Source organism: Oncorhynchus gorbuscha, unplaced genomic scaffold (genome assembly GCF_021184085.1).
Source record: "Oncorhynchus gorbuscha isolate QuinsamMale2020 ecotype Even-year unplaced genomic scaffold, OgorEven_v1.0 Un_scaffold_346, whole genome shotgun sequence".
NCBI classification, from domain to species: Eukaryota; Metazoa; Chordata; class Actinopteri; order Salmoniformes; family Salmonidae; genus Oncorhynchus; species Oncorhynchus gorbuscha.
Genome location: NW_025745205.1, coordinates 306,874 through 431,073, shown reverse-complemented (window position 1 = coordinate 431,073; position 124,200 = coordinate 306,874). Strand labels below are relative to the sequence as shown.

General features: G+C 45.0%; 4 protein-coding genes and 5 non-coding genes across 10 annotated transcripts; 2 read left to right on the top strand and 7 right to left on the bottom strand.

Annotated features, from left to right (window-relative positions):
• The first annotated feature begins 30,960 nt into the window (after positions 1 to 30,960).
• mtmr7b (myotubularin related protein 7b) lies at positions 30,961 to 41,985 on the top strand. Of its 2 annotated transcripts, none has more exons than XM_046333156.1 (14): positions 30,961 to 31,603; positions 32,260 to 32,382; positions 33,440 to 33,602; positions 34,513 to 34,670; positions 36,320 to 36,448; positions 36,750 to 36,884; positions 37,129 to 37,261; positions 37,443 to 37,552; positions 37,647 to 37,772; positions 38,009 to 38,058; positions 39,291 to 39,491; positions 40,301 to 40,435; positions 40,666 to 40,792; positions 41,145 to 41,985. In XM_046333156.1, exons 1-14 carry the CDS (start codon positions 31,577 to 31,579, stop codon positions 41,487 to 41,489), a joined length of 1,962 nt encoding a protein of 653 aa, XP_046189112.1. In that variant the 5' UTR covers positions 30,961 to 31,576; the 3' UTR covers positions 41,490 to 41,985. The 2 variants fall into 2 exon arrangements, with proteins under 2 accessions (XP_046189112.1, XP_046189113.1); XM_046333157.1 differs by having other exon boundaries at positions 30,962 to 31,603; positions 40,666 to 40,832; positions 41,145 to 41,330.
• Positions 41,986 to 43,367: 1,382 nt separating this feature from the next.
• vps37a (VPS37A subunit of ESCRT-I) lies at positions 43,368 to 53,354 on the bottom strand. Its single transcript, XM_046333158.1, is given in 13 exon segments — positions 43,368 to 43,740; positions 43,968 to 44,076; positions 44,506 to 44,649; positions 44,925 to 44,993; positions 45,441 to 45,499; positions 46,572 to 46,699; positions 49,155 to 49,225; positions 50,876 to 50,988; positions 50,991 to 51,076; positions 51,511 to 51,611; positions 51,825 to 51,942; positions 52,256 to 52,330; positions 52,801 to 53,354. Coding segments are annotated over 12 exon segments (1,155 nt in total). The 5' UTR covers positions 52,911 to 53,354; the 3' UTR covers positions 43,368 to 43,740; positions 43,968 to 43,995.
• A 518-nt stretch (positions 53,355 to 53,872) lies between these two features.
• On the bottom strand, positions 53,873 to 54,088 carry LOC124017903. The gene has a single exon (XR_006835540.1). It is a non-coding gene; the product is annotated as a small nucleolar RNA U3 (small nucleolar RNA).
• Positions 54,089 to 54,715: 627 nt separating this feature from the next.
• On the bottom strand, positions 54,716 to 54,931 carry LOC124017905. The gene has a single exon (XR_006835542.1). It is a non-coding gene; the product is annotated as a small nucleolar RNA U3 (small nucleolar RNA).
• A 2,879-nt stretch (positions 54,932 to 57,810) lies between these two features.
• LOC124017904 lies at positions 57,811 to 58,026 on the bottom strand. Its single transcript, XR_006835541.1, has one exon. It is a non-coding gene; the product is annotated as a small nucleolar RNA U3 (small nucleolar RNA).
• A 725-nt stretch (positions 58,027 to 58,751) lies between these two features.
• On the bottom strand, positions 58,752 to 58,967 carry LOC124017901. The gene has a single exon (XR_006835539.1). It is a non-coding gene; the product is annotated as a small nucleolar RNA U3 (small nucleolar RNA).
• A 629-nt stretch (positions 58,968 to 59,596) lies between these two features.
• Positions 59,597 to 59,812, bottom strand: LOC124017900. The gene has a single exon (XR_006835538.1). It is a non-coding gene; the product is annotated as a small nucleolar RNA U3 (small nucleolar RNA).
• Positions 59,813 to 60,983: 1,171 nt separating this feature from the next.
• Positions 60,984 to 112,389, bottom strand: micu3a (mitochondrial calcium uptake family, member 3a). The gene is made up of 16 exons (XM_046333091.1): positions 112,103 to 112,389; positions 109,887 to 110,034; positions 109,292 to 109,372; positions 106,824 to 106,855; positions 105,670 to 105,748; positions 94,420 to 94,467; positions 90,383 to 90,465; positions 89,732 to 89,803; positions 86,948 to 86,989; positions 82,601 to 82,696; positions 76,255 to 76,349; positions 74,806 to 74,977; positions 64,383 to 64,491; positions 63,985 to 64,142; positions 63,066 to 63,130; positions 60,984 to 62,535 (listed from the first exon to the last, which is right to left on the bottom strand). Exons 1-16 carry the CDS (start codon positions 112,367 to 112,369, stop codon positions 62,529 to 62,531), a joined length of 1,554 nt encoding a protein of 517 aa, XP_046189047.1. The 5' UTR covers positions 112,370 to 112,389; the 3' UTR covers positions 60,984 to 62,528.
• A 2,109-nt stretch (positions 112,390 to 114,498) lies between these two features.
• Positions 114,499 to 119,381, top strand: fgf20a (fibroblast growth factor 20a). The gene is made up of 3 exons (XM_046333092.1): positions 114,499 to 115,436; positions 115,945 to 116,048; positions 118,180 to 119,381. The coding sequence occupies exons 1-3, from the start codon at positions 115,160 to 115,162 to the stop codon at positions 118,423 to 118,425; spliced, it is 627 nt and encodes a 208-aa protein (XP_046189048.1). The 5' UTR covers positions 114,499 to 115,159; the 3' UTR covers positions 118,426 to 119,381.
• The last annotated feature ends 4,819 nt before the right edge of the window (positions 119,382 to 124,200 follow it).

Below are 124,200 nucleotides of genomic sequence, written 5' to 3'. Positions count from 1 at the left end.
CTGAGTTGTATTACTGATGCTGTGGGGACTCTTCCCTCTGCTGTTCTGCTGTATTACTTGTTGTGGGGACTCTTCCTCTGCTGTTCTGAGTTGTATTACTGATGTTGTGGGGACTCTTCCCTCTGCTGTTCTGAGTTGTATTACTGATGTTGTGGGGACTCTTCCCTCTGCTGTTCTGAGTTGTATTACTGACTCTTCCCTCTGCTGTTCTGAGTTGTATTACTGATGTTGTGGGGACTCTTCCCTCTGCTGTTCTGAGTTGTATTACTGGTGCTGTGGGGAGTTGTATTACTCTGCTGTTCTGAGTTGTACTGTGGGGACTCTTCCCTCTGCTGTTCTACTGGTGCTGTGGGGACTCTTCCCTCTGCTGTTCTGAGTTGTATTACTGGTGCTGTTCTGAGTTGTATTACTGGTGCTGGGGTCTGCTGTTCTGAGTTGTATTACTGGTGCTGTGGGGACTCTTCCCTCTGCTGTTCTGAGTTGTATTACTGATGTTGTGGGGACTCTTCTGCCTGAGTTGTATTCTGCTGTTCTGAGTTGTATTACTGGTGCTGTTCTGAGTTGTATTACTGGTGCTGTGGGGACTCTTCCCTCTGCTGTTCTGAGTTGTATTACTGATGTTGTGGGGACTCTTCCCTCTGCTGTTCTGAGTTGTATTACTGATGTTGTGGGGACTCTTCCCTCTGCTGTTCTGCTGTTCTGAGTTGTATTACTGGTGCTGTGGGGACTCTTCCCTCTGCTGTTCTGAGTTGTATTACTGGTGCTGTGGGGACTCTTCCCTCTGCTGTTCTGAGTTGTATTACTGGTGCTGTGGGGACTCTTCCCTCTGCTGTTCTGAGTTGTATTACTGGTGCTGTGGGGACTCTTCCCTCTGCTGTTCTGAGTTGTATTACTGGTGCTGTGGGGACTCTTCCCTCTGCTGTTCTGAGTTGTATTACTGGTGCTGTGGGGACTCTTCCCTCTGCTGTTCTGAGTTGTATTACTGGTGCTGTGGGGACTCTTCCCTCTGCTGTTCTGAGTTGTATTACTGGTGCTGGGGACTCTTCCTCTGCTGTTCTGAGTTGTATTACTGGTGCTGTGGGGACTCTTCCCTCTGCTGTTCTGAGTTGTATTACTGGTGCTGGGGACTCTTCCTCTGCTGTTCTGAGTTGTATTACTGGTGCTGTGGGGACTCTTTCTGCTGTTCTCTTCCCTCTGCTGTTCTGAGTTGTATTACTGTGTGTGGGGCTGCTGTTCTGAGTTGACTCTTCCCTCTGCTGTTCTGAGTGTATTACTGGGGACTCTTCCTCTGCTGTTCTGAGTTGTATTACTGGTGCTGAGGGGACTCTTCCCTCTGCTGTTCTGAGTTGTATTACTGGTGCTGTGGGGACTCTTCCCTCTGCTGTTCTGAGTTGTATTACTGGTGCTGTGGGGACTCTTCCCTCTGCTGTTCTGAGTTGTATTACTGGTGCTGTGGGGACTCTTCCCTCTGCTGTTCTGAGTTGTATTACTGGTGCTGTGGGGACTCTTCCCTCTGCTGTTCTGAGTTGTATTACTGATGCTGTGGGGACTCTTCCCTCTGCTGTTCTGAGTTGTATTACTGATGTTGTGGGGACTCTTCCCTCTGCTGTTCTGAGTTGTATTACTGGTGCTGTGGGGACTCTTCCCTCTGCTGTTCTGAGTTGTATTACTGATGTTGTGGGGACTTCTTCTGTTCCTCTGCTGTTCTGAGTTGTATTATTACTGATGTTGTGGGGACTCTTCCTCTGCTGTTCTGAGTTGTATTACTGGTGCTGTGGGGACTCTTCCCTCTGCTGTTCTGAGTTGTATTACTGATGTTGTGGGGGGACTCTTCCCTCTGCTGTTCTGAGTTGTATTACTGGTGCTGTTCTGAGTTGTATGTGGGGACTCTTCCCTCTGCTGTTCTGAGTTGTATTACTGATGTTGTGGGGACTCTTCCCTCTGCTGTTCTGAGTTGTATTACTGATGTTGTGGGGACTCTTCCCTCTGTTCTGAGTTGTTCTGATGTTGTGGGGTGCTGTTCTGAGTTGTATTACTGGTGCTGTTCTGAGTTGTATTACTGGTGCTGTTCTGAGTTGTATTACTGCTGGGGACTCTTCCCTCTGCTGTTCTGAGTTGTATTACTGACTCTTCCCTCTGCTGTTCTGAGTTGTATTACTGCTTCCCTCTGCTGTTCTGAGTTGTATTACTGATGTTGTGGGGACTCTTCCCTCTGCTGTTCTGAGTTGTATTACTGATGTTGTGGGGACTCTTCCCTCTGCTGTTCTGAGTTGTATTACTGATGTTGTGGGGACTCTTCCCTCTGCTGTTCTGAGTTGTATTACTGGTGCTGTTCTGAGTTGTATTACTGGTGCTGTGGGGACTCTTCCCTCTGCTGTTCTGAGTTGTATTACTGATGTTGTGGGGACTCTTCCCTCTGCTGTTCTGAGTTGTATTACTGGTGCTGTGTTCTGGGACTCTTCCCTCTGCTGTTCTGAGTTGTATTACTGGTGCTGTGGGGACTCTTCCCTCTGCTGTTCTGAGTTGTATTACTGGTGCTGTGTTCTGGGACTCTTCCCTCTGCTGTTCTGAGTTGTATTACTGGTGCTGTGTTCTGGGACTCTTCCCTCTGCTGTTCTGAGTTGTATTACTGGTGCTGTGGGGACTCTTCCCTCTGCTGTTCTGAGTTGTATTACTGGTGCTGTGGGGACTCTTCCCTCTGCTGTTCTGAGTTGAATTACTGGTGCTGTGGGGACTCTTCCCTCTGCTGTTCTGAGTTGTATTACTGATGTTGTGGGGACTCTTCCCTCTGCTGTTCTGAGTTGTATTACTGGTGCTGTTCTGAGTTGTATTACTGTTGCTGTGGGGACTCTTCCCTCTGCTGTTCTGAGTTGTATTACTGATGTTGTGGGGACTCTTCCCTCTGCTGTTCTGAGTTGTATTACTGGTGCTGTTCTGAGTTGTATTACTGGTGCTGTTCTGAGTTGTATTACTGGTGCTGTGGGGACTCTTCCCTCTGCTGTTCTGAGTTGTATTACTGGTGCTGTGGGGACTCTTCCCTCTGCTGTTCTGAGTTGTATTACTGGTGCTGTGGGGACTCTTCCCTCTGCTGTTCTGAGTTGTATTACTGGTGCTGAGGGGACTCTTCCCTCTGCTGTTCTGAGTTGTATTACTGGTGTTGTGGGGACTCTTCCCTCTGCTGTTCTGAGTTGTATTACTGGTGCTGAGGGGACTCTTCCCTCTGCTGTTCTGAGTTGTATTACTGGTGCTGTTCTGAGTTGTATTACTGATGTTGTGGGGACTCTTCCCAGTGCCATGGAGTGTGACCCTGTCTCATTACTAATGCATGAGTTTGGGCTGGGCGGGCGACTGCAGACCTGAGTGTGTGTGTGTATCACACTGGCCTTATCAAACATGCATTAGCCCTCTGCAGTTGTGGGAACGCTAGCTGACAGGTGAGCTGGTACACCTGAGATAGAGTCCAATATAGAGCCACTGCCCTTTGGTATTTACCTCAATACAGAACAGGTCACCTGAGAGGGAGGGAGGTACCACTGTAGCATTGTAGCATTGTACAGCTCTGCCATACTGGGGGTGTTAAAGGTCTGTTAGAGCTGAGGTGTAATGTCAAGAGAATTGTGTGTTTCCTATGACAAGAGTGTTTTGAAGGCTTCATGAATGCTACATTAAGGTTTAGTTTATCGTCAAGGTGTACAACATTGCCAGCTAAGAGCTGATGTGAATAAATAAACAATAATTAAATAAACAAATTAATCATGTGACATGGTGTGATTCATGTCTGTGTGGAGGGAGGGAGCATCAGTCGGTCACAGCCAGGTAAAAGACTCAGGAGCCTTGGTCTGGGACAGGATCAGACAGGTCTGGACCCGGAGCAATGATGACTGGTCTCTGTAGCTGGGTAGCTATGCTCACCATACGTCGACAATTGTCCAAAGTAACCTTGTAGTACTCCCGAGCATCGGCGCTAGTCCTCTGTCATCTCAGGTGTCCTCTCTTGGCTCTTGCTTTAGGCTTCTCCGCTCAACCTTGACCTCCGAGCATCCAGCTAGCCAGCTGCTAGTTAGCTAGCCAGCCAAACCAACTATCCATCCAACTGACTTGTCTGACAGTTTTGAAATGCTGTGGTGGCCATAAAAAAACATTTACACATTTTTCCCGTTATAAAACAGACCTGTTGTAAAACTGTGTGAACGAGCATTTAAACTCCGACAGAATAATGCCCATCATTCACCTTGTATGGTGACAATAACGCCCTTTTTGCTGTATACTTTGGAAGTATTGGCATTAGGCCAAGACATTTGCTGTATACTTTGGAAGGATTGGAATTAGGCCAAGACATTTGCTGTATACTTTGGAAGGTATTGGAATTAGGCCAAGACATTTGCTGTAGGCCTTCTGACCGTTTCTAAAACAGAAAAAAAATGTGAATTATTTTTGACCTGGAAACAGATCGTTTGAAATCAATAAATGTTTTGCATTTACTTTCTCAGAACCTAAATATGCTGCACTGCTCACAAATTCTGAAATATTGGTTTACTCAGATTTCTTTTTAAACTACAGTAGGCCTACTTACAGTGGTAGTCTTCACACTTCAATGCAAAAGATCAACTGTCTGTTCACCTGTATGATATAAACCGCGCTCCCATTCGGATGCATGGAGCAAAAATGTTAAATAGAATATCTAATAGGCCCAATTAAATTAGATATGCGCATGGTCATTCGTTGTACGGCTACTTCATGGTCAGAAAAGGTGAGGAATTTATTCTGCAATGGTTATGATATATGTATTGTGTTTGTAAATGAAATGCCTCGGCTACTCAATGAATTTTACGTCACAGTAGGCTATTCAGACGGAGTCTACAAAGGTCAATGGAAAGGTGAACCGTCTGTTCTAGAACTTCGGATTGGCTTGCATTGGGCAAAATACTTAAACATTACCGGTAGCTTTTCTATTTACTACTGTGATGTGAGTCCAATGAAAAGAAACAAATGGTAGCCTATCCTAACTTGTTGTTGGCCTATAGGCTACTTCGCCAGTATTGAAACAATCACAGTCAGAAAAGATGAGGAATTTATTCTGCAATGGTCATGGAAATGACAGATTTCAAAATGCAAAGATAAAATAAATCGATTCTCTTTCATCTCACTAACAGCCATTAATTGCATGGTTATCTTTAGCTACCTGTTTTTTGTTATGAATAAGTCATCGTATATTCATGTACAAGGCTACTAGGTTACTTTTGTATATTTGCAATACAAAACTTTAACCGCTACAAACTGTGCGTAAACATGGTCTAAAGTTTGCGGGAGGATAAACACAATCTCATGTCAAGTTCAGGTTTTTAGAAATGCCTACCTGGTGTATGCATGTTTTGGGGCATATTTTGTGCACCATTCATAAATGAGGCCCCTGGAGAGTATGAACTTGAGCAAGCATACTTACTGAACAGACTACCATCCCAACCACACTAAAAGCGCATGGTTCGAGTTGGCACCAGAGTGTGAAAGACCCACCTAGTTCAAGTAGAGTGGCCCGCTTAGAAAGAGACTACAGCCCTCTAACAATGTACAATCCTATAGGTCCTCACATATCACTGGATCAACTCCATTTAGTAAGAGAGACACCCACACTCCAATGACATCATCTCTACACACTGGCCTATACATGATCATTTGAATTAAGGACACAGCGAGTGGCACGTTTGGTCAACGGAGTCCAAGTCCCAAACAGTACCCTATTCCCTCTATAGTGCACTACTTTTGACCAGAGTCCTATGGGTAACCCTATGAGTCCCGGTCAAAAGTAGTGCACTTAGGGAATAGTGTGCCATGTGGGACTCTGACTGACATTCTGTGCTTCAGTTAGAGCTGCTCTCCCCACATCTAAGAGTTGGTGTCTGTTCATGTTATGCTCTTAGGTCTTTGTCCCCCAGGGGGTTATGGGTAACTGTACACGCCTGGCGATTGTTGGAGGGGGAGAGAGACCCTGGCACGCTTTAGTGCAGGCCTGTCGAGTACTATAAAGAGAGGTAGGGGATGGAGAGGTGGAGGGGGGAGAGACCCTGGCACGCTTTAGTGCAGGCCTGTCGAGTACTATAAAGAGAGGGAGGGGATGGAGAGGTGGAGGGGAAGTTGAGAGATTCAGAGGTTTAAAAAGAGGCACCACTGAACTATTAGCCTAGAACTCATAACCTAACGAGGGAAGAAAACTAGAAAGATACGCAAGCCAACTTTAGATTGAGACAACACGACAGACTTAGCATCAACACGACAGACTTAGCAGAGGTAGCATCAACATGACAGGCTTAGCATCAACACGACAGACTTAGCAGAGGTAGCATCAACATGACAGGCTTAGCATCAACATGACAGACTTAGCAGAGGTAGCACCAGCAACAAGCTAAAAGGTCAATAGGAGATTGGTATCAAAAACAGACACAGAGTTGTCGCACACACACACACGATGGACAGTGATGAGGTTTGGTAAGGGTTTGAGAGTGAGGGTTTTAAAAACTACCCATTAGATCATGTTGATGGTGGGGGAAGTGCAAGTCTCTCTCTCTCCATCTCGCCCTGTTCCGGACCCCAGCAGAGCTGCTGATGGATGACCACTCATCCGGAACAACAAGGAACCCAGAGAGAGATGAGACTGTGGGAAAACACAGTCTTCCTGCCAGGCTGCTGCAGTGTAATCATGTAAACTTGACACTTTATCCACAACTGGTATTACAGTGGAGCAAGAATTCACTAACCAGGAAGTAACCTTTAACGTGATTTAGTTTAATTTGACTATTGGTCAAATGGCAATAACGGAGTACATTGAAAACCAACTCCAGCACACTTGACGATCTTGATGCTCCACACACAGATTTAATCAATGTCTATACCAACGACTGGTCAATTGACCTCCATCAATAAGAGACTATAACACAGACTAAAGTTACAGATCAATAAGAGACTATAACAAGCCTTCCGAGTGGCGCAGTGCAGTGTCCAGGCTCTGTCGCAGCCGGCCGCGACCGGGAGACCCGTCGTCCGGGTTAGGGTTTGGCAGGCAGGGATATCCCGGTCTCATCGCACAATAGCGACTCCTGTGGCGGGCCGGGCGCAGTGCACGCTGACACGGTCGCCAGGTGTACGGTGTTTCCTCCGACACATTGGTGTGGCTGGCTTCCGGGTTAAGTGAGCAGTGTGTCAAGAAGGCTTGGTTGGGTTGTGTTTCGGAGGAAGCATGGCTCTCGAGTCCGTACAGGAGTTGCAGCGATGATACAAGACTAACTACTACCAGTAGGATACCACTAACTACTACCAGTAGGATACCACTAACTACTACCAGTTACAGATCAATATTAGACTATACACACTAACTAGACAATATTAGACTAAAATACACCAAAAAGTTAAGATCAATATTAGACTATAACACACTAAAGTTACAGATCAATATTAGACTATAACACAGGCTAAAGTTACAGATCAATATTAGACTATAACACAGGCTAAAGTTACAGATCAATATTAGACTATAACACAGGCTAACATCAATATTAGACTATAACACAGGCTAAAGTTACAGATCAATATTAGACTATAACACAGGCTAAAGTTACAGATCAATATTAGACTATAACACAGACTAAAGTTACAATCAATATTAGACTATAACACAGACTAATAACTAAAGTTACAAAAGTTACAGATCAATATTAGACTATAACACAGACTAAAGTTACAGATCAATATTAGACTATAACACAGTTACAGATCAATATTAGACTATAACACAGACTAAAGTTACAGATCAATATTAGACTATAACACAGACTAAAGTTACAGATCAATATTAGACTAACACAGACTAAAGTTACAGATCAATATTAGACTATAACACAGATATTAGACTATAACACAAAGTTACAGATCAATATTAGACTATAACACAGACTAAAGTTACAGATCAATATTAGACTATAACACAGGCTAAAGTTACAGATCAATATTAGACTATAACACAGGTCTAAAGTTACAGATCAATATTAGACTATACAGATCAATATTAGACTAAGTTACAGATCAATATTAGACTATAACCTGTTACAGATCAATACTATAACACAGACTAAAGTTACAGATCAATATTAGACTATAACAAACATCAGATCAATATTAGACTATAACACCTAAAGTTACAGATCAATATTAGACTATAACACAGGCTAAAGTTACAGATCAATATTAGACTATAACACAGGCTAAAGTTACAGATCAATATTAGACTATAACACAGCTAAAGTTACAGATCAATATTAGACTATAACACAGACTAAAGTTCAGATCAATTTAGAAGACTAAATCATCAATATTAGACTATAAAAACTAAAAGATCAATATTAGACTATAACACAGAAAGTTAAATCAATATTAGTAAACAAATACAGATCAAAAATATAACAATCACTTCCTGTTACAGATCAATATTTATGACACCTGACATCGTCCTTTGAAGATCATGGAATTGAAAAACCAGACTCAATCAATATTAGAAAACACTGACTCGTTCAGACTCAATATATGAACCTGACTCTCTCTCCAGACTCAACGGAAAACCTGCCTCTCTCTCTCTCCACAGACTCAACGGAAAACCTGCCTCTCTCTCTCTCCACAGACTCAATAGAAAACCTGCCTCTCTCTCTCTCCACAGACTCAATAGAAAACCTGCCTCTCTCTCCACAGACTCAATAGAAAACCTGCTCTCCACAGACTCAATAGAAAACCTCTCTCTCTCCACAGACTCAATAGAAAACCTGCCTCTCTCTCTCTCCACAGACTCAATAGAAAACCTGCCTCTCTCTCTCTCTCCACAGACTCAATAGAAAACCTGCCTCTCCTCTCTCTCTCTCCACAGACTCAACAGAAAACCTGCCTCTCATTCCAGGAAGATTAGTCTAGGTTTCCTCTTTACCAGGTTGGTTGTCATGCACTTGTAAGGCTACAGACACCTTGCTTTCAACGTCACTAATCTGACTGGAGATAAGTACCAGCCCTAAAGCTTGTTCCACAGCGTCCCCACTTGCACTAACCGTCAGTCAGTCAGTCAGGGCTTCGGGATACAGCTGTTCCAGAAGTGGAGGTTGGGAATGTTCTTTCCCTGCTGTGGGCCGGACAATAAAGTGTTACAACTATCTCTACCTCCCCACTCTCGCCCTCTTACTCTCACTCTCTTCCTCCCCCCACCCCCTCCCTCTCCCACTCTGTCCCTCCCTCCTCCTCCCCCCAACCCCTCCCTGGGCTATAATCCCCGTCACACTGGTCAGTTCCAGCCACAGCGTATTACAGCACGTCCTGTCGGAAGCTACTAAGACTGCTAAGCTCCTTTGTATTGGGGTATTCATTCATATTTTAATTACAACGCATGGTCCGTTCTCCGATTTAAACCACTTCAAGGATAAGCCATTCATATTTTAATTACAACGCATGGTCCGTTCTCCGATTTAAACCACTTCATAGATAAGCCATTCATATTTTAATTACAACGCATGGTCCGTTCTCCGATTTAAACCACTTCATAGATAAACCATTCATATTTTAATTACAACGCATGGTCCGTTCTCCGATTTAAACCACTTCAAGGATAAGCCATTCATATTTTTCAGCTTAGACTTTCCATAGATGTCAACGTTCCTAGTAAAGGTGCTTGGGGACAATCAATAGTTGTCAGCATTTATCTTTCCTGTAGGCTGATTTACGTCAATGTTACCAGACTTCACAACAGTCTTAGAAATCGTGACATATGCTTGGTCACAACACCTGTACTGTCCCATAATTTCAACAAATCAGAAACGGAACAAAAATGACCCAACGTGTTGATAACTTGCTGAGAAGAGCACAGTACAGCAGATCTATCTGAAATACACACCTTATCTTCATGAGAAAACATCTTGGTCAGGCCTTTGGTTTCTGCTGGATGACACCATGACTACTAATATCAGACCGTACCTCGAAGCCCTGCATTGACACCCCCCATCTGCAGCTCCACTGCCTGCCTGAACTAACACTCACCCTGAGCTTGTTAATTACTGACATGCCGGTAATCATGTCAATTCATAGTTAATGCGTCTCACAGCTTTAGATCTTGCCTGACCTCGGACTGTGGTAACAATAAAATGATTAGATACTTAGATTCTATCTATATGGTATCAACAGGCTCCGTCTAATCAGGAAGTCAGACGACACCAAGGAATGTAGCAGTCAGATACTTCATAATGCTGTGCCTTTAGATTGCCCGGACAGCACCTCGGTCGAGCTGAGAACGCGGTCGGAACAAAAATGGTTGCCATAGGAATGAGCAGCGTGCTTAGTCACTCACAGACCAAGGACGAGACGTTTCAGGAGAATGGTGCCCTAACAGAACACAAACACCACTGTATCTGTGGGATCGGAAAGAAACAAATGCAACTACAGGCTCTGTCTGTCTGTCTGTCTGTCTGTCTGTCTGTCTGTCTGTCTGTCTGTCTGTCTGTCTGTCTGTCTGTCTGTCTGTCTGTCTGTCTGTCTGTCTGTCTGTCTGTCTGTCTGTCTGTCTGTCTGTCTGTCTGTCTGTCTGTCTGTCTGTCTGTCTGTCTGTCTGTCTGTCTGTCTGTCTGTCTGTCTGTCTGTCTGTCTGTCTGTCTGTCTGTCTGTCTGTCTGTCTGTCTGTCTGTCTGTCTGTCTGTCTGTCTGTCTGTCTGTCTGTCTGTCTGTCTGTCTGTCTGTCTGTCTGTCTGTCTGTCTGTCTGTCTGTCTGTCTGTCTGTCTGTCTGTCTGTCTGTCTGTCTGTCTGTCTGTCTGTCTGTCTGTCTGTCTGTCTGTCTGTCTGTCTGTCTGTCTGTCTGTGTGTCTGTGTGTGTGTGTGTGAAATCTAACACTGTTTTAAGAGGTAGACAGTATTTGGAGTGTGTGTGTGTGTGTGAATGCGACACTGACTGTTAAGGGGTGTGTGTGTGCACGTCACACTGTTTTCCTCTGGCGACATCATTAACAAGTGTGTTGACCCGGTGTATATGGCCTTGTGCTGTGTAACAGTGACGCGTGTCCCGGCCCCACACACACACAATCAATCTAGTCTCTTAATAACGTCAGAGAGAGGTGCTGGATAGCTGCCAAACCAGATACCTACAGAGCAGATCACTACAGTCCAGAGCTCATAGTTTATATATGGACCAGACCACAACTTTATACAATTCACCAAACATGCTGATGGAATCCATGCCCCTAGGCAGGCTGATTAAAAACAACTGATGCTCAGTCAGTCTGTTAAAAGCAATTGATGCTCAGTCAGTCTGTTAAAAGCAATTGATGCTCAGTCAGTCTGTTAAAACAACTGATGCTCAGTCAGGCTGTTAAAAGCAATTGATGCTCAGTGTTATGGTGACATGCTAATAAAGCACATTATTCTTATGTACAAGAGAGTCAATATTAAGTGATAGCTTACTACAGTATAGCTAAATACAGTACTGGCGTCAGGTAGCCTAGCGTTTAAGAGCATGCCAGTAGCCGAAAGATCGCTAGTTAAAATCCCCAAGATGACTGGGTGAATCATCTGTCGATGTGCCCTTGAGCAAGGCACTGGATAGGAGTGTCTGCTATATGTCTCATGTCAAATGTACTGGAACATAGGTAATTATGGAAATGTCAAATTAGCAATAACATACTGACCAACTTGTTTCAGCTAGTAATAACATACTGACCAACTTGTTTCAGTTCAAACATACTATTCAAATACCCAGGCTGAAACATGCCCCAGAGTCAAGGCAAAGTTATCTACATCCCTTCACACACAAACTCCATCTTACAAAGTACTGCTGCTCCAGCCATAACTTACCCAGACATCCAGCCCCTCCGTACACTGAGAGAAAACACAGCCAGAATGGTGCTGCTCCTCCTTTTACACACTCCTCCTTTTTCCTGGAACACACTTAGCCCTCTCCCTTTAGCGCTACCACACACACGAACACACACACACACACGAACACAAACGCTGCTGCACAGTTAATGTGGTGGGAGAGTTGTCCCCGCTGTGTCCGATACTATCAGTGTTCTACTCAGACTGACGAGGTTCAGAGAGAGAGGGAGAACCACCCCTCCCCTTCAGCTCTGAAGCTGAGCAGTACTGCAGTAACTAACCCCAAAGCTTCTCAGAGAAAGAGAGACGGGGACGAGTAGTGTGTGTGTGTGTGTGTGTGTGTGTGTGTGTGTGTGTGTGTGTGTGTGTGTGTGTGTGTGTGTGTGTGTAAAGCAGCCATGGAATGTGTTTTCCCCCCTTACCATGAGCACCTCATGCCAGCAGCAGCTCTCCTCAACTCTCTCCACGACACACACTTACAGTGCGCATACACACGCCTCCTCCTAAAGGACACACAGCCAGGCATGTTCAAGGTCTAACTTAGAGTGGGAGGGGAGAGTTCAGTTCTGTTGACACTGTTGGAGAGGAATGTGAGTGAGTGAGTGAGTGAGTGAGTGAGTGAGTGAGTGAGTGAGTGAGTGTGTGAGCAGGTAACCTGGTCAGATTGCTGCTGCTGCTGCCCCCCCCCGAAGTGGGAGGAGACTTTTCCCACCAAGCCAAATCAGAATTCGCTGTTGCTTAGCAGCCAAAGTCTCCCACCCTTATTTGCTGCAGCAGAAAAGTAGCGCCAGGTTCTGGAAGGAAAGGAAAGTACAGCAGACAATTACACAAGATGTGACATGCCGATACACAGGGCTGCTGACCAGCTAGTCCCGTGTAAATAGATTATAAGATGTGACATGACGATACACAGGGCTGCTGACCAGCTAGTCCCGTGTAAATAGATTATAAGATGTGACATGCCGATACACAGGGCTGCTGACCAGCTAGTCCCGTGTAAATAGATTATAAGATGTGACATGCCGATACACAGGGCTGCTGACCAGCTAGTCCAGTGTAAATAGATTATAAGATGTGACATACCGATACACAGGGCTGCTGACCAGCTAGTCCCGTGTAAATAGATTATAAGATGTGACATGCCGATACACAGGGCTGCTGACCAGCTAGTCCCGTGTAAATAGAGAGATTACAAAGGCCATTATCCATGCACGACTGCTAATTTTATGCACACATGCATGCGCCCACACACACACACACAGGTCACTCAGGATAACGCCAATACCGATGACACACACACTTTAACAGGGGAGCTACCTTAGATATCTGACCTCTGAACCCAAACCCAGCACACAGAGGTCATGAACTCCAGCATGTGGACAAATACAGAATAAATACAGGAGGATCAACACAGTAAGACTGTGACTTATCAACAACAACAGTTAAATATTACAGCAACTGCATCTTCGGCCTACGCCAACGCTACTTAAAAATCAGAGGAATAGTGTAAGACCAGACCAGACAGACAGAGCTGAAGGTGACATGTCCACGGCCCTAACCAGTGCTGTCAGGCTGAGTGAAACCATCAGAATGCCATGACTTTCTCTCCAAAGATAGAGACGACTCTGTATTCAGGAAAACATCTCCATGACGACGGACTCACTTGATATCTTTAGAAATGAATTCTTCCATGGTATCTTATGAGAACACACACACACACACTGTTAATGTCCTTGCTGCATATCTGGATCACACCAACATTTCAAATGAAAACAGTCTCTGGGAATTGGATGCCATTGAAATGGCAAATCGATTGCATAACACACAGAGACCACAAAAGGAAGGAGACAATGTAAATAAGCAGAGCCCACGCGGATTTGTCCGGGCAAAGAGCAACACACACCCAACACTCATTCTTCCCACAGGGAGAAAATGTAGAGACTTTCGTGTAAAGGGAGATACAAAGAGAGAACGAGAGGGGGATAGCTAGAGGAAGAAAGGGAGATTTTAGGTTCTCCCAATAGGTCTCCTTCACCCAACTAAGTCTGGAATGAACAAACACTAGATGTTTGACAAGAGCGAAGTTCGGACATCCAACATCCGCCACACCTGTTGCAGCTTAGAACTGGAAATCTTTCCAGAACTTTCCCACTTCAATAAGCACAGTGGTGGGAAGGGAATTAGCTGATATGTCGTTCAGGGGTAAGCAGGCAGCAGCTACAGACCAAGTGGTTTAAATTCACTCACACAAAGATCAATGGATGGAAACGTCTAAGGCCTGAAAACTGTCATATTTATGTGGAGAATGGCATCATCAACCAATCATTCCATGACTTATCTGATTAAATAACGGGACAATATATAAAAACATTGCCTCTGAAACAACTGCAAAAAAACAAACCCTAATCACTACTTTCAGATACATTTTGTTCAAGTCCAGGCATGTTATAGTGGTGTCGAAAACAATCAGATTTATTTTGATTAAATTCAAAAGGATGCTGAAGAATTCAAAGCCAAGCCAGCATTTATTATGTTGAAGCTCAGGTCAAAGTTCAAGGCTAATGGAATCACAAGATCAGAGGGAAAACACACAAGGGGATTAGAGTAACTATACTGTTTAGGCGTATGAAGAAATGTTGAGGTAATGTTTGTTTGGTATGATATGAACGTTGAGGAAATGTTTCTCCCCGGGATGAGAGCCTGGCTTCCTGGTGGCATGCAAACCCTCATATAACCTTTCACTTAGCCATGGAAATGACAGGCAGAGAGAGCTAGGGGGCGTGTTTGTATGTTGGTGTCTCCTTGTAACTTAGTGAAAATGACATGAACTTCCTTGTCATCAATAACTTCACACGGTTCTTTGAGAACTCTCCCCATCTTTGCATCTTTCATTGACAACATTTCTCTGTAACTAAAATAGTTCTATAGCACAGAAAGTTCCAGAACAGAAACCATTTGCAACATTCCAGTTCTAATCAATCCTTGTCTGACTGAGAACACAGTTAAGAGTGATAAGTGTCTTTACACCGACAGTGTGTGTATGTGCGCACGCTACATGGAGCCAGCTGTTACTGATAACACACAGATTTAGTCCTTTATCTCTCCTGGCTCCTCTCATACATGGGCTGGTCAACAGGGTCTATGGGCTGGTCAACAGAACAGGGTCTATGGGCTGGTCAACAGAACAGGGTCTATGGGCTGGTCAACAGGTCAACAGGGTCTATGGGCTGGTCAACAGGACAGGGTCTATGGGCTGGTCAACAGGGTCTATGGGCTGGTCAACAGAACAGGGTCTATGGGCTGGTCAACAGGACAGGGTCTATGGGCTGGTCAACAGGACAGGGTCTATGGGCTGGTCAACAGGACAGGGTCTATGGGCTGGTCAACAGGACAGGGTCTATGGGCTGGTCAACAGGACAGGGTCTATGGGCTGGTCAACAGGACAGGGTCTATGGGCTGGTCAACAGGACAGGGTCTATGGGCTGGTCAACAGGACAAGTACATCAAGTGAAGACCAGTATAAATAACCACTGGTGGACTAAATGTACTAAACAGGAGCACACAAATTAAATACATCATATATGTGAAACCGGGACTCTGCAAAACATCACAGCCAGCTACTTCAAATCTGCCTAAACTTGTTTGAAATAAATATTTCAATACTAGGACCACACACACAGTCAACTTATCATGGACCACTCAGCCGGCACTTACCCTCCTCGACAAGGGAACACATTTTTCCCAGGCTGCCCCTGTCAGGCCACCAGAGCTCAGGACCTCTTTGGGGACTAAGGGGCCCTCAGCCCGGCTGGCCTAAAGACCCAGAACCATCATTTAGACCTGGGAGGCCCCTTGCTCCACAAGGAGCTAAACGGAAGAAATAGGTCAGTATTCTGTAACTATTTAGACTTGTATCATACAGTGCATCAGAAACTATTTATACCCCGTGACTTTTTCCATACTTTGTTACGTTACAGCCTAATTCTAAAATTCATTAAATTGTTTTTTTTTCTTCTCATTAATCTACCCAAAATAACAACACATAATGACAAAGCAAAAACAGTTTTTTAGAAATGTTTGCATATGTATTAAAAATTTAAAACTGAAATATCACATTTACATAAGTATTCAGACCATTTACTCAGTACTTTGTTGAAGCACCTTTGGCAGCGATTACAGCCTCGAGTCTTCTTGGGTATGACGCTACAAGCTTGGCAAAACTGTATTTGGGGAGTTTCTCCCATTCTTCTCTGCAGATCCTCTCAAGCTCTTTCAGGTTGGATGGGGAGCGTCGCTGCACAGCTATTTTCAGGTCTCTCTAGAGATGTTTGATCGGGTTCAAGTCCGGGCTCTGGCTGGACCATTTATGGATATTCATAGACTTGTCCCAAAGCCAACCCTGTGTCATCTTGGCTGTGTGCTTAGGGTCATTGTAATGTTGGAATGTGAACCTTTTCCCCAGTCTGAGGTCCTGAGTGCTCTGGAGCCGGTTTCCATCAAGGATCTCTCTGTGCTTTGCTCCGGTCATCTTTCCCTCGATCCTGACTAGTCTCCCAGTACCTGCCGCTGAAAAACCTCCCCACAGCATGATGCTACACCCACCATTCCGCACCGTACGGATGGTGCCAGGTTTCCTCCAGACGTGACGCTTGGCATTCAGGCCAAAGAGTTCAATATTGGTCTCATCAGACCAGAGAATCTTGTTTCTGAAGGTCTGAGAATCCTTTAGATGCCTTTTGGCAAACTCCGAAGGGCTGTCAAGTGCCTTTTACTGAGGAGGAGCTTCCACCTGGCCACTCTACCATAAAGGCCTGATTGGTCGAGTCCTGCAGAGATTGTTGTACTTCTAGAGCTCTGTCAGAATGACCATCGGGTTCTTGGCCACCTCCCTGACCAAACCTATTCTCCCCTGATTGCTCAGTTTGGCCTGGCAGCCAGCTCTAGGAAGAGTCTTTGTGGTTCCAAACTTCTTCCATTTAAGAATGATGGAGGCCACTGTGTTCTTTGGCACCTTCAATGCTGCAGAAATGTTTTGGAACCCTTCCCCAGATCTATGCCTTCGACCTTATGGCTTGGTTTTTGCTCTGACATGCACTGTCAAATGAGGGACCTTATATAGACAGGTGTGTGCCTTTCAAAATCATGTCAAATCAATATAGTTTACCACAAGTGGACTCCAATCAAGTTGTAGAAACATCTTAAGGATGATCAATTGAAACAGGATGCACCTGACCTCCATTTCACATCCCATAGCAAAGGGTCTGAATACATATGCAAATAAAGGTATTTATTTATTTTTTTAATTTGCCAAAAAAAAACGAAAAACCTGTTTTGATTTGTCATGAGGTAAAAAAAAAAAAAGAGTAATTTCTATCAATCAAAAAAAGTAGAAAAAGGGAAGGGGTCTGAATGAGGCATTACAATAAGGCTGTATGGTGAAAAGGTAGACAATGGTATTTTAAGTAGGTATTTAGACTACACAAATGCAACATCTACCATTCACCACCAACCACACTGAGCCATTAGACCACATTCTCAATTATGTGGTGGGTGTAAAACATTTAAGCTAAGTGCTCGACAAGCCACCCAGCAAGCATTAGGCCTAGTGGTTAGAGGGGGTATTCCAGACCGCCTGGGGAGGCTGTGACATCTATTCCCTCTGGAGTCATTCAGAGTCCTCACATAGCTCAGCTGTTCGCTTCAACCGAGGCAGACTATCAGACTAAACAAATAGCTCGCAGGTGGGTCATAACAGTCCATCTCCCCCTCAACAGACCACAACGTTGTGGAACGTTTAGATAGAAATACAGTATGAAGGACATTCATGCCTCTCTGGCATGTATACTGAACAAAAATATGCAACAATTTCAACGAGTTACAGTTCATATACGGAAATCAGTCAATTGAAATTAATATCAGGCCCGAATCTATGGATTTCACATGACTGGGTATGGGCACAGCTAATCAGAATGAGTTTTTTCCCACAAAAAGGTTTTATTACACAGAAATGCTTCTCAGTTTCATCAGCTGTCTGGGTGGCTGGTCTCAGATGATCCCGCAGGTGAAGAAGCCGGATGTGGAGGTCTTGGGCTGGCATGGTTACACCTGGTCTGTGATTGAGAGGCCTGTTGGACGTACTGCCAAATTCTCTAAAATGAAGTTGGAGGGGGGCAACCGCTCTGGTGAACATTCCTGCAGTCAGCATGTAAATTCCACACTCCCTCAAAACTTGAGACATCTGTGGCATTGTGTTATGTGACAAAACTGCACATTTTATTGTCCCCAGCTCAAAGTGCACCTGCGTAATGATCATGTTTAATCAAATTCTTGATATGCCACACCTGTCAGGTGGATGAATTATCTTGACAAAGGTGAAATGCTCACTAACAGGGATGTAAACAAATTGGAGCACAACATTTTAGAGAAATAAGCTTCTTGTGCGGATGGAACATTTTGGGCGTACTTTATTTCAGCTCGTGAAACATGGGACCAACACTTTACGTGTTGCGTTTATATCACATCAACTCGATCCATGACATTTCTATCTGCAAAGTTCCACACCATTCACCCGCTGAAAGTGCACCAGTATTTCATCTTGCCTGCCTAGCCAACACATCACTGTATACCAAGTAGTACGCAAGTTTATCGGAATAAAATTACAGTCTTTGTGTGAGTGAAACATGACCGAACTAAGTGAGCAGCTATATCGGATGTCTCAGTGCTCTGCCAGTGAGCGAGGGAGTCAGAGAGACGCAACATACCACCCTAACAGGCATGTTGAGTCTACACCGGACCCACCTAACATGATTGCACCGTATCAGGTTTTTATGAGACGCCATTAACCTGCCAGTGAGACTGAAACCAGAGGAAGCGGTCAAAGAAAGACGGTTGCCATGTTGTGCCCCTCCAGCCAAAACGGAATGGAACTAAACTCAGGTGTAGGTAAACAAACAGCTGGACTATTTGAAATGATTCCATCATTCTTAAAAGGAAGAAGTTTGGAACCACAAAGACTTCCTAGAGCTGGACGCCCAGCCAAACTGAGCAATCTGGGGAGAAGGGCCTTGGTCATGGAGGTGAACAAGAACCCGATGGTCACTCTGACAGAGCTCGAGTTACTCTGTGGCGATGGGAGAACCTTCCAGAAGGACAACCATCTCTGCAGCACTCCACCAATCAGGCCTTTATGGTAGAGTGGCCAGAAAGAAGCCCTCCTCAGTAAAAAGGCACATGACAGCCCACTATGAGTTTGCAAAAAGGCACCTATACTTATTTTCCACCATAATTTGCAAATAAATTTATTTAAAAAAATCCTACAATGTGATTTTCTGGATTTTTTTTCCTTCTCATTTTGTCTGTCATAGTTGAAGTGTACCTATTAAAAAGATGAGGCCTGTAATTTTTATCAGTGGGAGAACTCGCACAATTGTTGGCTGACTACATACTTTTTTGCCCCACTGTGTGTGTGTGTGTGTGTATATATATTTATTTCAATCAAATTGAATCAATTTTAGAATATGGCTGTAAAGTAAAGGGGTCTGAATACATTCCGAAGGCACTATCTATCTATATATTGATTTTGTTGCGGTGGCGGCTTCGATTTAGCAGCGGCGGTGTGTTTCTGCTAAATGCATACAGGGGAAACACTGAGGGACCATTCATTTTGAGTGACCCTGGTGCAATTCCTCGCCACAAACATCCACGATGCAGCGTTCTCCACCTGGCATAGCCTACGCGGCTTGGTTGGCTGCTTAGAATGCCTGACGGGTTACGGACCCAAAATAGACCAGAGTGAGGGGATGGAGTCAACACAGACAGTAGAGTGTGAGGAGGAAGAGTGATAACTCCCTAAATGGTAGCACTAAAACAGGACAAGCAGCTGATACATCATATCTATAGAGAGCTCTAATCTATACTACAGCTAGTAAACTATAACTCCCCTGTCTCAATGCTTAGGGTCAGTAAATGGTCAAGAGAAATTAGACCAAAAATGACAAAAATAAATGTACACATTTTAATTTTAAACTAGAATCACAGGTTGCTGGCTGTTTTGGTACAGTGGGTAAGACAACTAGATCTATGACTTTTAAGAGTAAACCAGTAACTACTGTAACAATGGGAGAGGCTTGGCCTCCATTAACGAAAAATGTAACTAGATTTAGCAGTTTAACTCTACATCGTGTTATAAATGTTACAAATTATAGCTAAATTCCATGGTAAATAAAGAATTGAATGGCTGGTAAGACCTCTTAAGATACAATGATGCCATCAATCAGAAATGGCTATTGCATAACTCAACAAGCCAGGCAAAGTTATATGAGTTTGAATAAGGGGTGGCTATGTTGGCCTTGCTTGTTTGCAGTCTTGACAGTTGATTAAAGTGCAATGCAATGCATAAGACACACATGTAACAGACGGGGAAAGTTACCACCCTACGGCTAAGGATGGGGCTCTGACTGTTACTATCGGAAACATGGTGTCAGTGTTTTCATCCAGATTAACTTCAAAAAGTTTGAGCACGTCATACAAGACAACAGGAAAATGTAAATCAAATCAAATTTATTTATATAGCCCTTCGTACATCAGCTGATATCTCAAAGTGCTGTACAGAAACCCAGCCTAAAACCCCAAACAGCAAACAATGCAGGTGTAAAAGCACCTGGAGTCTCGAGGAGTCTCGTCAAATATAGTTTGAGCGGTCTGAACTTCAAAAGTGCGGCAGGATTGAGCCATCAACCTTAGCAGCAATCAATTGAAAACAAGTCTGTTTTCTGTTAACAAATGTTTTCAGTGCCAAACTAATAGAAATGTTTGTGGGCTAATGTGTGTTTATTACTGTGTAACTTGGTTCAAGTCTATCTATCATGGCTTGTCTTGAAAAGGAGACACTTTCTTGGAGCCACTGTGTATGTAGACGACAGTTAGTTCAGTCTGAGGCTGTGTGGTGGTCTGTTGTCCTTAGGAGCTGAGTAGAAACAGATCTGGTAACTAGCCCCCTGGTGTAACAGCTTAGACATTCACACACACACACACACACACACACACACACACACACACACACACACACACACACAACTCCAGCAGAACACTCCTGAGCGGTGCCTCGGCTCTCACGGCATCGGGGGCCTCCCACTGGGTCCACACGGGTGTGCTTGGGTCTCCTCCATCACTAGAGGACTGCGCCTCACTGCTTGGCCAGCTACAACTCCATGTTGTGGGGGTCTACCTGAGTCATCCTGTCAGTCTTATCTCAAAGATTAAGCCGTGCAAGTCTTAGTACACACAGCCGGTAAAGTGAAACGTCAAATGGGTCATTAAATCAATTAGGGTTCCTTTGATTGCTCAAACGTTACTTGGATGACTGCAGCCGTTATAGAGCTAATAAACGTCAACGGGTGCTGACCTTTGGGGGGGACTTATTCAGACCCATGCAGGGTCCTCTCTCTCGGGCACCACAAACGCTCTCGGTGACTATATAACTTTGACGTCTAACTTGAATGTCTGCCCTATCAACTTTCAATGGTACTCTCTGTGCCTACCATGGCGATAGGGAATCTGGGTTAGATTCCAGGGAGGGAGCCTAAGAAACAGATACCACATCCAGGAAGGAAGCGGGCGGGCAAATTACCCACTCCGACTCGGGGAGGTAGTGACGAAAAATAACAATACAGGACGAGGCCCTTCAGTTGGAATGAGTACATTTTTAATTCTTTAATGATCTATTACTTATGTGTACAAGTTACATTTCACAGTGGTCAGAAACCTTCTGAAAGTGTCATTAATTATGTTGAATGTTAAATTTGACTTCCTGTTGTATATTGTCCTATGGGGGTGACATACTGCCCTATGGGGGTGACATACTGCCCTATGGGGTGACATACTGTCCTATGGGGTGACATACTGCCCTATGGGGGTGACATACTGTCCTATGGGGGTGACATACTGCCCTATGGGGGTGACATACTGCCCTATGGGGGTGACATACTGACATACTGCCCTATGGGGGTGACCTGCCCTATGGGGTGACATACTGCCCTATGGGGGTGACATACTGTCCTATGGGGGTGACATACTGCCCTATGGGGTGACATACTGCCCTATGGGGTGACATACTGCCCTATGGGGTGACATACTATGGGGTGACATACTGGGGTGACATACTGTCCTATGGGGTGACATACTGTCCTATGGGGTGACATACTGTCCTATGGGGTGACATACTGTGACATACTGCCCTATGGGGTGACATACTGTGACATACCTATGGGGGGTGACATACTGTCCTATGGGGGGTGACATACTGCCCTATGGGGGGTGACATACTGCCCTATGGGGGGTGACATACTGCCCTATGGGGGGTGACATACTGCCCTATGGGGGGTGACATACTGCCCTATGGGGTGACATACTGCCCTATGGGGTGACATACTGCCCTATGGGGTGACATACTGCCCTATGGGGTGACATACTGCCCTATGGGGTGACATACTGCCCTATGGGGTGACATACTGCCCTATGGGGTGACATACTGCCCTATGGGGTGACATACTGCCCTATGGGGTGACATACTGCCCTATGGGGTGGGTGACATACTGCCCTATGGGGTGACATACTGCCCTATGGGGTGACATACTGCCCTATGGGGTGACATACTATGGGGTGACATACTGCCCTATGGGGTGACATACTGCCCTATGGGGTGACATACTGCCCTATGGGGTGACATACTGCCCTATGGGGTGACATACTGCCCTATGGGGTGACATACTGCCCTATGGGGGGTGACATACTGCCCTATGGGGTGACATACTGTCCTATGGGGTGGGGTGACATACTGACATACTGCCCCATACTGCCCTATGGGGTGACATACTGTCCTATGGGGTGGGTGACATACTGTCCTATGGGGTGACATACTGTCCTATGGGGGACATACTGTCCTATGGGGTGACATACTGTCCTATGGGGTGACATACTGTCCTATGGGGTGACATACTGCCCTATGGGGTGACATACTGCCCTATGGGGTGACATACTGCCCTATGGGGTGACATACTGCCCTATGGGGTGACATACTGCCCTATGGGGTGACATACTGCCCTATGGGGTGACATACTGCCCTATGGGGGTGACATACTGCCCTATGGGGGTGACATACTGCCCTATGGGGGTGACATACTGCCCTATGGGGGGTGACATACTGCCCTATGGGGGGTGACATACTGCCCTATGGGGGGTGACATACTGCCCTATGGGGGGTGACATACTGCCCTATGGGGGGTGACATACTGCCCTATGGGGGGTGACATACTGCCCTATGGGGGTGCCCTATGGGGTGACATACTATGGGGTGCCCTATGGGGGTGACATACTGCCCTACTGCCCTATGGGGTGGTGGGGTGACATACTGCCCTATGGGGTGACATACTGCCCTATGGGGGGGTGACATACTGCCCTATGGGGTGACATACTGCCCTATGGGGTGACATACTGGGGGTGACATACTGCCCTATGGGGTGACATACTGTCCTATGGGGTGACATACTGTCCTATGGGGTGACATACTGTCCTATGGGGTGACATACTGTCCTATGGGGTGACATACTGTCCTATGGGGTGACATACTGTCCTATGGGGTGACATACTGTCCTATGGGGTGACATACTGTCCTATGGGGTGACATACTGCCCTATGGGGTGACATACTGCCCTATGGGGTGACATACTGCCCTATGGGGTGACATACTGCCCTATGGGGTGACATACTGCCCCATACTGGGGTGACATACTGCCCTATGGGGTGACATACTGCCCTATGGGGTGACATACTGCCCTATGGGGTGACATACTGCCCTATGGGGTGACATACTGTCCTATGGGGTGACATACTGTCCTATGGGGTGGGGTGACATACTGTCCTATGGGGTGGGGTGACATACTGTCCTATGGGGTGACATACTGACCTATGGGGTGACATACTGGGGTGACATACTGCCCTATGGGGTGACATACTGCCCTATGGGGTGACATACTGGGGTGACATACTGCCCTATGGGGTGACATACTGCCCTATGGGGTGACATACTGCCCTATGGGGTGACATACTGCCCTATGGGGTGACATATATGGGGTGGGGTGACATACTGTCCTATGGGGTGACATACTGTCCTATGGGGTGACATACTGTCCTATGGGGTGACATACTGTCCTATGGGGTGACATACTGTCCTATGGGGTGACATACTGCCCTATGGGGTGACATACTGCCCTATGGGGTGACATACTGCCCTATGGGGTGACATACTGCCCTATGGGGTGACATACTGCCCTATGGGGTGACATACTGCCCTATGGGGTGACATACTGCCCTATGGGGTGACATACTGTGACCTATGGGGTGACATACTGTCCTATGGGGTGACATACTGCCCTATGGGGTGACATACTGTCCTATGGGGTGACATACTGTCCTATGGGGTGACATACTGCCCTATGGGGTGACATACTGCCCTATGGGGTGACATACTGCCCTATGGGGTGACATACTGTCCTATGGGGTGACATACTGTCCTATGGGGTGACATACTGTCCTATGGGGTGACATACTGTCCTATGGGGTGACATACTGTCCTATGGGGTGACATACTGTCCTATGGGGTGACATACTGTCCTATGGGGTGACATACTGTCCTATGGGGTGACATACTGTCCTATGGGGTGACATATGACCCTATGGGGTGACATACTGCCCTATGGGGTGACATACTGTCCTATGGGGTGACATACTGCCCTATGGGGTGACATACTGTCCTATGGGGTGACATACTGCCCTATGGGGTGACATACTGTCCTATGGGGTGACATACTGTCCTATGGGGTGACATACTGTCCTATGGGGTGACATACTGCCCTATGGGGTGACATACTGTGACCTGACATGGGGTGACATACTGCCCTATGGGGTGACATACTGCCCTATGGGGTGACATACTGCCCTATGGGGTGACATACTGCCCTATGGGGTGACATACTGACCCTATGGGGTGACATACTGCCCTATGGGGTGACATACTGCCCTATGGGGTGACATACTGTCCTATGGGGTGACATGACATACTGTCCTATGGGGTGACATACTGTCCTATGGGGTGACATACTGTCCTATGGGGTGACATACTGTCCTATGGGGTGACATACTGTCCTATGGGGTGACATACTGCCCTATGGGGTGACATACTGCCCTATGGGGTGACATACTGCCCTATGGGGTGACATACTGCCCTATGGGGTGACATACTGCCCTATGGGGTGACATACTGTCCTATGGGGTGACATACTGCCCTATGGGGTGACATACTGTCCTATGGGGTGACATACTGCCCTATGGGGTGACATACTGTCCTATGGGGTGACATACTGTCCTATGGGGTGACATACTGTCCTATGGGGTGACATAATGTCCTATGGGGTGACATACTGGGGTGACATACTGTCCTATGGGGTGACATACTGTCCTATGGGGTGACATACTGCATCCTATGGGGTGACATACTGTCCTATGGGGTGACATACTGTCCTATGGGGTGACATACTGTCCTATGGGGTGACATACTGCTCTATGGGGTGACATACTGCCCTATGGGGTGACATACTGTCCTATGGGGTGACATACTGTCCTATGGGGTGACATACTGTCCTATGGGGTGAAGGGAAAAAAGGTGATGTCTTGAACAAAATGTAAATGATTGTTAAGCATGAGGCAGGTAACGTCATAGTAATGTACACCATCTAAATGTTTGTCAAATGACTGAATGTTCCTCAAAATGAGAATCGGGAGACACTTGGTTCCCATCATTACACAAGTAAACTATGTGTTTTTCAAAAGAATTTCCAGAATATGAATAGCGATTTGAAAACATAAGTAACGAATAATAAGTCAAATAATTGTCTTGTCTATTTGAGAATCATGAAACCTTTAGTCCCATATTACCATAGATTATGACGTCACATCAGAAGACAACATCAAGGCTCTAATGCAGGAAATGGTAGTCGGAGGTGGCAGAACATTTTGAATTATTTAGACAACTAAACTCGGGGGAAAAAAAGAAACTGCCCTTTTTTCCCTTAGTCTTCAAAGATCATTCGTAAAAATACAAATAACTTCATTGTAAAGAGTTTAAAACACTGTTTCAATGAACCATAAACAATGAATGAACATGCACCTGTGGAACGGTCGTTAAGACACTAACAGCTTAGAGAAGGTGGGAAAATAAGGTCACAGATATGAAAACTTAGGACACTAAAGAGGCATTTCTACCGACTCTGAGAAACACCAAAAGAAAGATGCCCAGGGTCCCTGCTCATCTGTGTAAACGTGCCTTAGGCATGCTGCAAGGAGGCATGAAGACTGCGGATGTGGCCAGGGCAATAAATTGCAATATCCGTACTGTGAGATACCTAAGACAGCACTACAGGGAGACAGGATGGACAGCTGATCGTCATCGCAGTGGCTGACCACGTGTAACAACACCTGCACAGGATCGGTACATCTAAACATCACACCTGCGGGACAGGTACAGTATGGTAACATCAACTGCCCAAGTTACACCAGGAACACACAATCCCTCCATCAGTTCTCAGACTGTCCGCAATAGGCTGAAAGAGGCTGGACTGAGGGCTTGTAGGCATGTTGTAAGGCAGGACTGGCAAAAAGTGCTCTTCACTGGCCTGGGGCGGTGTGTCACAGCATCATCGGACTGAGCTTGTTGTCATTGCAGGCAATCTCAACGCTGTGCATTACAGGGAACACATGCTCCTCCCTCATAATAATAATAATATATGCCATTTAGCAGACGCTTTTATCCAAAGCGACTTACAGTCATGTGTGCATGTGGTACCCTTCCTGCAGGCTCATCCTCACATGACCCTCCAGCATAACAATGCCACCAGCCATACTGCTCGTTCTGTGTGTGATTTCCTGCAAGACAGGAATGTCAGTGTTCTACCATGGCCAGTGAAGAGCCCGGATCTCAATCCCATTGAGCACGTCTGGGACCTGTTGGATCGGAGGGTGAGGGCTAGGACCATTCCCCCCAGAATTGTCCAGGAACTTGCAGGTGCCGTGGTGGAAGAGTGGGGTAACATCTCACAGCAAAAACTGGCAAATCTGGTGCAGTCCCTGAGGAGGAGATGCACTGCAGTGCTTAATGCAGCTGGTGGCCACACCAGATACTGACTGTTGCTTTTGATTTTGACCCCCCTTTGTCCAGGGACACATTATTCCATTTCTGTTCGTCACATGTCTGTGGAACTTGTTCAGTTTATGTCTCAGTTGTTGAATCTTGTTATGTTCATACAAATATTTACACATGTTAAGTTTGCTGAAAATAAACGCAGTTGACAGTGGGAGGACGTTTCATTTTTTGCTGAGTTGGTTTATTTAACTTTAATTTTAGAAAAAAACACTTTCCCACATTCGTTTTGGCCAAATGGCAACTATCCATATATACAGAGTATGCCTACCCCATCACCCTCTTTCTCCCTCTAGTCCCCCTTCACTCAGGTAGTCAAACAGAAGGCGTATTCACAGACAGCCTGCCCTTTCTCCACTGCAGTGAGAGAGTATTTAGTTTAACCTCCAGGTTTACCCTATAGTCCCTCAGGCAGTGCCAAGAGGAGACATTGCCGCAGTGGCAGCCAAGAGCTCTACCACACCACACACACACACACACACACACACCACTCCCTCTTCCTCCTAGTCCAAGCCATCGGTGTGATGCGATGGACATTATGTCATGATGTAATTCTTGTCTCAGCAGCCCAGAAGATGATGCCGTTATGGCAGGAATGCCCAGTCATGACAAACTGACCATGTATTGACCCTGGGATAAACCCAGGCTTGGCATAACATACCTACAGTATGTCAATGCACAAAGGAAGGGTACTGACTGTACATAGTGAATGTTCAGGTAAAAGGTTAGAAGGTTCAATGTCAACATAGAGCTTTTGAATACCCTGGCTCCAAACACTAATCTACGTCAAGCTGGACTAGCGTCCTGTCCAGAGGGTGTACTTGTACATCAAACTGCCTCATGCTACTGAAACAGGAGCTGGACTAGCATCCTGCTGGACATCAAACTGCCTCATGCTACTGAAACAGGAGCCTGTCCCAGAGGGTGTACTTGTACATCAAACTGCCTCATGCTACTGAAACAGGAGCTGGACTCAAAGCATCCTGTCCAGAGGGTGTACTTGTACATCAAACTGCCTCATGCTACTGAAACAGGAGCTGGACTAGCATCCTGTCCAGAGGGTGTACTTGTACATCAAACTGCCTCATGCTACTGAAACAGGAGCTGGACTAGCATCCTGTCCAGAGGGTGTACTTGTACATCAAACTGCCTCATGCTACTGAAACAGGAGCTGGACTAGCGTCCTGTCCAGAGGGTGTACTTGTACATCAAACTGCCTCATGCTACTGAAACAGGAGCTGGACTAGCGTCCTGTCCAGAGGGTGTACTTGTACATCAAGCTGCCTCATGCTACTGAAACAGGAGGAGATAGACTCCAGCCCCTAGGGCCCTTCTGGCTCAGACAAGGCTTACTTAATGACTTTTGTATACTGGACGTCAATCATCTATTCATTGCCACTGGCAGCATATTGTATTGTAGATCTCCTGACAGGCGTAGATTATCTAAGGCTCTATAGTAGGATCATCCAGATGTAGTGTTTAACTCAAAACCATTATGCCCTTGACATTTCACTGTTTAGTTTGGTGAGTGTTTGACATCTTGTGATCAAAGAGTGGGGCATGAAATCACTTGAATACTTTCATTCACTAATGATGACAACAGGGATACCACCAACGGGTGTAGACTGCTGAACAGAGGTGTACAGCTAGACAGACAACAAGCAGCTACACACACACACACACACACACACACACACACACACACACACACACACACACACACACACACACACACACACACACACACACACACACACACACACACACACACACACAACTGGGTTACTGGCGCACATTTTAACAAAACACATTCAATGCTGTATTTTTATTGAGCAAGTTTACTTAACCCAACCCATATCTGTTTCTACTCAGCTCTTTGGGACAATGGGCTGCCACACAGCCTCAGTCGGCTACATACACAGTGGCTCCAAGAAAGTGTCTTCTTTTCAAGACAATACATGATAGATAGACTTGAACCAAGTTACACAGTAATAAACACAAATTAGCCCACGAACATTTCTATTAGTTTGGCACTGAAAACGAAACATTTCCTAACATTTGTTAGCAAATAACACGAGTTTTGTTTACAACTGAACGCCACAACAGCACGTTAGTCAAAAGGGCAAAACTTACCAGAGACTCCACGACAAGACCGAGAACAGAGAAATGCCAGTCATGCAATCCGTTCTCTGCACTATTCACCTGTGCAGACTATGGCGTCATTGTGACCTTTTTAACCTTCGCGCAATTCAGATAAAAACGCAGGATTATATATATTAGTTGGTGACGTCCTACAGTCATAAGAACAAGTTGATAAAAACCGGGCATATTGAACTGAAAAGTTGGTTTAGCAGCCTCTTATGGTGGTGGTATGCGGTATGCTATGCTGCAGGCAGAGGTCATTTCTCAATCTCGGCTGCCATCTAGTGGGCAAATACAGTCCGTGTCAAATCAGCGCCATTGGTCAGAATACAGTATAGAGTTGACTGGATTACAGATAATACAAGCATGGCTTTCCCCATAAAAATAAAAAGGTGAAATAATAGAAATGTTGAACTATTCTATTGGAGAATTATCTTTGAATTGCAGTTACAGGCTTAACCATCATACAAACGTGTGTATTTCATGGATCTAACCGTTGGAGAAATTGTGCATCTTTATCAGATTCTTGGAATAGGTAGAAATGCTCTCTAGTCATTGGCACACATTCTTATCTTGTGAACCACTCAAACTTTATAAATAATCTAATCTAATCATACAATTTCCCCATTTCCTTCAAAATTCCAACCGATCACAGGCTAAAATGGCATAATATAGGTTGAAGTTCCATGTAATAACTTTGTTTCTGAGCAGGTTTACATTCGTTTTCTGTAACATATACTGGTGTGGGTGGGCTCCAGGCATAAGCGACATAAACCGTAGGGCCCCCGGCCGCTAGTGCCCTCCTCCTCCGACAAAAACAAATACATCATTAGGAACTCCATTTACTGTTGAGTTAGAACAGTGGAATACACACTTCACCAGTTCTAAATCTGGTTGTGCCGCAGCAGATTTTCTCCTGTTAAATCGGTCATTGAAAGTTCCGAGTGGCGCAGCGGTTCTCAGTGCGGGCAGCGTCATCACAGATCCTGGTTTGATTCCCTATGGGAGTCCCATAGGACGGCGCACAATTGGCCCAGGGTCGTCCAGGTGTGGCCGTGGTAGGCTGTTATTGTAAATAAGAATTTGTTCTTAACTAACTTGCCTAGTTACATACAATTATTTTTTTAAACTGACAGTCATTCAAATTAGCCATGTCATCGAGCAATTTTTTAGATTGGTAAATGAGTCTAGCCAGCTATCTGAATTTGTAGTACTCATGGCCGACTCTGGGTGTGACTTATTCCACTTCCACATGAAAGCATGTATTTCTCCCACAATGTCTGAAAGCACGTAAACAATCGACCTGAAAGCAGAAGCAGGTCATGGCCAAACACACATGTATACACGTAGGCATGCACACGTACACACACACTGGCTAATATTTGAGTAACCTAACTATAAAGATGAACGAGGCTAAACGGCAAAATACACTCATACATTTAAATTGGGCCATTCGTCTCAAAATGTAAATTTATTTTTTAGAAGACTTTACTTTTTATTTTTTACTCGCCCTGGGATATGAGCTGATCCCCTTCCGAAGTTTACATTTAAAATGGTTAGGATTTAGGGTAGGAACGTCCCAAAGATCTCGTATAGCACTGGTCGCTGCCTGAGCTCCACCGGCTCATCGCTCAGTGATGTGCGCAGGCGCCGTTGGAGGGTAATGGCCGTGTTCGAGAGGATCAAAATCGCAATGTATCATGGGTAAATTTTGAATGAATGATCTACAATTAGTAGTGAGTCATTATTTATGATGGAACGTGATTTGTAGATAGTTCAAACCGCAGTCGCCTGTAGTCATTTTGATGCTCTCGAATACGGCCAATACTTGCCAATAAGATCCGTGTTGTTGTGTTTCCACTAGATAGCACAGCCACAAAGTTATGTCGTGAAAATGTATGAAAACAAGCATGAGAATTTTGGTCTTCATTCAAGGTTAGGGTTAGGCATAATGTTCGCAGCGTGGTTAAAGTTACGGTTAAGGTCAAGTTTAAAATAAAATTTTAAGAAGATAAATTGTAGAAATAGGCGGGGTTTATTAGTTTGTGGCTGGGGTAACTAGTGATGACTGTGTTGTCATAATCACCCATCCGTACCCGAGTGGGTGCAGGGTGATTCTCCTATTGTACAGAATAGGACAGGGAGAACCATGGCATACTTGCGAGGCGCCTCATCTAATATCCAACGCACAGAGAATATGAATTGTGCGCGATTTTTGTGCTGAGCCAAGATCCTATATTTTTAAAACACAAAACCAGGACCTCGGATTATTTCTACACGCACCATTTTGATCGAAGAGGTCCATGATGGAGCACATCCGAACGCCAAAGGTAAACCAACCCTATATTTTAATTTCCATCCTATTATTTGAGTTGAGTTAATCCTGTTCCTAAATGAAACCGCATTTCAGTTATGTCTTCTAAAGATGTGACAAGGTTGCTGATTCCCCTTTCTCATGTATCCAGCATTCAGGGTTCCTGAAAATATAACAATTATTTCTCTCAATGTATTTTGCTGATTAAACCGTTGCAAAAATGAACACTCAAAAACATAGCTCATATGATGGCATGCCTGTAAATCTTGACATTAGAATTTGCACAATCCGTTTCATTCTTGTCCTGGCTTCTTGATGTTTATTCTAGTCTACCGCGGGCACGTCTCCGCTGTGGATTCTAGCATAAAGGCAATAGGCCTCAATAAGGACACATTGTTACAGAATCCTGCGGTAGGTTACTTCTATTAAACAGTTATAACATTCCAGAATCTCAGACATTCATATCTACAACGACAACATGTGTAAACATTGAGTTCTATAATAACCTTGTTTTTATGAGATATGCCTCCACCAATACAGTCAATCACACACATTCAGTACATTGTAGCCTATAGATATAATAATAATAATAATAATAATATGATTACATTCCGTGTTGACCCCATTTATACGTGTGTGTGTGTGTTTGTGTTTGTGTTTGTGGCCCTATAGGTGGAGAATGTCCGCCTGATTGACCGTACGGCCCCTAGGAAAGCCATGGTGGGAACGCTGTACCTCTCTGCCACACACACCATCTTCGTGGAGAACAACCCAGAGACACGCAGAGAGACTTGGGTAGGAGCTAGGAAGTGATACCGGTTGTTTCAACAGACCCCATTCTGACACGAGACCTATCACAAGTCGTCTGGCCTGACACTGTTCTGACACAACTCCCCCTATCTACCCTGTGTGTGGCTTCCTTCCTGCCTTTTCAGAAAGATAGTATTGATTTGCTCCGCCACTTTGGAGACTCACCTCAAGTCAATGGACCTCATCCAATACATTTCATCTTTAATGGATATCTCCTTCATACACATGATGTGAGATTTGTCGGTGTATTTAGGCCTTCTGAAGTGAACAGGAGTGGAACCCTTTTCTCAGGGCCGGATTCCAGAACAGGCACAGATGGTTGGGGCCCCCCTGGAGGTCGTGGGCCCCCAGATAGCATATGATAGCAACATTTGTTAAATTACAGGAAATCAGCTTTAAAATCTTCTAAATTGTCTCTCAGCCTCATGAAAAAAATGTGTAGAGTAGCAGGAAATTAGCTTTAAAACTAAAAAACGAATTATCAGCCTCATAATGTGGACAAAAGCATGATGAGCTATGAAATAGCACATTTTCTTCCCAGCCCCATGCCAACAAAGTGTAGAAATGCAGGAAATTGGCTTTAAAACTGCAACATGTTCTCTTATCCCCATAAAAATGATAGTTGAGTAAAAATGTAATTTGTCAGTTATTAAATGCATTGCTTATCATAACACTAAACTAATACTTATGTGGTAATGTCTGCTGTCCATTATTGACAGGCGACTGCTGCGGTTGAGTAATCTGAGTGAACAGTTAAAAAAAAAAAGTTTTTTTTTAAACTTGCCTACCCTTCCACTTCCAGAAGTGTTATATTTTCAACTTAGCAATAGATGCCACTGTGACAGCCGGCTGCCTTGCCATTGGCCCTAACCCTTTGATATTTGCATATCTGAGGGATCTGGATAGGTATCAGCAGTATAGTGGTAGAGCTTCCACCATATTGCCATCCCCTTACAGATCTGCACATGTCAAAGGGTTAGTTGTTGCCGAGGGGAGGGGAGCGAACCGGGACCGTCTGTGAGTTCTCGGTTGTCATTGACAGGTGCTCCACAGCATGGTGGCCAGTGTGGAGCGGCCGCCAACCACCCCTTCAGGAAGCCACCTGGTCGTCCACACTAAGAACTTCCAGGTGGTTCAGCTGCTCATCCCCCAGGAGAGGGACGCCATGGATGTCCAGGCCTCGCTTGCACGCCTCTCTCGTCCAGGTGAGAGAGACTATCACCTTTCAGAACCCATTCACCTGGGTCCTGTTCAGTAGGGACACAACTCTTTGAACTGGAATGGAACAAGGAGGTACTGCCAGGAATATACCACCTGGCCACTGCTGGTTTGCCTCTGAAGTTAAGCAGGGTTGGACCTGGATGGGAGACCAGATGGTGCTAGAAGTGGTATTGGAGGGCCAGTAGGAGGCACTTTTTCCTCTGGTAAAAAAATAATAAAATATATATATATATATAGTAGGAGGCACTTTTTCCTCTGGTAATTTTTTTTTTTTTTTTTAAATATATATATATATGAGTAGGAGGCACTTTTTCCTCTGGTAAAAAATAATTATATATATATATATATAGTAGGAGGCACTGTATTGTGTTATCATACGATAAGTCATATTGTGTCGTGGTTACATGAATCTGAATCATTTATTGTGTAGTGGTTAAATTAATCTGAATCATTTATTGTGTAGTGGTTAAATGAATCTGAATAATTTATTGTGTCGTGGTTAAATGAATCTGTATCATTTATTGTGTCGTGGTTAAATGAATCTGTATCATTTATTGTGTCGTGGTTAAATTAATCTGTATCATTTATTGTGTAGTGGTTAAATGAATCTGAATCATTTATTGTGTAGTGGTTAAATGAATCTGAATCATTTATTGTGTAGTGGTTAAATGAATCTGAATCATTTATTGTGTAGTGGTTAAATGAATCTGAATCATTTATTGTGTAGTGGTTAAATGAATCTGAATCATCGTATGATCCTTTGATAGACTGCTGTATTGTTTCTCTGTTATCCACAAAAGATTTACTGTGAGCTCTACTGCTCGTCCTTCAATACGATCCCAAAATGATTTTAGCTGATTTTAACATAAAATATGATCATTTGTTTCTTTCTAGAGAAATATAGCGAGCTCTACTGCTTGTCCATCAATCCCAACGCTAACAAGGAGGAGAGGGAGGAGTCCTGGAGTTTCCTAGACCTGCAGGCGGACTACAGACGCATGGGCGTTCCCAACAACCTCTGGGTCAGCACGCCAGCCAACAGCGAGTACAGGGTTAGTAGTATTACTGTCCTCTTCTGGTTTTAACCACTATAGTCCTAATCAGATAGTCAGTAGAGGGTTAGTACAGTCCTCTTCTGATTTTAACCACTATCGTCCTAATCAGATAGTGAGTAGAGGGTTAGTACAGTCCTCTTCTGATTTTAACCACTATCGTCCTAATCAGATAGTGAGTAGAGGGTTAGTACAGTCCTCTTCTGATTTTAACCACTATCGTCCTAATCAGATAGTCAGTACAGGGTTAGTACAGTCCTCCTCTGATTTTAACCACTATAGTCCTAATCAGATATTGAGTACAGGGTTAGTACAGTCCTCTTCTGATTTTAACCACTATAGTCCTAATCAGATATTGAGTACAGGGTTAGTACAGTCCTCTTCTGATTTTAACCACTATAGTCCTAATCAGATAGTGAGTACAGGGTTAGTACAGTCCTCTTCTGATTTTAACCACTATCGTCCTAATCAGATAGTGAGTACAGGGTTAGTACAGTCCTCTTCTGATTTTAACCACTATAGTCCTAATCAGATATTGAGTACAGGGTTAGTACAGTCCTCTGTTGATTTTTCTGGTTTTGATAGAGTATTGAGTTAGTTATAGTCCTGATCTGATGTTGAGTACTGGGGTTGTTCAGTCTGGGTCTGATATTGAGTATTGGGTTTGTAGCAGAGGTTGGAACTGAAATAATTTTCCAATCGTTTCGTTCTGAACAGAATAGAAAGTTAATAGTTTCATTCCACTGTTCCGGCCAGCAAAATAACGTTCTCAACCGGTTCCAAGCCAAACAAAGAACCCGTTTATATCATTCCTTTGTGTTCCTTTTTTAACCTGTGAAATCAACAGTTTTTAACAGTTAGCTCATAAAATTACTTCACCAATCAGTGTGGATAGAGTAGGCAAGCTAGTTGTTTACATGCATGATGGACAGACAAGTGTAGCCAATGGCGCAACATGCTACGGAAATTTTGTGGGTGGGGAGAGCGAGAGAGAGAGGGTTGAGGAGGAGGAGGCTTGAAGCGAAGTTATGACTGGCATTATCTGAATTATCCACATAATTATACCTAGGAGGAGCAGCTTCTATGGAGGAACTTTGAATGTTCTTTGAGCTAGCTAGCTAACAAGCTTGTGTGTGCAGTGCGGCACCAGAATTATAAACATCTTACTATGTTGCAGTTAATAAATCCAACGTGACACGTGATAACTAGCCTTAAATTATCAGCATTGAAAAAGTTCATCCATTCTTCTCTAGCCAATTAAAAATCTCTCTCCCCATCTTCTGAATCAAGCTTGCAACGTCAATACAGTAGCCTATGCTTTGTAGGGTGGAGTTTGCCAAACAAGCACTCGCACAGGCAAAGATTTTCAGTTTGCAGGCAGACACTGGACTACGTTTGAGTGACAGAGTAAGGGCTTTAACATAGGCGTTTTGTTGTGGGACTAGAAAGAAAAAAAATGCCTGGAAACGTAAAAGAACGTTATTAACCGGTTCTGTTCCGGAACAGTTGGGTTAATTTTTGTTCTGGGTTCCGTTTCTGTTCCTTGACATTTTTTGCTCTTTTCCGGTTTTCTGTTCTGTGAACCGGTTCCAACCACTGGTTAGTAGTATAGTCCTCCTCTTCTAAAGACCTTCTCTCTCTGCCTGCAGGTGTGTGATACGTACCCATCAGAGCTGTTTGTGCCAAAGTCGGCCACACCTCCAGTCATCGTGGGGAGCTCTAAGTTCCGGAGCCGAGGGCGTTTACCTGTCCTGACGTACTTCCACCAGGATACCCTAGTGAGTGGATGGGGCATACTATCTGGGTCAATGGTGTGGGGTGACTCTGGAGAACAGCTGTTTTATGTTTGTTTCATTTAGGTGATTCGTCATGTTTAATTCTTATACCTGAACCAGTCACGGGTCGGAATATTGTGTTTTCTGTTTAAAAATGTCAAATTACTTTCATGACTGTTTAAATGTGGGCTTTCGCTTGGCATGCCAAGACACACGCGGGATACTAGCACTGTATGAGTAGTGTTAAAATCTGAGCTGGATGTCATCACCAGTCACTTCAGCGTCTGACCCCTTCTTCTCCCAGGCTGCTATCTGCCGCTGTAGTCAGCCCCTGTCCGGCTTCAGCGCTCGCTCCCAGGAGGATGAACAAATGCTGGAGGCCATCATGAAGTCCAACCCGGGCAGCGACTACATTTACGTGGTGGACACCAGGCCAAAGGTCAGAGGTCAACATAGGGTCAGGAAGTGTTGATATACTGTAACCTAGAGGTCAAGAGTGTTGGGCCAGTAACCGAAAGGCCACTGGTGCGAATCCACGAGCCAACTAGGTGAAAAGTCTGTTGATGTGCCCTTGAGCGAGACACTTAACCCTAATGGCTCCTGTAAGTCGCTAACATGTAATGACGTCGTCAACAGTACGTATTTGACTGTATTGTGTTATAATGATGATCATCTCTCTCCAGTTGAATGCGATGGCCAACCGGGCGGCTGGAAAAGGCTATGAGAACGAGGACCACTACGCCAACATCAAACTGCAGTTCATCGGCATCGAGAACATCCACGTGATGAGGAACAGCCAGCAGAAGATCATTGACGGTAATGAGTTCCTCTTTCCCTTCCAACCACGGCCGACGTTCTACTGAACGTCAGTCAGTATTCCTACTCAGTTCACGCACATAGTTGTCAGGGTCATGCATTCCTTTGGGTTGGCTTGTGAATGTCCCACATTGCATGTGTGTATGCATGACTGACCTCTCTTCCTGTGTTGACCCTATAGTGGGTGAGCTCAAGACTCCCTCCATGGGCGACTTCCTGTGGGGGCTGGAGAGCTCCGGTTGGCTGAAGCACATCAAAGCCGTGCTGGACGCAGGCGTCTTCATCGCCAAGGTGATACACACTGGGCAGGGTGCGCGAGAACACACACACACACACACACAATGGGTATACATTTCAATAATGTCATACTGCGATGTGTGTGTAGGCGGTTGCGGAGGAGGGTATCAGTGTGGTGGTCCACTGTTCGGACGGTTGGGACAGGACGGCCCAGGCCTGCTCTGTAGCCAGTGTTCTCCTGGAGCCTTACTACAGGACTATGAAGGGACTCATGGTAAGTCTTTAGCATCCGTTCATCACACACTATCTACAGTCTACGTCATGGCACGTACAGACCCTCTTCTACTGTGATCCAATCCAGAGAGAGAGTTAACACACGTGGGGCCAGTTGTCCGGACCGTGGCGTCTCCGTGAAGTATGTGATTAGTCCAGGACTAGACATCGTCTGGGAAACTGGCCCGTCGGGTGAAAGAAAGACTTCATCTCTTCTTCCTGTCTTTTATCTTTTAGCTGCTAATCGAGAGGGACTGGGTGTCGTTCGGTCACAAGTTTTCACACAGGTCAGTCCATCCCACACGTTTGTCTAAGAACCCAACTCCTAACTCTACCGTTTGGTAGAATGAAGGTCCCTGCAGTGCCATGCATTTTACCTTGTCAAGTAGAGTCCTTCATCAGAAGGAGAAGTGAATTTGTCACAGACAACATACAGCATGTCCGACCTACGAACCGTGTCCGCCGCCAGCGCTTTCAGATCCTCTTGCCACGTGTTCCCGCCATGTGTGCTGAGCTCAGGTCAGATCATAACCCCTGTGAGTCAGACGCTTTAGCAGCGACTGTCTGTCTCAGGTTTCAGGATTGGTGAAGTAGAGTTATTCCACATCTTTGAGGTGTTCCACTCCAGTCTGTGCATGTTCTCTTATCAGCTGAAGTCATTGGCTAGATTAAAAAGGCACCTGACCTTGATGCAGTTGCCTAGATGCATTACTGTTTAACCAGTGGGGTATAAAATTGCCATGACAACGCCCCAGGATGACCTATTTGTTCTGTGGTGGAAATTCAACACCAGGGACACCTGACGCCAGTCTTAAAATGAATCACTCTTTATTATCAGCAAGCTGGAGAGGTTACAACACACTCCGTACAGGTCTATTAGAAGCTCCGCAGGGGCGGTCCCAGCAGTTGTCTAATAAACGGCTATACACAGACAAGTTATATTTGCATGATTTAGCATAATTACTTCATCACTACCAGTGATTGAGCTGAGTAATACCTCAGCTCAGCTGTGACTGAGCAATACCTCACGAGGCTCTCTGTCTCTGCGATACCTCGGTTGTTCCCATAGCAATATTCTGGGCATACTGCCAAGTTGAGGAACAGTGATAGTGAGGATTCCTCCATACACGATCAGTCAGTCACATGCATGAACCTTTCTAGTTAGTTATTAGAAAGTAGCATTGAGTCGATACAACACTTCCCTCATCGTTCTTTAAATCTGCTTCAAAGGGGCAATCAGCAGTTAAAAAATGTAAGCTTCTTTTACTCCAACGTTTGTAAACAAAGAAAACGTAAACAAACACTATGTAGCCTCCAAACATGGTTAAAACTATAATTTTGTTATCAAGGACGGCCTTTCCTCGCATCCATAGCTCTGTCTATGAATTTGAGAGGGGTTACATCCCTCAGCTTTTCACCAAACCAGCAGGGAGACCGCTTTGTTATTGTTTCTACTGCTGATTGCCACTTTAAACCCCTTATGAAAGTGTTTTAAGCCGCAGTCTTTCCTTCTCTGCAGGTACAACCATCTGGAAGGTGATCCTAAGGAGGTGTCCCCGGTGATAGACCAGTTCCTGGAGTGTGTGTGGCAGCTGTCAGAGCAGTTCCCCTGTGCCTTCGAGTTCAACGAGCGCTTCCTGGTTCAGCTGCACAGACACATCTACTCCTGCCAGTACGGCAACTTCCTGGGCAACAGCCAAAAGGAGAGGAGGGACATGGGGTGAGACTGAGGGCACCAATGTGACGGAGGTAGTTCAGTGAACCGTGCTTGTGTTACACCAATAACCTTGCCTGAGGCGTGAATACTTGTGTTACACCAATAACCTTGCCTGAGGCGTGAATACTCGTGTTACACCAATAACCTTGCCTGAGGCGTGAATACTTGTGTTACACCAATAACCTTGCCTGAGGCGTGAATACTTGTGTTACACCAATAACCTTGCCTGGGGCGTGAATACTTGTGTTACACCAATAACCTTGCCTGAGGCGTGAATACTTGTGTTACACCAATAACCTTGCCTGAGGCGTGAATACTTGTGTTACACCAATAATCTTGCCTGAGGCGTGAATACTTGTGTTACACCAATAACCTTGCCTGAGGCGTGAATACTTGTGTTACACCAATAACCTTGCCTGAGGCGTGAATACTTGTGTTACACCAATAACCTTGCCTGAGGCGTGAATACTTGTGTTACACCAATAACCTTGCCTGAGGCGTGAATACTTGTGTTACACCAATAACCTTGCCTGAGGCGTGAATACTTGTGTTACACCAATAACCTTGCCTGAGGCGTGAATACTTGTGTTACACCAATAACCTTGCCTGAGGCATGAATACTTGTGTTACACCAATAACCTTGCCTGAGGCGTGAATACTTGTGTTAGCTCAGCGGGCTAACAACCTTGTGGTTCATAAGGCCGCTACAATCCCATTCCATGCAGGTCTCTGCCTTTCTGACAGCAAGCTCTTCTGTACTGTAACCCCTCTCATGTATCACATCTGGTGTGGTTTTCTCCAACGTTGGTCAGGTTGCGTGAGAGGACTCACTCCCTGTGGCCCCAGCTGTGGAAGGACAGGGCACAGTACGCCAACCCCTTGTACAGGGCTGACCACACCCAGACTCAGGGGATGCTACGGCCAAACACCACCCCCTACTGCTTCAAGTGAGTTACTGCACCCTCTCAGACTCACTGGGAAAACGAGTGAAAAAGCTAGGACTGGGACACTGAATGGTTTTTATTTACTTTGTGTCTTTGGGTACATCTGAGACGAAGGGTTGTGGGTTAAAACCCATCAGATGGAAGCCTGTTGTAGAAAGCACTTTACTTTGTAGTACGGTTTAGATCCAGAGTGTTTGTTCAATAGTTGTAGTACAGTGTATCTTGTCTCCAAGGATGTGGAAGGGCATGTATAACCGTGTGGAGAAGAGCTCTCCCCCGCGCCAGACGCCCACCGACTTACTGACAGCCGTCAGGGAGGAGACTCAGCAGCTGGAGGAGGAGCTGACCAATCACCAGGAGGTAGCACCGGGAGGGACGGCCCAACCGGGCACCAAACAAGGCATACAGACACGCTCGCGTAACGCTCCCAATGAACGCTGCTCTTTAAGGCCAATTTACAAGTTTATCAATGTATCATTATTAATTACTATTAACTAGTTTCTTCTGTTTTAACAACTATATCGTTGGGTTTTTACAGGGGAGGGGGCAAACACCATCAAGTCAAAGAAAATGTGTCTCAGAGGGGCGTTCAACAGGAGGGTTTCTGTTACATGTACAGTAGTCTGCTAGTAGTCTATAGACATAGTGATTCATTCATATTCTATCCCAGACTTACCAGTAACACTTGTCTTTTCCTCTGTCCATCTTCCAGAGGATTGCAGTCCTGATAAAAGCAGATCAAACTAAGGGTAATGTGGGTCAGAGGAAGATCAACAAAGTGTGTGAGGAAGAATGCAGGCCAGGTGGACTGGCTCCTCCCACTGGAGATGGCCCCTCCACCAGCCCCCCTCAGGGCTATTCTTCCTCCCAGGGGGGGCCCCCGGGCTCTGCTATGACCCTGCCCTTGGGGCCCCCCAAGGGTCCTGGCCCTGACTCAGACGACCTCTCCTCGGCTTGCAGCGACATGGAATCGGGCGTGGCCGACCTCAGCAGCCGCTCCTCCAGCGGCGGCGACGACAACAAGGACCCCGACGAGGCCGTCTACTGCACGGCCTGAGTGAAAATGGAGATCAATGAGGGGCTTGTCGGAGGGGGGTTGCCTTGTTGACGAAGGCACTTTGCATTGACAATTGAATATCACAGAGGTCTCTGTTTTGACAGGGCCAATTGGACTGGATTTTACTTGTGATTCTTTTGTTTTCTGTGTAGTTAGTATCGGTGCACAACATGAGCACCTGCCGGGTATTGTGGTAACACTGGGCAGCCGTAGTGGATGTTTGAAGCCCATACTAGTGTAAAATGTGAACAAAAATATTCCAGGACCAAACGTTTACAGCAAAAGCAAAATACTGGTGTGCAATATTTTGTCTTAAGCTATTATGTTGAGTTACAATGTACTACTGTACAACATTTTAAAACAGGAAAAAAACTAAATGTACATTTGTTTGTACTTTCCTTCAGACCAATGCATTACATTGGTCGCACCAAGTAGGACTACCCCTCCGAAATCTATTTGTCCCTTCTGAAGTCTGAACAAGCATAGAGGCTACAATGTTTCCCAGTGGTATATCATGGTCGTGATCAGGAGGCAACAAAAATAATCAGAATACTATTAAACGTTTCACTACGTTCTACACTTATGAACACGACCCAGATAACACTGTCAAACACAGCACATGTTCTTGGTACATTTATCACCACCCAGTCTAGTTATGTTTACTGTCTCGTTCCAATAACCTGCCTTCTCACATAAAATGAAGAAACACCGCACTTCTCAACTAGCCTGGATGAACAGAAATGTCCGCGTTGCCATGACTAGGCTTTTATTTGGTCTTGAAATGAAGTGAACGTTGCTGCTTATTAGTTAAGAATCGAGAGACATACTCTTTCCTTTGGAAAGCCCATTGAATTGCGGTAACCTTTTCAGATGGTTATTCCCATTGCTGTGTATATTTAACTGTGTATACGAGTGCAGTCACTAGCGCTGTAGTATGAACACTAAGGACACATTAGAAACGTTCCGATATCAACACCAGCGCACCACTTAGAATGCATGGCCAACACATTGGTTCAATCTGAATGGGATGTGGATATTGGACCTCAAAATCTCTTTGTGATAGGTAGCATTAGCTAGCCTGTGTGCCATTCTGTTTCTGTCCTCTTGTCAACGGCCTACAGACGGGTTAGCAGACAACAGCACGAAAAGATGTGTGTGTGCGCTTCAAAGGGGCAGAAAGCCGGTGTTAAGGTTCTGGATGGACAGATCACTCGCAACACTATGCTAATATGGCTAGCATTTGCTAGCTAGCTAACCAACAACTGTAACAATGTATTTGAGAGACAAATACTCATTGTGGAACTTTATTTACGTTTTCAATAAACATTGGAGACTAAATATAGTTTACATGTTGTCAACAATCTCTAAGCCAACCACGTCTGTTTTGCCCCATAGTTGCACACGTGTCGGTTTTGTTGCTAAACAACCAACCCGTCTATGGAATGGTCATGGCTTGACAATGAGCAATGGAGTTGGAAAGAGCACAAACAGATCTGGGACCAGGTTAATAAGTATTAAACTGTTGAGAAACCACTTGTATGGTCAACCTGGGAAAACAACATGGCTGAATCCAATGGATCTCCTCTCCACTGTCGTATTTAGTGTTTACTGTATACGTTGTTGTAAATGACCTGAAATAAACTATTCACTGTCAAAGGGAAATTACATTTGATGTGCTGGTTTAAAACACATTTTACAGAACGGGATAGAGTGTACATGAGGTTATGAACATGACTGCATTTCAGTCAGACTAAAATGCAGCACACACACACACACACACACACACACACACACACACACACACACACACACACCACACGCACACACACACACACTGGTCAGATGTTAATGTTAGAAAAAAATAATAATCAGGAATTCTTAGTAAACAAATGTTCTGAATGGTTTATTAACCTAAAGAAATTAAATAACAGTACAAGGTGTCTGATTATAATAAAGGCTATTATTAACATTATTTAAATACAGTATCAGTTGTAGTTGGGTGTTCAGCAGCGTTAGCAAACTCATCCTCCAAATTCAAGTAGGTATGAATGTATGAGACAAGTCATACCATCATCATCACTGGAAACTGTATACTGAAATAAGTTCAAAAGCCTAGTTCAGGATTACAATTCATACCACAATGGTTGTTTCTTAGCCTCTATCAACACCAGGATGTGCTTCTCCTCTCTTTAGGGGTGTGTTGCTGGTAGATACATCTCCATACTTGAGAAGAGAAGAAAAGAAATGCAGCCTATGATAAAGTAAGACAAAAATGGAACATTGTTAAACCCATCATTGCTCTCAAGTATAGTCATTCCTTACATCTTTGAATTTGAGAGATACACTTCTCCAGTTGTTTACCAAAAAAATAAAAGCTTTGTAGTTGTTTGAATCTCAGATTGCCCCTTTAAGGTCAGATTACATAAACCCTTCGTACAGTGTGTACTTCATCCAACAGAGTGGCGTTAGTGTGTTTACCTTTTATAAACATGTGAGGGGAAGGGGCTCAGTGGCTGCTGGGGAACTGTCCGTGTGTGTTGATGGACTGTTGCAGCTTCTCCTCTTTGGCCCTTCTGCTGTGGCAGAGCTGTACAGCGAGAACACACACACACACACACTTCCAAATATGAAATCAAACATTGACTACTGTGTAATAGACAGTATTTACATAGAATCCCATTTCCTGGTTGTTGACTTGTTGCAGTACACCTTGTTCATATTACCACAGAGATGTTTATACAGAGTGTAAATACCGTCTACACAACAGCTCAATGCTTCCCGGCTCTCTTTTCGTGGACTATGTTATGATCCTTCTAAATCTGCTAGTTCAGTGACTGGTGAAAGACAGACATATCCATCCCCACACTATAGAATGCTGATACTGTTTGGACAACAAAGACGTGTTGAAATGTTGAAAAATACATCTGAGGTAGAATTCTGCAGTGTGCTGGTATCAGTCTCATTACTTCATGTCAGCTTGTTGACTTGACTTTTTGACAGTTAGTTCAGTTTATACCGTCCTCTTCTCCATGAAGCTGGCCAGGAAGTCGTCGATGTCCGTCTTGCCCTCCAGGAAGCTCTCGGCCGTCTCCTCTGACTCCTCCTCCGCCTGGTGGGCTGCCACCTTCAGACGAGCCTGCAGGGCACTCAGACTGCAGCTCTGGAGAACAACAAGTTCATAGAATGACACTTAAAAAAAACAACGTTTTTTTGTTGTTTTCAAACCTCAAAATGGACTCAGACGTCAAGCCAAATCCACACCCTACAACATCAGTTGTGTTGTGAATAATCTGTACATGTTTCAACCCCAAAAACATGGACAAGATGAGCAACGAATAAAACAACTCATTGCCTGGGTCATGGACAACATTGATGTACTTTTGAGGTTAGAAAACGTGATCATCACGTGTGTGTTTGGTGCAGGGAACACCTCACCTCACTGATGTCATGCTGTCTCTGCATCTTGGTCTCAAAGGCCGATTTGTTCTGGGTTAGCTGCTCGTACTGTCAACACAACAAGTAAGAAACAACTAGCGCTCACAACACAATATACCGTCTATAGCAGTAGGACTGATCCCAACCAATATTTCAACTTGGCTCAATGGTGCAAGGTGGTATCAGCTATAATGTTAGTAACAAACTGACAGTTGTCATGAGACATTCATACAGGTAGAGTGTGATTGCTAACGCATATTGACAGACAGACCTTCTGCATTCATTAGCCAGTGAATGTGTATTATTCAACAGCAGATAGCCTAGTGGTTGGCGCGTTGGGCCAGTAACCAAAAGGTTGCTAGATCGAATCCCAGAGCTGGCAAGGTAAACATATGACGTTCTGCCCCTAAACAAGGCAGTTAAACCCACTGTTCCCCGGTAGGCCGTCATTGTAAATTAGAATTTGTTCTAAACTGACTTGCCAGGTTAAATATATATATTTTTACAAATTCTCACCTTGAACAGCATTTCTTGTCTCGTCCCCTCCAGCTGAGGTTCCAGCTGCAGGTTCTTCTCTGGGAGAGAGATGACCCAGACATGTCAGTGTGTGTTCCAGGGCAGCAGTGGACTCAGCTTCAACACTTCCCCACTTTCTAGCACACACTCATTTCACTACCTGCCCATATGAACTGACTGAGGATCTGTGTAACCATAGCGATTATGAGCTTGACACCAAAGGTGTCTCTCTGGGGACAGTGTGACAGTTTGGGCTCTCTGGGGACAGTTTAGTTTGGGCTCTCTGGGGACAGTTTAGTTTGGGCTCTCTGGGGACAGTTTAGTTTGGGCTCTCTGGGGACAGTTTAGTCTGGGCTCTCTGGGGACAGTTTAGTCTGGGCTCTCTGGGGACAGTTTAGTCTGGGCTCTCTGGGGACAGTTTAGTCTGGGCTCTCTGGGGACAGTTTAGTCTGGGCTCTCTGGGGACAGTTTAGTCTGGGCTCTCTGGGGACAGTTTAGTCTGGGCTCTCTGGGGACAGTTTAGTCTGGGCTCTCTGGGGACAGTTTAGTCTGGGCTCTCTGGGGACAGTTTAGTCTGGGCTCTCTGGGGACAGTTTAGTCTGGGCTCTCTGGGGACAGTTTAGTCTGGGCTCTCTGGGGACAGTTTAGTCTGGGCTCTCTGGGGACAGTTTAGTCTGGGCTCTCTGGGGACAGTCTGGGCTCTCTGGGGTGGTCCTGGGACAGTACCCTAGTCTGGGCTCTCTGGGGACAGTTTAGTCTGGGCTCTCTGGGGACAGTTTAGTCTGGGCTCTCTGGGGACAGTTTGGGATTTTGGGCTCTCTGGGGACAGTTTGGGATTTTGGGCTCTCTGGGGACAGTTTGGGATTTTGGGCTCCTGGTATAGTAGAGCTTCATCTCCTTACGGAGTCAGAGGAACTCATGGATAAAATGTTATGTCTCTGTGTGCAGTATGAAGGGAGTTGTAGGTCATTTCTGGCGCCATTGCTAACTAGCATTAGCATGACTGGAAGCTCATAACCATGGTCCTTGCTCTAGCATTTGTTTGTGTGTACATGGTGGGCTTTGGCTATACAGTGTCACCCACTGCCCAGTCAAGTTTAGCAACCACCACTAGTGTGTAGGGAGACTCACTGGCCATGTCCACAATGCTGTTGACCAGCTCCTCCTTGTCAGTGGTGACCTGTTTGAGCTGGGGCAGGCACACAAACAACTCCAGCAGCACGTCCTCCTGCTCACTCATGTCCTTCAGCTGGGACGCACTGGGGACAACACACAGTCACACAGTCAGAGAGGGATATGGTGGGACAGATGGATGAAATCATACCTTGAAGGCAGAACCCAGTGTGTCAGAGTGAGCAATGAGCTGTCGCCACTCTCAGCTATGATGTGGGCATGCCCCTAGGGTCAATACTAGGACCCCTCCTGTTCAGCCTGTAAATTAATGATCTCCCTGTACTGGGTCTGAAGTTAAAATGTATGCAGATGATACAGTGATATATGTGCATGCAAAGAGCAAACAACAAGCTGCACAAGAACTCACTACTGTAATGGTCCAGGTTACAAAGTGGCTCAGTTACTCATGTTTGCATCTCAATGTGGGAAAAAAAGTCTGCATGTTCGTCACAAAGAGGGCAACAGATGCTACTGAGCCAGATATCTATGTGTCAGGGGAGAAGCTCCAGGTGGTATCTGATTTTGAGTACCTTGGCATCATACTTGATTCCAACCTCTCTTATAAAAAGTAGGTGAACAAGGTAACTCAAATAACCAAATTCAACTTAGCGAATTCACGAATAAAGCAAAATTGTTTGACTACGGAGGTAGCAAAACTGTACTTCAAATCTATGATACTCCCCCACTTAACATACTGCTTGACTAGTTGGGCCCAAGCTTGATGTACAACATTAAAACCTATTCAGTCTGTCTACAAACAGGCTCTCAAAGTGCTTGATAGGAAGCCCAATAGCCATCATCATTGTCACATCCTCAAAAAGCATGAGCTCTGCCTCTCGGGTGGCGCAGTGGTTAAGGGCGCTGTACTGCAGCGCCAGCTGTGCCACCAGAGACTCTGGGTTTGCGCCCAGGCTCTGTCGCAACCGGGAGGTCCGTGGGACGACGCACAATTGGCCCAGCGTCGTCCAGGTTAGGGAGGGCTTGGCCGGTAGGGATATCCTTGACTCATCACGCACCAGCGACTCCTGTGGTGGGCCAGACGTAGTGCACGCTAACCAAGGTTGCCAGGTGCACGGTGTTTCCTCCGACACATTGGTGCGGCTGGCTGTTTGTTATATGTTTCTCTGTCTGCGTGCTGTGTTGCTTGTTAATATGTTCCTTTGTGTGCGTGCTACGTGGTGATTGTTCTATTTTTCTCTGCCTGCATGCTACTTGTTCTGTTTGTCTGCGTGCTATGTGTTGCTTGTTCTATGTTTCTCTGTCTGCGTGCTGCGTGTTGCTTGTCCTATGTTGTTTTGTCTGCGTGCTACAGGTTGCTCCTGTGTTTGTCTGTGTGCTAAATGTTGCTTGTCATGTTTCTCTGTCTGCGTGCTGCGTGTTTGCTTGTCCTATGTTGCTTTGTCTGCGTGCTACAGGTTGCTCCTGTGTTTGTCTGTGTGCTAAATGTTGCTTGTCATATGTTTCTCTGTCTGCGTGCTACGTGTTGCTTGTTCTATGTTTCTCTGTCTGCGTGCTACGTGTTGCTTGTTCTATGTTTCTGTCTGCGTGCTACGTGTTGCTTGTTCTATGTTTCTCTGTCTATGCTTTCTTGTTCTGTCTGCGTGCTACGTGTTGCTTGTTCTATGCTTGTTCTATGTTTCTTGTTCTATGTTTCTCTGTCTGCGTGCTACGTGTTGCTTGTTCTATGTTTTCTCTGCTACGTGTTGCTTGTTCTATGTTTCTCTGTTTCTCTATGTTTCTCTGTCTGCGTGCTACGTGTTGCTTGTTCTATGTTTCTCTGTCTGCGTGCTACGTGTTGCTTGTTCTATGTTTCTCTGTCTGCGTGCTACGTGTTGCTTGTTCTATGTTTCTCTGTCTGCGTGCTACTATGTTTCTCTGTGCTACGTGTTGCTTGTTCTATGTTTCTCTGTCTGCGTGCTACGTGTTGCTTGTCATATGTTGCTCTGAATGTGCTTAATGCTCATCGTTTGTCTGTATTGATATTGTCATTGCTTTTAATATCCTGCCCAGGGACTGCGGTTGAAAATTAGCCGGCTGGCTAAACTGCCACTTTTACTGAAACATTGTCCCTGTAAAAATAAAAATAAATAACAAACATGGGAGAGAGAGGAAAGCGCTAATATGTAGGTTGATGTGGGATTAAGTGATGGGAACCCAAACGTGAAGGTTCAGAATTGGAAGACAATATAACTTTATTGTCCAAACAAGATGGAATATCCCTGATTGATCATTGGCTGTCAATTATTTACATGCCTATCAGTGAAAATTGGTGGGACGAGGTATAGGACTGGCTCATTGAAATGGCTGAAATGGAATTCATGGAACAAAGTCAAACATGTGGTTTCCATATGTTTGATACCATTCCAGCCATTACAATAAGCCTGTCCTCCTATAGCTCCTCCCACCAGCCTCCACTGAAACTGATATACATATCATTATATCTAAACGTTTCTTTGAGTCGTGCCCTCATACGTTACCTTTTGGACTCAACGGCCCAAAAAGTGGGCGACGTATTAAACTCCAGTGGCAGAATGCACATACCTCATTTCAGACAGCTCAGGAAATGTTTCAGGAATCTCAGGCATCTTGTACATGTGGCCGTTCAACCCAGCCTGTTGCAGACAGAGTGATATCACGTCTTATGTAGCTAACCAACACACAAAACAAGTAGCTAAGCACTTGACCATCACAGCAGTACTCCAGTACAGAAGCTCTAGTCCGCAGGTGACTGACAGGCCTCAGTGCCTGGCAACAGTTGTTAAGGTATTGTGTGCTTAGGAATGGTGGTGAGGTGTTTTGAAAATAAAGTATAATATAATAGATGCCCCTAATGATTCTAACTAGAAGAATAGGTCAGTCTGTGGTAGAGGTCGAGACCGATTATGATTTTTCAACGCCGATACCGATACCGATTAATCGGACGATTTGTATTTATTTATTTGTAATAATGACAATTACAACAATACTGAATGAACACTTATTTTAACTTAATATAATACATCAATCAAATCAATTTAGCCTCAAGTAAATAATGAAACATGTTCAATTTGGTTTAAATAATGCAAAAACAAAGTGTTGGAGAAGAAAGTAAAAGTGCAATATGTGCTATGTAAGAAAGCTAAGTTTTAGGTTGTATTTAGTATAGGAATTATAGGACAATTTCCCTCTATACCATTTGTATTTCATTAACCTTTGACTATTGGATGTTCTTATAGGCACTTTAGTATTGCCAGTGTAACAGTATAGCTTCCGTCCCTCTCCTCGCTCCTCCCTGGGCTCGAACCAGCAACACAACGACAACAGCCACCATCGAAGCAGCGTTACCCATGCAGAGCAAGGGGAACAAATACTAGAAGGCTCAGAGCGAGTGACGTTTGAAACGCTATTAGCGCGCGCTAACTAGCTAGCCATTTCACTTCGGTTACACCAGCCTCATCTCGGGAGTTGATAGGCTTGAAGTCATAAACAGCGCAATGCTTGACGCACAATGAAGAGCTGCTGGCAAAACGCACGAAAATGCTGCTTCTGCCTACCACCGCTCAGTCAGATACTTAGATACTTGTATGCTCAGTCAGATTATATGCAACGCAGGACACGCTAGATAATATATGCAACGCAGGACACGCTAGATAATATCTAGTAACATCATCAACCATGTGTAGTTAACTAGTGGTTATGATTGATTGTTTTTTATAAGATAAGTTTAATGCTAGCTAGCAACTTTTCTTGGCTTACTACATTTGTGTAACAGGCAGTCTCCTTGTGGAGTGCAATGAGAGAGAGGCAGGTCATTATTGCGTTTGATTAGTTAACTGTAAGGTTGCAAGATTGAATCCACCGAGCTGACAAGGTGAAAATCTGTCGTTCTGCCCCTGAACAAGGCAGTTAACCCACTGTTCCTAGGCTGTCATTGAAAATAAGAATGTGTTCTTAACTGACTAGCCTAGTTAAATAAAAGGTATATAAAAATATATATATATAAATATTATTTTTTTTAATCGGCGCCCAAAAATACTTATTACCGATTGTTATGAAATCTTGAAATCGGCCCTAATTAATCGGCCATTTCGATTAATCGGTCGACCTCTAGTCTGTGGGTATTTGTCTGTCCTGATGAAACATTGCTACATTAAACCTCTTGGGGCGTCTAAACTGCATGCCAAGTAAGTCTCCTTAACTTATACATTTAGGTATTATGTCGGTATTAGCCAGATATCTACTGGGTAAACTACACTTCAATGAACCTGTGGTAGTGCGTTTACCTGGGAGTCTGCGGTGGGTACGGGGAGAGGCAGGTCGGTGATGAGGCCGTAGACAGGGGCTGCTGCCCAGGGAGGGCAGTGACCGTGAGCTCCCTCTACACCCGCGTGGGGCACGGGGGCGGGGTGGGGCCCACGGGGCGCAGCCCATAGTGGAAGCTCTGTGTGGGGTAGGGAGGCATCCCCGACGGCTTGTACATGTTACTGCACAACAGAGAGGGAGATGGCAGGGAGGAAAGATGGGAGAAACAGAAAGCTGTTGAGAATGGGCTCCCTTTGTGAAGAAACTGTACTCAGTTAAATGACACTAGTCACTGAGCTAGTCCTTCTGCCTCCTTGTATCCTTTACTGTAAAGCTATGGCAGTTATTACGGCTGTCTCATGTGACTTTTTACACCTTTTCATCGTCCTTTCATTGCGTATTACACGCAACCCAAAGAATTTGCCTTCAACGGCCAACAAAGGATTTACATGATGATGTGTGTGTGTGTGTGTGTGTGTGTGTGTGTGTGTGTGTGTGTGTGTGTGTGTGTGTGTGTGTGTGTGTGTGTGTGTGTGTGTGTGTGTGTGTGTGTGTGTGTGTGTGTGTGTGTGTGTGTGTGTGTGTGTGTGTGTGTGTGTGTGTGTGTGGTACTGACTAAGGGAAGCCGGTGGGGCCAGACGTCAGGACCGGTGGACTCTTCCAGAACTCATCCAGGAGACTCTGGATGACTTTGCCCAGATCTGAGTGCATTCCAAACTGAGAACATAGGCCTGTTAGCTTCATGACAAGCACATGAATACCAGATGTTTGCATCCATGTCAACACCTGCCCCTATACAGACAAGGTATAAATACCTAGAGAAAAACATCAAATGGTCACCACTCAGATCACCACAGATTTAGCTTCCCTTGTCTCTTGTATGGTTGACATAGGATGTTATTTAGGTCTATCTAGTTGAGAAGGACTTACATTGGTAATGAGGGGGCTGGTAACCATGGTGCCATTGTTGCTGTCTACCAGGTGATGTCCTACTGGAGGGTACACACTGACTGCTGGTTTCTCCTGGGGAAACTGAGGCGGAAGCAAGCTGGAGAGGACGAGAAAGAGAAGAGGGGGATAGGGGGGAGGAAGGTACAGAGAGAGGTCATTGAAAGTGATAGTAGCCTATGAGTTATGAGGGTTTGAGTCCTATTGATCCCGCAAGAAATAAATAAACAAGTCAGACATAGCCAAGTAAATGGAAGATTAACCCAGCTGTACTGTAAACCAAGGGCAGGATGAGCTATTGGGGTTTACACACATGTTGACAGTGATGGGACAACACGCTCATATGTTGATGCTAAAACGTGAACATGTATTCATCTGTTAATGCGAACTCTGTAAACGTGCAGCTCGCTCACATGTTGACGCTGATGGTTGAGTTGTTGACTGTGAAAGGGATTCTGTACTCCACATCTTTCTGGATCTCGGCTAAGCTGTAGGAGAAGAAAACCGAAACATGTAACGTTAGATACAAACCAGTTTATCCACCTTACACACAATACTTTGACACGTCAATCCAAAACGTATTTAGCTAGCTAGTATATTGAAAAAGATAGTGACACACGTATACATTAGACATATTGTTCATATTAGTTACATAACGTTACAATTATGTCACCTATAAAGTTAGGCTGACTATCTAGGAGAGCGCGGAGGGGCACCTCTCTCTAATGTCACTTGTAAACAATACCTAATACTTTAATCTGACCTTGTCCCATCATCTGTCGGTGTTGCGATGGGGGCACTAACGTTAGCTAGCGAGACATCGCACGATACACACTAATTACACCCTGTGACAACGCTTTAAATAGTAGCAAATACTTTAGCAAGCTAACAAGGCTGACAAACCACGGATTAGCCATAACTAGCTAGTTAGCATTGCTAGTACGTGATGTTGATTTACCTGGAGTGGGCAGCTCTGAGAGACTCGATCTGCCGTTGTCTTTGTTGCTGCAAGCTATTAAGAGGTGGGAGAGGTCCGGAACCCTTGGATGAGGGGAAAAGCCAGTTCATCCTATTCTGGCTGGGCACGAACTTGAACTTAATGACTAGCTAGCTAATGAATTAATAAATCACTATCCAACCTCAACAAGAACAGACGCGACAGACAAGGGAAGGAGAAAAACCCCGTCGAGATGTAGCCAATATCCGCTAGCCTGTACCTTCTAGCTACTTGCACACCGATAACTTTCGGTATGGCATATCTTAGATGGTCGTAAAAAATAACTATTCAATTTCTCCGCTTGAAGCATTTATCCAAAATTGGCACTGTCATTCTTGGTAAGCTTAGTAGCTACCGAGCACATAAACGGATAATAGGAAGACAACAACCCTCGTTGTGTACGAGCATGATTAAGTAGTTTGCGTACTACCTCACTGTACACAAAGAAACCAGGAAGGTAAATGTACAAGTATTTTGGGGGGAAAATAACTAGAGATATATTTAAAATGAATGAAATTGTTGTTAATACTGTTGTGACAAATGTAACATAATTGTAATGTTTTTTTTTTACATTCTCCGCATCAGGAGTTCAGAGGTCAATGCGCATACTTCAATGACGTCACAGTGACGTTTTACAGTTTCTACCACAACATTCCTATGGTTTCTACTGTCACTACAAATAACATCGATTGGGCAATAGGGGAAAAAATACTCTAGAAGATTTAAGAACGGCACCTCTAATTAAATTAACGTTACTTTATCATGACCTGGTGAAAGAATACATTGCATGTTTTCACTCTTATATAAGCCTAATAATAAAGTAAATACCATGATAACAGCCGGCACATAAACGTTACTATACCACCTACTATTGACATTACATGTAGTCTATACATACCAGTTATGATCAGTATTCTTGTTTGATTTACACAAACTAAATCTAAACACTCTTGTGTTGCGGTGACAAACCATTTAATAACCTGAACTACAACCCATGTACCAGAGAAGTTAACATTAACAATATGAAGAGCTAACCACTCTGATCATATTCCCTCCCTCAATGCTCCACAAGGAAGCAAAGAACGGTCATCAATGGCAGAGAGCGGATGAACTGAATCATTACTCAAAGCCCGCTTCGCGCTCAGAAGGGAATATCGCATCTCATCATCGTGGGTTGCGAGATCAAACACTTTAGAAACACATTTCTCAAGTCAAGAACTATAGAAATGATCCCTGAAAGTATAGTCTTAATTAATTTGAGGGCGAGCGAGGGAAGCCTATGTTGGAGCTGCTATTCTCACTAACGGTTTCCCACGTACAAAGAGCACACTGTATAGTACTATGTGGCCGAAATCATGCTTATTGGGCTACTTTTCATCAATAGGTCACATATGGAATGAGTTATTGTCGTGTTTTATGCCCAAGAAAGCTTCATAAAATACATTTTCAAGTTGCTCCACAATATAACTTTGCAAATGAGGGAGGTGCCAGAAGGTACTCGTTGCAGTTTTTATGGGACTGGCATTGGCTGAAAAAGTCAATGGCCTACAATAGAGAAAATACAAGAAAACCCTTTTTAGAAATCAAATGTAATTGAAAAGGTAGAGTTCTGACTGGATTAAAATCAATTATCTCCTATACAACGTCATAGCAAGGCTAACAGGAACATTAAACAGTATTGAAACCAACTGTTGTGTAAATGGTGATAAACTTTTTAATAACCTGAACTACAATACATGTACCAGAGAAGTTAATATTTACAATATTAAGAGCTAACCACTCTGATCATATTCAGGAACATTAAACAGTATTGAAACCAACTGTTGTATAATGTTGTGTAAATGGTGATAAACTCTTTAATAACCTGAACCTCCTAACCACTCTGATCATATTCCCTCTCTCAATGCTCCACAAGGAAGCAAAGAACGGTCATCAATGGCAGAGAGCGGATGAACTGAATCATTACTCAAAGCCCGCTTCGCGCTCAGAAGGGAATATCGCATCTCATCATCGTGGGTTGCGAGATCAAACACTTTAGAAACACATTTCTCAAGTCAAGAACTATAGAAATGATCCCTGAAAGTATAGTCTTAATGTATATTTGGGCGAGCGAGGCTAGGACATGTCGGAGCAGTCATTCTGACTGACGGTTTCACAGCTCCCTCCCTCACTGTCACTACCTACAGTCGCTTCTCACTGTGCAGAGCGCGATACAGCAGCACGTGGCAGCAGCCTTACTACTGACCTGTATCAGGTATCACATATATGTATTGAATGTAAAGTAACAGTTAATAAACATATAATATAATTTACTGGCTCACAAAAAGCACATATGTCCCAGATTAACAGAATACATTCTCGAGTTGCCTAAAATGAAATAATGGGAGGTAACTACCAGAGGCTGCTCAGATTTTTGGGCGACTACTACCATTGGCTGAAAACCCCACGTTCGATAATATATTTATTGTTTAATACTGAACACAAATATAAAGGCAACTAGAACAATGTAAACTATTTTACTGTGATAGTTCATATAAGGAAATTGTTCAATTCAAATAAATCAATTAGGCCCTAATCGATGGATTTCACATGACAAAGGTGCCTTCTCAGCCCCGTCCTGTCGTCCCTGTTCCCCCTATGACTGCGTGACCACGCACGCCTCCAACTCAATCATCAAGTTTGCTGATGACACTACAGTAGTAGGCCTGATTACCAACAATGACGAGACACTCTACAGGGAGGAGGTGAGGGCCCTGGTGGAGTGGTGCCAGGGAAATACCCTCAACGTCAACAAAACGAAGGAGCTGATTGTGGACTTCAGCAAACAGCAGAGGGAGCACCCCCCCATCCACATCGACAGGAGCGCAGTGGAGAAGGTGGAAGGCTTAAAATGTCTCAGAATACACATCACTGACAATCTGAAATGGTCCACCCACACAGACAGCAAGGTGAAGAAGGCGCAACAGCATTTCGTTACACCTACAATAACACCTGCTAAATGTGTTTATTTTTCTTTTGGAAAAGTTGTATTGACACAATTCCTTTAAAAACAGCTCATACATTTTTTACATCATTTACACACATAAAAAACGGCAACAAAGCATAAAACACAGCATTTGAAAGTTACATTTAAATGTGTTAAAAAGTACATGTTGTTAAAACCAATGAAAACAACCTTGAATAAAAGTACTTTCTTTGTAAAAACATCAAATCTGTAAAAGCCATTTAAAATGTGTGCTGATGATCTAACAAAGGTAAAACATTTTTAAGGCATGAAAAACATGGTAAAAAGCCACTTTGTTAAGAAGCCGTCTTCGGTCCCTTGTACAGGAGCGGGGTGAGTCTTTATCAAGCTCACCTCATCCTGCTCTTCTGAATAGATCATCGTCCCGTCCTTCGGGGCCCAGAGGAGATCCCTCCCCTAGGCGCATCGCCCTAGGCGCCGCAGCGCTGTCAGGCCGTGGCCACCGGGACCTAGGGTGTTGTGGGGGACCCTTCGCCTGGGGTCGAGGCCCCCTTCCTTTCGTACCACCCCAGGGCTTCCGTGGCTACCATGGCCACTGCCTGGGGGGTGGTCTCTACGTTTTTCGCTACCAGCAGGTTACGGGAGGACCACAGTGCTTCCTTCAGGCACGTGAGGGTGGGCCAGAGCTTGGTGAAGGTCTTCGATGGAATGGGCCTTCGGCCCACCCCATACAGCACGAGCTGAGGTGTTAGGTCCTCCCCTGCTGGCAGACACGAGGAGATCAGGGGGCCTGCTTCCTTCCACAGGTCCCTGGCGGCTCTGCACTCCCAGAGCATGTGCCTCACCGACTCTTCTTGGCCGCAGCCTGGTCGGGGGCACGCGGATGTCCTCGCGGGCGACCATCCAGGACAGGTCCCGATGCCGATTCAGGAGAGCAGGATGGGCCACGTTGCGCAAAACCGTTGTGGGCTCACCTTTATGTGACCAATATAATTTGATTTGACTGAGCAGGGGCCTAGCCACTGGACTGGGGAGCCAGGCCCACCCACTGGGGGGCCCAGCCAATCAGAACAAGTTTTTCCCCACATGTTCTTTTTTGGTTATCTGACCAGAACTTAAATACCCATCTAGGACAGTAAAGATAGTATTCTGAAATTGGGAAGTAGAGTCACTTCCGAGTTTCTTGTAAAAGGTTGAAAAAGATGTTGCTCATCTCCTTAAGAACAAACAGGAGTCCAAATCTTTCCATATACAATCCGATACGTCAGTCCTTATTCGCCCTGCTGTCTATGACACTCATTTACATAAACTGCCCTATCCAGGAGTACAACCGATCCACCCTTATCAGCAGGGCGAATAAGGACTGACGTATCGGATTGTATATGGAAAGATTTGGACTCCTGTTTGTTCTTACGGAGATGAGCAACATCTTTTTCAACAAGTCTGCAATATGTCTCGATAGAGTGATTGCGATTGGCTGGAGGTATAAAATAACTCTTGCTCCTAAAAGGAGTCGGAGTATGTGCAGGGGAGCAACCTACTGGTTCAATAGAAATGTCAGGATTAGGGGAGCTAAAGTATTCCCTTAAACGGATGTTTCTAAAAAACTTAAACATGTCTACCTTAACATCAAAATCGTTGCACTGGGTTGTAAAGGCACAAAATATAACCCTTTAATAAGCAAAGAGATATGGGCAGGGCTCAATATCTTGCTTGATGAATTAAAGATACAGTCCCGTGGGTTCTGGGACCGTGTGAACGGTCTCCTCTGCCTCAGATAGTCGTTTCTTCTTACCCCGTCGGGTGCGGCATCTCGTCGATGCGCGTGCCTGCGGCCTGCTCTGCCCTTCCGTCAGAAGGATAGCACACCAGCGCTCACATAAATCATATATGCGCTGTCCCAATGATGGTTCTTTAGTATTGAAAACAACTGTGTAATGGCGATAAATGAATTAGTAACCTGAATTACAATACAAAGAAGTTAATATTAACAATATTAAGAGCTAACCACTCTGATCATATTCCCTCCCTCAATGCTCCACAAGGAAACAAAGAACGGTCATCAATGGCAGAAAGCGGATGAACTGAATCATTACTCAAAGCCCGCTTCGCGCTCAGAAGGGAATATCGCATCTCGTCATCGTGGGTTGCGAGACCAAACACTTTAGAAACACATTTCTCAAGTCAAGAACTATAGAAATGATCCCTGAAAGTATAGTCTTAATTAAATTGAGGGCGAGCGAGGGAAGCCTATGTTGGAGCTGCTATTCTCACTAACGGTTTCCCACCGTACAAAGAGCACGATATATAGTACCACGTGGCTGAAATCATGCGTATTGGGCTACAAACAGTTGTTATACCCATGAAAACCTCACCAAATACATGTTCAAGTTGCCCAGAATAGTACTTGGCAAATGAGGGAGGTGCCAGAGGGTAATGATGCAGTTTTTAGGGGACTGCTATTGGCTGAGAACATCAGTGGCCCACAATAGAGAAAATATAATTTAGATATAACATGTAATTGAACAATTTGAGTTCCGACTGGATTGGTATGTTGAATGGAGATTGCTTTGTAATACATTTCCTATTTATATTTCCTTGGGCTCCCGAGTGGCGCAGCAGTCTAAGGCACGCTATCTCAATACTGGGGGCGTCACTACAGACCCTGGTTCGATCCAGGGCTGTAATCACAACTGGCCGTGTTCGGGAGTCCCATAGGGCAGCGCTCAACGTCGTCCGGGTTAGGGAAGGGTTTGTCCGGGTAGGCTGTCATCGTAAATAATAATTTAACTGGCCTTGCCTAGTTAAATAAAAAGCATTACCACATTTGACATTTAACAGCATTGAAGGAAGTTGAACTATTTTTATGAAATAATTACTGACATCCAGAAGTTTGGTAATAGTGTAAACCTTACGATTAATTCGATATTTAACACTAATCAGTCTAACCACTCTGATCATATTCCCTCCCTCAATGCTCCACAAGGAAGCAAAGAACGGTCATCAATGGCAGAGAGCGGATGAACTGAATCATTACTCAAAGCCCGCTTCGCGCTCAGAAGGGAATATCGCATCTCATCATCGTGGGTTGCGAGATCAAACACTTTAGAAACACATTTCTCAAGTCAAGAACTATAGAAATGATCCCTGAAAGTATAGTCTTAATTAAATTGAGGGCGAGCGAGGGAAGCCTATGTTGGAGCTGCTATTCTCACTAACGGTTTTCCACGTACAAAGAGCACACTGTATAGTACTATGTGGCCGAAATCATGGTTATCGGGCTACTTTTCATCAATAGGTCACATAAGGAATATTGTCGAGTTTTATGCACATTTTCAAGTTGCTCCACAATATAACTTTGCAAATGAGGGAGGTGCCAGAAGGTACTCATTGCAGTTTTTATGGGACTGGCATTGGCTGAAAAAGTCAATGGCCTACAATAGAGAAAATACAAGAAAACCCTTTTTAGAAATCAAATGTAATTGAAAAGGTAGAGTGGATTAAAATCACATATCTCCTATACAACGTCATAGCAAGGCTAACAGGAACATTAAACAGTATTGAAACCAACTGTGTTGTGTAATGATAAAGTAAATACCATAACAGCCGGCACATAAACGTTACTATACCACCTGCTATTGTCTATACAATACCAGTTATGATCAGTATTCTTGATTGATTTACACCAACTAAATCTAACCTAACTACTCTGTGTTACGGTGACAAACCATTTAATAACCTGAACAACAATACATGTACCAAAGAAGTTTATATTAACAATATGAAGAGCTAACCACTCTGATCATATTCCCTCCCTCAATGCTCCACAAGGAAGCAAAGAACGGTCATCAATGGCAGAGAGCGGATGAACTGAATCATTACTCAAAGCCCGCTTCGCGCTCAGAAGGGAATATCGCATCTCATCATCGTGGGTTGCGAGATCAAACACTTTAGAAACACATTTCTCAAGTCAAGAACTATAGAAATGATCCCTGAAAGTATAGTCTTAACGTATCTCTGGGCGAGCAAGGGAAGTCTATGTCGGGACAAGCATTTCCACTAACGGTTTCATCTAAATGGTCATTGTCTGCGAGATTTACAGAGGTAAATATACACCCGTTCATGGACACACAATATTCTTAATAGAATGTGCGCCAATTACTATAATTATATCTAAAAATGGATTAATATTCTGTGAATGTCAGTACCCACAATACCTTGCTGGTAACAAGCACTGTTGACTGTGGCGGCAGAGCTGAGCTGGAGGTCAACTTTATATAATGATGTACTTGTTCTTTGTAAATTTAAAACATTACCATATTGAAAAATGTGCATTAAACGTGTATGTGTATGTAAACACAGTGAAATCTGCACGATAAGTTTCGAAGACGTTATATTTACATGGTGGAATAGATTGATGAGCGTACTGGTGCGTTGGGGAGAAGTGTCCTGACGGAATCATAAGAACGCATTTCTCGTTCCACTTTTCAAAAGAAAGGCGCGCTACGCTACAAATTGATCTGCTTTGCGAAATAACGGCACAATAACGTTATTATAAAGATATGATAAAATAAGTAAAAACGCATTCATTAAAGCATTATTAAACGTAGCTGGCTACACAAGCTGGTGTCACGGCCGTAATTATAGAAATACGTTTTAATGTGTCAACCTGGCAAAACTTTACTCAGTAACGTTATCTGACAGTGAGAGGCTAGGAATTTGCGTTAGCTAGCCAACTAACAGCTACATCTTACCAGCAGCCACAGGAGACTGCTAAGGACGCTCATAATAATGTATAGAACGACGAATTGAATGACAGCAAACCCATGGGAACCGTGTTTTAGTCCACTTACTCCGCTCAATTATTACCACAAGCCAGTCCTCCCCAATTCAGGTGCCAGCAGCTCATAGCTAGCCTTCGCAGTGCTCAGTTGATGAAATAAAAATAAACCAACTGCAGTCTTTTTTTGAAGAAAAAAACAAACATACAAATTGATGATTGAAAATGTAGCTACCCAGCGCTGCTAAATAAAGTGATATCGTTCATGTCGCAGGTGCATGTCAGCTGACAATACAACTTTTGCGGTGAAAAAATGTAAAGCCCGCGTGCGCATGTCCATTCTATGTAGTTGGCTGAAAAAACAAATACACAGTATGCAATTATGCTAAACAGCCTCTGTTTCATTCAAAAGTCTTTATTCGTGCTTTCATCACACTTTTCACTTGCATTCTGTCAATTTATTTTCACACCAACCACACACTTCACCGCTTAGTTGAGGGAATGGTCGAGAAATGTGTTTATATGTTCTATAGCGTCTAATGTAATGCAAATACGCAGAGTAACTATAAACCAGTTAAGTCGAACCATTTAAGTTATTTAATATTCAAACTAAATACAGATATACACCTTGAATCGTTGAACATAATTAAATCACTATCATGCTAACTGGTCAAAACTTAAAATCAAAACGTCTGCTCATAATATTGCTGTTCAGTAATTCAATAAATAAATCTAATAATTTCCAATTGAGATGAAATGTTGGTCAATTACATAGTGAATCAAGGAAACCTAGGTTGCACAGTACACTGGTAGGAGGGCAGGTCAGCAATTTGCTTTCCGAAAAGTTATATTTTCAACGAAATTTGTTGCTGGAATGGAATTAGTTTTGACAGGGAAGACATGTAGAAAACAAGGCACACATGAAAAAAAGTTAGACTTCTTCCCCGCCTAATCATTACAAGCGTAACACACACAATAGACAGAAGATAAGGAGTCTTAAAGGAATATCATGATCTTGCTCTCTCTTTCTCTCATTTGGAAGATCATCAATTGCAAACATTTCAAAAACATACTACTATTGCTTCATTGTAGAATTCATTGCATTTGTAGGCTATGTATTGATCTTTATTATCTAGCCAGATGACCAAACTTGCTGCTGAATATATGCAACTAGGCCTGTGTAAACTGGAAAAAAACATGAATAGAAAAATACATGATTAAGACATTAAGATTCTCTTCCTTCTCCCATACCTTTCTCTCACTGGTAAAGGCATTTGATACAGATACTACACTTGACCATGCAGGCTCTTACTGTAATGTAAGTCACAGTCTTTATTTGACCATTATTATATATTATTATATTACAAACCTTAATGTGATACGAGCATTTTTTTTTTTTTTTACCATAAATCGTTCTATATTATGAGTAATCAGAGATTAGTTACAACTTTCTGTAAACTGTAATTTTTTTGTGCTTTTCAAATGTTTGGAGAGTACTGCTTAAATACTAGGTGCAGTAGTGTAGGCTATACATCACTGGCCTACTTGCAATGGGAGGAATATGGATTGTGGAATTGATCCACGATTGAATAAACTGGAGAACTGAAACCAATGAGATGTCTCTTGCAAAATGGCAGCCTCTCTGCATGCTAGTGGAGGGGATGGTGACTGAGAACGTAGACTTAAAACCACAATGTTCCCCTGCAGATTGTTCATGGAATCATTCACCTCCAGTCCCCCTCCATCTCTTTTCCTTGTCTTCATCCTCACCTTCGTCATCCTATTCTCCTCATCTTCCTCCACTTCTTCGTCCTCCACTTCCTCTTCTCATCATCCTGTTCCTCCTTCTTTAAACCCTAGCCTGGAACCTCCTCTAGAGTTGGCGGACCTGTTTCCTGGCCTCGGCACGCAGGCAGATGGGGAAGGAGGCATGTTGTTTCCTGTTCACCTGGTAAACAATGACAATGGTACCATTAAACAGGGAATTTAGCCGGGATGCAGGATATAGACTAATACACAGGACTGTGCTTATTTCTTGTAGCCTGGTCCCAGATCTGTTTTATGCTGTCTTTCCAACTCCTATGGTCATTGTTTGGTGTTAGTTGTCAAGGCAGCACGAACAGATCTGGGGATCGTGCAGACTATATTTCTTATAACAATACTGGAAGAGATTGTAGGGTATTTTAAGTTATTATCATTGGATACTTGCACAGATGCACCATAGTCCTGATATGCTTCTGTAGGTGATCTGAAAGGACTTGATTGGTCTTAAAGTGATATTGTGTCAATCTATCCAGATCTTTTAAGTATAAAGGGAATAGGTCAGAGGTTATAGGTCATCGAGACAGACAGAGCTGCGGTTCGCAGGTCCATTGAGAATATGTCAGAGGTTATAAATCAAATGAAAATCAGATTTGATTAGGTCAGAGCTTAAAGGTCATAGATGAGATAAGAGATGAGTGGATTGTGGGTAATACTTATCTGCCAGCTAGCTCCTTCTTCATACAGGACTTGAAGGAAGTGAATCGCTCTGCGGTTTTGTAGCCCTGGGGTTTGTGAGCAGCAGAGTGGAAGAAACAGATAGGGTGGGAAAAGCGAGAGAGAGAGGAGATAGAAGGAGGGGGTATTGGGATGCTGTTAGTCAAAAGGGAAGCCAGGACGATGAGGCCAAGAGAAATTGAACAGTAATATTTCAGACTCAAGACCCCATGCATAGGACATCAACGTAGGACTCGTTCAAGGGCGATTGATTGGCGTAGTATTAGAATGAATTCAGGTATGAATTTCCTGATTATGCAACTGTCATGTGTAGGGCCTTGGGGTTTTCTCTGACCACATGCCTTATCTGACTAGGGGAAACTCTGGGCCCTTGTCAGTGATGACAATTGTAACTGTTTAACTTCACATACCACTAGGGGGCAGTAAAATACTTTGGAAGTGCAGGGAAGGTAGTCATTTACAACACTACAGACCTCCATATAACTGTGTAACTAGATTTGCTCTAGATAAAGATCTTAAAACTGCCACCACTTTTATGGCTGTCGACTAAAGTTAACAGTCAAAAGCTAGAATCAAATTACATTGTCCAAGTGTAACATAATGTAAAATGAGAGCATGTCAAATTTCTAGTGATGGAAAACCGAACTAGATAATTCTCACTTTCTCCCTATCTCTCACTCTTCATGCCTCACCTCCACCCCCCCCCTCTCTCTCTCTCCCTCTCTCTATCCATCTTTCTTCTCTCGCCTTTCCCTCCCACCTTACCTCCTTTCACCCCCCTCTCTCTTCATCCTTCTCTCTCTCTCCCTCTCTCTATCCACCTTTCTTCTCTCGCCTTTCCCTCCCACCTTACCTCCTTTCACCCCCCCCCTCTCTCACCCAAATTCTCCCTTCCCCTTACCCTCCCTCCGCGGTGCAGCCGGTCCTTCATAATGCCGATGAACTCCTTGTAGCTCAGCTGGTCGTCGTGGTCCACGTCAAAGATCTTGAAGATGGTGTGGACCAGGTGACGTGTCAGCTTCAGGCCTGTGGCCACGTACACAGCCCGCCCAAACTCATCTGAGAGAGAGAGAGAGAGCGCGGTGGGGGATATATAGAGGGGAGAGAGAGGGAGAAGGGGTGGGAAAGCAATAGAGGAAGACAGAGACAAGATACAGATGGGAGAGACAGGAAGAGAGGGGGATACAAAAAAGAGAACAAGACAGAGGAGAAAAGTAACCTACAGCCAATATTCACAAGAGACTATTGAGCGAACGGGAAATATCTCCACAGATATGAAATCCTAAAATGGAGGCTTACCTTGGCCAATGGAGCGACTGGCAAAGTTGTACATCTGCATGGCGATGGCAAAGTCCTCCAGGTTGTTGAGGAATTGGAAGAAGGAGCGGAACTCGTCGAAGGTGATGCCCTGTGAAGTAAAAAGACAGGGGATCCCATATAAGTGTGACACACAGAGCAATCTGTAACGGACACGGAGTGACAGACAGCTCTTGCAGTTCTCGGAATAGGGGGGATGCTTCAAGCTCAAACCCATTGGTGATGATGGTCAAATTGGTGACGATGGTATGATCATATGACCTTTGACCCATGCAACTTTGGCCCCTTTGACTGTAGGGACTAGGCTTGGGAATGACACAACCATGCTACACATTTAATATGTTTGTGTATCAGCTATGAATGTGGTTCCTGAGTGGTTCCTACTGCAGACGTTGTGAGATCTGATCATCTGTGCAGCGCCACTGCAAAAATAGAGTTTCACAGGTTTCACAATGCAAGGGTTTCTAGGATTTCATCCTTGAAAATCAAACTTCATTATTAGAAACGTAGACACACACTGGTTTGCAGTGTGGAACATGTAGACATATATTAGTTATGGGCCTCCCGAGTGGTGCAGTGGTCTAAGGCTGGTTTGAGTCCAGGCTCTGTCGCATCCGGCCGCGACCGGGAGAGTCATGGGGCGGCACGCAATTGGCCCAGCGTCATCGGGTTAGGGGAGGGTTTGGCCCGGCAGGGATGTTCTTGTCCCATCGCGCACTAGCGACTCCTGTGGCGGGCCAGGCGCAGTGCACGCTGACCAGGTCGCCAAGTGTACAGTGTTTCCCCGACACATTGGTGTGGCTGGCTTCCGGGTTAAGTGGGCGTTGTGTCAAGAAGCAGTGCGGCTGTGTTGTGTTTCGGAGGACGCACGGCTCTCGACCTTCGCCTCTCCCGGGTCCGTACGGGAGTTGCAGCGATGCGACAAGACTGTAACTACCAATTGGATACCAGGAAATTGGGGAGAAAAAGGGGTAATTAAAGAAGACCTATAGTAGATAGTGGTGGTCATTGCATTGATCTAGCAGAGGTATTGGCTTTGATGGCTGGAGCCCAAGGTTCCACAAGAAGTGAAGGCGTTCTCTAGTGACCACCAATAGTCTGTCTGTAGGTATCACTCATTTCAGCCCGAGCTGCATCACACTAAAACAAAGAATAAAAGAAAGGTATGAGATGCAGGAGGCTGGTCACACCTTAATTGGGGAGGACAGACTCGTGGTAATGACTGGAGAAGAATCAGTGGAATGGTATCAAACATATGGTTTCCATGGTTTCTAGGTGTTTGATGCCATTCCATTTGCTCCGTTCCAGACATTATTTAGAGCCGTTCTCCCTTCAGCAGTCTCCACTGGGATGAGAGACTGTAAACGTGGCCTAGTGATGACAACACAGAGAGGCATTCTGAAGTGGTGACCAACACCAGTCTATTTCACATACAAAATTCTGCTATGGAAACATCCTGGTGGGGGTTCTCTACAAGCCCGACCTGTGGAACGTCCTTCTTCCTTTTCACCAAGTTTCCTCATTTTAAACACCCTTGGCTGAGGTTAAACCTCCGCAAGTAATTTCCTTCACAAAACCAGTTTGCTAACACAGTTAGCCTGCTGCTAAGGTTCAACCTCCCCAAGTAATCTCCTTTACAAAACCAGTTTGCTAACACAGTTAGCCTGCTGCTAAGGTTCAACCTCCACAAGTATCTCCTTTACAAAACCAGTTTGCTAACACAGGTAGCCTGCTGCTAATGTTCAACCTCCACATGTAATCTCCTTTACAAAATCAGTTTGCTAACACAGGTAGCCTGCTGCTAATGTTCAACCTCCACAAGTAATCTCCTTCACAAAACCAGTTAGCTAACACAGGTAGCCTGCTGCTAATGTTCAACCTCCACATGTAATCTCCTTTACAAAACCAGTTTGCTAACACAGGTAGCCTGCTGCTAAGGTTCAACCTCCCCAAGTAATCTCCTTCACAAAACCAGTTTGCTAACACAGGTAGCCTGCTGCTAAGGTTAAACCTCCACAAGTATCTCCTTCACAAAACCAGTTTGCTAACACAGGTAGCCTGCTGCTAAGTTTCAACCTCCCCAAGTAATCTCCTTCACAAAACCAGTTTGCTAACACAGGTAGCCTGCTGCTAATGTTCAGCCTCCACAAGTAATCTCCTTCACAAAATCAGTTTGCTAACACAGGTAGCCTGCTGCTAATGTTCAACCTCCACAAGTAATCTCCTTCACAAAACCAGTTTGCTAACACAGTTAGCCTGCTGCTAAGGTTCAACCTCCACAAGTAATCTTCACAAAACCAGTTAGCTAATACAGTTAGCCTGCTGCTGAGGCTAGCAAACACAGACCAGTAGCGAACAATGCTCTCTAAATCAGCACAGTATGTGTGGACAGACAGGGAAGTGTTTAATCGTCTGACTAACTAGGACCTGTTGGAACTTAAAGTGGGAGATATGTAACGATGTGGAAAATGCCTTAGACAAACAGAGTGTGTGTGCCAGTGTGTATCTGTCTGCGCGGTCAACAAATCCATTCCGGGCGAGTGGCCCTTACCTGCCTAGTCCTCCTTTGATGCCCTGTGAACCCGATAGCCTCCATACAAACAGACAGGAGCCAGCCACCCCAGTGATACCTACAGACAGACTGGGCCATAGAGTAATCTAGAAAAGACTATTGGTGGTCACTGGAGCATGCCTTCACCTCCTGTGGAACCTTGGGCTCCAGCCTGCTAGTTCAATGGAACGACCACCACTAACTAATGGCTGTCTACATGTACGACACCGCAAAGCAACGGGCGTCTACGTTTCTTACTGAGACTTCTGATGAATGGATGAGTACGGCAGAATGCCTGGCTGACAGTGGACTTGTTGAACTGAGTGGGTTACCTAACGAGGCGTATTCAGGGCAACACCTGCATTGGAAGTAGACCTATAAGATGCAGGTCCACTAATTGCTTCAGTTAAAACTGTACGGCCCACCAACAGTATGAGAAACTCATATTGAGTGGGCTAATTGACTGAGCTGACTTGTAAATCTTTTGTCATTGTGTTTAGGTATGTATCAGCTTCTACCTCTAAGCCATAAGACTGCTGAACAATTAATCAAATACACACCGGACTTTGTTTCTACACTGCTGCTACTCGCTGTTAATCATCTATGCATAGTCACTTTAACCCTACCGACATGTACAAATGACCTGGACTAACCTGTACCCCGGCACATTGACTCTGTACCGGTACCTCCTGTATATGGCCTCATTTTATTATCATTTTTAGTGTGCTCTTTTTTGTTGTTGCTTTAGTTGATTCATTATTTAGTCAAAATGTTCTTAAATCTATTTTCTCAAAACGGTATTGTTGGTAAGTAAGCATTTCACGGTAAGGTCTACACCTGCTTAAATACCATTTGATTTGATTTGATCGGGCGTGGGTGAAGAACCAGGGGTCCGTTCAAAATGACTCAAGGCAACAGTGAGGCAGAGCAGACAGGACGTGCTAAGAGGATGATTTGTCTCATCATTAGGGAACAGGGACAAACCTGTTGTCTCTTCCAGAGCGCGGACAGATAAAACACAAGAAGAATGTTGCATGAACACGAGGACAAAACACTGCAGAACTTCATTTTCCATCTTCATGCAGCCTACGGTTAAATAACTTGGGAAGTTTTCGAAGCAAAGTGCAGTGTAGGCAGAAAATCCGTCTTGGCTGTGGGGTGTGTTGATGCGTATCCAAACCGATAGATTCACAACGTGCTGTTCATGCAGATCAAGGCTCTACTGTACATTACACACATTGATTTGCCATTAAGGGACGGAAAGTGTTGCATAATATAATAACAATCGATCAGAAAAAAAAATGTAGGAGCAGAATTTGCCGGTATACACAACTTTACTTAAAAACGTCACTTTACACTGGATCCAACTCCAACTCTACATGAACACAACAAAGCGTTAGCTAGCGAGAGCCAGATAACTCAAGGACTTTGTATACGACACAGAGCATAACACACTGGCTGGTCGATCAATCAACAGTTATCACACATAGGAGTAGGGCAATGGGGTCAGTGCCATAGAGAGCCAGTCAGTCAGTCAGTGAGTGAGTCAGAGCTGGCCCGTCACATTACACTGGTCCTTACAACTGGCCTTCAGGTGTTGGCCCGTCACATTACACTGGTCCTTACAACTGGCCTTCAGGTGTTGGCCCGTCACATTACACTGGTCCTTACAACTGGCCTTCAGGTGTTGGCCCGTGACATTACACTGGTCCTTACAACTAGCCTTCAGGTGTTGGCCCGTCAGATTACACTGGTCCTTACAACTGGCCTTCAGGTGTTGGCCCGTCACATTACACTGGTCCTTACAACTGGCCTTCAGGTGTTGGCCCGTCAGATTACACTGGTCCTTACAACTGGCCTTCAGGTGTTGGCCCGTCAGATTACACTGGTCCTTACAACTGGCCTTCAGGTGTTGGCCCGTCACATTACACTGGTCCTTACAACTAGCCTTCAGGTGTTGGCCCGTCACATTACACTGGTCCTTACAACTGGCCTTCAGGTGTTGGCCCGTCAGATTACACTGGTCCTTACAACTGGCCTTCAGGTGTTGGCCCGTCACATTACATTACAACTGGCCTTCAGGTGTTGGCCCGTCACATTACACTGGTCCTTACAACTGGCCTTCAGGTGTTGGCCCGTCACATTACACTGGTCCTTACAACTGGCCTTCAGGTGTTGGCCCGTCACATTACACTGGTCCTTACAACTGGCCTTCAGGTGTTGGCCCGTCACATTACACTGGTCCTTACAACTGGCCTTCAGGTGTTGGCCCGTCACATTACACTGGTCCTTACAACTAGCCTTCTGGTCCATTACACAACTGGCCTTCAGGTGTTGGCCCGTCACATTACACTGGTCCTTACAACTAGCCTTCAGGTGTTGGGCACATTACACTGGTCCTTACAACTGGCCTTCAGGTGTTGGCCCGTCACAGATTACACTTACAACTGGCCTTCAGGTGTTGGGAACTTACAACTGGCCTTCAGGTGTTGGCCCGTCAGATTACACTGGTCCTTACAACTGGCCTTCAGGTGTTGGCCCGTCAGATTGGGGGTTACACTGGTCCTTACACTGGGGCTAGCCTTCAGGTGTTGGCCCGTCACATTACACTGGTCCTTACAACTGGCCTTCAGGTGTTGGCCCGTCACATTACACTGGTCCTTACAACTGGCCTTCAGGTGTTGGCCCGTCACATTACACTGGTCCTTACAACTGGCTGTCAGGTGTAAGTGTCAGATGTAACGGATTCACTATCTCTAGTTGATCTAACTGATGGGCCAGTGGTGCGTTCAGGTGTAGAGAGAAGAAGACACAGTGCCCGGAGAACCATGACAAGGTGGGAACACAAATATAGAGGGTAGGAGGGGGGAATAGGGGTCTGGGGGTCAGGTGGGGCAGGAAGGGCTGAGAGGGGGAGTGGGGTGATGGGAGAGACATTGAGGAGGTAAAATGGGTGAGAGAGTAAAGGGAGGTGAACAGAAAGTGTGGGTTGTGGAAGAAAGAGAGAGACAGACCAGTACAGGGCCTGTTTCCTCAAATAATCTCAGAGTAGAAGTTCTGATCTAGGATCAGGACCCCACCTGGCCCTATAACCTCATTCATTATGAGCTAAAAGGCTATACTGATCGTAGTTCAACATTCCTACTCAGAGACACTTTGTGAAATGTTGAAGTAGAAGAGGGAGAGAGGAGAGAGAGGGAGAGAGGAGAGAGAGAGGGAGAGAAGGAGGAAGAGAAGGAGAGAGAGGGAGAGAGAGGGGGAGAGGGAGAGAGGGGAAAGTAGAGGATAGAGTGCTTGACCACAGTCGTGTCATGCTATGGTTCAAGGTTCGAGATGTAGTCTACCTTCTCATGTGTGTGTTCCTCTACCTTCTCATGTGTGATTATTCCTCTAACTTCTCATGTGTGTGTGATCCTCTACCTTCTCATGTGTGTGTGTTCCTCTACCTTCTCATGTGTGTGTGATCCTCTACCTTCTCATGTGTGTGTGTTCCTCTACCTTCTCATGTGTGTGTGTTCCTCTACCTTCTCATGTGTGTGTGTTCCTCTACCTTCTCATGTGTGTGTGTTCCTCTACCTTCTCATGTGTGTGTGTTCCTCTACCTTCTCATGTGTGTGTGTTCCTCTACCTTCTCATGTGTGTGTGTTCCTCTACCTTCTCATGTGTGTGTGTTCCTCTACCTTCTCATGTGTGTGTGTTCCTCTACCTTCTCATGTGTGTGTTCCTCTACCTTCTCATGTGTGTGTGTTCCTCTACCTTCTCATGTGTGATTATTCCTCTACCTTCTCATGTGTGATTATTCCTCTACTTTCTCATGTGTGTGTGTTCTTCTACCTTCTCGTGTGTGATTATTCCTCTACCTTCTCATGTGTGATTATTCCTCTACTTTCTCATGTGTGTGTGTGTTCCTCTACCTTCTCATGTGTGTGTGTTTTCCTCTACCTTATCATGTGTGTGTGTGTTCCTCTACCTTCTCATGTGTCTGTGTGTTCCTCTACCTTCTCATGTGTGTGTGTTCCTCTACCTTCTCATGTGTGTGTGTATTCCTCTACCTTCTCATGTGTGTGTACCTCTACCTTCTCATGTGTGTGTGTTCCTCTACCTTCTCATGTGTGTGTGTGTGTGTGTTCCTCTACATGTGTGTGTGTTCCTCTTCTCATGTGTGTGTGTTCCTCTACCTTCTCATGTGTGTGTGTTCCTCTACCTTCTCATGTGTGTGTGTTCCTCTACCTTCTCATGTGTGTGTGTTCCTCTACCTTCTCATGTGTGTGTGTGTTCCTCTACCTTCTCATGTGTGTGTGTGTTCCTCTACCTTCTCATGTGTGTGTGTTCCTCTACCTTCTCATGTGTGTTCCTCTACCTTCTCATGTGTGTGTGTGTTCCTCTACCTTCTCATGTGTGTGTGTGTTCCTCTACCTTCTCATGTGTGTGTGTGTTCCTCTACCTTCTCATGTGTGTGTGTGTTCCTCTACCTTCTCATGTGTGTGTGTTCCTCTACCTTCTCATGTGTGTGTGTTCCTCTACCTTCTCATGTGTGTGTGTTCCTCTACCTTCTCGTGTGTGATTATTCCTCAACTTTCTCATGTGTGTGTGTTCCTCTACCTTCTCATGTGTGTGTGTTCCTCTACCTTCTCATGTGTGTGTGTTCCTCTACCTTCTCATGTGTGTGTGTTCCTCTACCTTCTCATGTGTGATTATTCCTCTACCTTCTCATGTGTGTGTGTTCCTCTACCTTCTCATGTGTGTGTGTTCCTCTACCTTCTCATGTGTGATTGTTCCTCTACCTTCTCATGTGTGATTATTCCTCTACTTTCTGTGTGTGTGTGTTCCTCTACCTTCTCATGTGTGTGTATTCCTCTACCTTCTCATGTGTGATTGTTCCTCTACTTTCTCATGTGTGTGTGTGTTCCTCTACCTTCTCATGTGTGTGTGTGTGTGTGTTCCTCTACCTTCTCATGTGTGTGTGTGTTCCTCTACCTTCTCATGTGTGTGTGTTCCTCTACCTTCTCATGTGTGTGTGTTCCTCTACCTTCTCATGTGTGTGTGTGTTCCTCTACCTTCTGTGTGTGTGTGTTCCTCTACCTTCTCATGTGTGTGTGTTCCTCTACCTTCTCATGTGTGTGTGTTCCTCTACCTTCTCATGTGTGTGTGTTCCTCTACCTTCTCATGTGTGTGTGTTCCTCTACCTTCTCATGTGTGTGTGTTCCTCTACCTTCTCTTCTCACCTTCTCATGTGTGTGTGTTCCTCTACCTTCTCATGTGTGTGTGTTCCTCTACCTTCTCATGTGTGTGTGTTCCTCTACCTTCTCATGTGTGTGTGTTCCTCTACCTTCTCATGTGTGTGTGTTCCTCTACCTTCTCATGTGTGTGTGTGTTCCTCTCTGTGTGTGTGTTCCTTCTCATGTGTGTGTGTTCCTCTACCTTCTCATGTGTGTGTGTGTTCTCATGTGTGTGTGTTCCTCTACCTTCTCATGTGTGTGTGTGTTCCTCTACCTTCTCATGTGTGTGTGTTCCTCTACCTTCTCATGTGTGTGTGTTCCTCTACCTTCTCATGTGTGTGTGTTCCTCTACCTTCTCATGTGTGTGTGTGTTCCTCTACCTTCTCATGTGTGTGTGTTCCTCTACCTTCTCATGTGTGTGTGTTCCTCTACCTTCTCATGTGTGTGTGTTCCTCTACCTTCTCATGTGTGTGTGTTCCTCTACCTTCTCATGTGTGTTCCTCTACCTTCTCATGTGTGTGTGTTCCTCTACCTTCTCATGTGTGTGTGTTCCTCTACCTTCTCATGTGTGTGTGTTCCTCTACCTTCTCATGTGTGTGTGTTCCTCTACCTTCTCATGTGTGTGTGTTCCTCTACCTTCTCATGTGTGTGTGTTCCTCTACCTTCTCATGTGTGTGTGTTCCTCTACCTTCTCATGTGTGTGTGTTCCTCTACCTTCTCATGTGTGTGTGTTCCTCTACCTTCTCATGTGTGTGTGTTCCTCTACCTTCTCATGTGTGTGTGTTCCTCTACCTTCTCATGTGTGTTGTTCCTCTACCTTCTCATGTGTGTGTGTTCCTCTACCTTCTCATGTGTGTGTGTGATTATTCCTCTACCTTCTCATGTGTGATTATTCCTCTACTTTCTCATGTGTGTGTGTTCCTCTACCTTCTCATGTGTGTGATTATTCCTCTACCTTCTCATGTGTGATTATTCCTCTACCTTCTCATGTGTGTGTGTGTGTTCTCATGTGTGTCTACCTTCTCATGTGTTCTCATGTTCCTCTACCTTCTCATGTGTGTGTTCCTCTACCTTCTCATGTGTGTGTGTTCCTCTACCTTCTCATGTGTGTGTGTTCCTCTACCTTCTCATGTGTGTGTGTTCCTCTACCTTCTCATGTGTGTGTGTTCCTCTACCTTCTCATGTGTGTGTATTCCTCTACCTTCTCATGTGTGTGTGTTCCTCTACCTTCTCATGTGTGTGTGTGTTCCTCTACCTTCTCATGTGTGTGTGTTCCTCTACCTTCTCATGTGTGTGTGTGTTCCTCTACCTTCTCATGTGTGTGTGTGTTCCTCTACCTTCTCATGTGTGTGTGTTCCTCTACCTTCTCATGTGTGTGTGTGTTCCTCTACCTTCTCATGTGTGTGTGTGTTCCTCTACCTTCTCATGTGTGTGTGTTCCTCTACCTTCTCATGTGTGTGTGTGTTCCTCTACCTTCTCATGTGTGTGTGTGTTCCTCTACCTTCTCATGGTGTGTGTTCCTCTACCTTCTCATGTGTGTGTGTTCCTCTACCTTCTCATGTGTGTGTGTTCCTCTACCTTCTCATGTGTGTGTGTTCCTCTACCTTCTCATGTGATTATTCCTCTACCTTCTCATGTGTGTGTTCTTCTCTACCTTCTCATGTGTGTGTGTGTGTGTGTTCCTCTACCTTCTCATGTGTACCTTCTCATGTGTTCCTCTACCTTCTCATGTGTGTGTGTTCCTCTACCTTCTGTGTGTGTTCCTCTACCTTCTCATGTGTGTGTGTGTTCCTCTACCTTCTCATGTGTGTGTGTGTTCCTCTACCTTCTCATGTGTGTGTGTTCCTCTACCTTCTCATGTGTGTGTGTGTTCCTCTACCTTCTCATGTGTGTGTGTGTTCCTCTACCTTCTCATGTGTGTGTGTTCCTCTACCTTCTCATGTGTGTGTGTGTTCCTCTACCTTCTCATGTGTGTGTACCTCTACCTTCTCATGTGTGTGTGTGTTCCTCTACCTTCTCATGTGTGTGTGTTCCTCTACCTTCTCATGTGTGTGTGTGTTCCTCTACCTTCTCATGTGTGTGTGTTCCTCTACCTTCTCATGTGTGTGTGTTCCTCTACCTTCTCATGTGTGTGTGTGTTCCTCTACCTTCTCATGTGTGTGTGTTCCTCTACCTTCTCATGTGTGTGTGTGTTCCTCTACCTTCTCATGTGTGTGTGTTCCTCTACCTTCTCATGTGTGTGTGTTCATCTACCTTCTCATGTGTGTGTGTTCCTCTACCTTCTCATGTGTGTGTGTGTTCCTCTACCTTCTCATGTGTGTGTGTGTGTGTTCCTCTACCTTCTCATGTGTGTGTTCCTCTACCTTCTCATGTGTGTGTGTTCCTCTACCTTCTCATGTGTGTGTGTGTTCCTCTACCTTCTCATGTGTGTGTGTTCCTCTACCTTATCATGTGTGTGTGTGTTCCTCTACCTTCTCATGTGTGTGTGTTCCTCTACCTTCTCATGTGTGTGTGTTCCTCTACCTTATCATGTGTGTGTGTGTTCCTCTACCTTATCATGTGTGTGTGTGTTCCTCTACCTTCTCATGTGTGTGTGTGTTCCTCTACCTTCTCATGTGTGTGTGTGTTCCTCTACCTTCTCGTCAGGGATGCTCTGGCGGACGTTGTCCAGGTAACTGCTGATGTTCTCTACGTTGGTGTAACGCAGCAGGATGCGGGCAAAGTCCTCCTCACTGATGGTGGTCATGCCTTTAGAGTAGGTCAGGAACTCTATCTCCAAAACCTCTGTCTGGAGGTTATCCATGAACCTGGGGTAGAGAGAGAGGACCAAGAGACAGAGAGAAGGTACATGTCTATGGTAGTGCAGTATGTGTCTATGGTAGTGCAGTATGTGTCTATGGTAGTGCAGTATGTGTCTATGGTAGTGCAGTATGTGTCTATGGTAGTGCAGTATGTGTCTATGGTAGTGCAGTATGTGTCTATGGTAGTGCAGTATGTGTCTATGGTAGTGCAGTATGTGTCTATGGTAGTGCAGTATGTGTCTATGGTAGTGCAGTATGTGTCTATGGTAGTGCAGTATGTGTCTATGGTAGTGCAGTATGTGTCTATGGTAGTGCAGTATGTGTCTATGGTAGTGCAGTATGTGTCTATGGTAGTGCAGTATGTGTCTATGGTAGTGCAGTATGTGTCTATGGTAGTGCAGTATGTGTCTATGGTAGTGCAGTATGTGTCTATGGTAGTGCAGTATGTGTCTATAGTAGTGCAGTATGTGTCTATGGTAGTGCAGTATGTGTCTATGGTAGTGCAGTATGTGTCTATAGTAGTGCAGTATGTGTCTATAGTAGTGCAGTATTTGTCTATGGTAGTGCAGTATGTGTCTATGGTAGTGCAGTATGTGTCTATAGTAGTGCAGTATGTGTCTATAGTAGTGCAGTATGTGTCTATGGTAGTGCAGTATGTGTCTATGGTAGTGCAGTATGTGTCTATGGTAGTGCAGTATGTGTCTATGGTAGTGCAGTATGTGTCTATGGTAGTGCAGTATGTGTCTATGGTAGTGCAGTATGTGTCTATGGTAGTGCAGTATGTGTCTATGGTAGTGCAGTATGTGTCTATGGTAGTGCAGTACGTGTCTATGGTAGTGCAGTACGTGTCTATGGTAGTGCAGTATGTGTCTATGGTAGTGCAGTATGTGTCTATGGTAGTGCAGTATGTGTCTATGGTAGTGCAGTATGTGTCTATGGTAGTGCAGTATGTGTCTATGGTAGTGCAGTATGTGTCTATGGTAGTGCAGTACGTGTCTATGGTAGTGCAGTATGTGTCTATGGTAGTGCAGTATGTGTCTATGGTAGTGCAGTATGTGTCTATGGTATCGCAGTATGTGTCTATGGTAGTGCAGTATGTGTCTATGGTAGTGCAGTATGTGTCTATGGTAGTGCAGTACGTGTGTGAGAGTAACTGAATACTATATCTGAGTATGAGAGAGCAGTAAAACTGAAACAAGCGACAGAGTAGATTAACTATGTTCCACAGACTGTCATTTTATAGGGCTCTATAAGGACAAATCACTTAATCGGCATGACGATACCTGTAGAAGTCGTCAAAAGTCAGCTCCGCCTTCCCCTTCTTCCCAAAGAAGTGCACCAGTAGTGTGGTGTCAATCATCATACCCTCCTCCGCACGCTGACATCCCATTGGCCAGACAGGGGCAGAGGGGACGGGGAGAAAAGAAAAACAATGCAGTGACTGACATACAACACACTCTCTGATTGAATGAGGAGTGGGGACCGGTCCGTGTGGGTGGAGTCATGAATCCAAGATGGCAGCCATCGTACCGAACAACCAGCCAGTCGCATGTGAGGTGCATCAACGGGGCAACAACAGTCAGTCAAGTCAATTAATCAATCAGCTTCACCAAGTGTTCACAACAAGGCTTGAGTCTGAGCAGCACCTGCACAGATCCACTGATCTCCAAACCATCTGTGTGTTATAGCTGTTCGTAGACATATGGGATTAGGGCTATCGGATGGTGTGTAGATCGGATATTCCTGTGCAGCCCAGACTGATAAATGGTAGTGTTGCAGCCAGCAGTGTGACAGACAGACAGGACAGGACAGCACACAGACAGGTAAGGCTATAGACAGACGGACAGACAGACACACACAAAGACATGCCTGTAGACACACAGAGAGAAGGAGGAGCAAGAGAGAGAGCGGAGGAGACAAGACGACACACTGTCATTTTAGCTGAGACAGGCACATATGCCACCACATCCCATGCATTTCTGTTCAAACCCCCAAACACCACACGTAGAAAACCACAGCAGAACAGAAAACCCACCGCAACAGAAATGTGTACAAGAATGTGAGCAAGATTCCACCTTTTTCTAAAAGACAGTAACATAATCAGGTGTCTTTGAAGTAATTATGAATTCTTTCATGTTTTCTTTCTTTCTGCCCTCTAAACCACTCTCTCTCTGTGTACAAAATATCCCTCCCCTCTCTTCTGCGTGGGCTTTGTAAGGATCTGGGATATTTGAAACCAATTAGGGTGTTTATGTATTTACCACGGTTTTGTAATCCGCTGTTTAACACCACCTTAATCCCGGGGAGTCGGAAAATTCCAGAAAAGGGGGAAGGGGGGTGTATCGGGTGTGTGTGTGTGTGTGTAGGAGGGGATCATTCAGAAAAAGGTGTTTATATGACTGGGCTTTATCACATAATAACGGATACAGGCCAAATCCCGAGGAACCCTGTCTGAGCTTCCAAGGGCCCATAGAGGGCGATATTGATCGATGATTGATATAAAAACCAAATGGGCCAATAGGTTTGGTCCCTCTCCCCGCCATGCGCCACCCTTCCCCCAATCCAACCAATCCGGCGTCATGCTGAAGGCAGAGTGTAACTGGCATTGGCAAACTCTCATCATATCCTTCTCCATAGGGGGAGACTGCATTCAGCCATGTTCAGATTCAGCAGTAGCTTCACGATGCTATACGGCTAATTAAACTGGTCCCAGGTCAGTCCGTGCTGTCTCGCCAAGGTTGAGTCAACTGTGACAAGACAACATAAAACTGATCTGAGACCAGGCTGGCAAATGTCCAATACCTTTAGTCTAAAGTCCTAATCCACCAGGGAACGGGAAAAATTATTCAAAGGAAAAAAGAACAGAATTGAAAGAAGAGACATTGTCGTCGTTCTGCTTGACGGCCCAAATGAAGGCACTTTTCACGGCCGAAGCCAGATGTTGTTTGGAAACATCATACTGTGTAGAAATAAAATGTACTCCCCAGGGATGGAATTTAAAAACAATGCAACTAAAAGATAATGGAGAAATCATGTAAGGATAGGTCTATTTCACATGCTGTATAGGGACGAGTCAGTGTCTCTCAAAGGAAATCATGTTTAGTAGCATTACGTCACTGTAAAAACTAACTAACACTTATCAGTCTGTTTCAGTTGTGTATCTTTTAGATTCTTCCACTAATTATATACTGAACAAAAATATAAACGCAACATACAATTTCAGACACATTTTATATAAGGATATCATGAAATTGAAATAAATCTATTAGGCCCTGATCTATGGATTTCACATGACTGGGCAGGGGCGCAGCCATGGGGTGGCCTGGGAGGGCATAGGCAAACACCCACTCGTGAACCAGGCCCAGCCAATACCCTGTGCTCTGACCTCTTTTTCTCTCTCCAGCTGTCTGGGTGGCTGGTCTCCAGAAAATCTCAGATGATCCCGCAGGTGAAGAAGCCAGATGTGGAGGTTCTGGCCGACGTGGTCATATCCCGTGGTCTCTTCTGAGACCAGTTGGATGTACTGCCAAATTCTCTAAAACAACGTTGGAGGTGGCTTATGTCTTAGAGAAATTAACATGAAATTATCTGGCAAAATCTCTGGTGGACATTCCTGCAGTCAGCACAGACCAGTATTCATTCTTTCCCTCAAAACTTGAGACATCTTAGCATTGTGTTATGTGACAAAACTGCACAGGTTTCAGACTGTCATTTGAGTTGTCCCCAGCACAAGGTGCACCTTTGTAATGACCATGCTGTTTAATCTGCTTCATATGCCACACCTGTCAGGTGGATGGATTATCTTGGAACCATCAGAAATGCTCTAACTCTCCACCCTCTGGGATATTTTATTTCGAGTTGGGCATGTGTTTATCATTTTAAACGGCATTTCCGGCGCGGCCCACGAACAAAGCGTCCTTTTGTGAGTATGGAACCAGGTTCTGGGAGAATTTGTCTCCTCACCACGCGCTCTCACCACTGGTGCCCCAGGGCTTTCTGTTTATATTTTTGTTTTGTATAGCTTTACACCAAGTCACTTGGCTCTGTCATAACTCAAATGGACTATCTCCTATCATTGCTTCCCTATAAAACATACAACTTCTTATATCCCGGCATCTGTGGTTTGAGGGTGTTTATTTTTGCAAAAGGACTAAACTTGTAAAATATATGTGGTGAAATGACTAGCTTCTTCTTCAAAAGGCAAGCACCTATATGACACATTCTCTCCCGGGAAGGACTAGACAATACCATGTTTACTTCTCGCCTTTCTACCAGCCATCTCCATCTGTGTCCTCCTCCCTCTCTCGCTAAGAACCTGGCGTGTTCCTGGACAACAAACTGTCGGACTAACATCAAGGCGGTGGCCCGTTCCTGTAGGTTCATGCTCTACAACATCCGCAGAGTAATGGACCCTGCCTCACCAGGCGTGCGCAGGTGAAAATCCAGGCACTTGTCATCTTCCGTCTGATGTACTGCAACTGGCTTTGATCTGGCTGGGCTGAAAAACCCTGCCTTACTCATTAAACCCCTACAACTCATCCAGAACTCTCTCTCTCTCTCGTCTAGTGTTCAACCTTCCCAAGTTCTCTCACGTCACCCCGCTCCCATCCCTCTCCCTCCCTGGCTTCCTGAATAACACATTACAAGACCTGGTGCTTGAGGGCTGTGAGAATCAGCCAGCCAGACAGTCCTTTCTGACACAGACAAACACAGGGGGCACTAATGTTCAGACTCATCATGATAGAGAACATGACCATAGGAGTTAAACACAGTTCCCTCTCAGCTCAGTCAAAACTGTCTCGCTCTCTGGCTCCCCAATGGTGGAACAAACTCCCTCACGACGCCAGGACAGCGGAGTCAATCACCACCTTCGAGACACCTGAAACCCCACCTCTTTAAGGAATACCTAGGATAGGATAAAGTAATCCTCTCTCACCCCCCTTAAAATATTTAGATGCACTATTGTAAAGTGGTTGTTCTGGATGTCAAAGGTGAATCTCCATGATCTCCTGCAGTCTCCCTGTTATTGTCTCTCCTCAAATGACTTAGCCACCTATTAGCCATGTAAATAGGGTGGCCTGGGAGGGCATGAGGCAAACACACTGGAACCAGGCCCAGCCAATAAGGATGGGTTTTTCCCTCAAAAGGGCTTTATTACAGACAGAAATGCATCTCAGTTTCATCAGCTGTCTGGGTGGCTGGTCTCAGATGATCCCGCAGGTGAAGAAGCCAGATGTGGAGGTTCTGGGCTGACGTGGTCACACGTGGTCTGGGGTTGTGAGGCCAGTTGGATGTACTACCAAATTCTCTAAAACAACGTTGGAGGTGGCTTATGGTAGAATGAGAAATTAACATGAAATTATCTGGCAACAAGGACCTGAATCTAAGATCTCTGGTGGACATTCCTGCAGTCAGCACGTCAATTGCATGCTCCCTCAAAACTTGAGACATCTGTAGCATTGTGTTATGTGACAAAACTGCACAATTCAGAGTGGCCTTTTGTTGTCCCCAGCACAAGCATGAAACCTTTGTAATGACCATGCTGTTTAATCAGCTTCTTGATATGCCACACCTGTCAGGTGGATGGATTATCTTGGCAAAAGAGAAATGCTCACTAACAGGGATGAACAAATTTGTGCACATTTAAGAGAACAAAGCTTTTTGTGAGTATGGAACATTTCTGGGATATTTTATTTCAGCTCATGAAACATTGGCCCAACACTTTGCATGTGTTTATATTTTTGTTTTGTATAGCTTTACATTAAGAATCACTCTGTCATACTTAAACGGACTATCTCCTTCAAGTGGCTTCCCTATAAAACATACAACTTCTTATATCTCACGGCATCTGTGGTTTGAGGATGTGTTTATTTTTGCAAAAGGACTAAACTTGTAAAATATATATGGTGAAATGACTAGCTTCTTCTTCAAAAGGCAAGCACCTATATGACACATTCTCTTTGCGCCCAGACTAGACAATACACATGTTTACTTCCTCTCCTTTCTACCAGCCATCTCTCTCTCTTTCTCTCTCTTTCTTTCTCTCCCTCTCTCTCTCCTGGAAGAGTGAGATCACGACCTGATGCCTCTCGGTTCCTGGAAGCTGGGGAGCGCAAGTATGTGAGCTCATTGCTATGAAATTGACAATAATGGTTATCACGCCCACCAGGATTTCATCACACCTGGTTTGTGTGTGTGGCTGTGTGTGTGTCCCCGCTGTGGCCTTTGATCTCAGAACAGAGGTGAAAAACAGTGATTACTGATGTCAAGTAAATGATTTCTCTCTCTCAAAGAGATTTGATGCAATTCACAATCCAACACTCTCTCTCTCTCTCTCCCTCTCTCAGATCTCATTTAACAAGACTCTCTCTCTCTCTCTCTCTCCTCTCTCGCTCACTCATTGACACCCCCGGTGGCTTCCCTCCCTCCCTCCCTCTCCTGAATAACACATTAGACCTGTTATTGGAGGGCTGAAGAGTCAGCCAGCCAGACAGTCCTTTCTGACACAGACAAACACAGGGGGCCTAATGGGAGACTCATCATGATAGAGAACATGAATAGAGTTAAACACACATCTCCTCTCTCTCTCTCTCTGATTCTCCCTCTCTGTCTCTCTCTCTCTCTCTCTCTCTCTCTCTCTGATTCTCCCACCTGTCTTGTCTCTCTCTCTTTGATAGCCTCTAGATGAAAGGGTTCAGTCTATGTAAATACAGGTCATCTCCATGATCTCCTGCAGTCTCCCAGTGTTATTGTCTCTCCTCTGCTTCCGCTGCTAGCCACCTATTAGCCAACAAATAGGCTGCCAAACAAGTCGTCAGGCTGAGAAACACTGGACTGCCAAGTCAGTCTCGTGCTCAATTGTAGACGGACAGCAATGATCTAAAGTGTCTTGTGTGTGTGTGTGGGTGTGTGATTGTGTGTGTGTGTGTGTGTGTGTGGGTGTGTGTGATTGACCACCTGTCTTGTCTGTGTGTGTGTGTGTGTGTGTGTGTGTGTGTGTGTGTGTGTGTGTGTGTGTAGTGGAGTACAGTGATTGTGCGCTGCTAGAATGATGATGTTGTTTTGGTATAACACTTTGTAGCTAACAGGTCTTGTCACTGTATTTTATGCTAAGAACGTTTTCTAACGGTATTTTCTTGACAAACGGGGGCTGACATGAGGGGACAACAACAACCACCAGGACCCAACACAGAGAGGTGGCTGTCTTGTAACATCGATAAGCATGAAACACAAGAGAAACAAATAGGTTTTATAACCATAAAACAAAAACACAACATCTGAATCTAAGATTCTAATACAGAAAGAACTATAGACTACACAGTGACAGAGCTGTCCTATGGCTATGGATGGATGGGTCAAAGCCAAGGGAAGAGTTTTTACCTTTTCCAGTCAAAGGAGGGGTGGGATCAAGTGACTAAAAGAACCACTAGAAACCAAGAGAGGGATGGTCGGGTATGAGAGACACAAATGGACAAATGAATGGACAGAGGACCAGTATACCTCTGCCAGGTCTGAGAACTGCTAAATGGATCTATGCTGCGAATGATGGAGGGATGGAGCGATAGATGACGGAAAAGAAGGAGGGGAGAAAGAAACGAGGGAGGAAGGGTGGACAGAGGACAGGTGTACCTCTGCCAGGTCTGAGAACAGGGCTTGACTGGCGCCGCGCCTCAGAACGTCCCAATAGCTCCGGGCCACAAACTGACGACTGTCTTTTTTAACCACCTGCAGGAGTTTTTACCAGAAGCACAAACATCGTACAAGAAAAACAGAGGACAACTAAAGGAGGGAAGAGAGGATGAAATGAAGGAACGACCATGATCATTTCTCTCCATCTCGTTTGAAATTGACAATCAATTAAAGGCCAAATGAAGATTTCATCACAAAATCGGAGGGATTGGCTTAGTGATATGCTAATTTATAGAAGACGGATCACAGTAACATTGAAATAATGACCAGCCTCACAGTGTTATCGCTATTATAGTAGAATGATTTGTCATCGTATCAAAGAGATTTGATGCAATGACACAATCCAACACTGGATTTCTAGACAGGGGGATTGTTTTACGACTCTCCTACCTCCCACTTCCCTCAGATGAGTCAGACATTTAACAAGACATCATTTGACTCCATTCCGTGTTCCTTCGCTCCAGTCAACCGACATTGACACGGCACGGTGGCTTTGACTCTCACTTTGAATTCACTCAACTAAAGTCGTTAGTATAAACCTCTCACAATGTGTGTGCAGACTGAAGCACAACCAACAGAAGAGTGTTGAAACCTCATCTATAGCACACATCAATACAGTGATTGGCCCACCTGTCTTGTCTCTCTCTATAGGGGAATGCAGTGATTGGCCCACCTGTCTTGTCTCTCTCTCTATAGGGAACGCAGTGATTGGCCCACCTGTCTTGTCTCTCTCTATAGGGGAATGCAGTGATTGGCCCACCTGTCTTTCTCTCTCTATAGGGATTACACAGTGATTGGCCACCTGTCTTGTCTCTGTCTATAGGGGATTACAGTGATTGGCCACCTGTCTTGTCTCTGTCTATAGGGATTACAGTGATTGGCCACCTGTCTTGTCTCTTCTATAGGGAATACAGTGATTGGCCACCTGTCTTGTCTCTCTCTATAGGGAATACAGTGATTGACCACCTGTCTTGTCTCTGTCTATAGGGAATACAGTGATTGGCCACCTGTCTTGTCTCTTCTATAGGGAATACAGTGATTGGCCCACCTGTCTTGTCTCTCTCTATAGGGGATTACAGTGATTGGCCCACCTGTCTTGTCTCTCTCTATAGGGAATACAGTGATTGGCCCACCTGTCTTGTCTCTCTCTATAGGGAACTTACAGTGATTGGCCACCTGTGTTGTCTCTTCTATAGGGGAACACAGTGATTGGCCACCTGTCTTGTCTCTGTCTATAGGGAACACAGTGATTGGCCACATCTATAGGGGAATGCAGTGATTGGCCCACCTGTCTTGTATTTCTATAGGGAACACAGTGATTGGCCACCATCTATAGGGGAACACAGTGATTGGCCCACCTGTCTTGTCTCTGTCTATAGGGGAACACAGTGATTGGCCACCTGTCTTGTCTCTTCTATAGGGAACACAGTGATTATATCATCAAGGACCTGTCTTGATCTACTCCTCTATAGGGGAATTACATGATTGGTCTCAAATGGCACCTGTCTTGTACACTTCTTCATAGAGGGATTAGTGATTACATCATAAGGACTGTGTTTACTTCATGTTATTACATCATAAGGACTGTGTTTACTTCATAGGGTTATTACATCATAAGGACTGTGTTTACTTCATGGTTATTACATCATAAGGACTGTGTTTATTTCTGTCTTGTTATATCATAAGGACTGTGTTTACTTCATAGTGATTGGGTTATTACATCATAAGGACTGTGTTTCTTTACTCATAGGGTGAACACATTCATAGTGTTATTACAATAAGGATTGTGTCTTTCTCTTCATCATAGGACTGTGCACATCATGTTATTAGGACTGTGTTTAGGGGAACATCATAAGTGATTGGCCCTTACATCATAAGGACTGTGTTTAGGGTTATTACATCATAGTGGGCTTACATCATAAGGACTTGTGATTTACTTCTTGTACATAATAAGGACTGTGTTTCATAGGGTTATTACATCATAAGTGATTGGTGTTTACTTCTGTCTTTATAGGGTTATTACATCACTGTATTGGCCCATCATAAGGACTGTTTACTTTCTCTGTCTATAGGGGAATTACATCACTGTAAGGACTGTGTTTACTTCATAGGGTGATTACATCATAAGGACTGTGTTTACTTCATAGGGTTATTACATCATAAGGACTGTGTTTACTGTGTTTCTTCATGGTTATTACATCATAAGGACTGTGTTTACTTCATAGGGTTATTACATCATAAGGACTGTGTTTACTTCATAGTGTGCTTACATCATAAGGACTGTGTTTTTACTTCATTGTTATTACATCATAAGGACTGTGTTTACTTCATAGTGTTATTACATCATAAGGGTTATTACATCATAAGGACTGTGTTTACTTCATAGGGTTATTACATCATAAGGACTGTGTTTACTTCATAGGGTTGCTTACATCAGGACTGTGTTTAAGGACATCTGACTGTGTTTACTTCATATGGTTTATTACATCATAAGGACTGTGTTTACTTCATAGGGCTTACATCATAAGGACTGTGTTTACTTCATAGTGTGCTTACATCTTACATCATAAGGACTAAGGACTGTTTACTTCATAGGGTTATTACATCATAAGGACTGTGTTTACTTCATAGGGTTATTACATCATAAGGACTGTGTTTACTTCATGGTTATTACATCATAAGGACTGTGTTTACTTCATAGGGTTATTACATCATAAGGACTGTGTTTACTTCATAGGGTTATTACATCATAAGGACTGTGTTTACTTCATAGTGTGCTTACATCATAAGGACTGTGTTTACTTCATAGGGTTATTACATCATAAGGACTGTGTTTACTTCATAGGGTTATTACATCATAAGGACTGTGTTTACTTCATAGGGTTATTACATCATAAGGACTGTGTTTACTTCATCATAGGTTATTACATCATAAGGACTGTTTACTTCATAGACTGTTATTACATCATAATCATAAGGACTGGATTACATCTGTGTTTGGTTATTACATCATAAGGACTGTGTTTACTTCATAGGGTTATTACATCATAAGGTTATTACACTGTGTTTACTTTAGGGTTATTACATAGTCTGTTATTACATCATAAGGACTGTGTTTACTTCATATGGTTATTACATCATAAGGACTGTGTTTACTTCATAGTGTGCTTACATCATAAGGACTGTGTTTACTTCATAGTGTGCTTACATCATAAGGACTGTGTTTACTTCATAGTGTGCTTACATCATAAGGACTGTGTTTACTTCATATGGTTATTACATCATAAGGACTGTGTTTACTTCATAGGGTTATTACATCATAAGGACTGTGTTTACTTCATAGGGTTATTACATCATAAGGACTGTGTTTACTTCATAGGGTTATTACATCATAAGGACTGTGTTTACTTCATAGGGTTATTACATCATAAGGACTGTGTTTACTTCATAAGGAGGGTTATTACATCATAAGGACTGTGTTTACTGTCATAGGGTTATTACATCATAAGGACTGTGTTTACTTCATAGGGTTATTACATCATAAGGACTGTGTTTACTTCATAGGGTTATTACATCATAAGGACTGTGTTTACTTCATAGGGTTATTACATCATAAGGACTGTGTTTACTTCATAGGGTTATTACATCATAAGGACTGTGTTTACTTCATAGGGTTATTACATCATAAGGACTGTGTTTACTTCATATGGTTATTACATCAGAAGGACTGTGTTTACTTCATAGGGTGATTACATCATAAGGACTGTGTTTACCTCCTAGGGTTATTACATCACTAGAGTGATTTTATATGCACAGGGTTCTTACTAGTCTGCTTACTTCATTGAGGGTACTTACATGTAAGGTGCTTACTTCAAAATGTGTGCTCACTCTACTATCCATACTATTTGCCCCCCCCTCCACCCCCCCGGTTCATTTTAAGCCAGAGTGTTTCTTAGTCATTCTAAATCAAATCATCCTCTTTTGTTGACGCCCCTCTCTCTGACCCCTAGAATCATTACTCCTCCACCACCCCTCCACCCCTCCTCAATCAATCACTCAGTCAATATGACAGACAGCCAGAACACAAGGAAGGTCTATTTTCAATTTCTATCTATTTCACTCTATTTCTAAAGATCTAGATATACAGAGTTTAGACCAGGTAGGTACAAAGGTACACATGTGTGTCCGAAATGGCTCCCTATTCACTAACGCAATACTTTTGGACAATAGTAGTGCACTATATAGGGAATAGGGTGCCATTTTGGGCGTGGTTGGGTTGATACATACGCTGTTGATGGGAGCAACCTGATATCCATAGAGCTGCATACTCTTTTACACAGAGAGACGAGGAGGAGGACGACACGGCATGCGGTCAAAAAGGAGGAGGATGAAGAGGAGGAGGAAGAAGAGGAAGAAGAGAAAGGTCACATGTTAGAATAGATGCATGCAAGGAGAGACACTCTGGCTCAAATGCACAACAGGAGTACTGCTACCGTAAACCAACACACTTGTAGCTACACAACATAACACAACGTGCTCTACAGGTATTACTTCTCTATAGGTCATATTTCTACCATAAAGTAAATGACGCTTGCATCCAAAATGGCACCCTGTTTCCTCGAACGTGACCTACTTTTGACCCAGAGCCCTGGTCAAAAGTAGTGCACCACATATGGAATAGGGTGCCATTTGGGACATCCACTATGTAAAGGATAAAGTGTGTGTTCACAACGTGCCACACTGGTCATACAGCTCCCAAAACATACCGTCAGATTGCCACAGATAGCACCATATGATTGTATCATTCACATGGCACCTTAACATACACACACCATTAGCATAACGTTATCCTAACGTTAAAGAGACAGCGTATCTGATTCTGTTATTGAAGGGGAACAGAGGATCAGCGGGCCACATATTAGACCATCTGGGCTGTGTCTGAAATGGCCCCTTGTTCCCAACAGATGTAGGATCTTAATTGCTGAGAATTCTCCTGCACAGCAGGAAGTGCAAACTTGTAGTTGCATTTGAGTTTTAAAAAGGATTCTGAAGTTTGTAATTTCCACTTTAAAATGTCAGACTTTATTTGGCCAAACAAAAAAGGTATCAACCCCCTACAAAAAAATATATTTATTATAATCCACATAATAATTCACATTTCCTGTTGATGCAGGATTATTTTCTTGCTGTAGCAAACTAGCTCTAATTAAGATCCTACACCAGTATAAAGCGCACTTATATTGACTATGGGCTCTGGTCAAAATGAGTGCACTGTATAGGGAATAGGGTGCAAAAGTAGTGCACTATATAGAAGGTTGGTTGTTTAGCAGCAAAACCGAGGCGTGTGCAACTATGAGGCAAAACAGACTGGGTTGGCTTAGACTGTTGACAACATGTAAACTATATTTAGTCTCCAATGTTTATTGAAAACATAAATACATTTGCACAATAAGCACTTGTTATTTTTGCCATATTAGCATAGACATGACATCAGTCAAAACAAGACATGGTATCAATAACAAGATGAAACGAGCTGAAACGAACCACCACGATTCCCCACATGGCAGCTTGTTGTCATTGTTGCTCGCTATCTGACCGTTCAGAATCATCATTTCATCACCATCATTCATCATTTCCGTGACGTTGTCAGACAACCCGTCTATAGGAAATTGAGTAGGGCACTTTAAAGGGAATACAGATGTAGGATCTTAATTTGATCACACTGTTGCAGGAGAAGTGAAGGAAATGTTAAACTTGTAGTGTATTGTAGTGTTTCCACTTTGAAATGTCCGACCTGACTTTCCCTTATGGAAAATGTATCAACCCCTACAAAAATGGCCATTCAATATAATACACATAATAATTCACATTTTCTGCTGCAGGATTATTTTCCTGCTGTAGCAAACTGGCTCAAATGAAGATCCTACCTCTGTAGGGTGCCATTTAGGACCCAGTCTTTAAACAACATTCCTCAGCTGTGCCCCTCCGAGGAGCCGTCTGGCTAAGTGTGTCTGGTCCCTCTGAAGCTAAAGCCACAGAAACTCCCACAATCCCCTCTCATCCCCTCTTATCTCTCTATCAGATCGTCTTGTTTATGTTGGGCCACATGGGCTGCTTACGGGAGATGTCACCCATCCACAAAACACTGGGAAAGGAGGCCATTTTGGCTCTGCTCGTCTCCCACCGGTCCTGACGCAAGCGAGAGGGATCTTAACTTCAAAGTGAACCGAATGCACTCTCTGTAGTGTGTGTGTGTGAAGTGTGGGGAAGCACAAGGCGACAAAACAAGTCCTGAACATGCTTGGAGGTTGATGTTTTAATGTCATATTATACTGTAAGAGAAATATTTTTTTTCCTCAAATATGATGTCTTTGACCCCTCCATTCAGTATTGATAACAAGTACAACACACGTGGGCTGTGTCCAAATGCCCGTACCTGCGTTCTAAATAGTAGGCATTTTGGGTATGTCAAAATAGAACATTTTATAGTGTGTGAAATGTTCCAAGTTTTCAATGCCAGGATGTCATACTCATTTTGGCTTTTCGCTAGTAGAATTCGCTGCATGCTGTTGAGAGAGATACGTGTCTTTTCAGACCGGCGTGTGTTTGACAACAGCTGATATTCACCTGATAATGAGATAAGGGGAGGGGCTACCAAAATAAACCAATGGAGGGAAACTACACGGTCGCACATTAGATCTCAGTATAGGTGAGTCTAGTATGTTGATACGTGTCGCTTACTGCATTCGTTTTCACTAAACAGAACATTATAAATAGTATGTAGTATTAGTACACAGTATGTAGCTCTAGTAAGTAGAAGGCAAGACAGATTTATGATCTATTCTTGGTGTATAATTCTTTGTAAAGACACTTTCAATAGCATAACAGAAACTCAATAAAACAGACATTGTTGTTTGACTTGGGGTGAGAGATACTGTTGGGAGAGGCTGGTCCTGCCGCTTGCTGTGGGGGAAATTAGCTAGAACACATGAATGCACGCACACACACACACACACCACACACACACACACAATCACAAATATACTCTCTCTCCCTCTTGTTTGCTCTTACCAGCTGAGCTGACTTCTCCACATCTCCTTTCCTCCCTTTCTTCTCATTTTTCTTCCTGAAGATCTCCTGCAGCTAGAGAGGAGAGGAGAGCAGAGGAGGGGAGGGGAGAGGCGAGGAGAGGGGAGGAGAGGGAGAGGAGAGGAGAGAGGAGAGGGAGGAGGGAGGGGGGGAGGAGAGGTGAGGGAGAGGAGAGGAGAGGAGAGGAGGAGGGGAGGGGAGGGGAGGGGGGGGGGGGGGGAGGGATGAGGGGAGGGGAGGGAGGGGAGGGAGAGGAGTGAGGAGAGGAGAGGAGAGGGAGGGAGGGGGGAGGGAGGGGAGAGGAGAGGAGAGGGAGGAGGGGAGGAGAGGAGAGGAGAGGAGAGGAGATGAGGGAGGGGAGAGGAGGGGAGGGAGGGGAGGGAGGAGAGGAGAGGGAGGAGATGAGAGGGAGGAGAGGAGAGGAGAGGAGAGGAGAGGAGAGGAGAGAGGAGGAGAGGAGAGGAGAGGAGAGGAGAGGAGAGGAGAGGAGAGGAGAGGAGAGGAGAGGAGAGGAGAGAGATGATGTGTGAGATCAACAGTGTGCAGCAGTTACCTTCTTGACACATAAAACTGTTAAATGCATTATTCAAATCCAATTCTTTATTTATTAAGGGAGCAGTAAGGGTAACTCACCACTAGGAACTCCCTCTTGTCAACCATCTGGTTGCCGTCGGCGTCAAACATGTTGAAGGCGATCTTGAAGCCTGCGTGGGGCTCTGAGGAAGAGGAGGAGGTATGAAGATGACTAATCTCCACACCGTAGGGACTGAATGGACTACAAGATGTCTAGAAAGATGAGTGATCTCAACACCACAGGGACTGGACTCAAGCCATTATGTGTTCTGCTATCAGTGTATCCAGGTGATGGCAAGATCTGTTGTGTGGTCTGTTTTGCTCAAACACATCAATATAATTTGACACAGCTGTCTGTGTTATCATTGTTACCATCCCACATACCTCACTACGTCACTACTGTTGAAATGATATCCATGAATTCATCTTTACCCAAAGGTCACTGGTTTGAATCCGTGAGCCGACTAGGTGAAACATCTGTAGATGTGCCCTTGAGCGAGGCACTTAACCTCAACGGCCCCTTTAAGTCGCTCTGGATAAGAGCGTCTGCTAAATGTATTTTTATTTTACCTTTATTTAACTAGGCAAGTCAGTTAAGAACAAATTCTTATTTTCAATGACGGTCTAGGAACAGTGGGTTAACTGCCTGTTCAGGGGCAGAACAACAGATTTGTACCTTGTCAGCTCGGGGGTACAATGTACATGCATACCTGTTGATCTTTCTCTCTCATCTTGGCAAGTGCTATGTCAATATTACTCCAGCGCTGGGTTACCACACAAAGTGTGTGTCGCAGCGATGACTGAGATGCCTCATTGCCTCGTTAGACCCTCAGTGAGCAACAACAGCAGAGCAGCACCTCAGAGTGTGGCTGGAGATTTATCTGCACAGACTGTCAACGCCAGTCTCAAGCCTACGTCCCAAATAGCATCCTATTCCCTATGTAGTGCACCGCTTTTTTTTCCAAGGGCCATGGACAGAAGTAGTGCACTATATAGCGAATTGGGTGCCATTTGGGACACAGGCAAAGCAATATATGCCTCCAAGTGTGTTTTTATTGTAACAATGTTGATGAAATGTTGGGAGCATGCGTGTTGAGTCTTCATTTACAAAATAATATCTTTCATTGTCACATACACTGGATAGGTACAGTGAAATGTGTTGTTTTACAGGGTGGTGCAACACCCCTGGAGCATATTAGGGTTAAGTGCCTTGCTCAAGGGCACATCAACAGATTTTTCACATAGTCGGCTCGGGTATTCGAACGAGCAACCTTTCGGTTTTTGGCCCAATGCTCTAACCGCTAGGCTACCTGCTCAGCACCTGTCTCAAAGCCACTCAATTTTCAATGTTGTCGTAACACATGCTTTATCTTATATTGTCTTAAACTTCTTATGGATGGGGGGCAGTGTTGAGTAGCTTGGATGAATAAGTTGCCCAAAGTAAACGGCCTGCTCCTCAGTCTCAGTTGCTAATATATGCATATTATTATTAGTATTGGATAGAAAACACTCTAAAGTTCCAATTGAAATCCCCTTGAGATATTAATGATGTTGCACTTCCTAGGGCTTCCACTAGATGTCAACCGTCTATAGAAATTTGAATGAGACTTCTACTGTGTTGTGGGACTGAATGAGAGCAGAATCTATCAGGTGACTGGCAGTCAGCCATTTTCTGATCACGCGCATTCCTCATGGTATCCACTTGCGTTCCATTGCTCATCAAGACACAAAGGAAGACTCCGGTTGGAACTTTATTGAAGCTATATGTTAACATTCTAATGATTGATTCTGTACTTAGTTTGAAATGTTTCTTCGACCTGTAATATAACTTTTTGAAGTTTTTGCCCGACGTAACGCTGACCAGAATGAGCATTTGGATATGTATACCGAACGCGCTAACAAAAGGAGGCATTTGGACATAAATAACGGACATTATCACACAAAACAAACTAACTAACAACTAATGTTTTATCTTATCTTAACTCGTGTTTTATCTTATCTTGTCTTAACTCATGTTTTATCTTATCTTGTCTTAACTCATGTTTTATCTTATCTTGTCTTAACTCGTGTTTTATCTTATCTTGTCTTAACTCATGTTTTATCTTATCTTGTCTTAACTTGTGTTTTATCTTATCTTGTCTTATCTCATGTTTTATCTTATCTTGTCTTAACTCATGTTTTATCTTATCTTGTGTTTTATCTTATCTTGTCTTAACTCATGTTTTATCTTATCTTGTCTTAACTCATGTTTTATCTTATCTTGTCTTAACTCATGTTTTATCTTGTCTTAACTCATGTTTTATCTTATCTTGTCTTAACTCATGTTTTATCTTATCTTGTCTTAACTCATGTTTTATCTTATCTTGTCTTAACTCATGTTTTATCTTATCTTGTCTTAACTCATTTTTATCTTATCTTGTCTTAACTCATGTTTTATCTTATCTTGTCTTAACTCATGTTTTATCTTATCTTGTCTTAACTCATGTTTTATCTTATCTTGTCTTAACTCATGTTTTATCTTATCTTGTCTTAACTCATGTTTTATCTTATCTTTTTAATCTTATCTTGTCTTAACTCATGTTTTATCTTATCTTGTCTTAACTCATGTTTTATCTTGTCTTAACTCATGTTTTATCTTATCTTGTCTTAACTCATGTTTTATCTTATCTTGTCTTAACTCGTGTTTTATCTTATCTTGTCTTAACTCATGTTTTATCTTATCTTGTCTTAACTCATGTTTTATCTTATCTTGTCTTAACTCATGTTTTATCTTGTCTTAACTCATGTTTTATCTTATCTTGTCTTAACTCGTGTTTTATCTTATCTTGTTTTATCTTATCTTGTCTTAACTCGTGTTTTATCTTATCTTGTTTTATCTTATCTTGTCTTAACTCATGTTTTTTTATCTTGTCTTTCATGTTTATCTTATCTTGTCTTAACTCGTGTTTTATCTTATCTTGTCTTGTGTTTTATCTTATCTTGTCTTACTCATGTTTTATCTTATCTTGTCTTAATCTTATCTTGTCTTAACTCATGTTTTATCTTATCTTGTCTTAACTCGTGTTTTATCTTATCTTGTCTTAACTCATGTTTTATCTTATCTTGTCTTAACTCATGTTTTTTTATCTTGTCTTAACTCGTGTTTTATCTTATCTTGTCTTAACTCATGTTTTATCTTATCTTGTCTTAACTCATGTTTTATCTTATCTTGTCTTAACTCATGTTTTATCTTATCTTTTTATCTGTTTTATCTTATCTTGTCTCTTAACTCATGTTTTATCTTATCTTGTCTTTTCTTGTGTTTTATCTTATCTTGTCTTAACTCATGTTTTATCTTATCTTTTTATCATGTTTTATATCTTGTCTTAACTCATGTTTTATCTTATCTTGTCTTAACTCATGTTTTATCTTATCTTGTCTTAACTCATGTTTTATCTTATCTTGTCTTAACTCATGTTTTATCTTGTCTTAACTCATGTTTTATCTTATCTTGTCTTAACTCGTGTTTTATCTTATCTTGTCTTAACTCATGTTTTATCTTATCTTGTCTTAACTCGTGTTTTATCTTATCTTGTCTTCGTGTTTTATCTTATCTTGTCTTAATCTTGTCTTCATGTTTTATCTTATCTTGTCTTAACTCGTGTTTTATCTTATCTTGTTTTATCTTATCTTGTTTTATCTTATCTTGTCTTAACTCGTGTTTTATCTTATCTTGTCTTAACTCAGGACCTTCTGTGTCTTGGCAGCTTCGTCAGGGTAAGTGTAGATTTGACCACCTACCGTAGTGTAAGGTACAGGAGATTTTGGTATTTTTTCAGGGACTGGAGATCTTGGGTGGGCCGCCCATGTCTGGGACATACTGTAAACTTTAACAGACCAACGCTGGCCTTTAGTAATGATTTGTGTTTAATGTAAGCAGAGGGCACCACCAGCCCCTCTTCATGAGAGAGAGAGAGAGGTAGGGCAGAGAGTAGAACATAGAGAGAAAGAGAATGAGAGAGAGGGAAAGAAAGAGATAGAAAGAGTATGTGATAGAGAGAAAGAGAGGGAGCGGAAGAGAGAGAAAGAGAGAGAGTGTAGAGCATAGAGAGACTCACTTGTCAGAATGCAGAGCAGAAAGAGATACTCGGTGTAAGCGATGATGCCTGGAAAGAAAAAGAGAAGAAGGAACATCAAAGGACAGTTGACAAGATTCATTCTGTTAATGTACAATAAAGCACTCTGTCTCTCTCTCTCTCTCTCTCTCTCTCTCTCTCTCTCTCTCTTCTCTCTCTCTCTCTCTCTCTCTCTCTCTCTCTCTCTCTCTCTCTCTCTCTCTCTCTCTCTCTCTCTCTCTCTCTCTCTCCTTCTCGCTCTCCTTCACCAACTCTCAAACAGCTGGTCGGGGTCCTGATTTTTTTCTTTCAAACTCCGGGACACTAGAGGCGGCTTGGCTGAAGGCCAGATTAAAATGTTTACTGATTGTTCAAAGACGGGCCTCCTCTAGATAAATGGAAGGGTAGAACAGACCTTCCCCTCCTCCCCTCTTCTCCCGGAGAGGAGTAGAGAAGGAGTAATCCCCCCTTTCATGCAGATAACATCTAAAAATGTAAAAAGGTGCCTTTGAGTTGAGCCGCAGGCGGTGTTTTGGCCACACTAGAGCTGCGGGTGTTTTTACACTGCAAGTGAGCGGTGCTGAGACCCAAGACCTAGAACACTGGGTGGTAGAACACACACACACACTCACACACACACACACACACACGCACGCACGCACACACACACACACACACACACACACACACACACACACACACACACACACACACACACACACACACACACACACACACACACACACACACACACACACACACACACACACACACACACACACACACACACGCACGCACGCACGCACACACACACACAGAGAGAAACATGTACACCCCCAATGCATATACACATACACACACGGTGGGGGGGAAGGGGGTGGAAAGAGATCACAACCAGCCGTGTTGTGTTTGGAGAAGCAAGGTGTAAAGCGTTGAGGGGATGGCCAGCCTGAGAATGTGGTCCATTTAGGATGATGTCCCCTCTGCTCCTCTTTGTTGGGGCCAGGGGAAACACAGGCATGGCCCAGTGAGATGGAGGACCGCTGCTGTGGTCTAGGTGCTGGAAGGGGAGGGTGTGTATGCTCATGTTTCTCTCTCTCTGTGTGTGTGTGTGTGTGTGTGTGTGTGTGTGTGTGTGTGTGTGTGTGTGTGTGTGTGTGTGTGTGTGTGTGTGTGTGTGTGTGTGTGTGTGTGTGTGTGTGTGTGTGTGTGTGTGTGTGTGTGTGTGTGTGTGTGTGTGTGTGTGTGTGTGTGTGTGTGTGTGCACTCATGTTTCTCTATATGTGAGTGTTGGTCTGTTACACAGCGGCTGAAAGCATTCCCTCTTCCACCAGGTTTTTGTTTGGAGAGGAAGACAGTAGCCTGTCTGTCCACTGATAGTTCAGGGTGACTGCACTGAGTGTTACGGGAGAGAGACTCCCTGTTTCAGGAAGGGGAGAGGAGGGGAACATGATACCTCAGCTTAGTGGAGCTACCCCTGCATCCCTGCCCCCTGCCCTGGACCTCACACTAGGGATGGATGCTCCCTGTCCCAGGCTTTACTCAAATACTCAATACAGCTTGTCTCCCACGAGGAGAGGACAACTCAATAAAGTGTTTGAACTGAAACTTCCTGCTGTCTTTGTTCTACTAGTTTAACTTCCTATTGTTTTTACATTTGAATGTTTAGTCATTTAGCAAACACTCTTATCCAGAGCCTCTTACAGTAGTGACTTCATACATTTGACTGTTTTGTCATTTCTCAGACGAGGAGACTAAGGCACAGAATGATGAGAATAAATTCCTCTTTATTAAAGGAACACTAAAACAAACTAACAAAACGACCGTGAAGCTATAAACACTGGTGCTGACACAGGCAACTATACATAGACAATAACCCACAGATAAACCAAGGAATATGGCTACCTAAATATGGTTCCCAATCAGAGACAACCATAAACAGCTGCCTCTAATTGAGAACCAATCTAGGCAACCATAGACATACATTAACCTAGACAAACCAACCCCCCATAGATGTACAAAAACCCCTAGACAAGACAAAACTAAACAAACCATCCTTGTCACACCCTGACCAATCCAAATAATCAAGAAAACAAAGATAACTAAGGCCAGGGTGTGACAGTACCTCCCCCCCAACGGTGAGGACTCCAAGGCCGCAAACCTAAACTTATATGGGAGGGTCTGGGTGAACATCTAACCTTGGTGGCGGCTTTGGTTCTGGACGCCGCCTCCCTTCTTTACACTGAGGGCTGGGGACCCTCGATAGAGACCCCGGGCTGGGGACCCTCGATAGAGACCCCGGGCTGGGGACCCTCGATAGAGACCCCGGGCTGGGGACCCTCGATAGAGACCCCGGGCTGGGGACCCTCGATAGAGACCCCGGCCTGGGGACCCTCGCTGGAGACCCCGGGCTGGGGACCCTCGATAGAGACCCCGGGCTGGGGACCGTCGCTGGAGACCCCGGGCTGGGGACCGTCGCTGGAGACCCCGGGCTGGGGACCGTCGCTGGAGACCCCGGGCTGGGGACCCTCGATAGAGACCCCGGGCTGGGGACCCTCGATAGAGACCCCGGGCTGGGGATAGAGACCCCGGGCTGGGGACCCTCGATAGAGACCCCGGGCTGGGGACCCTCGATAGAGACCCCGGGCTGGGGACCCTCGATAGAGACCCCGGGCTGGGGACCCTCGATAGAGACCCCGCTGGAGACCCCTGGGGCTGGGGACCCTCGGGCTGGGGACCCTCGATAGAGACCCCGGGCTGGGGACCCTGGATAGGACCCGGGCTGGGGACCCTCGATAGAGACCCCGGGCTGGGGACCCTCGATAGAGACCCCGGGCTGGGGACCCTCGATAGAGACCCGGGCTGGGGACCCGCTGGAGACCCCGGGCTGGGGAGCTGGAGACCCCGGGCTGGGGACCGTCGCTGGACCCGGGCTGGGGACCCCGGGCTGTGGCCCCCGTGGAGGTTCCGGACTGTGGCCCCCCGTGGGAGGTTCCGGACTGTGGCCCCCCGTGGGAGGTTCTGGTCTGTGGTCCGTCGTTGGAGGTTCTGGTCTGTGGTCCGTCGTTGGAGGTTCTGGTCTGTGGCCCGTCGTTGGAGGTTCTGGTCTGTGGTCCGTCGTTGGAGGTTCTGGTCTGTGGTCCGATGGTCTGGAGGTTCTGGGTGGTCCGCCGTTGGATGGTTCTGGTCTGTGAACTGTCGCCGGATGGTCTGGACTGGGAACTGTCGCCGGACGGTCTGGACTGGGTACTGTCGCCGGATGGTCTGGACTGGGAACTGTCGCCGGACGGTCTGGACTGGGAACTGTCGCCAGACGGTCTGGACTGGGTACTGTCGCCGGACGGTCTGGACTGGGTACTGTCGCCAGACGGTCTGGACTGGGTACTGTCGCCAGACGGTCTGGACTGGGTACTGTCGCCAGACGGTCTAGACTGGGTACTGTCGCCGGATGGTCTGGACTGGGTACTGTCGCCGGACACTCTGGACTGGCGAGGCGCACTGTAGGCCTGGTGCATGATGCCGGCACTGGTGGTACCGGGCTGGGGACACGCACCTCAGGGCGAGTGCGAGGAGCAGGACCAGGGAGTACTGGACCCTGGAGGCGCACAGGAAGCCTGGTGCTTGGTGTTGGCAATGGTGGTACTGGGCTGGTGATACGCACCTCAGGGCGAGTGCGGGGAGCAGGCACAGGATGTACTGGAGCTGACACAACCCGTCCTGGCTGGATGTTTATTTTCGCCCTGCAAGTACAGGGCGCTGGCACAGAACGCTCTGGGCTGAGCCGGCGCAGGATATCCTGGTCCAAGGAGGTATACTGGAGACCAGGAGTGCTGAGCCGGCACCCTCCTTCCTGGCTGGATGCTCATTCTAGCCCGGCCAATGCGAGGAGCCCGAATAGAGCGCACCGGGCTAGAATAGCTACTGGAGACACCGTGCGTTCCACCGCATAACACGGTGCCTGACCAGTAACACAATCCCCACAGTAAGCACAAGGAGTTGGCTCAGGTCTCCTACCTGACTCAGCCAATCTCCTCGTGTGACCCCCACAAAAAAATCTTGGGTGCTAACCGTGTACCCTTATATCGTCGCCGTTCCTCCATTCTCCTGTATCCCTCCTCGCACTGTTCCAGTGAATCCCAGGCGGGCTCTGGCACTCTCCCTGGATCAATCGACCACCTCTCTATCTCCTCCCAGGTTGTCACCCACTCATCCTTCTCCCGGGTCCATTTTTCCACCAAGCGCTGTTCCTCCCTTTCACACTGTTTGGTCCTCCCTTTCACACTGTTTGGTCCTGGTGTGCTGGGTTATTCTGTCACGTTCGTTGTAACGAGGAGACCGAGGCGCAGCGTGATGAGAATACATTCCTCTTTATTAAAGGAAGAACACTAAAACAAACTAACAAGACAACAAAAGAAACGTGACACTATAAACACTGGTGTTGACACAGGCAACTATACATAGACAATAACCCACAGATAAACCAAGGAATAAATATGGATACGTAAATATGGTTCCCAATCAGAGACAACGATAAACAGCTGCCTCTAATTGAGAAGCAATCTAGGCAACCATAGACATACATTTACCTAGACAAACCAAAACCCCATAGATGTACAAAAAACCCTATACAAGACAAAACTAAACAAACCACCCTTGTCACACCCTGACCAAACCAAATAATAAAGAAAACAAAGATAACTAAGGTCAGGGCGTGACACTTACAGTAGTGACTTCATACATTTGACTGTTTAGTCATTTATCAGACACTCTTATCCAGAGCCTCTTACATTAGTGACTTCATACATTTGACTGTTTAGTCATTTATCAGACACTCTTATCCAGAGCCTCTTACATTAGTGACTTCATACATTTTTCGTCCTACTTTTTTTCCCGCATCCTTGTTTTTTCTGTCAATGTCACAAGTCTGGGAAAACAAAGAACACTTTACCAGATTAACTCTTGTAATCTGAGCGTTTTTTCACAACTTCATCCAGGAGTTTTCCCAGACCTCATGATCTGATCAACAAACCGGGCCTGATAATATGGTATCATCTTGTATATTACATTCTGATAATATGGTATCATCTTGTATATTACATTCTGATAATATGGTATCATCTTGTATATTACATTCTGATAATATGGTATCATCTTGTATATTACATTACACTTTGATCAGCAGTCCCATATTGAAAAGGTTTTGCCTATTGGAAGTGGAAGTCCAACTTAACTATCCCACTTTGAAAGCCTACTTTCTCTGACGAGTTTGTACTGTGCACTGCAGTGAGAGAGAGAGAGCATCACTGGATTCCAGACGCGAGTCACCAATACCGCACGCACCCACGCACTCTCACTCTCTCACTCTCTCTCTCTCTCTCTCTCTCTCTCTCTCTCTCTCTCTCTCTCTCTCTCTCTCTCTCTCTCTCTCTCTCTCTCTCTCTCTCTCTCTCTCTCTCTCTCTCTCTCTCTCTCTCTCTCTCTCTCTCTCTCTCTCTCTCTCTCTCTCTCTCTCTCTCTCTCTCTTCTTGACATGACAACCCAAATAAAATGTGCTGGGACAACACACAGAAACATTCCAGAGTCTGCCGCCCAGCACCGACTCATGCGCACAGCAAACGGTAATCCGACGCCATTCCGGGGATTGAAACTGTCCTCGGCCGTCACCGAGTGCCAAAGGAAGCGTGTCCCGACATCACCGAGAACAAACACAACAGAGACGTGTCTCCACGTTGTCTTCCTCCTCAACCACACCTTTGCTCCCTGATCACTTCATTCTTTCTTTCCTTTTATCTCCTTCCCTCTTTCCTCTCATTTCCTCTCCTTTCCTTTCCTCCTTTCTCTGTTTTTTTTTGGTGGGGCTGTGCTGATGTTAACTGGCAAGATAAAAAGAGTGGTGTGGGGGTGAGGTGTGTGTATATGTGGGGGTGAGATGTGTGTATGTGTGGGGGTGAGGTGTGTGTATGTGTGGGGTGAGGTGTGTGTATGTGTGGGGTGAGGTGAGGTGTGTGTATGTGTGGGGTGAGGTGTGTGTATGTGTGGGGGTGAGGTGTGTGTATGTGTAGGGGTGAGGTGTGTGTGTATGTGTGGGGGTGAGGTGTGTGTATGTGTGGGGTGAGGTGTGTGTATGTGTGGGGTGAGGTGAGGTGTGTGTATGTGTAGGGGTGAGGTGTGTGTATGTGTGGGGTGAGGTGTGTGTATGTGTAGGGGTGAGGTGTGTGTGTGTATGTGTGGGGGTGAGGTGTGTATATGTGTGGGGGTGAGGTGTGTGTATGTGTAGGGGTGAGGTGTGTGTGTATGTGTAGGGGTGAGGTGTGTGTATGTGTGTGGGTGAGGTGTATGTGTGGGGGTGAGGTGTGTGTATGTGTGTATGTGTAGGGGTGAGGTGTGTGTATGTGTGGTGTGAGGTGTGTGTATGTGTGGGGGGGTGAGGTGTGTGTATGTGTAGGGGTGAGGTGTGTGTATGTGTAGGGGTGAGGTGTGTGTATGTGTGTGGGTGAGGTGTATGTATGTGTGGGGGTGAGGTGTGTGTATGTGTGGGGGTGAGGTGTGTGTATGTGTGTGTATGTGTAGGGGTGAGGTGTGTGTATGTGTGGGGTGAGGTGAGGTGTGTGTATTGTGGGGGTGAGGTGTGTGTATGTGTTGGGTGAGGTGAGGTGTGTGTATGTGTGGGGTGAGGTGTGTGTATGTGTGGGGGTGAGGTGTGTGTATGTGTGGGTGAGTATGTGTGGGGTGAGGTGTGTGTAGGTGTGTGTATAGGGTGAGGTGTGTGTATGTGTGGGGTGAGGTGTGTGCATGTGTGGGGTGAGGTGAGGTGTGTGTATGTGTGGGGTGAGGTGAGGTGTGTGTATGTGTGGGGTGAGGTGAGGTGTGTGTATGTGTGGGGGTGAGGTGTGTGTATGTGTGGGGTGAGGTGAGGTGTGTGTATGTGTGGGGGAGTACGTGCACGGGGAGCCTCCCTAAAGCAACAGGAAGAGGGAAGGACAAGAAAACATTTCCACGTCGCTACTCTGGAGCCCAGGTGTGACCTTCTCAGGGACACCAGGGTGTTACTGTGTGTATGAGTGTGTGTGAGGGTGTAAGTGTGTATGAGTCTGTGTGAGTGTGTAGTCTTGGCAGAGGCCTAACCAACTTTCTCCCTGCCATTCATAGAAATACCAACACTAGACCAGGCCAGTATGAAAATATGCTGTAGCTTGGAGACAGGCCCAACTTCCTCACTAGTGTTTTCCTAATACACTCCTACATCCCATTCCCAACACATCTAGTGTCAGACACATCAACACATCTTCTCCTCTCCTCTCCTCTCCTCTCCTCTCCTCTCCTCTCCTCTCCTCTCCTCTCCTCTCCTCTCCTCTCCTCTCCTCTCCTCTCCTCTCCTCTCCTCTCCTCTCCTCTCCTCTCTTCTCTTCTTTTCTCTTCTCTTCTCTTCTCATCTCTTCTCTTGCCTCCCTCCTCTCATCTCTCCTCTCCTCTCCTCTCCTCTCCTCTCCTCTCCTCCTCCTCTCCTTCCTTCCTTCCTCTCCTCCCTCCTCCTCCTTCCTTCCTCTCCTCTCCTTCCTTCCTTCCTTCCTTCCTTCCCTCCCTCCCTCCCTCCCTCCCTTCCTTCCTTCCTTCCTTCCTTCCTTCCTCCCTCCTCCCTCCCTCCCTCCCTCCCTCTCCTCTCCTCTCCTCTCCTCCCCTCCTCTCTCTCTCCTCTCCTCTCCTCCCTTCCTTCCTCTCTCCAGAGAAATTCTTCCCTTGGATACTGTTCCCAGAGAAAACATACCAGTCGGGTAGGATTGAAGAAACACACAAACATACACACATACACATGCACACAAACACAATAACACACAATAAATAATCATTACCTTAATTTGAAATACTTAGCTGGTTTCATAACAAAACACATAACTGAATAGATATATGATCATAATATGAGGATGATCTGCATACAAACGACTTGTAACAGTTCTGGAGATAATATTGTGTGGTGAATTAAAGATGAGGGAGGGAGGGCAGGATGAAGGGAGGGAGGAAGGAAGGAAGGAAGGAAGGAAGGAAGGAAGGAAGGAAGGAAGGAAGGAAGAACTCTAGCATTAACACAGGGTTAAAGGGGAGTAGAGGTAGAGAGAAGAGAGGGATTATAGAGGGATAGAAAAAGAGAGGGAATGAGAAGGAGAGAGAGAGAGTATGCATGTGTGTATGAATGCGTTCGTGCGTGTAACTCTCTGGTGTTAATACAGGGGTAGATGGGTAGAGGGAGGAGAGGAGAGAGAGGGTAGATGGAGGAGAGGAGAGGAGAGAGAGAGGGGGGTAGAGGGAGGAGAGGAGAGGAGAGAGACAGGTAAAGGGAGGAGAGGAGAGATAGAGGGGTAGCGGGAGGAGAGGAGAGAGAGAGGGGTAAAGGGAGGAGAGGAGAGGAGAGAGGGGTAGAGGGAGGAGAGGAGAGGAGAGGAGAGAGAGAGTGGTAAAGGGAGGAGAGTAGAGAGGGGTAGAGGGAGGTGTCACGCCCTGACCTTAGAGAGCTGTTCATTCTCTATGTTAGTTGGGGCGTGATAGTGACTAGGGTGGGTCATCTAAGTAAATTGTACTTCTATGGTGGCCTGATATGGTTCCCAATCAGAGGCAGCTGTTTATCATTGTCTCTGATTGGGGATCATATTTAGGTAGCCATTTCCTCACTTGTGATTTGTGGGATCTTATCTACAGTTAGTTGCCTGTGTGCACACCAGTAGCTTCACATTTAGTTTGTGATTAATTGTTTTGTTTGGTGAGTTTAAGTTTATTAAAATATGTGGAACTCTACGCACGCTGTGCCTCTGTCTACTCCTTTCAACGAACGTGACAGGAGGTGAGGAGAAAGAGAGGGGTAGAGGGAGGAGAGGAGAGAGAGAGGTAGAGGGTTTAGGGAGAGAAAGGGGTAGAGGGAGGAGAGGAGAGAGAGGGGTAAGGGAGGAGAGGAGAGAGAGAGAGAGAGGGGTAGAGGGAGGAGAGGAGAGAGAGGTAGAGGGTTTAGGGAGAGAAAGGGGTAGAGGGAGGAGAGGAGAGAGAGGGGTAGAGGGTTTAGGGAGAGAAAGGGGTAGAGGGAGGAGAGGAGAGAGAGGGGTAGAGGGAGGAGAGGAGAGAGAGGGGTAGAGGAAGTAGAGGAGAGAGAGAGGTAGAGGGTTTAGGGAGAGAAAGGGGTAGAGGGAGGAGAGGAGAGAGAGGGGTAGAGGGAGGAGAGGAGAGAGAGGGGTAGAGGAAGGAGAAGAAAGAGAGAGGGGTAAGGGAGGAGAGGAGAGAGAGGTGTAGAGGGAGGAGGAGAGAGAGAGAGGGGTAGAGGAAGGAGAAGAAAGAGAGAGGGGTAAGGGAGGAGAGGAGAGAGAGGTGTAGAGGGAGGAGAGGTACATAATTGAGAGAGGTTTATATTTAGCTTCCTGGTTGGGGAAGGCAGTACGGCATGCTGCTGAGCGTGTTATAATTATCACCGTGGGGAATCAACAGCCGTGTGATTCCACTGTTACGTACTCCACAAGCAATTGCTTTAATTGCGACCGGGTCCCTGCCTCTCTCTCGAACAGTATCCATCTCTCTCTCTCTCGTACAGTATGTCTCTCTCTCTCTCTGTGGTACAGTACACGTCTTATTAATGTATGTGATTCATTTTCACTGTTTCAATTTTTATGTTGGAGAGGATGGATGGAGGGCAGAAGGCTCTGCTGTTGGAAGAGAGCTGCTGCATGTTTCTAGAGGAATGGAGGAGAGGGTGAAGAGGAGAACAGAGAGGAGGAGAAGAGAGGAGGGGCGGGAGGGAAACCATTGGATGGAGCAAAGAGAGGGAAACGAGAGGTGAAGAAAGAAAGGGGGAGGAAAACAGAGAAGAGGAGGGATAAAGAAAGAGAGGGTGACAAGGAAAAGATGAGAGGGAACTGAGGGGAGAGGTGGAGAAGAGAGGAAAGTATAGGATGAGAGGATGACATGGGAAGAGCAGAGAGAGTGATTCTATTTTTAGGGTTTACGAGGGCGACCGTAAGGTGACCACAGGGGGGACCGGCCCCGGCTTAGAGGAACCACACTGTGACCAGAGCCTGAACAGCTAGACACACCGCAACACTATCACTGTCATACAGCCTGTAGCATTATGACATCATGTAGCACTGTCATACAGCCTGTAGCATTATGACATCATGTAGCACTGTCACTGTCATACATCCTGTAGCATTATGACATCATGTAGCACTGTCTCTGTCATACAGCCTATAGCATTATGACATCATGTAGTTCTGTCACTGTCATACAGCCTGGACTAAATACACCAAGACACACTGCACCACTTTCACTGTAGATATGACAGGACTGTAGATATGACAGGACTGTAGCTGTGACTGGACTGTAGCTATGACTGGACTGTAGCTATGACAGGTTTGTAGCTATGACTGGACTGTAGCTATGACAGGACTGTAGCTATGACTGGACTGTAGCTATGACTAGACTGTAGCTATGACAGGACTGTAGCTATGACAGGACTGTAGCTATGACAGGTTTGTAGCTATGACTGGACTTTAGTTATGACTGGACTGTAGCTATGACAGGACTGTAGCTATGACTGGACTGTAGCTATGACAGGTTTGTAGCTATGACTGGACTGTAGCTATGACAGGTTTGTAGCTATGACTGGACTGTAGCTATGACTGGACTGTAACTATGACAGGACTGTAGCTATGACAGGTTTGTAGCTATGACTGGACTGTAGCTATGACAGGACTGTAGCTATGACAGGTTTGTAGCTATGACTGGACTGTAGCTATGACAGGACTGTAGCTATGACAGGACTGTAGCTATGACTGGTCTTTAGCTATGACTGGTCTGTAGCTATGACAGGACTGTAGCTATGACTGGTCTGTAGCTATGACTGGTCTGTAGCTATTACTGGTCTGTACATGACTTTCCATGAGTTTAACTATATAAGTGCTTACTCTCTCAGATAACATGCTAATCATTGTGTGTGTGTGTGTGTGTGTGTGTGTGTGTGTGTGTGTGTGTGTGTGTGTGTGTGTGTGTGTGTGTGTGTGTGTGTGTGTGTGTGTGTGTGTGTGTGTGTGTGTGTGTGTGTGTGTGTGTGTGTGTGTGTGTGTGTGTGAGTGCCTGCGAGTTTGTGTGTGAGAGCGTGCGTGTGTGTGTATGTTTGCACTAGCTCAAGGTGCCTTTGCCATGCGGAATTGTGTGTGAAGTCAGTCACACACACACACACAATCCATTACGAGGTACACAGAACGTTCCTTTAGTCCCTACCTCGTTCCCGTAGGTTCCGGAACAGTTTGGACGTTCCCTGCCACACCGCTGGAGTATCTCCCAAGATCTTCTCCAGTTCCTGATGTCAACAGAGACAACGCTATGAGTCTCCACAGACACACACCACTCCATGTCCTCAATCACACCCTTTTCCCTACATTGTCTACTACTAGTCACCAAAGCCCTATGGGCCCTGTTCAAAAGTAGTGCACTGTTCATTAATTTAACTAGGCTAGTCAGTTAAGAACAAATTCTTATTTTCAATGACGGCCTAGGAACAGTGGGTTAACTACCTTGTTCAGGGGCAGGACAACAGGTTTGTATCTTGTCAGCTCGGGGATTCAATCTTGCAACTTTTTGGTTACAAGTCCAATGCTCTAACCACTGGGCTACCCTGCCACCCTAAATAGGGAATAGGGTATATAGGGAAGAGGGAATAGGGTGTCATTTGGGATGCAGACATGACTTTAACCTTTAGAAGTGTCACTGTCTGACTAGAACATACAAACATGCTATGCTGTTACTTCATGTTAGGAACGGATGTGGGATCTTAATTTGATCACCCTGTCGCAGGAGAATATCCACACTAAAATTTCAGATTTGATTTTCCCTTATGAAAAATAGATGAATCCCAACAAAATTGACCATTAATTATAATCCACATAATAATTCACATTTCCTGTTGCTGCAAGATTATTTTCCTGCTGTAGTTCAAATTAAGATCCTACATCAGCAGTAGCTTGTATACGATAGCATGCTTCCAAGTCAATTGCTGCTGCAATACTATGGCAGTGGGGTGGCAGGTAGCCTGGAGGTTAAGAGAGTTGGGCCAGTAACCGAAAGGTCGCTGGTTTGAATCTCCTCGCAGACTAGGTGAAAATGTGCCCTTGAGCAAGGCACTTAACTGTAATTGCTCCTGTAGGTCACTCTGGATAAGAGAGTATGCTGAATGACTAAAGTGTGAATAGGGAAGATGGCTATTCTGTATATGTACGGTATTACAGCTAGCTGTCAACTAATCATCACTAGCCCTGTCTAAAACATTCAATATTAATATGTTTTAAATATACAGTTTATCATACATTACATGTATAGGTAGGAACAGGTTTTATAACATAGCTCTTCATCAACAAAAATACTAACTGGTCTCAGACCTGTTTAGTGAGGGACATCCACGGCTTCTTGTCTGGAGGAAAGAGAGAGAGGGAGAGAGATAGAGAGAGAGCAAGTGAGAGAGAGAGAAAGTGAGAGAGAGACAGAGAGACAGAGATAGAGAGACAGAGAGAGAGAGACAGAAAGTGTGTGAGAGAAAGAGAGAGAGACAGAGAGAGAGGCAGAGAGAGAGACAGAGAGCGAGAGATAGAGAGACAGAGAGACAGAGAGACAGAGAGACAGAGAGAGAGAGAGAGCGACAGAGAGAGACAGAGAGAGAGAGAGAGAGAGAGAGAGAGAGAGAGAGAGAGAGAGAGAGAGAGAGAGAGAGAGAGAGAGAGAGAGAGAGAGAGAGAGAGAGAGAGAGAGAGAGAGAGAGAGAGAGGGGTTCCATAGTCATAAGAGAGATACACTGTCAGAGAGAGAGAGAGAGAGAGAGAGAGAGAGAGCATAACGGAGTGTGTGTGGGCTGGATCAGATAACATCAGTATGAGGGGTTCCATAGTCATAATAACACATCCATACACTGTCACCATAGACCTATTACAAGGCCATAAAGTGCCCTCTGCTTCGCTTTGTACTGTAGCCCTGTGTCTGTCTGGGGCAATGTTCTAGTAAAAGTGCAGATTTGTTTTGGTCTTTATAAAGGGGTGGTCTAATTCAACCTCAAAGGAAACATTAGGTGGCCTCTGAGGCATTACACACAGACATTACACGCACGCACGCACGCACACAGGCATTACACTGGCACAGGCATTACACACACACATTTAAACACACACACACACACACACACACACACACATTACACTTAAAAAGCCCCATCTATCCCATTCTCAGTAAACAGAGGCATTACACTGGGAGTCAGAGGCATTCTGGCAGAGGGAGTAAACAGAGATGTGGCAGAGGGGTAAACAGCTTAACCATGCTGTGTGACAGCATTAACCATCAGACTAAACAGGCATTACACTGGCCGGGAGTAAATCTTCAGAGGTCCACTGGCAGAGGGATGAGCAATCTGTTAAGAAACTGGCAGAGGGAGTAAACAGAGGCATTACACTGGCAGAGGGAGTAAACAGAGGCATTACACTGGCAGAGGGAGTAAACAGAGGCATTACAGAGGCATTACACTGGCAGAGGGAGTAAACAGAGGCATTACACTGGCAGAGGGAGTAAACAGAGGCATTACACTGGCAGAGGGAGTAAACAGAGGCATTACACTGGCAGAGGGAGTAAACAGAGGCATTACACTGGCAGAGGGAGTAAACAGAGGCATTACACTGGCAGAGGGAGTAAACAGAGCATTACACTGGCATTAAACAGAGGCATTACACTGGCAGAGGGAGTAAACAGAGGCATTACACTGGCAGAGGGAGTAAACAGAGGCATTACACTGGCAGAGGGAGTAAACAGAGGCATTACACTGGCAGAGGGAGTAAACAGAGGCATTACACTGGCAGAGGGAGTAAACAGAGGCATTACTGGCACTGGCTGGCAGAGGGAGTAAACAGAGGCATTACACTGGCAGAGGGAGTAAACAGAGGCATTACACTGGCAGAGGGAGTAAACAGAGGCATTACACTGGCAGAGGGAGTAAACAGAGGCATTACACTGGCAGAGGGAGTAAACAGAGGCATTACACTGGCAGAGGGAGTAAACAGAGGCATTACACTGGCAGAGGGAGTAAACAGAGGCATTACACTGGCAGAGGGAGTAAACAGAGGCATTACACTGGCAGAGGGAGTAAACAGAGGCATTACAGCAGAGGGAGTAAACAGAGGCATTACACTGGCAGAGGGAGTAAACAGAGGCATTACACTGGCAGAGGGAGTAAACAGAGGCATTACACTGGCAGAGGGAGTAAACAGAGGCATTACACTGGCAGCATTACACTGGCAGAGTAAACAGAGGCATTACACTGGTAAACAGAGGCATTACACTGGCAGAGGGTAAACAGAGGCATTACACTGGCAGAGGGAGTAAACAGAGGCATTACACTGGCAGAGGGAGTAAACAGAGGCATTACACTGGCAGAGGGAGTAAACAGAGGCATTACACTGGCAGAGGGAGTAAACAGAGGCATTACACTGGCAGAGGGAGTAAACAGAGGCATTACACTGGCAGAGGGAGTAAACAGAGGCATTACACTGGCAGAGGGAGTAAACAGAGGCATTACACTGGCAGAGGGAGTAAACAGAGGCATTACACTGGCAGAGGGAGTAAACAGAGGCATTACACTGGCAGAGGGAGTAAACAGAGGCATTACACTGGCAGAGGGAGTAAACAGAGGCATTACACTGGCAGAGGGAGTAAACAGAGGCATTACACTGGCAGAGGGAGTAAACAGAGGCATTACACTGGCAGAGGGAGTAAACAGAGGCATTACACTGGCAGAGGGAGTAAACAGAGGCATTACACTGGCAGAGGGAGTAAACAGAGGCATTACACTGGCAGAGGGAGTAAAACAAACCATGGGCCGTTCCCACTGAAATCCTCACTGGGCTGTGAGCACCTTCTCTTTCTCTCATAGCAGCCGGCGAAATGTCAGCTTCTAGGGTTTGTGGAAATTCATTCAGCTCTCAATCTGCTTTGTCAGGATGATTATATGATTATATTCAAAACTTTTGTATTTTTTACTGAATGTTTTGCCAAAAAATCATCTAGGGCCCATATCCACAAAGCAGCTCAAGTAAGAGTGCTGATCTAGGATCAGTTTGGCCTTTTAGATCATAATGAACAGGATTATATGGACAGATCCTAGATCAGCACTCATACTCTGAGAGGCTTTGTGGATACGGGCCCTGGTCTCTATATGCAGCGCTATTTAAGCCATGCAGAACATTATAGATCACAAAACATAACAGATAAAAAGACAATTCACTTTGATATGAACTGCATAGAGCTAGTGAAACTATTATTTTCCAATGGGCACCAATTTGGATCTGGAAGGTTGGTAAAACACATTCCAGGTTAGAAATCATTATGGAACTTTTGGAGCCAAGATGGAGGGCCAGTTTCCCAAAATAGCATCATAAATATGGTAACTGTGTCCTAGTAGTACATACTCCGGGGCTCGCTCATGGTGACGGACTCGATGAAGTTCTGTGGGGTCATGTAGAGCTGTCCCTCATATTCCACTGAGCTGAACAGACGGAAGCGCTGCTCGTGGGACGACATGTACACGTCTCCTTCCTCAAAGTCAAACGGCCGCGTCTGGCAAAACACAAACAGACAAACAAACGGGTTGGTTTTGCTGATGGACAATTTTCAATGCAATGCACTGTGGACTTGAGCATTTTGAAACCATACTGTAATATCTTTCTGCCTGGGCCTAAGGGTGAAGAAATAAAAACTAGCCTTTCTTTCTCAGCGATTCTCTCTCTCTCTTCCTGTCTCTCGCTCCCTCCCTCTCTATCAGAGCTGTGCAAGAGAAATCAAATATCACCCTCTACCTGGCAAGCAGCCCTCTAATCAATACTCTAGCCAGGAGCCAGAAGCAAACAGCTCCTCTAGAAAGACAATACTGATACTACTCCTCTCACTGTCTCTCGAAGATGCCAGCTAAACCAGCACATTTCAATTTTCTTTACTACACTATCCCTCTTTCTTTCTCCCGAGCACCCTCTCTCCTTCTCTCCATCCTTCTATCATCGCTGTAATAGAGAAATCAAATATCACCATCCACCTGGCAAGACCAAGCAATGGGCTACTAACGAGAAAGTCTCAACAACAGCCTCGCTGTTGAACAGAATAGTATCTCTTCTAGAGAGACAACACTGCTCACACACTGTCTTCTCGAAGATGCCAGCTGAACCATTACCGTGTCCTTGCTTTGAATGTATTCGAAGCGACATCTTTATTTGGGTCTCTCTGTCTATAATTAGATCCACCTCTGGCTCTTTCACACAAGGCATTGAGGGAAAGACAGCTTGCCTGATTAAAATACACCAAAGTGCCACTGCGCAAAGAAAAAGAAAGGACTTCTTGGGTTGTAATTAGAACAGGGTATAAATAACAAACTAACTCTGCTGTGCCTGACGGGAGGAAACCATGAACAGAGGTTCTCTACTTTCCGCTGGAGCACAATTTGCATACAGATTCATTCATAAAGCTTTCATGAGGAGTTTGTGTTAAGGGATTTTTTTTTCCTCCAAAGGAATTTAATTGAATGGATAGAAATGGAAGGAAATTTCCCCAGAGAAGGGTAGAAGAAGAAGTCACTTCCTGGTTTGACTTCAGGGATTTTGGATGGATTTGACCCCCCCTGGCCCTCTAACTCTGATTAATGTTCTGGGTTTGTACAAATAACTTAATTCACTAGTACTTCATATTTCTGATAAATTAATAATTATGTCCACCATTCCAACACACTGTGGCATGCATTCCAAGAGGTAAATGTCAATGTCTCCAATGGAACTTTAATATTTACCCCAACAGTGCCTTATCATGCAGAATTAGGCCTACACAGAAATCAGTAAAAGGCATATGTCTGTAACCTTCATGCATGTTTAAGTAATCAAATAAAAGTCAAGAGAATTTAATCAACAGATCTTAAAACCGCAATAGAAAATGGTGTTTTGAGTACCCATGTAAGGGCATGTAAAAAAATATCCTAACAGAGTCATCCAGACCATGAGAACCAAAATATGAGATCCTCCCACAAGTGGGGATGATTTGAAATACTTGGTTGTTTACATGTACTTTCCATTACCAATTAAGTTGGTCATGCTATAAGAAATAACGAGCATATGTTTATTATAAAATTACAATAAGAAATCCATTTGTATTATTTTGTTAGGAAGTGTAAGAACAGTCGTTGGCAGTGAAGCCTCCTTTGCGGTAACTACGTCAAAGGGGCACGCGCGTGTCATTTCAGCACCGTCTCGAGCGGAGAGCGCCCTTCCTTCTCCAGTGTGCCTCGATATCATCTCTGGAAAAACTGGGCCTAATGTTTCCGTTGTACAGTAGAGAAATGACTACATCCGCTCAGCGAAAAATGTAACTAGTAGCCTACTAGGCTAGTCATAAGTCTGTGGTTTCCAAACAACATTTCAAAAGAAGAACATATTACTAAAACACATTGAAATAGGCGCTGCGCTTCTCGAATTCTCAGATCACGCTCACCCACTTAGGCTATAACACATTCATGGCAGAATGCCTTTGACAGCGAGTTTGTATTCTGTCAACATACGAATACTTTTCGGGGACAAGAGTACTCGGTGCGTGGCATTTTTCATAGACTATCTTGTCATAGCACATAGTGTAAATTAGAAGCCTCTACCTTTTGCTGTGCTTCTACAGCGGAAAGGACAGGGAGCAGGTCGCGGCCACTGAAGCGATATCCCATCCTCTTCCTGCATCTTTGACTGTACATGTCGTTGTAAAAATAAAATGCCACCGCTCCCCCGGTTGCGAGACACATCCCAACAGCTAGGCATCTCTGTGTCCTACCTCCGGTAGTCGTCTGAGCGCCGAGGAGCTCGTTTCTCGGAGCGGACCAGACATTTAACCTGTTTACGATTGAAGCCAGTCTGCGAAAAGCGGCCATTGTTGTTGCTATGATGAGAGTATTGCAGGGTAAACGTATTCTCACTCCTCGCGAGATGTGGATCATATTCTCACTCTGATTCACTGGAGTTTGGGATGCTGCGGCTCTGATCGAAGTTCGGCTTTGAACCAGCCACCAAAACAGATGGATATGATGCTCCAATGGGTTTGGGACAGAATAAGGTGCTTATTTCTGAACCTTGGTGAATTATATACATAGTTGCGTTACTATTCTAATTAGAAGCCAATATTTGTACATTCAGGAGAATCAGGACGCATGCAAATGTTGACAAGCGCTATTCACACGAATGACAAGAGACTGCAAATAAAACATAATGTAGACTAGTGTTGGCTATTATATGGTCCCGAGTGTTGGGGCAAACTATTAAGAAAAGTTGTTATTCATTAAAAAAAGTATTTATTGCAAATCGTGATTATGTTGTTTCATCACGATGTTACACAATAACTTCTTACAGCTGGATCAAGTACGTTTCGAAGTGAGACAGATATTAGGAGTACAAAGATTGCTGCATGCGACTTACTCCATTGGCTATACGCTAATGCTTTATATATCAACGTTAAGCCGGTGGGTTCTTCAAGTTCCCTTTGATGCCTTCAACCACCTGGTCATGCAAAGGCCTGTGTGCTTTTCTCCCCATATATCAAACAACACTGCATTTACTCTGCACGGAGCTCCATAGTGTGCAGGGGGAAGATATTTCAATGTGACCCTGGAAACAATTCATCTAATGCCAATGTCATCAGGAAATGTGCCACGTAATTGACGTCTTCATTGTGGCGCATCGATCCGCGCGCGCATATTGATTGATCGCTTCTGCGCCGCGCGCATCGATTTTGTTTCAAGGTATTTTTGGGGGAAATCATAAATACTAATGAGCCCTGGGAACCCAACAGGGAGAGAAAGGTCCCCGGAGAGAGATGTTGATGAATCACCTATGTGTGGAAATGGTCACTAGGTCATTTGCAACCAGTCGATTCCCAGGCCCAGGCAGATGCATTGCACGCGCTGCTGCCCTGTACCCTATCAGTTAGACTCAGGTCACTGGCTGCCTTCCCTGTACCCTATTCTCCCAGGCCAGAATCAATTCAATGCAATACATGTTAGGGCATAGGCCTATACACTGGAGACTATCTGTACATGTGGGCTCGCTAATATGGGCAAAGTGGCTTGAACTATTTGATGCGCTGGTAGGCTACCATATTGTCCCATGCTCCAAATCAATCGAATACAATAGTCTACATAAGGATAGTGTTATTCATCGTATACACAACAGGCTATTTGTAAACGTTTATAATATTGGCAAAGTGGCTTGAACTATTGTGTTGTATTTCTGGGGGAACTCTCGGTGACGGTGTCAGGTAACCTCGGCCTATCTGGGTATTTTGAAGCTCTCGGTTCAAACAGGTTTCTACCTCCAAGTTCCCCCTGACTGTTGTTGGTCCCCTTACAAGATCTCTCAACTTTGATCGCTCTGGTCTTTGATTCCTATGCTCTTTAAGACCACAATTAAGAGGAGCGTGTTCAAAGAGGCCAGGAGATCAGTGGAAGATTGACAGTCAAGTGATGCCGTTTGCACAGATGTGCGGCGGGTTCTGTTTCTAAACACGCCGCGGAACAGCCGCTGGATTACATAAAACAAGCGCGGCAATAAATCAACATCTGTGCGCGAAAATGACGCACAAGAAGGGGAAGTTTTTCTCTCACCCCCAGCAGCAAATGACTGCACCTGAGTCACTCGAGCCGTAGGGTCATAAAGTGTTTAGGATGATAGTAATTATCTACTATATGAACACGTGCGCGCACGCACCCATACACACACAATAGAAACACAAACACACACCCCCTTAACACACACTGCTGCAGATTATTTATTTGTGGAGAACATAACACTCCTGACAGGCAGTGCAATTGTCAACTCAAAGCACCGCCTCGCATCCCCTAGTCTTGTTATGTTCTCCCCTCCCTCCCATCCATTGCCTCTCCACCTGCCATACGTCTTTGACACACACGCCCCCCCCCCCCCACACACACACTCACACACACCTCTTCACTGGCTGCACTCGCCTAGTGCACCAAACCACTTGGAGCCAGCCAGGGAAGCCGTAGTGTTCTGTACATAGGCTACTGCGCATTCCCCTGCGACACCATAGAGAAAACCTCCTTGATTCACACGGCGTTTTATTAAAGGACCAACTCTCATTGAGTTCTCTCTCACTTGTTCTCCTTTCAAATCGCTTACAGTACTTTTCATAATCCATCTACGGGATGATGATAATCGGCGATGCAGATGAAACTGAACATCAAAGGTGTGAGGACGGTCAAGGATCAAGGAGTTATGTTTCAAAAAGAAATCTATAAAGCGTCTCATTAGCATACGGCAAGAGGGAATTTACATACGGAATATATTTAAAGTGGCGCTCCTCTCACGCTCGCACTCTTCATTTGCAGAACGCGGTGAGCACGAGCTGAGCACTCTCCCGGCAACCGCATCAACGACTGCGAGGGGAGGAAAACCCGGACGAACAAACAGAGCAAAGGGGAGTAGCCCGAGGTCGAGAGAGGAGAGCATGTGCTGAACTGAGGATAAACGGATAATATGCGGATGTAAATAAAACGCGCACTTGCAAGAGAGAGAAAATACGCATTTGGTGACTGCGCAAAAACACACATTCACTCAGGAGGATCCCTCTTTAAGGAGCACAGTACGTTAACTTTTCTACCCGGTTCAAGGCGGCTGGTTGTGAAGCGTGCGGGGCGGTCGTTTTTGTGATGGGGGCAGTGGGCGAGGTGGGTACATTTTCCTTGCACGGCCTGGATAGCTTCGGACACGGATCGCATTTTGTCCTGACGCCCGCTGGGGACACCCCCGGACTGATGAGCGAGCACCTGGTGTCGGCCGAGAGGTTGTCGCGGAGCACGCCGTCGGATCTGACGCATCTGAAGGGGATTCTACGGAGGAGGCAGCTGTACTGCAGGACCGGGTTCCACCTCGAGATACTGCCGGATGGCACAGTGCAAGGCACCAGGAAAGACCATAGCAGATTTGGTAAGGCATTAGAAAATATTTCGGCGCAATAATGCAGTTATTATACAGTTATGGCAGTAATATAAGGTGTATAATGATCATTGTTATTCTTTGTATTCTGAATATGATTCTGAATAGACGAATTCTATTTATATTATGAATATTATAATGTTATGATTATGGACACATATACCTATTGCATCCTGTCTAATCTATAATGTGCGCATGTGTTTTTGTACCATAGTTACTATTTCAGACACCCCATAATATGTTTGCACATATTGCAACACAATTCATTTCCCCAAGGGAGATTAGATTGGCAGAATTTCTTTACCTTTCCTTACTGACCTTCTTATCAGCAAGATAGCAAATAATGCCCACTGATAACAGCTTCCATGATAGACATAACAGTAGGAATTCAGTACCAAGCTTTGAATAATATATCCCTCAATGACTGGCTGAACTTGTGACTTGTGACATCATAATATACGATGTTAATCTAATGGTGTCCTGCTGGTTTGATGAGCAGGTATTTTGGAGTTCATCAGCTTGGCTGTGGGGATGGTGAGCATCCGTGGGGTGGACAGTGGATTATACCTGGGCATGAACAGCAAGGGAGACCTCTACGGCTCTGTAAGTCTTTACATTGGTATATAGCCTACATGCTGCCTACATATACCCTTCATACTGCCTACATATACTCTTCATACTGCCTAATGCATACCTACTGAATACAATACACCCTTCACACTGCCTACATATACCCTTCATACTGCCTTCATATACCCTTCATACTGCCTAATGCATACCTACTGAATACAATACACCCTTCACACTGCCTACATATACCCTTCATACTGCCTAATGCATACCTACTGAATACAATACACCCTTCATACTGCCTACATATACCCTTCATACTGCCTAATGCATACCTACTGAATACAATACACCCTTCATACTGCCTACATATACCCTTCACACTGCCTAATGCATACCTACTGAATACAATACACCCTTCATACTGCCTACATATACCCTTCATACTGCCTAATGCATACCTACTGAATACAATACACCCTTCACACTGCCTACATATACCCTTCATACTGCCTACATGCTGCCTACATATACCCTTCATACTGCCTAATGCATACCTACTGAATACAATACACCCTTCACACTTCCTACATATACCCTTCATACTGCCTTCATATACCCTTCATACTGCCTACATATACCCTTCATACTGCCTACATATACTCTTCATACTGCGTAATGCATACCTACTGAATACAATACACCCTTCACACTGCCTACATATACCCTTCATACTGCCTTCATATACTCTTCATACTGCCTACATGCTGCCTACATATACCCTTCATACTGCCTACATGCTGCCTACATATATCCTTCACACTGCCTACATGCTGCCTACATATACCCTCCATACTGCCAAATGCATACCTACTGAATACAATACACCCTTCACACTGCCTACATATACCCTTCATACTGCCTAATGCATACCTACTGAATACAATACACCCTTCACACTGCCTACATATACCCTTCATACTGCCTACATGCTGCCTACATATACCCTTCATACTGCCTTCATATACTCTTCATACTGCCTTCATATACTCTTCATACTGCCTAATGCATACCTACTGAATACAATATACCCTTCACACTGCCTACATATACCCTTCATACTGCCTACATGCTGCCTACATATACCCTTCATACTGACTGCATACCGCCTACATATACCCTCCATACTGACTGCATACCGCCTACATATACCCTCCATACTGACTGCATACCGCCTACATATACCCTCCATACTGACTGCATACCGCCTACATATACCCTTCACACTGCATACATATATCCTTCATACAGCCTACATATACCCATCATACTGCCTACATATACCCTTCATACTGTCTACATATACCCTTCATACTGCCTACATATACCCTTCATACTGTCTACATATACCCTTCATACTGCCTGCATACCGCCTACATATACCCTCCATACTGCCTACATATACCCTCCATACTGCCTGCATACTACCTACATATACCCTTCATACTGCCTACTACATACCTACTGCCTACATATACCCATCATACTGCCTACATATACCCTTCATACTGCCTACATATACACTTCATACTGCCTGCATACTGCCTACATAAAGTCTACATAGACTGATAAACTATAGTCTACATATGATGTGTCTTGTATTCAGTGCTGCTCTCCATTCTCATGGGCATCTCTGTGTAGGAGGTGATAACAGAGGTTACTATTCAGCATCAACTGAAAGAGAGAATTCATCTGCCTCCTCTGTTGTCCTGTTAATCTGGGAGGGTGATAAGATATGACCAACCAGCAGGTGGCACACATTTTGTTCTGCAAGGAAGTGTGTATTTGTGTGTGAGCATTGACACTGAGATGACACTGCTCTGTTGTGTAACATTTCACTAATCACCTCTCTATTCTCTCTATTCTCTCTCTCTCTCTCTCTCTCTCTCTCTCTCTCTCTCTCTCTCTCTCTCTCTCTCTCTCTCTCTCTCTCTCTCTCTCTCTCTCTCTCTCTCTCTCTCTCTCTCTCTCTCTCTCTCTCTGTCTCTCTCTCTCTCCCTCTCTCTCTCTCTCTCTCTCTCTCTCTCTGTCTCTCTCTCTGTGTCTCTCTCTGTCTCCCTCTCCCTCTCTGTCTCTCTCTGTCTCCCTCTCTCTCTCTCTCTAGGAGAAGCTGACAGCCGAGTGCGTGTTCCGGGAGCAGTTTGAGGAGAACTGGTACAACACATACTCATCCAACCTCTACAGACACGGTGACCGGGGAGCGCACTACTTCGTGGCGCTCAACAAGGACGGCACGTCCAGGGACGGCGCCCGCTCCCGGCGACACCAGCGCTTCACCCACTTCCTGCCCAGGCCCGTAGATCCCGACCGTGTACCCGAACTCTACAGAGAGGTCCTGGGCCACAGCTGAGACCCGGTGGGAGTGTGTTCGTCCCTGTGGCGCTACACACCCAGCACACTGCACCGTGACTCTCAGTACTCTCCTATGAAGGGTCTTCATATCGTCAGTCTCCCTATGGCTTCCTATGGAAACAAAGGAGGAAAGGTCGCTTGGGGGCTGTGGGGTGGATAGCAAATATGTGTGAAAATGACCCGAAAATGGGTCAAGGCTGGTGCAGCCCCAGGAGAAAGCAGTACAGGTGTTTAATAGCGGCTTTTTGGCCAAAAGAGAGGCTGGCCTGGTGGCCATCTTTGTTTTGAGCATTATGTTGGAAGGTGAAGGGATCACCTCCAGAGCTGCTGATGTCATCTTTCCGGATGGTTCTTCTTCACCACCCCCTGAGTGGCTTCTGACATTCTGATTGGTCAATCTATCTGTAGTGAAATGGGAGTAGGAGAAGAAGAGTGGATGGTCCTCCAGCGGAGTGTAGACTTTGTGTTCTTCTGTGGTACCCCAAGGTGGACTGTTTTGACGAAACACTCTAGAAGATTTGTGAAGGAATTCTGTTCTGAACATTCCGTAACTGCATTCTATTCCCTGACACGAGCATGGACGAGAAAAAAAGACTTACAAAATAACCTTAGCCTGTTTCAGTTTTTTTAATTTATGCATTTTTCTGGGACATATATTTATTTTATATATTTATTTATTTTGAGAATATATTTTTTACAGGTATATATAAGATATTAAAAATAAGCCATCAGAGATGTATTTTGTGCCACTGTGTAAAGTACTGCATTTGACATGTCCTTTCAAACTGACTGAAGAAATATTTTCCTAGGAGTTTTTATTTAGACAATGGTTTGTGTAAGGCCGCGTTGTCACTATTCCCGAGCTTGTCATCATGGGGGGCGTCCATGTTTCTCTTATGTCATCAGAAAGAGCCAGAGTTCCACTGGGTTCCAGTGAGGAATAAACCTGTTAACACTTCAGATACACTGGTCTGTCTTCTTCATACAAATACAATAACATACAGTAATACTGAAACATGGTCTGATTGCTATTATAAACTGGGTGGTTCCAGCCCTGAATGCTGATTGGCTGACAGCCGTGCTATATCAGACCGTATACAATGAGTGTGACAAAACATTTATTTTTACTGCTTTAATTACATTGGTAACCAGTTTATAACAGCAATAAGGCTCCTCAGGGGTTTGTGATATATGGCCAATATACCACGGCTAAGGGCTGTGTCCAGGCACTCTACTTTGCGTTGTGCATAAGAACAGCCCGTAGCCGTGGTATATTGGCCATATACCACACCTCCTTGGGCCTTATTGCTTAATTAGATGATGTCAAATGTGACATTTAAAATATATGCCACTTAAGCTGACATTTTAAATATATATAGGAAATGTATAAACGTTTATATATTGCATGTTTCAGACATGAAAAACAGCGGAATATTACCTCTTATTGGTTATTGAGAGGTTATTAAGTTATCACATGCTGTCTGAGTTTATTTTAGTGTTGATGTCTCAGAGATGTTAAAATGACATACATGAAAATTACACTGTTACAGTGATGTTTTAAAATCACTGAGATAATTCACCCCCCCGCTCCTCTCTGTCCTCAACCCTGGACTGTCTCTATGTCTATTTCATTCCCTTGGGTCTACAATAATTTGTCTTTGAGGGTGACATCTGCTCTGAACGATCCATTCACCTCCAATACAAACAATACGACCTCAAAGCCACTTCCTTATCCAGCAGCTTCTCTCATGTGGCAGCTCTGACCGCCGTCCCAGAGAGATGTGAGACAGACACAGACAGTCTCAAATGGCATCCTAGTCCCTATCTAGTGCACTTCTTTTGACGAGAGCCCACACGTCATATCGGTGCACTTCTTTTGACTAGAACCCGCATTATTCACTTGGCTCTTGTAAAAAACATTTGAACTATCTGGGGAATAGTGTGCAACTTGAGATTCAGTTTGTGCACAAGTGGACTGTTCAAAACTAGTGCACTGTACAGGGAATAGGGTGCCATTTGGGACGTCTCTACTTCTGCACGGTGGGGCACTGCACTGTGCCACAGTAAACACCTCTCCCTCCTGGAATGAAGGGAGGGACGCGGGACGGAGGGAAAGAAGACTGCACTGTGCCACAGTAAACACCTCTCCCTCCTGGAATGAAGGGAGGAACGCGGGACAGAGGGAAAGAAGACTGCACTGTGCCACAGTAAACACCTCTCCCTCCTGGAATGAAGGGAGGAACGCGGGACAGAGGGAAAGAAGACTGCACTGTGCCACAGTAAACACCTCTCCCTCCTGGAATGAAGGGAGGAACGCGGGACAGAGGGAAAGAAGACTGCACTGTGCCACAGTAAACACCTCTCCCTCCTGGAATGAAGGGAGGAACGCGGGACAGAGGGAAAGAAGGCTGCACTGTGCCACAGTAAACATCTCTCCCTCCTGGAATGAAGGGAGGGACCCGGGACGGAGGGAAAGAAGACTGCACTGTGCCACAGTAAACACCTCTCCCTCCTGGAATGAAGGGAGGAACGCGGGACAGAGGGAAAGAAAAGCATTAAGTCATCCAGAGAGGAAGGAAGGAAGGAGGGACTGTCTATGAGAGACACTGACTGGCAACGCAAGGCGCTGTGTTTCAGTCCTTCTAGTTATGGTGCGGCGGATCCTCTTTGTGATTCAACCTCCTGGGCGTGAGTGTGTGTGTGTGTGTGTGTGTGTGTGTGTGTGTGTGTGTGTGTGTGTGTGTGTGTGTGTGTGTGTGTGTGTGTGTGTGTGTGTGTGTGTGTGTGTGTGTGTGTGTGTGTGTGTGTGTGTGTGTGTGTGTGTGTGTGTGTGTGTGGTGGCCCCGTGTCAGTCCCGCTTGGCTTCGTGCAAGAGTAGGCAGCAGACACATTGATACAATGTGACTTGTGTCAAAGGACACGGGTTCAGGGTGTGTTGAACGCACCTTTCCCAAAATAATCCCAGCTTGATAGGGGTGTAGTGTTTGAGAACTGAGAGGGGATGGTGTCTGAGTACCAGCATTGAGATGAGAGAGAGGGGCTATGACTTAAAGCCATCCTAAAACAGGTGGGGTTGTGAGTGGGGAACAAAAAGTTGTGTATGTCAGTCATGGTTGTGTTCTCTGTGTCGACAGGCCTTTGAAGATATTTTTTTTAAGGGGGAGAAAGAGAAATGTGAGTGTAAGGTACAGTATTTGATGTACCTGTGTGTGTGTGTGTGTGTGTGTGTGTGTGTGTGTGTGTGTGTGTGTGTGTGTGTGTGTGTGTGTGTGTGTGTGTGTGTGTGTGTGTGTGTGTGTGTGTGTGTGTGTGTGTGTGTGTGTGTGTGTGTGTGTGTGTGTGTGTATAGCCACCGATGTGTGATCTCTGAATGTCTGTGATGGTAAGCCAGGGGTTCTCCTGACTGGGAGCCTTTGACTGCTGCTGCTGTTTGTGTGTGTGTGTGGTTCTCTATCTATCTATCTATCTATCTATCTATCTATCTATCTATCTATCTATCTATCTATCTATCTATCTATCTATCTATCTATCTATCTATCTATCTATCTATCTATCTATCTATCTATCTATCTATCTATCTATCTATCTATCTATCTATCTGTCTGTCTGTCTGTCTGTCTGTCTGTCTGTCTGTCTGTCTGTCTGTCTGTCTGTCTGTCTGTCTGTCTGTCTGTCTGTCTGTCTGTCTGTCTGTCTGTCTGTCTGTCTGTCTGTCTGTCTGTCTGTCTGTCTGTCTGTCTGTCTGTCTGTCTGTCTGTCTGTCTGTCTGTCTGTCTGTCTGTCTGTACTCTAAGTGGGGTTTCCCTTCCCTGAAGAAAGAATCACACCTCACGACAACCTCTGAGAGAGGAGTGAACTGGAGTCCATATCTGTGTTACCTGTATGGTCTAGGTTGTTCTCTAGAATAGAGGAGTGAACTGGAGTCCATATCTGTGTTACCTGTATGGTCTAGGTTGTTCTCTAGAATAGAGGAGTGAACTGGAGTCCATATCTGTGTTACCTGTATGGTCTAGGTTGTTCTCTAGAATAGAGGAGTGAACTGGAGTCCATATCTGTGTTACCTGTATGGTCTAGGTTGTTCTCTAGAATAGAGGAGTGAACTGGAGTCCATATCTGTGTTACCTGTATGGTCTAGGTTGTTCTCTAGAATAGAGGAGTGAACTGGAGTCCATATCTGTGTTACCTGTATGGTCTAGGTTGTTCTCTAGAATAGAGGAGTGAACTGGAGTCCATATCTGTGTTACCCTGTATGGTCTGGAGGTCCATATCTTGTTCTGTATGGTCTAGAATAGAGGAGTGAACTGGAGTCCATATCTGTGTTACCTGTATGGTCTAGGTTGTTCTCTAGAAGTGGTGCAGCTCTGAGTGACTTTCACAGTAACACCGATGTCCTTAAAGGAAACACAAAGCATTCTCCAAGGGTGTTGGTGAATGTGTTTGTCTGTGCAGTGTGTGTGTGTGTGTGTGTGTGTGTGTGTGTGTGTGTGTGTGTGTGTGTGTGTGTGTGTGTGTGTGTGTGTGTGTGTGTGTGTGTGTGTGTGTGTGTGTGTGTGTGTTGTGTGTGTGTGTGCGTGTGTGTGTGTGTGTGTGTGTGTGTGTGTGTGTGTGTGTGTGTGTGTGTGTGTGTGTGTGTGTGTGTGTGTGTGTGTGTGTGTGTGTGTGTGTGTGTGTGTGTGTGTGTGTCAAACCAACAGAGGAAGTAGGGGGTCAAACCAACAGAGGAAGTAGGGGACCTGTGTGTGTGTGTGTGTGTGTGTGTGTGTGTGTGTGTGTGTGTGTGTGTGTGTGTGTGTGCAGCTTGGAGTGAAAAAGAGAATCAGAGAGAAACATCAGAGCCTGCCATGTCATGATGTTCAAGTTGGAATAGATAAAATCCCCATATTCCGTTGCGTGATTGTGTGTGTGTGTGTGTGTGTGTTGTTCTTACCAGGCAGGTGTGGAAGTCAGTGATCTCTCCCTCCATATCTGCAGCTGAAGCAGACCGCACAGGTGTTCCTCGTGCACTCGTCAAAGCATGTACACACACATACAAACACGGAAGCACACACACACCTGTGATCTCCACGGTCTTGGTCTGCTCTATAGATGGTAGTGGGGCAGGTGGGGTGAGGTTGGGGCTGGAACCAAAACACTAACACTTCAAGATGTCCGACATCTTCTCAGTTTAAATACACTCCAGAATCAACTCTGCTCTAAACAGAATCCAATGAGAGAGAACGTCATACCAAAGACTGAACCTACATAGTACATCTCTGCCTCTGTCATTACTGCTGAAAGCAGCATGGCGTGTTCATAACTACAACATGGAGTATTGAGGCAGTGTCAAGTAGCTGCATAGTGACTGTTTTTACCCTCTAACCAAAATATAATTATATACAACCACAAATTAGATCTAGGGAAGGGGGAAAACAAGGCTTGTGTCTCAAATGGCATCCTATTCCCTAGTTTTGACAAGGGCCCAATAGGGCTTTGGTCAGAAGTAGTGCACTATAAAGTGAATAGGGAGCCATTTTGGGACGTTGCCAAGGTGAAGACCAGGACCAATGAGGTAAATCACGGGTGAAGTCCACAGGTTCACAACACACTGTCAAACCAACAGAGGAAATAGGGGGAACCCTGTCAAACCAACAGAGGAAGTAGGGGGGGACCCTGTCAAACCAACAGAGGAAGTAGGGGGGACCCTGTCAAACCAACAGAGGAAGTAGGGGGGACCCTGTCAAACCAACAGAGGAAGTAGGGGGGGACCCTGTCAAACCAACAGAGGAAGTAGGGG

Excerpts from the sequence above, each read along its gene's own strand:
- micu3a (XM_046333091.1), bottom strand. The coding sequence starts at position 112,369 with ATGGCCGCTTTTCGCAGACTGGCTTCAATCGTAAACAGGTTAAATGTC. Across the intron at positions 110,035-112,102 it reads CTGTAGAAGCACAGCAAAAG|ACGCGGCCGTTTGACTTTGA; the intron begins GTAGAGGCTTCT and ends GTGTTTTGCCAG. Across the intron at positions 109,373-109,886 it reads CACCATGAGCGAGCCCCGGA|AAGCTGACATTTCGCCGGCT; the intron begins GTATGTACTACT and ends CACAAACCCTAG.
- mtmr7b (XM_046333156.1), top strand. The coding sequence starts at position 31,577 with ATGATGGAGCACATCCGAACGCCAAAG. Across the intron at positions 31,604-32,259 it reads AGCACATCCGAACGCCAAAG|GTGGAGAATGTCCGCCTGAT; the intron begins GTAAACCAACCC and ends GTGGCCCTATAG. Across the intron at positions 37,553-37,646 it reads CAGGCGTCTTCATCGCCAAG|GCGGTTGCGGAGGAGGGTAT; the intron begins GTGATACACACT and ends ATGTGTGTGTAG.
- fgf20a (XM_046333092.1), top strand. The coding sequence starts at position 115,160 with ATGGGGGCAGTGGGCGAGGTGGGTACATTTTCCTTGCACGGCCTGGAT. Across the intron at positions 115,437-115,944 it reads GAAAGACCATAGCAGATTTG|GTATTTTGGAGTTCATCAGC; the intron begins GTAAGGCATTAG and ends TTTGATGAGCAG. Across the intron at positions 116,049-118,179 it reads AGGGAGACCTCTACGGCTCT|GAGAAGCTGACAGCCGAGTG; the intron begins GTAAGTCTTTAC and ends CTCTCTCTCTAG.